At 43.9% G+C, this 144,179-nt stretch overlaps 1 protein-coding gene across 1 annotated transcript; it reads left to right on the top strand.

Moving 5' to 3' along the window:
• Positions 1–7,517: 7,517 nt before the first annotated feature.
• Positions 7,518–83,765, top strand: rnd2 (Rho family GTPase 2). The gene is made up of 5 exons (XM_033035261.1): positions 7,518–7,853; positions 8,379–8,466; positions 60,454–60,563; positions 78,835–78,969; positions 81,591–83,765. The coding sequence occupies exons 1-5, from the start codon at positions 7,566–7,568 to the stop codon at positions 81,837–81,839; spliced, it is 870 nt and encodes a 289-aa protein (XP_032891152.1). The 5' UTR covers positions 7,518–7,565; the 3' UTR covers positions 81,840–83,765.
• The last annotated feature ends 60,414 nt before the right edge of the window (positions 83,766–144,179 follow it).

Consider the following 144,179-nt stretch of genomic DNA (forward strand, 5'->3'; position numbering starts at 1 on the left):
AACTTGCAAACTAATTAGTTGTTTTGATTGATTGAATGGAAGGTACAGCATGGCAACAGGCCCTGTGGCCCACCATGTCCATGCCAACCATCGATCAGGTATTCACATTCTATGTTGTACCACGGCCAACACGTTAGCTGCAATTAACAGAGGCCAAATGAACCAACAAACTCTACACATCAGACAGCACCCGAGGTCAGGATCGAACCCCTGGTCTCTGGTGCTGTGAGCCTGCGACGCTACCAGCTGAGCCACCTGCAAATGACTATTTCAATGCCTGTCTCCAGAACCTTGCTGTACATTCACCGAACTTCAGAATTTAGTATTTGCCCACAAAGGAGATGGCAAATTAAGATTTAAAATATGATACACTTTACCATGCAATAAAAGATGGCTAAATACAATGCTTTTCTTTCTAGTTTTTCACTCAGCAAGCGATTAAAAAAAAAAATCACTTTTCTTTATTGAATTGCTGTGTCGTCTACGTGAAGTGACATTAAAACAGATAGAATAAAGGAACAAATTGTGTCCTGCCTGCTACATATTGTAATTGAAAGATAATCATTGAATTCCAAACATTCCAGCAAACAAAAAAAGCCGGTCCCAATTTGTCCTGTTTTTTTCTTGCTTCCAGGCTCCCCCCCCTACACGCCCCACAATCAATCTGAAGACTGACATCACCTATTCATTTTCTCCAGTGATGCTGCCTGACACGCTGAGTTACTCCAGCATTTTTTGTCTATCACAAGCAAACAATGTTTAGTTCAAGTATATAGAACATAGACTCATAGAACTTTACAGAAACCAGCCCCTGGGCCACCCTGTCCATGCCAACCAAGTTGGCCTCCTGGGCTAGTCCCGTCTGCCTGCATTTGGTCTATAAGACTCTAACCCCTTCCTATCCGAAATTAAATTCCTTCAACCCAAAATGTTAACCCTGTTTCACATCTTACGATACGATACAATACGATCGAACTTTATTTATCCCAGGAGGGAAATTGATCTGCCAACAGTCATAAAAACACAAAATAAATGAAACATGAAATTAACGTGCCGAGTGGAAAGGACTGGGGATGTGCAAAGATTGGGGACGGGGAGGCGGGGAGGGGAGTCAGTGTCAGTCTACCCCACGACAGAGTGGGGAGGAGGTGTACAGTTTGATAGCCACAGGGAAGAAGGCGTTCTGTACTGTATCTTGGTGGATCCAGTCTGTTGCTGAAGGTAATCCTCAGATTGACCAGTGTGTCACGGAGTGTATGAGCTGTATTGTCGGCAGTTTGAGGAGCATCATCTCCTCCAAGACCACCTCCCATGAATCCAACTCCGCCCCAGGAGGGAGCGAGCCTTCCTGATGAGTTTGTTGATCCTATTGGCATCCGCAGCCTTCGCTCTGCTGCCCCAGCGCACGGCAGGGAAGAAGATGGCACGGGCTACCACCGATTGGTAGAACATCTGCAGCATCTTACTGCAGATGTTGAATGAGCGGAGCCTCCTCAAAAAGTACAGCCGGCCCTGTCCCTTCTTGTACAGGCCCTCAGCGTCCCTGGACCAGTCCAGTTTATTATTATTAATGTTTAATGTTTTATGTGTCATTCCTAACTGTCACTGTATGTCATGTTGTTACATGCGGGTGGAGCACCAAGGCAAATTCCTTGTATGTGAATACTTGGCCAATAAACTTATTCATTCGTTCATTCATTTGTTTACTGTCCAGGTACACAGCAAGTTATTTGTACTCCTAGGTAAACTGCACATACATATTCTGATCTGCTGACTATTCCCAATGTTCAGCATCTGCAAAACTTTGCTCAGTAACTTGTTCATGGATAGGAAAGGTTTAGAGGAATACGGGCCAAATGCAGCCAAATGGGACGAGCTTGGATTGGGCATCTTTGTCAGCATGGACAAGTTGTGGCAAAGGGCTCTTTCCATGTTGTAAGACTCTATGATTCTAACTCTAATCAGATTTGAACTCTTGTTATAATAATAATAATAATAAAATTTTATTTAATGGGCGCCTTTCAGACATCTCAAGGACACCTTACATAGTAATCGGAATAAAAACATATAATCGGAATATAACAAGTAATAAAGACATCACAGAGACACAAATTAAAAACAGAATTCAATCCAAAAACTGATTGAACTGTTAAACTGTTCTATTTAGTTGGAGTATAATATACTAGAATCCATGAAAGTGACAAACTTTATTTTTTTATATTCTCTAACAGATGAATTTCACTGATTTAATTATAACTTTCCATTTTTAATTATCTTCACTGTAGATATCATCTCTTGTAGACGTTCGTATTTTTGACATTTCTAATTACAATTGTCAGTCTCGTTATATTTTTGTCAGCATTGTGGGGTTTTTTCTGCCATCGTGTACAGGGACAAGAAAATGCTTTTCTCACTTATTCATATTCTCAATTATTGTTCAGTTGTTCAGTTTAGTTTATTGTCGCCTATACCGAGGTACAGTGAAAAGCGCTTGTTGTGTGCTATCCAGTCAGCGGAAAGGCAATACATGATTACAATCGAGCCACTTGCAGTGTATAGATACAGGATAAGGGATTAACGTTTAGTGCAAGGTAAAGGCAGCAAAGTCAGAACAAGGATAGTGCAAGGGTCACCAATGAGGTAGATAGTAGTTCATGACTGCTCTTTGGTTGTGGTAGGATGATTCAGTTGTCTGATAACAGCTGGGAAGAAACTGTGTGTGTCCGTGAATCTGGAGGTATGCGTTTTCACACCATTGCCAAGTTTAAAGGAAATGTGCGGGGCAACTTTTTTTACAGGAATGATGGCATGTGCCTGGAACACGCTGCCAGGGATTATGGTGGCGGCAGATACAATAGTGGCATTTAGGAGGCTTTCAGACAGACACATGGATATACATACGCACAGGGAATTGAGGAATATGGCCCATGTGCAGGCAGAGGAGATAAGTTTAACTTTGCATCTTGTTTGGCACGGACATTGTGGGCCAAAGGAACTTGTTCGTGTTGTTCTGTTCTGTGTTCCATGCATTTGATAAATGCCCTGCCTCTTGTTTTGTCCCAATGTCACTTTTACACTCGGATTCAGAATTCTTTTCCCACGTATTTTTTGTTCGTCCCCTTCACATTTTAAATCGTACTTGACAATCCTCTTGAATTCTTTACTGCTTATTTTCCTCTCTATGGCATTTCAATCCTCTTTCTCTTCATATCTGTGCTTCCAGAATCTCCGTATGGTTGCCTGTGGTCCAGGACTCCATTCCTGTGCTGGCTGTTTGCTCAGCCAGGTGCTTACAGAACCTCAGTCACATTGCTCTGCTTGATGCCGGGCTGTGCATCAAATCACTCATATCTGCCATCAGCAAGACCAGCTGTCTCTAACATTATGATGTCTCTCTCACCTGTGTCTTCATCACCTGAGGACACATCCAATTCTATGTCTCCTTTGGTACACAAATAAAAATGCTGGAGAAACTCAGCGGGTGCAGCAGCATCTATGGAGTGAAGGAAATAGGCAACGTTTCTGGCCGAAACCCTTCTTCAGATTTTCCAGCATCTGCAGTTCCTTCTTAAAAACTCTGTGTCTCCTTTGACAGCTTTAGACTTTAGACTTTAGAGATACAGCACGGAAACACGCCCTTCGGCCCACCGAGTCTGTGCTAACCAGCAATCACCCCGTACACCAGCACTATCCTACACACTAGGGACAATTTACAATTTTTACCAAAGCCAATTAACCTACAAACCTGTGTATCTTTGGAATGTGGGAGGGAACCGGAGCACCCGGAGAAGACCCACGCAGTCACAGGGAGAATGTACAAACTCCATATAGACAGCACCCTTGGTCAGGATCGAACCCGGGTCCCTGGCATCGTAAGGCAGCAACTCTACTGCCCCTTTCACCCTTCTGTCTGTAACCTTTGCACCTCCCTAGAAACCCTCTATCTTTAGCCAACGGTCGTACAAGAGTCTTGGTCCACCCTAACCTCTTCTTACCTTTAAACTCCATCCCCACTGCTTCCAGATTGGAACCTCATCATTGCTCTTTGTCCAGCTGGCTATGAATATTTTTTATTACATTCTGTAAATGGCTCTGAAAGGAGCAGTCAGTTCAACGTAACAATGTTCCAGAGATGCGGCCTGTCCCACTGCTTTCCTCCAGCACTGTGTTTTGCGCAAAGATTCCAGCAGTTTCTAGCGTCTCGGAACAATACCTTGTAGCGTTTTCCCCACTTCTCCTGTGTACATCCAATGAAGATCGAGAGAGATTCAAATACTCTCAATCAGATGGTAGTCCATACCTGGAATGAGCTGCCCTAGAAGCGGATGCAGTTATGACTTTTAAAAGACATTTGGACAGTTATGTGGATAAGAGGGCTAATGGCTAAATGCAGGCAAATAGAACTAGCCCAGTCTGCCAACTTGTTTGGCACGGATAAAGTAGACCGAAGGGGCTGTTTCTGTGTTGTTGTGTTCTATGATTCTTGGAACAGTTTCCCTTTAATAAGGAATGCAAGATACACAATAACTGTTTACAAACTGTGTGACGATTATTATCTTTGTAAAATCAACTGCCTCTGGACTCTTGAACAAAACACAAAGTGTTGGAAGAACTCAAGAGGTCAGAGAGCATCCAAGGTGGGAATGAACAGGTGACTTTTTTTGGTTGGGGACCCTTCTTCACACTAATTGAACTCTTCTTCCTCTGCAAGGCATTGAGGTTCAATTCCATTATTACAAATGGCGTAAAAAAGTAAATAATTGATGCAGCACCTTTATCATTGAAATGGATACTATATTTTTCCATTACTCAAAATGGTCTGAGGTACATATCAGCACCAGTTTAACAGTACGGTGATCACATGTGCATTATGTCTTCTCTCTGGATGGAGTGGGCAATTTGCATTGTGATTGAAGATAATGAATTATTACACTCAAGAGTCGTGTCGAGAGTATTTTATTGTCATAGGTCCGGAAATGGAACAATTAAATTCTTACTTCAGCAACAGAACAGGTATGCAAACATAGTTCTCTGTAAACACCATAATAAACACCAACAAAGAAGTGTAGGAAGGAACTGCAGATGCTGGTTTACACCGAAGATAGACACAAAATGCTGGAGTAACTCAGCGGGTCAGGCAGCATTTCTGGAGAAAAGGACTAGGTAATGTTTCGGGTTGAGGCCTTTCCCTGAAGAAGGGTCTCGACCCAAAATGCCACCTATTCCTTTTCTCCAGAGATGTTGCCTCACCAACAAAAAATAATTTCAGTAAATAAAAAACAAACCATACTAGTGCAAAGTTAAAGGCAATGCTCCCAAGTCCATGTGGTTTGGAGCTCCCTGGAGGCTGTAGTGTTAGATAGCTTGATGTTTGTTAGGAAGAAACTGCTCCTACATTTAATTTTCACTTTCTGGCTATGTTCTCATCCTTTGGGCCAGAGGTTCACGGCGCCTGAGACCCGGATTCGATCCTCACCTTGGGAGCTGCGGGTGTGGAATCTGCACGTTCTCCCTGTGACCACGTGGGTTTTGTCCAGGTGCTCTGGTTTCCTGCCACATTCCAACACCTTGCAGGATTGCAGGTTATTGGCCTCTGTGAAATTACCCCTAATATGTAGGGAGTAGATGCATAAATAGGATAACATAGAAGGTACACAAAAATGCTGGAGAAACTCAGCGGGTGCAGCAGCATCTAGGGAGCGAAGGAAATAGGCAACGTTTCGAGCCGAAACGTTGCCTATTTCCTTCGCTCCATAGATGCTGCTGCACCCGCTGAGTTTCTCCAGCATTTTTGCGTACCTTCGATTTTCCAGCATCTGCAGTTCCTTCTTAAACAGGATAACATAGAACATGTGTGAACTGGTGATCAATGGTTCCTGAGGACTTAGTAGGCTGAAGGGCCTGTTTCCATGCTGTATTTCAAAAATCTAAAACTTTAAAAATAAATTGGGTTTGGTACTGAAGAGGGATTGAGACTTTGGTTGCACTAAGGACTTCGAGTTTGCAGCATTTGGTTAGCTAGGATTACAGTAACCAATTTATTGTCTTATTGATTATTATATATTTATCTATGAGTTGTTGCATTTAGTTGTTGCAGTGTGCAGTTAAACTGCACCAAGTAAGCATTTCATTGTTCTGTTGTTGGCACATATGACAATTAAATACTCTTGTTGATGTAAATCCGCCTTTCACCACACTGTGGCACTGTCTGATGGAGTTGAAACACTTACCGTCTGTACAAAGTCTGACCCCGTGCCAATGTATTTGAATGGATGTATGTAATAATGGTATCGTTTTAATGCAATATTTAAAATATATACATGCATTTCTCTTTACATTATGGTTCAAAAAAGGATGGCAGTTTCTATTCCATTCATATCAAATCCAGCCTGGGGTTTCTGTAGGCATGTGTCCCAATTCTCATCAAAATTACTGGAAACATAGAGGTCTACAGCAGGCAATCAGGCCCTTCGGCCCACCTTGTCCATGCCGACCAAGTTAGCATATTCCCAATTTCCTACATTTATGAGAGGTATAGATAAGGTAGACAGTCAGAACTTGTTTTTCCCAGGGTGGCTATAAGGTGAGAGGGGGAACGTTTAATGATGTGCGGGGCAAGTTTTTTACACACAGAGTGCTGGGGTCCTGGCACGTATTGCCAGGGGTGGAGGCAGATACAATAGCGACGGCTATTGAGGCTTTTAGATAGGCACATTGAAGTACAGGGAATAGAGGGATATAGATCATGTACAGCCAGTTCAGCACACACATTGTGGGCTGAAGGGCCTGCTCCCGTGCTGTGCTGTTCAATATTCTATGTATGCAGACTAACAGATTCTTGATTAATAAGGGTGTCAGGGGTAATGTGGAGAAGGCAGGAGAATTGGGTTGAGAAGGAAAGATAGATCAGCCATGATTGAATGACAGAGGCAACTGAGCCATCCTACTAACAACTAGAGAGCAGTCCTGAGCTGCTATCTACCTCATTAGAGATCCTCGGACTATCTTTGATCAGACTTTACTGGCTTTACCTTGCACTAAATGTTGTTCCCTTTATCATGTATCAGTACACTGTGGATGGTTCGATTGTAATCACGTATTGTATTTCCGCTGCCTAGTTTGGTCGCAACAAAAGCTTTTCACGGTACCTCAGTACACCTGACAATAAACTAATGACTATGGGCCGAATGGCCTTAATTCTGCTCCTATAACTTATGAACAAATTCGTCCCAAAGTCCTCTTATCCAGATATCTATCCAAATGTATTTTAAAAGTCGAAGATGGACACAAAATGCTGGAGTACCTCAGCGGGACAGGCTGCATCAATGGACAGTGGGAATGGATCGAGGCGAGGTCGAGGCAAAAGTCGGATTGAAATCAGCTTCTATACTTTTGGAATTAGAGCCGTTTGCAGTGTTTCGAGTAAAGTTGGAGACTTGATGCAGTTTGTTTGAATCGACTCGTGTTAATGTAATCATGTCACCACTAAAGGCACGCCCAGATGCTGCTCCCTGTTTGCACACATCGCTGGGACACAGCCCACTTGATTGGTGTTCCGCATGTGAATGAGGCTGGGAGCCCGGGTGCCCGAGCGAGAGCGAGAGCGAGAGAGCGACTCAGTGAGGCTGGAGCAGGCAGCTGAGAGGGAATCGCAGGCCAACCAGTCCACTGGTTCTGTCCACTACACGCACTCCCGCTTCTGCGGGATACCAACCTCTCTGTTCATGAACAGAGGCCCCAAGAAACAAGCCATGGAGAGCCAGGTCTCTCGCTGCAAGATTGTGGTGGTGGGTGATGCACAATGTGGGAAAACCACTTTATTGCACGTTTTTGCCAAGGATTGTTATCCAGAGGTTGGTGTTATTTTTTTTTAATATATATCATTATTTTGCGCGTTGTATTGTGATTATTTAGCGCGTTTTTTTAATGATCTGAGATTTGAACGCACAGTATGGTTTATTAAGATGTTCACAGTAGGCTAGAAGGGGGATCTCGTAAACTAAATCCCAAAACAGTGTACACACACGCTGCGATCTCTCTCTCTCTCTCTCTCTCAGTCTCTCTCTCTCAGTGTATGTCTTTTCTATTCTAAATCGCTAAACTTTTTAGAAGAAAAATATGACAGTAATGGGTGTGAAGGTGTAAAAGTTCAGATTGAAGTATTTCCTAATCTGTATTTTGATCTTCCAAATATCCATTCGCCCTCGATAGCAAGTTTTTTTAAATTAAAAAAGAGAGGATGCTGATTTTAAGTCTTGTCTTCGTGTTAAATTAATTTGCTACAGTTGCGTGTTAAATATTTAACTCGTGTTCTGAAGCCGCGTTGCCCGTTCTCCTATCTCGTTGTTTAACTCCGCGCAATGTGTCTTTCACTCCAGAACTACGTCCCCACGGTGTTTGAGAACTATACGGCGAGTTTTGAAATTGACAAACAAAGGATCGAACTCAACATGTGGGACACTTCAGGTCAGTGAATCTTTTGGTCTTTAAAGGTAGCACTGTATTAATGATGGAGGCTCTCGACCCGAAGCGTCACCCATTCCTTCTCTCCAGAGACGCTGCCTGTTCCGTTGAGTTACTCCAGCATTTTGTGTCTATCTTCGGCGTGTAGACTGTATCAACAAGGGCCGGTGACTCTCTGTGGTCTCTGTATCGTTGCTGCCCGGTACCTGAGCGGTTCCTCTCACGCTCTCTCTCTCTCTCTCCCTCTCTCTGTGTACTGGTGGTGCGGGCTGATCTGAGGTGAAGCGCAGACCCGTGCGCCACTGCGCAAATTCAGCGCAACTCCCGTATCCAGATGCTGACACTCGCAGCTTGTTCTAACCGACTGGAGATCGTGCATCTCAAGCCTTGTTTTAAAATCAATGAAAGCCTCAGACACAGCCACTGATTGGGACGTGTAACCGGCTCTCCCGTGTTCTGGGCTACATCTGAACACTTGCATTGATTTGCTTGTAGTCCACCTGCATTCACTGTTGGACAGGTTGAGATTAATGAGGACGTGCGGTAGATATTTTAGCGGATGGTTGTTGACTGCGAGGAGGGACGTTAATTCATTAAACGATCGCTGGGAATCTTCCAAAGCGGTTACAAGTTACAAGTCCCGGAAAGATCCCGCAGCTCCGTCTATGCAGATCCGCGTTGTGTCTTGCTCGAGTATCTTTGGTGTTTGGACGCAAAGTGCTGGAGTAACTCAGCTGGTCAGGCAGCATCTCTGGAGATAAAATGACGGGAGACGTTTCTGGTCGGGACCCGTCTTCAGACAGGGTTCCGACCCATAACATCCCCCATCCTTTTCCTCCAGAGATGTTGCCTGACCCGCAGTTACTCCAGCACTTTGTGTCTATCTTCGGTGTAAAGCAGCGCCTGCGGTTCCTCCCTTCAACCGCGTTGTGTATACAGTATAGTTCCCTCCTTGCGCCCGGGTTGTTATTTGGTCTCTTCTATCCGACCCTGGGCTTGGCCTGAAAGGGATTTGGGAGAAATGTGTCACCTTGGATTAGTTTAGAGATACCGCCCGGAAACAGTCCCTTCGGCCCTCAGAGTCCATGCTGACCATCGATCACACTAGTTCTATGTCATCCCACTTTCCCCATCTACTTCTTACGTACTGGGGCGATCTACAGAGACCAATTAACCTATAACCCCGCACGTCGTCGGGGTGTGGGAGGAAACCCACGCAGTCACAGGGAGAACGTGCAAACTCCACACAGGCAGCACCCGAGGCTGGGATCGAACCCGTGTCTCTGCCGCTGTGAGGCAGCAGCTCGACCCGCCGCGCCACTCTGCTGCTCAAATTGTGGGTGGGGTGGGTTTGATGTTTGGGGAGCGGGATCACCAGTGAGAGAGGTGGGAGTTGTGATCTATTGGTAGATTCCCAAACAGAAATTGACAGCTCGAGTCTGATCCGCGCTGGGCTGTAAACATCCTTCACTTCGCTCCTCCCAAACAGCAGAGACATTGCCCCAGGTACATGCGGCCGCCGATGCTGGGGAAAGTCTGGGCCTTTCCCGAATCCCCTTGGGGAAAACTTGAAGAGGAAATTAATTTCGCAAAATTAAAATAAAACTATTTAACATCAGGCGCACCAAAATACATTGCTGGTGTTCTGTGTATTATCTCCAAACGGTGCAACCAGACTCTTCCCAAAGCGATGCAGCTCCGAAGCTGGCCACGGGGAGGCGACCCAGTGGAGTCATAAAGTCACACAGCACGGAAACAAGCCTCTCGGCCCAACTTGTCCGTGATGATCAGGAATACTGCCGATGTCCACCACTTCTATCTTCACCCACCTCAGAGCAAGACCGGGGGAGGGGTGGGAGGAGGAGAAATCTGAGGGATTCCACTTCCTAAAATATTAATCTTTCCAGCTACTCTAACAGGAGTGTTTTGAGTTTGCGGGTCACATCTATTACTGCCCTTCCTAAAGTTGTCATGAGTCAGGCTCTTAAGAAAGCTAATAAAATTGCCAATATTGTTCTTGGACATCGGGACTGTTCCATTGCCAACATCTCGCTTTTATTGTATCTAGTAAGTTGCACTACATCAACTTACAACGCAAAAGGTGCAGGGTGGAAATAGCAAGTGCCACATTTCTTCAGGAGGTTCATTGTTTATAAAGAGCGACTTCAAGTTGCCTATGTCTGAAACAGTCTGGAGTTTAACTACATTAGACCCTGGTAACTGAAAGCGCATTTGACAAACAGTGGAGTGACTGAAGCTGAGTTTGACTGGAGGCTGTAACTGAGTTTATTTATTGTCATGTGTACAGCGAAAAGCTTTTGTTGCGTGCTAACCAGTCAGCAGGAAGACAACAAATACATGATTATAATTGAGCCATTCACAATGTACAGATACAAGATAAAGGGGGTAAAGTGAGAGTTTATTTGAATATTTGCACCACTGAAGATGTTAATTCAAGGTCTTGAATACAATAAAATTCTGACAATCTGATAAACTACTAAATAGTCACACATCCACCACCTTAAACATTGCAAGGTGGGTATATTTTTAGTTCCATGCAGAAGTGCAAATGATGTAAGCATTCTCATTGATTGCAACAACCTCGCCACTCATTTGGACGGCTTGGCCTCTACCGTTCTCAACTCAATGACCACCAGAACATGTCAATGGCTGGACTCCACAATGAATAGAAAATGGGAGCAGCCTCCTGTGGGCTCATAACCTGCAACTGAACACTTCCAAATGGAAAAGGCAGCACTCAGAGAGGTTGGATGGCCCTTGCTCCCAATGGGGAAACCAAATCCCCTCTCTCAATTCTAGAGCTTGGTGTCTCCTAAGGACAACATATTGATTCACTGAATGTTTTCAACCTTGAGGATCCCTTTCCTGTTGTCATTTGTCCTTCATTTTGGATGTTCAATAAATTATTTACAGGAGTATTTACACTTTGGAGGGGAGACATAATGAATTATGGGTCAATATTTTTCTTAATCTGAACTTCCATTATATTTCTCTGTACTGTTTATTATAAGCGAATATATAATTGTAAGGTTGCTGGTTATTTTCACGCAGTGTGATGGAGGGAATGATTTTTGCTTCCAGTGGCTGCTATTTAGAGCATCTCCCCAGAAAAAAAAGACCTGCTAGCTGTTTGTGGAGCAGGAATTAGGACCCAGCGGAGGTTCCTTCCACCGTGGCTGCTCCCTGCTGTCCCTTTCAGTTCTCTTTCACATGAGGAGCATTGTCTGAAGCTACAATGAGCCTTTCCAAAGATGAATTCCTGCATCAATAGCCTAACAAGAGCTTGAAACCACAGCTTTCGCCCTTGAAGATCATCTTTCATGTTTAAAGTGGCCGAGGATTGTCGCTCTGAAAGCAAAGGCTGCACTTTTCCATGTTTCTCTTTTCTGTCACTGGGGATTTATCCTGCAGGAAATATGAACTGCAAGGATTTGCATTGATTTATTTGGATTCAATGACCATAAAATCTGAAAGACCATAAGAGGGGAAATACTGTGTTACCCAGGCATGTTTAATAGGGTGAGTTAGTGCACTTGTAATTGATTTATAAAACAAGGTCCTAATTAAATTTAATAGATTTATAAAGGATCCTTGCAGCCTTTTTGCCCCCAATAGAACATTTCGGTTAAATTTGATTTTACTAGTTCCAGCCCCAGTCAGCACCTACTAGCGACAGCTTCCTCAATTTTGAAGCTTTCCTTTTCTGAAATGTTTACCCTGTAACGTAATAGTAAGAGTAACTTAAATAAATAATCAGAATCGACTAATTAAAACGACTCGCATTATAAATTTATTGTGTATATTTTAAAATATAATCTGACCACACTGAAAATATACAACAGGGTAGGAGATGATTGAAAAGAGCAACATTGTTCACTTCTAAATCTGTGTCAGTGGTCTAGATTCTTTACCATCTTTTCTCATCACTGATAATGATGAGAGCCATCAGTTTTTTTGCTAATAATATTGCAGTTTCATCTTGCAGCAGATTTCAACAAAGTCCTTTTTACACACCAATAGCTTCTAATTAAGTACAAATTTTTTTAGTACAAATTAACAGGGGCGGCGCAGTGGTGCAGCTGGTAGACCCGGGTTCGATGCTAACCTTGTGTTCCGTCTGTGTGGAGTTTGCACGTTCACCCTGTGACTGTGGGTTTCCTCCAGGTGCTCCGGTTTCCTCCCATATCCCAAAGACATGTGGGTTTTTCTAGTGTAAATTGCCGCTAATTTGTGGGGAGTGGATGAGAAAGCGGGATGACATAGAACTAGTGTGAACAGGTGATGGATGATTGGCATGGACTCGGTGGGCCAAAGGGTCTGTTTCCATGCTGTTTATTTCAATCAATTCACTCAGTCAAACTATTAGTTGCTTCATGACCTACCATTTCAAATTATTTAAGTACATTTGTTTTTGCCTGCCTACTGCATCTAATTGCTGTTTAATTTAGTTTTGAAATACAGCGCGGAAACAGGCCCTTCGGCCCACCGAGTCCACGCATTACCAGAAACCCATGTATACTATCCTACACACACTAGGGACAATTTACAATTATACCAAGCTACAAACCTGTACGTCTTTGGAGTGTGGGAGGAAACCCAAGACCTCGGAGAAAACCCACGCAGGTCACGGGGAGAACGTACAAACTCCATACAGACAGCACCCGCTGTCAGGATCAAACCCGAGTCTCTGGTGCTGTAAGGCAGCACCCCCAATGCTACGCCACCGTGCCACCTTTGTGTAAGGTAACCATAGAAAGTATTTTGTTTAATTTCTCTATAACACACAGAAAATTAAACCTATCTTCTGAATTCATTCATGGAATATTTTGTAAACCTGAGTCAAACTGGATTAAAAGTTTGAGAATAAGGAGTAAGCCATTTAGAACGGAGATGAGGAAACACTTTTTCTCACAGAGAGTGGTGAGTCTGTGCAATTCGGTGGAGGCAAGTTCTCTGGATGCTTTCAAGAGAGAGCTAGATAGGGCTCTTAAAAATAGCGGAGTCAGGGGATATGGGGAGAAGGCAGGAACGGGGTACTGATTGGGGATGATCAGCCATGATCACATTGAATGGCGGTGCTGGCTCGAAGGGCCAAATGGCCTACTCCTGCACCTATTGTCTATTGTCTAAAAGTCTGTTATTATAACTTCAAAGTTCTATTTTGGTATTTGGCTGCTCATTTGAGTGTACTGCATTATTTTTGATGGGATGGGAAACTAATTGAATGTATTCTCATCTTTCGGTAAACAGGGAGATTATTTTGGGACAATCCCTTGCCCTGCGCAGGATTCTGTGGTTTCTGATAACAAATTTGCTTGAAGAATGTTGATGAGATTCGGTGCATGAATAGACGAGGTCTTAATTCAGACCTCTTGTTAGTTCCCAGAGCTATGGGCACCCACTGTTGATGGAAGATTGATTGAAAGTGGATGCTAATAAACACCACATCCATTTTAGCCGCATTCCTTGCAACCTGTGCTTTCATTTAATTTAGATGAATCCAAAATCTTACAGTAACTTCTTTGAAATTGTTACTGTTACTCCTTGGGGAGGTATAACACACAGCAATTTATTTTCAAATTGCATTAACTTTGTCAGTTTTACCAACTCATTATCAACGCAATACAATTTTTTTTTCTGGTGACCTTAGAATTCAAAATGCGCTGAATTTAAATTACGTTGCTGTAGTTATTATTTAATATAAATCTGGAATGTTGCCGAGGTTTGTCAGAGAGTTGATGTTAATCAAATTCATTTTGCAACAGACCTAGAATTCTAATTTCAGTGAGGTCATCTTAATAATAATAATAGATGGGATTTATATAGCGCCTTTTTAGAATACTCAAGGCGCTTTACATCGCATTATTCATACATTCCTCAGTCACACTCGGTAGTGGTAAGCTACTTCTGTAGCCACAGCTGCCCTGGGGCAGACTGACGGAAGCGTGGCTGCTAATCTGCGCCTACGGCCCCTCCGACCACCACCAATCACTCACACACATTCACACACAGGCAAAGGTGGGTGAAGTGTCTTGCCCAAGGACACAACGACAGTATGCACTCCAAGCGGGATTCGAACCGGCTACCTTCCGGTCGCCAGCCGAACACTTAGCCCATTGTGCCATCTGTCGTCTTGTAGGTCCCTGATGCAGTAATCTGGCCAGGGTCACCCAAAGGTGATTTGCACATGGGAGATGCAGGGTGAGTTTCTGGAGTGATTCTGAATGACCCAGATATAGTCCTTATCCTTATCACTCTGCAAAATATTGAGCTTTCAATTCTGCTTCCTTCAACTCAACTCCCCTTCTTTCAACTCAATTCACCAACGATTGAATTTCCAGGGAATGGCCATACACAGATACAGCATGGGAACATGCCTTTCTGCCCATCGAATTTGTGCGGCCCATCAACACACTGATCACACTTTGTAGTCACCCTATATTCCCATCAAGTCCATCCAGATTCTATCATTCGTTTACAAACTAGGGGGCAATTACAGTTTCCAATTATCCTATCAATGTGCACAGCTTTGGGAATGTGCCTGAAAAACGTGAGGAAGTTCCCATATTCAGAGGGAGAATGTAACAGGCAACACCCGAGGTGAAGATTGAAGCTGTGTCCTTGGCAGTGTGAGGCAGCAGCTCTCTGCTCTCTGCATCACTGTTCCACTAGTTGGCTATAATTAGCTAGATGCGCACTAACACATTGCGATGCATTGATGCAGCTCTGAGCACGAGCTGAATCCAAGTATCTGGATGTTTGGGCAAAGTTGGAATTGGGATGTGATGAAGTGTCATGAAATTGCTTAACTCCGAAATATGTATGCAATGGTCATTCCCATGATATGATTCCCAGAATATACTTGAACTGGGTCCTAGAGAGCTACTGAATCCTATACGTGCATAGTAGCACAGCTGGTGCATAGAACAGACACGGGTGGTATGAGCTGCCAGAAGAAATAGTTGAGGCAGGTACATTAACTACATTTTAAAGATATTGTGACAAGCACATGGATAGAAAGGTTTAGACGGATATGGGATTAGCTTAGATTGGGCATCTTTGTCGGCAATGAGGGCCTGTTTTCATGTAGCATGACTAGTTTCTGTTACAAATTGCTGCTTTTTGGAGAAAAGAAAATGTAGAAATGATCCATTTTTGCCCACAAACCCACTTTCCCCTCCATATCCCTGCTGCCTCCTCTCCACATGATTGTTCCTGTATCACTTCCAAAAGGCTTCAGGAATTTGCATGGGAGAAAAACAATGAGGAATTTTAACCTCAGAGAGTTGGTCTGTTTCACTGCAGTCAAGGATTAAATTCTCAAAAACCAGCAGCAGTTTGGATATGCTTTATTGGTTTACTAACTTGCAAGTTTAACCCAAGCATTTTTTACAGCAATTGGAAATCCCTGCCAAGGAGACCGGTTGCCAATTTAAAAATAGGAATTTCCTTATTTGGAGAAACTTTGTTCCCCAACTCTTGTGAAACTCACCAGAAACAGAATGGCATTGGATGAGAATGTTTAAGAAGGAACTGCAGATGCTGGAAAAGATCGAAGGTACACAAAAATGCTGGAGAAACTCAGCGGGTGCAGCGGCATCTATGGAGCGAAGGAAATAAGGCAACGTTTCGGACTGAAACCCTTCTTCAGACTGAAGAAGGGTTTCAGCCCGAAACGTTGCCTTATTTCCTTCGCTCCATAGATGCTGCTGCACCCACTGTGTTTCTCCAGCATTTTTGTGTACCTGGCAGTGGATGGGAATTGAGAAGCTGAAAATATAATCGAATAATAAACTCTCTAACTTTATATTTACTCTTGTTGAGCGAAGGAAAAGCATTGTTGTTCAGTATCCATACTTTGCAAATTGGTTTGGTCCCTGTAGTTTGCAGGTCTCCATCAAGACTGAAAGGTTGTTGCTCATTGCAGGACCCTGAGGGAAAATGGACCAGATAATGACAGGAGCCTTGGAATCTGTGGGAGTCACCTACTGACCCAGCTGAGGCTGCAAGAAAGCAAGACCTTGTGTTAGACAAGAGGTTGAAGGAAGTTGGACACAAAGTGCTGGAGTAACTCAGCCGGTCCAGGCAGTATCTCTGGAGAAAATGGACAGGTGACGCTTCGATTCAGATGAATGGTTCTGCCCCGAAACATCAGCCATCCTTTTTTCTCCAGAGATGCTGCCAGACCAAGTGCTACTTCAGCACTTCGTGTCTATCTTCCCTCTATATATTCCCTCTGAATCGGCCCTTATCTTACACCCCTTCATCAAATCTCCTCTCAAATTTCCTCACAGGAAGCCTAGATCCTTCATCCCTGGAATCATCCCCAGTAAATGTTTTCTGCATTCTCACTTCTATACATTCAAATCCCTGCTAAAGTTTGGTGACCAGACTTGGATACAAAGCTCCAGTTATAGCCTGACCAATGTTTTGTTGAGGTTTGTCGCATCTTTCCAGCTTTTGTGCTCTTAGCTTGTAGTTGTAAATCCTAGAATGGTTTAATAATGGCAAAAAAAAACTTATACTGACATTTTGGAAAAAATACATCGATACCAACGCTTAAAATGTGGATTTCAAACATGTTGGGAACCTTACATCTTGAAGAAATGCGATTCCTCCTAACAGACAAAGTAGACCAATTCCTAAGGATTTGGTCTCCATTTGTCGACTTCTTACAAGCATAAGGTGCAACACAAACGTAGAACTGATCCGTTTCAGGACTGGGTGAATGGTGGTCAAGAGTAACAAATAGCTATCTCTCCTTTATTCTTCTGCTTTCTACCTCTGCTTCTTTTCTCTTCATTTTCTTACTTTTCGCATTTTCCTTTTCTCACTTTCTGATATCACACACTTCTCTATTTCTTTTCTATTCTCTTTCAGTCTCCTTTTTATTGTTAAAATTAAAAAAAATAAGAAGCTGTACATGAACTGTAACATGTCAGTATATACTAGGTATCTATGGTACCATATTATTGTACTTACTTCTAATAAAAAAATAAAAAAAATAATAAAAAAGTAAATCCCAGAAACATTTTTGTGGCAGATAAATATTCTCCCAATAGTGGACATTGGTAAACTCTGTGGAGGGTGAGATATTGTGCCTGAGTCCCTTTACTTTAGACAAATGCACAGTTCAGTTCTGTCCATCGGTCTCGGGTTGCTAAAATATCCAACATTGCTCAGAATACAAGGAAATGCTGATTGCAACACAGGGGCATTAAATCTGTTCCACTAACAATATCCTCTATAAGAGACGATCTTAAAGCTGATTCTATCACAATTTACACTTGGGAGGCTGAGAGTGGTGTGTGTGTGTGTGTAGGGGACATGGAGAGAGAGGTTAATTGAGTAGCATTCAGGTTTTGAAAAGGAAGATAGATAGGCACCTCCGTCACAAAGCAGCCCATGACGCCAAGAGCAGCACTTTGACCCGATGTTAAGGTGCCCTAATGCTCTCTTGATGCATTTGTTTAAATGAACTGCTCTGTTATCTCAAATCGACAGGCAGTTATTCAATTTGTGCCGAGGAGCTGCTCCACAGTCCAATCCAACCACGCCGTGGTCTGAATGAATGTTTTCCAGAATAAACTAAACTGGCTCCCACAGTAGTTCAGTGCAGCTGCACTTTGAGCCAAGTGTCTGGGAACACCACCAGAGATCCTGTTTACTCTGGAGCGTTGGAGGTTGAGGGGAGACCTGATAGAAGCATGGAAAATGAGAAGAATCATCGATAGGGTGGCAGTCAGAACCTTCGATGTCAAAGGCTAGAGAAATCAGCTTTATGGTGAGAGGGACAAAGTTTAAAGGAGTCGTGTGAGGAAAGTTTATTTTTTTACACAGAGTGGCGGATGGATCATAGATATGCAGGGATTGGAGCGATATGGATCACATACAGGCTAGTTTAGGGGAGATTATCCTAACTGGCATCTCGTTAACACGGACATTGTGGGGTGAAGAGTCAGTACCTCTGCTGTATTGTTCTACATTCTAAATCTACGTGGATGGAATTCCATTGCCTATTCCAGCCTGGTTACAACTTTCTTTTTTTAAAACTATTATTTCATTCACTTCATTAAGATTGTCACTGCCGGGGCAGAGTGGAGTGGAGGCAGCTTGTTCTCAGAGCAGATTTATCCTGGACTCTGTACACAAGCTGCCTATGTCTCTTGTCAGCCTGAGAACCTACAAAGGTCACGACCCCTTGACCCCCCCCCCCATGTGACCTGTGTCTTTCTAAAATCAGATAACGGGCTGAGCTTTTGCCCCCTTGATTAGCAATCCCAATTAATTGATTAAGGACCTAGAATGCAGATTAATAAAGAGGAACGGACCTCGAGAACAAAGGCTCGACTATTAGTGCTTTGGAAGCAGCGCAAACCACTTTAGCCCACACACAATCAATGATCCACTTAGTGGAAAAGATTGAATTGTGCTTTAATAAATCATAGTCCTATGGCAGAACCAAATGACACTAATGTCAATTTAACAGCAATGCCCCTCTCCAAACCCTGACCCACACAGGAAATGTCACCGGGACAATACAGCCCCTTTTTATGGCTTTCATTGGTCTCATTATTTTCACATGGAGTTGAAAACCCTCTTGGCATTCTCAGCAGCTCACAGATTCTATAGCTTAAGCCTTGAGTCTGTGAGATAAAATCAAGGGTCAGGAATGCCTGTGGTTAAGGATAAGTCAATGGCTATATTTGCAGATGGGTGGTGGATACAGTCTTCTACCATATGATATTTTAGTGAAGTATTAAGTAACAGATTGTTGGGTCTGAACAGCTTCAGCTCTGAGTCGGTGGATAGCACATTGTCAGGAGGTTGTAGATTTGAATCCCCACCCAGGTCCATGTTGAAATCTAGACTGATAATCAGTGCAGCACTGCACTGTCGGAGAAGCTGCCTGCTGACTTTAAACAAGGATCCCGTCTGCTCTCTCTCGAGTAGTTATGACATATTGAAGAGAAGCAGGGGTGTATTACTGATGTCCTGGGCAATATCTATCCTTCAATAAATATGATAAAATCGCCATGTGTTATTGTTTTGCTGTTTCTGGGAAGTTGCTATACACAATTTGATGTGTTCCCCATGTAACAAGAGTGAAGATGATTCAAAAGGGACTTCATTTGCCTTCGGGCAGTGTGGGATAACTTGAAGCTGTGAAGTGTGTGGTATCCTGATAATCAGCACTCTCTCTGCACCGCACTGAAACATCAGTCTAGGTTTTTAAAATGGGACTGGAGAAGGATTTTAACCCACAGGAAGAAAGTATTTTTAATATATCACGTGTCGAACAACTAATGTGGCTATCAATTATTTCCATCCTGATATGCAGCAAAGTTATTGGTACATTGTGGGCTGAAGTGCCTCTTCCTGAGTTGTACATCGGTAGAGAATAATTTTACCAGCCACGCCAAGCCAAAGAAACATTGACAAATATGTTTACGGTGTTGCCCTACAGAACTGATTTTTTTTAACCCCAAACTGCGAGACCAAATTTGTAACAGTGTGCATGTCAAAAGATTGTGCTACAGTTTTCTGTCCAATATTGACTGGCTCTTACTTCAGTATGAAATAACCAGTGGGACCAGTGACCACAGTTCGATTAGGTTTAAGCTAGTTATGGATAGGGACGGAGAAGGTCCACGTGTTAAAATGCTCAATTGGGGTAAGGCCAACTTTGAGGGTATGAGAGAAGGTCTCGCTCAAGCTGAATGGAGCAGGTTATTTGAGGGGAAAGGAACATCGACCAAGTGGGATATTTTAAAACGTGTACCGATGAAAGCTCATGATTGTACGTCCACGTTAGAGTGAAGTGCAAAGTAGGCAAACATAAGGAAGCCTGGCTGACAAGAGAAATTGAAGTGTTGGTCAAAAACAAGAAGGATGCATGGGACAGGTATAGGCAGCTGGGATCAAGTGCATCCCTGGGGGAATTTCGGGAACTAAGGAGTAAACTGAAAAAAGAGATCAGAAGGGCAAAAAGGGGCCAGGAGATAGCTATGGCGGGTAGCATTTAGGACAATCTCAATAGATTTTATAAATACATAAGGGGGAAAAGGGTAACTAGAGAAAGAATGGGACCTCTCAGGAATTAAAGTGGTCACCTCTGTGTGGAGCCATAGGAGATGGGCAAGGTCTTCATTGAGTATTTCTCTGTATTTACCGAGGAGAAAGGCAGTAGGATGGAGGAACTTCTGCAGTCAATGGAAGTGGCCTGAGAGCAGTCAGTGTTGCCGTCAAAGTAGTACTGAAGGTACTGTCGTGTATGAAAGTAGATAAATCTTCAGGGCCTGATCCGATATATTCGAGGACATTGCAGGAAATTAGAGTGGAATTTGCGGGAGCCCTGGTTGAAATTTACGAGTCGTCCTTAAACACAGGAGAAGTGCTGGATGACTCGAGGGTGGCAAATATTGTGCCTCTTTTCAAGATTAGCTGCAGGGAAAATGCTGGGAAGTATAGGCCGGTGAGCTTAACATCTGTAGTTGGAAAGTTACTAGAGAGTATTCTGGAGGATAGGTTACACAGGCATTTGGATGGGCAAGGGCTGATTAGGGATAGTCAGCATGGTTTTGTTCATGGGAGGTCGTGTCTCACAAATCTGATTGATTTTTTTTGAAGACGTGACCAAAAAGACCGATGAGGGCACAGTTGTAGATGTTATGTACATGGATTTCAGTAAGGCATTCAACAAGGTTCCACATGGTAGGCTGAACTTATTTTTGCCTTCAATCACAATGAGGAATGTGGAGGAGTCGATGTGGTGGATGTTCATGTTAAAAATGTATTTGCGTGTCTTGTTGCTCTTTATTGGTAGAGTGTATGGCAATCTGAATTTCACTGTACCTTAATTGGTACATGTGACAATAAACTCGCCTTGAGTAGGCTGGGTCTCTATTTCATGGAGCGCAGGAGGATGAGGGGTGATCTTATAGAGGTATACAATATCATGAGAGGAATAGATCGGGTAGATGCACAGTCTCTTGCCCAGAGTAGGGGAATCGATGACCGGAGGACATAGGCTCAAGGTGAAGGGGAAAAGATTTAATAGGAATTTGAGGGGGGTAACCTTTTTACACAAAGGGTGTACAAAGGGAACAAGCTGCCAGAGGAGAGTGTTGAGGCTGGGACTATCCCATCGTTTAAGAAACAGACAGGTACATGGATAGGGGAAACTCAGCGGGTGCAGCAGCATCTATGGAGCGAAGGAAATAGGCGACGTTTCGGGCCGAAACCCTTCTTTAGACGGATGGTACATGGATAGGACAGGTTTGGAGGGATATGGACCAAGGGCAGGCAAGTGGGACATTGTTGGCTGGTGTGGGCAAGTTGGGCCGAAGGGCCTTCTTCAACACTGTAGCACTCTATGACTCTACTTCAACAAGGCACTGGCTCTTGTTGAAGTACCATGCACAGTTGTACTTTTATTTTACAATGTAATCTGAAAGTTAAATACAATCAGATCATCTTATCCCCTGGTGATGATAGCAACTTCTTTACTGATGTCTCAGTTTTGGAGCCAGGTTATGGTGTGCTTGCGTGATTGTCCACGTGCGCTGCGATAGATTAGAGGAGGCGGTCTTTGATGGGGGGGGGGGGGGGGGGGGGTATTGGATGCATTCAGTTGGTTAGCTTTCATGACCACGGTGTCAATTAGGAATGGGTTTGAATTTCTGTCAGAGGTGGCCACATTATTTTTTTTGTCCATGTTTTATCTGTCTCTCTACACGTTATGTAGAAGGTTTAGGAAAAAAAGGAAACTATGATTGCTGGAAATTGTAATAAAAATAGAAAATTCTCTGAATATCTGAGAGGTTGCTCAGGATGTAAAAGTAAATGTGAGTCAATAGGTTAACACTTGGAAGAATCTGCCTGACCTGCTGCACATTTATAGCACATTTTGTGTTGATTTAATTTACACCTGCTGAATTATAAATATTCCCCCTCTCTCACTGTCACTTTCCTCATCTTATTATTTTGTTGAACTGGCTGTTACAATGTCGAATGTACCAATCTATTCATTCGAAAGAAGCTTGCCGTGGATACAATCTACATTCACATTAAAACTGACTGGAAATGATTCAAATGGATTGCATGTTTATGCTTTAGGGGCTTTGAACTAGCTTCACTCGTGCGAGATCTGGGGAGTTTGTTTTCTAAAATGAAAAGTAAAGATGTAACGGGATTCTCTCCCCTTAATCTCTGCAGCCCAATGTTCTATATCTGGATGAGAAGGTGCAATACGTGCGCTAAGAAACCTTTTGCATCTGTCCCTGTCACTGTAATGTGATGTCTGGGAGCTGTGGTCTGAGTCTCAGATGGGCAAAAGACACAGCTGTGCACAGTTCGACCCTATTCTCTGTGCCAGCCCCACTCAGTTATCCAAACACTATTCCACAACAGGTTAATCTGAAGGGATTCTACTGTGAACCAAATTGAATCATTGCCTGGTGTTTTTAGTCTTTTTTTTAGTTTTCGAGATGCAGCGTGGAAACAGGCCCTTCGGCCCACTGAGCCTACTCGGACTAGCAATCCCCACAGATTTACACTATCCTACACACACTAGAGACACATGTTGCATTTGTACCAAGCCAATTAACCTACAGACATGGACGTCTATGGAGAGCGGGAGGAGTCCCAAGAGCTCGGAGAAATTTCACGTGGGTCATGGGGAGAACGTACAAACTCCGTACAGACAAGCACCCGTAGACAGGATCGAACCCGGATCTCTGGCGCTGTAAGGCAGCAACTCTATCACTACACCACCCTGCCGCCTGCGTTCTCTTCATCATAGTAAATGTCCGCACTCTCAACATTTAAAAAAAAGAATCAGTCTCAGTGAGTTATAAATGCTGCCTGACCTGCCGAGTTCCTTCAGCACTATGTGTTTTGCTCCAGATTGCAGCATCTGCAGTTTGTTGTGTGTCCAGTGTCACTGTGTGATGCAGGGAGGCTGAGGGTGATGGGGAAAATATGTTAATTTGTAGTGCCCATCTTTTCTTTGCAGAAGATTTTACCATTGGTACGTTGTCTCACTCAACACGACTTTGACCACAAATGGCTCAAGTTAATCTCAAAAGTGATGAGAAAGAACATTGTATTTATTACAAGAAAAGTAAAATGAACCCTAAAAATAGATGGGGTCCCTCAAAGACGTCTGTTTGGATTGTTGATTAAATTTTCACCAAAGTGAAGGAATGATTTTCAGATCGCCTTTTGTTTGCTTTTCTGTTCCTTCCTTCCTTGCCTTCATCCAGACAGGAGTGTAAATTGTATAAATCACTGTGACATCTGCAGTGGTGAGAGAGTGCATCATTCGTAGTGAAATATAACACCATCAATGTTAGTTTATACCCAAGGTGTAGCATTACACAAACATTGATGTAAAGCTGCAGGAATCGTGTCAGATGTTCAAAAACTCAAATCAGGTAGGTTTAAGGAGTGTTACTGAAGAGTACAGCACAGGAACTGTGCGGCACAGCTGGTAGAGCTGCTGCCTCACAGTGCCGGAGACCCAGGTCACAGTGCCAGAGACCCAGGTTCGATCCTGACCTCGGGTGTTGTCTGTGTAGAGTTTGTGCGTTCTGCCTGTGACTGCGTGGGTTTCCTCCAGGTGCTCCGGTTTCCTTCCACATCCCAAAGATCCCAGTCTCCTGTAGCTAACACCCTCTGTTCTATGCAACTTACTGGCATCTTATCCAACGTCTCCATGTCCTTCCTGTAAGGAGGGGTCCAATCTTTTTTATCAGACACCATTTTATCAGCATGCATCACGGCACGGTTTGGGAACAGCTCCATCCAAGACAGCGAGAGAATTGTGAACGCAGCCCAGACCATCACACAGGCCAACCTGCCTTGCATTGACTCCATTTACACCTCACGCTGCCTCGGCAAGGTCACCAGTATAATCAAGGACGAGTCGCACCCTAGCCACTCCCTCTTCTCCCCATCGGGCAAAATGTATATAAGTGTGAAAGGGCATACCTTCAGATTCAGGGACAGTTTCTTCCCAGCTGTTATAAGGCAACTGAACCATCCTACCAGCAACTAGAGAACAGTCCTGTATTACTGTCTACCATTGGTGACCACTGGTCTATCTCTATGTTTGATCGGACTTTACTGGCTTTATCTTGCACTAAACGTTATTCACTGTATTCCCTTTATCATGTATCTGTACACTGTGGATGGCTTGATTATAATCATGTATTGCCTTTCCGCTGACTGGTTAGCAGGCGACAAAAGCTAAACGTGACAACGTGCAGACGAGTACTCAAACTCAAGTCTGCACACAATACTCCAACTGAAGCCGAAGCTAAGTAAATCTGGAGGAGAAAGCAGAGGTAGTGAAGCAGAATGGGTTCTAGGGTTAATTCTAGAGCTTAAAGAATCTTGGCAGCTGATGGGATGGCTACTAATGGTGAAGCAATGTGGCGGTACTCAAATAGCTAGACTCGGAGGAGCTCGGATATACCAGTGGTTTATTAAACAGGAGTAGACTATGAGGGAGGGCGATACAATGCTACATTCCTCCTCATTCTAACCTGGCTGTGAGGTTACTTGTGAGTGAATCTAGTCTGTAATTAATTTGGCAACAGAAGTCTTCTGCAAATAGGCTGTCTGTCTGTTTACACTGTTGGATCCTAATTAACATTAACTGAAAATGTGCAGCTTGAGTCCCCAGTGAAGTTGTGTAGAGATTCTCGCTGTGGAGTGATAGCACTAATTTGTGGGTACCGCATTGAGAAGCAATCAGCAGTATGGATGCTTGGTTCAGATTGAAATTAATGCATGCAACAATCTGTCATTTTAGGTTTAAAATAATGGGGAAACCTTGTTCACTGGAGCTGACAGATTTTTGCCATGGAAACTTTCGTAACTCCTGGGATTTGTGTGCATGCAGTGTTGAATGAGACCTGCTGAGTAGCAGATGGCATTGCATTTATCACTATGATCCATTGCTAGGCTTGACATGGAGTCCATGAGAGGAACACAGTTTAGCTGAGCTCCCCCAGCTCGGTGTTGCAGAATAGCCTCTCCAACCTCCTGCCAGACTACAGAATAAGAACCAAAAGGGGTGCATTGAACATAGACCAACACAGCACAGGAACAGGCCCTTCGGCCCATATCATCCGCGCTGAACATGATACCAAGTTAACTTAATCTCCTCTGCCTGTACGTGATCCATATCCCCCCCCCCATTTCCTGCATTTCCACGTGACTATCTTAAAGCATTGAGAGGCAATCAGCAGTAAGTTTTTCACTCAAAGGGCGTATGGAATGGGTGTATGGAATGAGCAGCCAGAGGAGGCAGGGACTATTGCAACGCTTTAGATACATTAAGACAGGTACATGGATAGGACAGGTTTAGAGGGATATGGCCAAATGCAGGTAGGTGGGACTAGTGTAGATGGGACATATTGGCCGAAGGGCATGTTTCCAGTCTATGACTGTACAGATACTTGCTACAGATTTAAATTAAAGTATGCAATAATCTGCGATCATATTGAGCCTGTATTGGTTGTAGCAGATTAAAATGACAAGTTTGGACTACAGGTTCCTGCTGTGAGGTAAATGTTAAAATGACACCTTTAGGCTACATTAAAAACAACTTGTCCCTGCCATCCTGATGGAATTTCTAAAAAAAATGTTGAATGCATTGTAAACTGTCATTGCACCTGAATGTTTATAGGTGTCGGAGAAATAATCTGTTTATAGAAAATTATGCATAATCCAAAGTGTGAGTGTAAAATTGTGAGTGTGTCATACAAGCCAAAGAAAAATAAAATCACCTCTGAGGTAGCAACTTAATTTATTTCTGCCAATAGAGACCTTGCATAATGTAGCTCTGCATTATTCTTCAATTTCTCTTCCTAATCGATCACTGTCAGCTATTTATACTCTATTTAAAAAATGCTGCGCTGGAATCTTTGAATGCGTGAGTATTCTAGAATACCATGAGAATACAGTGGGCAGTGCTGTAAATAGCTCTCTATATTTAGTCGGACTGGGAAAAGTGAAAATCTCAGTCTGGTATGTCACTGAAGTCATCCGGTAAAGATCTAATCGTGTAGCTGGCACCGTTTTCCCTTCTTTGGGCAGAATCTGTGAAATGTGTCTATTGCCCCCACAGGTACGCACATTATAGATTAGTTTTATCCTTGTAATCTTTCTCCCAGCTTATTTCAGCCCTTTAAGAACTCGTGACATTCACAAAGCCATCGGTCTTTAAGAACGCAATATTGTGTTTCCTCATGTTGAAAGCATTCTCTTCACAAAATGATTAATCCCTTATTTCCCAAGCCCACAGACATTAAAAATCAATAAAGAAATTGTAATGAAGTGCAACCATTTGAGGTTCTTTTTTCTTGCAGATCCCATTTGTTGTGTTTTAATTATGTATAAATGTAAAATTGATGGTAACATATTCAGTGACTTAATGACTTGTGGATTCTCTGTTCCGCTAACTCAGAAGGACTCGGAACATTGGCCTGAATCTGTAGTTGCAGCCATGCTGAAACCCCTAATGGTCTCTGTATAGTTTACTGCATCTTTTGATATGTCTAATTTCACTCTGGCATTTGTATGAAAAGTATCAAATGCTAAGAAACGCCTTGGGCGTGAAACGATTCTTAGGATAAAGCCATTTAAGGCATGGGAGTGTGTAGGAAGGAACTGCAACTGCTGTTTTATACCAAAGAATGCCACAAAATGCTTAGTGGATCAGGCAGCATCCCTGGAGAAAAGAAATCGGTGACGTTTTGGGTCGGAACCCTTCTTCCAGGGTACTCTTCAAGGAAGAAGGGTTCCATCCCAAAATGTCACCTATTCCTATATCCAGAGATGCTGCCTGACCCGCTGAGTTACTCCAGCATTTTGTAACTATATAACGTTTGGGCAGACTTGACGGGTATATAAAATTATGAAAAGTGTGGATAAGGTAGACAGTCAGAATCTTCTTCTCAGGGTGAAAATGTCAAAGACTACAGGGCATAGCATTCAGGTCAGAGATACTATGTGTGGCAAGTTTTCTTCACACAGAAGGTGGTGAAAACAGATACAATAGTGGCATTTACGAGGCCTTTAAATAGGCACATGGATATGCTGGAAATAGAGGGATACGGATAATGTGCAGGGAGAGAGGATTAGTTCATCTTGGCATCATGTTAGGCACAGACATTGTGCGCTAAAGGGCATGTTCCTGTGCTGTACAATTCCATGTTCTATAAAGTAACCTCGATACGTATGCTGACAGGAATGCTAATCTTTCTTCAGTAGGGGAGTTGGATAGATCTGAAAGTAACCTGCGATGCAATGTGTTATCCATATAACGTAGGAGGATGCAGAGGTTGTGGAGAAAGATTAATGGACTTAGCTCTGCCTATGGCAGTAGGTGCAGGGCCCACTACATCATAAAGTCCATGAAGCACAGCAGCATTTTGCCAACACCTAGTTAGAGGATTAGAGGATTAACTTCCACAATAATCCCCATAGCGAAGAAACCAGTTGTTGCCTGCCTAAATGACTACCGCCCTGTCGCCCTGACCCCAATAATAATGAAGTGTTTTGAACGCCTGGTGAAACCCCACATTACTGCCAGCCTCCCCTCATCGTTAGACCCCCTCCAGTTTGCCTATCGCCCCAACCGTTCTACAGAGGATGCCATCTCTACCACGCTGCACACAGTACTCACACATCTGGAAAACAAAAACACATACGCCAGAATCCTGTACATTGACTTCAGCTCAGCGTTTAACACCATCATCCCACAGAGACTTGTGGAGAAACTAACCCTGCTGGGCCTCAACACCACCCTGTGTCACTGGATCTTGGACTTTCTGACTGAGAGACCGCAGTCAGTCCGTGTTGGCAAGAACACCTCAGGCTCGATCACGCTGAGCACCGGCTCCCCTCAAGGCTGTGTGCTCAGCCCGCTGTTGTTCACATTGCTCACACATGACTGTGCTGCCAGATTCAGGGACAATAAGAACATCAAATTTGCGGATGACACAACAGTGGTGGGACTCATCAGCGGAGATGACGAATCAATGTACAGGGAGGAAGTAAAACAACTAGTGGACTGGTGCGGCAAAAATAATCTAGAATTAAATGTCGACAAAACAAAGGAGATGGTTGTCGACTTCAGGAGGGCGCAGCCAAAGCACACACCCCTCAACATCAGTGGCACTACAGTGGAGAGATTGGAGAGCATAAAGTTCCTCGGTGTGCAAATTACAGACAGCCTCACCTGGTCCAGGAACACCACTGGGACTGTTAAACGGGCCCATCAGCGACTGCACTTCCTGAGGAAACTCAAACAGGCCTCACTCCCCACCAACATCCTCAGGACTTTCTACAGGGGTACGGTGGAGTCTGTACTCACGTACTGCATAACTACGTGGTACTCCACCTGCAACTGCTCGGACAGGAAGGCTCTGCAGAGGGTAGTGAGGGGAGCAGAGAGGATCATTGGCGTCTCCCTACCCTGGGTACAAGAACTGTTCCAGAGCCGCTGTCTGAAAATAGCTCAGAGAATTGCTAAGGACAAACTGCACCCCCCTCCACACACACATGGATCTCCTGCCATCAGGCAAGAGATACCGTAGCATCAAAGCCCGGACTACCAGACTGCTAAACAGCTTCCTGCCACAGGCTGTGAGGCTGCTAAACAGTCACTCTGTACTCACAGTCACTTGATTCTGAGGCTTGTCACGGACACTTTAATAACTGGTACTGGCCACTTTAATAACTGGCACTGGCCACTCAAATCAGCTGCCCTGGACATTTTTATGATTGGTTTTACTATATTTTAACGTTGTTGTTTTACCTGCTTTTAACTATTTATACTGTTCCATCAGGGACTGGATTGTTTTTAGTGTTATGTGTGAAATGTTTTAAATTTCATGTGCGATGCTCCGGTATTCCCTGGGAAACGTCTTTTCATTTTGCACTGTACAACTGTTGCTTGCAAGATGACAATAAAGGTTGATTGATTGATTGATTGATAGCAGCACCATCAGATATGGAGGAGTTTGGAGAAAAAAAAACGCTCATCGTTAAAAAAAAATTAACATATTGAGAAACAGGAATGGACACTAATTAACATGGCCTGCCACGTATGAAGATTTTCACATACTAAGCAGTCTCTGATAATAAAGATATTGTAGATGGCAGAAATGGTTGCGTTGGTTGAAACATTGTGGTACTTAACTCAAATTAATCAATTATCTTCCACACATACCGCACTGATGGAATTTGTTTAAGAAGGAACTGCAGATGCTGGAAAATCGAAGGTAGACAAAAATGCTGGAGAAACTCACAAGCCTGTGACAGACATTAGATATGAACATGGATAATGTCCAAGGAGACTAATCACTTTGGCCTCACAGAGTCTAATTTGCACACTTACTCTATGATTGGATGCCTCTAGCTCTTAATTGCTGCAGCAAGATCGGCAGATTGTTTGCAATTAAGAACAAAGAGATATGGTGTATTTCCACGTTTTTAAATACTTCATTAGTTTATTATTGTCATGGGTACCGAAGTATAGTGAAAAGCTTGTTCTGTGTGCTAGCCGGACAAATCATGCCACACACGTACAATCCATACACGGTTACAGGAGTGAAATAATTCTTATAGATCCTCCTATGGAACGGAACGCAGAGAATCATCATATTCTCACAGAGTGATAGAGTGTAGAAACAGGCCCTTCGGCCCAACTTGCCCACACCGGCCAACATGTACCAGCTACACTAGTCCCACCTGCCTGCGCTTGGTCCATATCCCTCCAAACTTGTCCTATCCATGTACCTGTCCAACTGTTTCTTAAGCATTGGAATAGTCCCAGCCTCAACTACCTCCTCTGGCAGCTTGTTCCACACACCCATCACCGTTTGTGCGAAAATGGCGTGCTGGCGCCATCTTGAAAATTTCAAGTCTCTGAAAAGTCCGATCTTGGCCGAATGAGATATGCAATTACTTATATTCGCACGTTAAGACCTGGCGTCCTGGTTGCACTGGATCGATGGAGCAGGGGGTCAGTCTGGCCCAGCGCGATGCTGTCGGCTTCTTCCACCGCCGCCCCGTGCTGCTGCCGCAGGCTGCGCACAAACCACTCACTCGCCCGGCTGCTGTAGGACCTCCTGTGGCTGCCTCCACCAATATTCTGACTTTACAGTCAACAGAAACAACAACAAATGTACATGCTGAAACTCTTAGCTGAAATCTCTTCCTCAGCTGCAGAATAGGGTTGAATGCCATGTGACTTGATCCCAACTGATCACTCAAACATGTGAACATCACGCTGCTGTTGCTGTGAACTAATGTCGCTATTCATCTCCCTCTCTATTCATCTCTCTCACTCAGAGAGTGGTGAATCTCTGGAACTCTCTGCCACAGAAGGTAGTTGAGGCCAGTTCATTGGCTATATTTAAGAGGGAGTTAGATGTGGCCCTTGTGGCTAAAGGGATCAGGGGGTAAGGAGAGAAGGCAGGTACAGGATACTGAGTTGAATGATCAGCCATGATCATATTGAATGGCGGTGCAGGATCGAAGGGCCGAATGGCCTACTCCTGCACCTATTTTCTAAGTTTCTATGTTTCTATGGTAGTCTTCACTCCACCTCTACCAGTTTGCCTTGTTTTTATTATTTTCTGGGGCGTCGACTTTGCCAGCAAGGCCAACTTTGATGGCCCATCCCAAATGACTCTGCAGTAATTGTTGACAGGCCATTTTATTTTGAAGTCCCTCTGGTGATTGTTGTTGGGAGCAGGGTTCTTGGAAGTTGGACCCAGCAAGGGTGAAGGAAAGGCAGTGTATTTTCAAACTGATCTGGTGCTAGAGTTGGAGAGGGTCCTGGAATGGTCTACTCTTGTGCCTCTGCTGCCCTCGGGCTTCTTTATGGTGAAGTCTTTATTTAGAAAATGAGCTTCGTATTAGTCTGGTTAAAATAATATCTGCCCTGCAGTCTGGCAGTGTTACACAAATGATGACCCAAATGCTCAGCTTATAAGAGGGATTGATGCACGGCGCAACTTGTGATTCTAAGATTAAAATATTCGACACCAAAACGGAATACTAGTGGGTAATTACACAATTTTCACTAAGCAATGGATGGTTGACTTAATGTTCTTTTGGAAAAAGATGCAAGTACTAACTAATAGGAAAGTAAATCAGATTGTTATGTTATCTTTCTGTTTACCATGTCAAATGCTGGATTAGTATTTTTGCGTCTGTGCCATCTGGCAGTTGTTTCAATTAGCTAACGTCAAAAACCTGTTTCCCAGAAATGATGGAAGTTTGTGGTTCTCTTTATGCTGCCGTGGCGATTAGTTAAATATTAAGTTATGAAAGTGCTTGCGTCTGTAGTTTGGATTGAAAAGAAAATGGGTCGCTCAGAATTCACAAGAATGCTGGACTTTTTCATCAACATTACTACAGTTTGGACGCAAAATGTAAATATTCACACGGAACTTATTTTAAGATTGTTATTGAAAGTGCCTCTTCTGTTGCTTTAGGAATTCTGCTTTGAGGTGAAGGGGGTGGAGTAATGTAGGTACCTGTGTCCACCTTGGGTGCTTCCAAAGCGAATGGGTTGAGTTTAGTGGAGTCACATGAGGCTGCAGAGGCTGGAATCTTGAGCAATCAACAAAGGGTTGGAGAAACTCAGCAGGTAAGATCGGTGGAGGGAATGGGCAGATGATGTTTCGGGTTGGGACCCTCCTTCAGACCTCCTTGGAGCAGGTTTCTCCCTTCTACTACATCAGTCTGAGAAGGGTCCTGACACGGAACGTTGTCCATTTCCCTCCACAGATGTTGCCCAGCATGTTGAGCTCCTCCAGTACTTTGCCCTTTGCTTAGAATTAGTTAAATAACTTGTCCTGTTACGACAACCAACCCATTCAATCAGGGTGGATCTCTTGGTCGTTGGGTTAAGACCTCCTTCTGTCAAGACAGTGTTTAGCTGGTATACAGCAACCATCCCATGATAATAGTATTCACACCTTCAGTTTTGGGAATGAAAGTCACCCTTGCAAGAAGTTACTGCCAAAGATAGAGGATTGAAAGATAAATTCCATTTACATCTTTAATTTCCAAATCATTAGCTAAATCACTTGAAAGTTCATTGGGTATTCAAAGTAGGTTGTTGTGTTTTAGTCCATTGGCAACATTTGAATTTATAGTTCAAAGGGGAATGCCATGTGTTTCATTGCATAGGCCTAAGAATGTTCAATATAGGTGTGATGGAGTATCCAGGCACAAAGTACATCCAAGTTGCACTAATATTGAGTGTTGTGCAAGTCTCTCAATGACACATTCAGAGGATCAAGTATCCATTGGTGTGCAACACATCACTGACCCTGCTAGTTGTGAGTCAAGTTTAGAGATACAGCGCGGAAACGGGCCCAACGGTCCACCAAGTCCAGGCGGACCAGCGATCCCCGCACGCTAACACTATCCTATACACACTAGAAGACAATATACAATTTTTACCGAAGCCAATTAACCTACAAACCTGCACGTCTTTGGAGTGTGGGAGGAAACTGGAGCACCTGGAGAAAACCCACACAGGTCACGGGGAGAATGTACAAACTCTGTACATGGTCAGGATCAAACCCGGGTCATTGGCGCTGTAAGGCAGCAACTCTACTGCTGCATCACCATGCCGCCCCCAACTGTTGGGCATTGGACATCTTTCCTTCTCTGCACTATTACAGACTGTGCAAAGGTTGCCGTTTATCCCAGTGTCCGGGCGTTTGTGGATCAGGTCTTCTTCTTGCGGCCTGGGGTCAAGAAGTGATATGAATCCCGATCTGGTGTTAGGAAGTGGGTGAGTGACGTATTGGCTGACGGTCCTGAGCTGGAGTTTGGAAGGTCTGGCCAGTGATAAGAGTTTAAGAGGCCGTTCATCCGAGAAGTCCATTGTTAGAACCAGGCCAAGCCTTGTTTAGGAAGCTGTCTTTAAAACTGATGAAGAGCAAATAGCTCCATAAAAGCCATGATGTTCTCTGTACCCCACTGACAGGTTTACATCGGAACCACTTGAGCCAGAATAATCTCTGAGGCAGAAACCTTGCCTCCGTGTCTGCATAATGTGGGACAGGAGATGATACCCCAATAGTTGTACAATTAGACTTGACATCATGTGCGTTCCAGACTTCATGTGCGTTCCAGCCGTGCTGGAAACAAAAACAGCCCTAGGCTTTTGAATTTCTGGGCTGTTGCACTTTAGGATTGTACTGAAACTGAATAAAAGTGTCAAAAATAAAATTGGCCATGAACACTCTGGAAAATTGGCTGGCAACAGTGGCCCATCGGTAGTGTTGCTGCCTTCCAGCGACCCGGGTTTGATCCTGACTACGGGTTCTGTCTGTATGGAGTTTGCACGCTCTCCCTGTGACCGCGTGGGTTTTCTCCGGGTGCTCCAGTGTCCTCCCTCACTCCAAAGACGCAACAGAGATGCTGCATGAACCTGCTGATTCACTCCAGCATTTTGTATTGATTTCCGGTGTAAACCAGCATCTGCAGTTCCATCCTACACACGTCCAAGTTTGTAGGTTAATTGACTTTGGTAAGTTGTAAAATTGTCCCTAGTGTGTAGGATAGTGTTTGTTTACTGGGGTGATCGCTGGTCAGCACGGTGGGCCGAAGGTCCTGTTTCCGCGCTGTATCGCTAATGTCTAAAATTAAAAAAGCAATAGCAAGACCTGCTTTAAAACAAATGTTTTAAAAAATGGGGATTGGCTTCACAACAAAATTCATTGATGTGCAGTAGTTAAGAATGGAGGTTGGCCGATACAGCTGATAGGGAGCTTATCACAAAGAAAACTTAAGCCTTTGAATTTGAGGATCAAACCCAGCACCTGTGAATAACCTGCATTTAAATAGGTGAATTATCTTTCAAAAAATTCCCCCAAACTAGTTGCTAGTCGTGTTTCGTAGTCAGCTTCTTTTAAAGTACTTTCCCTACAGCTGTAAAATAGAAACTCTTCATGTCTGCAAACGGGCACAATTAACAGAAATATGCAGAGTTAATTTATTTCATCTGGAGTCATGAGGAATGATGTGACTTCAAGTGTGATGCCTCTTAAATTAATGCACAGGCATCTCAAGAGAGTCAGGAGTGTTTAATTATCATATATACACCGACAACAGAACAATGAAATACTGAACTTGCTGCAGCTTAACCGATCCATTGGCGTAATAACACGTAGATAATTATATCATAATAATCAATCATACAAAAAATTAAGAACAGTAACCTACGTAGTGCAAAACCATAGTCCATAGTGCAACCCATGTCACAGTCTATTGACGATCATAGTTGCTGAGGTTCGTGTTGTGCAGTGTTCAAGAACCTGATAGTTGCTGGGAAGAAGCTGTTCTTGAACCTGGGGGTCACGGTTTTCAGGCTCCTGTACTTTATTTCCGATGGTAGGAGTGGAATGAGACGGGGTGTTGTGGTTCTTTGTAGTAGCTCATTAATGATATAGTCTGAAATGTATGAAAGGCTAACACATACATAAGAATGTATGATGTAGGAGCTGCAGTGAGCATCTGTCATTGTGCGTGTAGGTCTCAGCCCTTTATCTAAGCAAGAATATCTTGCAATAGAGGGACTCCAGCATATTAGTTCAGGGATACAGTGTGGAAACAGCCCTTTCGCCCCACCAAAACTGCCCAGACCAACGGTCAGCCAATACACTAGGTACAATTTACCAAAGTCAATTAACCTACAAACCTGCACGTCTTTGGAATGTGGGAGGATCCAGAGAAAACCGACATGGTCACGGAGAATGTGCAAATTCCATCCATGGTCAGGATCAAACTCAGTTCTCTGACGCTGTGAGGCAGCAACTCTACCAAAGCGCCAATGCGCTGCCCTAAAATATTGATTCACGGGATAGCAGATTTGCTATTTGAGGTCTTTGTTGGCTTGCTTTTAGAGGAAGGAGAGGCGCTTTAATGAACAATGTACTCGGTCATAGAGTACATTGAAGCAAGAGATTGATGGGTTTTTAGATTGAATTGATTGAAAGATACAGCATGGAAACAGGCCCTTCGGCCCACCGAGTCCATGCCAACCATCGATCACCCGTTCACAGTAGTTCTATGTTATTCCTCCTTCGTATCTATTCCCTACACTCTTGTTGGCATGGGAGGCCAAGTAGCTAATGATTGCTTTTATTTCTTATGTTGTTATTTGTCCTCTTGTGCCTACTCTACCATTCTATAAGAGCAATGATTTTTTATTTTGTGATCATACGTACTGATATGATGTACCAGCACCTTTAAAGTATAAAAAAAAAAAAGATTTGAAAATATTTAATATTACAAAAGGTCACTAAAGTTTAAAAAAGAAACTGTATTTATCAAATTAGGTGGTCAGGTCCGTAAGTAGCTTAAGCAGCTTAGAGGACAAAGATCAGACGTAGACAGCACCAGGAAGGAACAATGTGTTCCAGCGAAGATAGACACAAAATGCTGGAGTAGTGGGTCAGGCTGCATTACTGGAGAGAAGGTATAGGTGACATTTTGGGTCGAGGCCCTTCTTCAGACTGTGCTCCAGCAACATCTTGTCTGTGAAATAAAGCACAGAACAAGATTATTGAGGATCTAGTCACAGACTCAACTCGACTTCTCCAGGTGTTAGAAACATAGAAACATAGAAAATAGGTGCAGAAGTAGGCCATTCGGCCCTTCATGCCAGCACCGCCATTCAATATGATCATGGCTGATCATCCAAAATCAGTACCCCATTCCTGCTTTTTCCCCATATCCCTTGATTCCTTTAGCCCTGAGCTAAATCTAACTCTTTCTTGAAAACATCCAGTGAATTGGCCTCCACTGCCTTCTGTGGCAGAGAATTCCACAGATTTACAGCTCTCTGGATGTACTGTGAGGAATCTCACAATCCTCAATTTCTCTCTAATCCAACGTTCAACTCGCCCTTGACAATACCGAGTGGCTGCCTCAACAGCTCTCTAGGTGGGGAAGTCCAATGATTCTCAACCATTTCAGACAAGAAATTGCTCTTCATCTCAATTCTTAGCAAGTGATCCATTTTATTGAGACTTCAACCCTCTCATTCCCCACCCAAGAAACATTCTTTCATGGTATTGTAAATCAAGACAAAATATCCAAATGGATATTGGAAGCAAAATACTAGGGTTAATGTAAGAGTTATCAATGGACTTAAACTTAAATCATATGAAATGGGTTTAACTCAGTTTTATGAACATAATTTGAATTAATTCACCTCTATGAAACATTGAAGTCAATCCAAAAGCCTTTCCAAAATCCCTCAAGCATAAAATTGCATTGGAGATGATTCATTGTGGAAGCAGGTGCCAGATAGCTCACCTGTTGCAGCCTGGCGTCTGAGTCATTTTGTTCTTCTTGGGATTAAACGGATAGTAACTCCATTGTGATGAACTGGTTGGATGGATTTGTTCCCTGGGTTCGTGTGTTACGGAGTTTTACCCCTCCAAAGATTGCTACATTTGGGGGGTGGGGGTGGGGGGGTCCTCAGCTGTTTCGCATTGTATCAACTATGAGGTAATACTTTGAAATCCGTTGTTTTGGAAAACATTGGTACCAGCGAATCTGACTTTGGTAGCGGTAAATCTGCTCAAACCTAGATATTGAAGTGCATTAGAGCGGTGCTCATTGGGGAGTTTGTACACTTTGGAGACGGGTTCTGAGGAAGCATTCAAAGAGAGAGAGCATGAGAGCAAAGACATTTGTGCTCTACAGCTCTGGCTCCATTTAAAGCACAAGCCTTTCATCTGAAAGCTTCTACCATTGGAAATGGAGAGGATTCCAGAGGAGGTTGACCTGTGCAGTAGACTGGAGAGAGGCAGATGAAAAAGAGGGAGTTAAATTGGTGATGTTGGTTTGGTTCAGTTTATTTGGGGAGATGATTCAATTCAATTCAATTCAATTCAATTCAATTCAATTCAACTTTAATGTCATTGCACAAATATTAAGTATGGGTACAACGAAATGCAGTTTTGCGTCAGTCCGTAGTAGTAGTGCATATAGAAATTTAAAAAAAAGAAGATACAGAATAATCAAAAATACAGAATAATTAAACAATGGGGACGGAGGGACCGGAGAAATCTATCAGCGGGACTCCGAGTTCAGCAATGTGATGGTATAATTGTAGAAGCTGTTCCTCATCCTGCTGGTACGAGACCTGAGGCTCCTGTACCGTCTCCCTGATAGGAGGAGGGCAAACAGTCCATGGTTGGGGTGGGAGGGGTCTTTGATGATCTTCCCAGCCCGTCTCAGACACCGTTTTCGGTGGAGGGCATCCATGGCAGGGAGCGGGGCACCGATGATGTGCTGCGTGGTTTTCACCACCCGTTGTAGTGCCTTCCTGTCCGCAACAGTGCAGCTGGCGAAAAGCCTGACTTCCCTGCTCTTATAATCTGTGCCTCAACCAATTATAATGGTTGTCCTGTGTAGCCTTTATAACCATCTATTGGTGAACATGCCCTCCAAGTACTTTACACCACTGTATGAAACCTCTTCCCTTCACATTACTGATTTTGAAAAGTTATTTTCGGGCACACACGGACTCATTCTTTTGTTCTTCCTGCTGTGGATGAAGTTCAACTCTGTGTGCATTTGTAAGGAACGGTCCGCTAGGCCAGAACTTGTTTTTCTTCCTCGCAGGAGCTGAACGCTGCCTTCAGTTGTCAAATTTAAGGCTCCACATGCCGATCGAAAGTAATAAGATCTGCGTTGATGTTGGCAGCTGGAAGGTTAGAGATGATTGTGAAAGAAATTCTGAGTGAAACTCAACCTGGGACTCTCATCCAACTGGAATATTTGTATTGATATTGAAATGGGACGAATGATGGGTGCGATTGTTCATGGATATTAGAAACATAGAAACATAGAAAATAGGTGCAGGAGTAGGCCATTCGGCCCTTCGAGCCTGCACCGCCATTCAATATGATCATGGCTGATCATCCAACTCAGTATCCTGTACCTGCCTTCTCTCCATACCCCCTGATACCTTTAGCCACAAGGGCCACATCTAACTCCCTCTTAAATATAGCCAATGAACTGGCCTCAACTACCTTCTGTGGCAGAGAATTCCAAAGATTCACCACTCTCTGTGTGAAAAATGTTTTCCTCATCTCGGTCCTAAAAGATTTCCCCCTTATCCTTAAACTGTGATCCCTTGTTCTGGACTTCCCCAACATCGGGAACAATCTTCCTGCATCTAGCCTGTCCAACCCCTTAAGAATTTTGTAAGTTTCTATAAGATCCCTCCCCTCAATCTTCTAAATTCTAGTGAGTACAAGCCGAGTCTATCCAGTCTTTCTTCATATGAAAGTCCTGACATCCCAGGAATCAGTCTGGTGAACCTTCTCTGTACTCCCTCCATGGCAAGAATGTCTTTCCTCAGATTAGGAGACCAAAACTGTACGCAATACTCCAGGTGTGGTCTCACCAAGACCCTGTACAACTGCAGTAGAACCTCCCTGCTCCTATACTCAAATCCTTTTGCTATGAATATATTGGAATGACTGCTACTTTCTTTAATCCATCTGTCTAATCCAAGACTGAACAGCGGCTTTCTTTCCCAAGATTCAGACAATACAAACACATTTGCTGTTATTTAGACACATATCTTTCAACAAGGATGCAGCTTTTGAAGTGCTGAGGCAGTGATAGGAATTGGAGAGGATGATGTGGCCAACTTCAGCAGCAGAGTCCCTGCGTAGAACAGCCATTTCCTCTTATGTTGCTTTCCAGTCTTAAAACAATTGCATTTCGCGATTCTGTTTGGCTGCACTGATATATATTTTAACCATGAAGAGACAAGGAACTGCAGATGCTAGAATCATGAGCAGAACAAACCCAAGTGCCGGAGGAGGTCAGCGGGTCAGGCAGCATCTGTGGTGGGAATAGATGGACTATATTTCTGCCCGGGACCCTTCTTCAGAGTCTGAAGAAAGGTCCTAACCTGAAGCATCACCCATCTACTCCCTCTGCAGATGCTGCCTGACATACTGCTCGGGTACTCCAACACTTTGTGTTATATTTTAAGCTTCCTGGTTTCAGTTGGATTTTTTATTGTGTTTGGGAAAGGACTAAGCAAATTAAAATAAATAGTGGGCCATCGCAGGGCAGGGAATTGTAAAATTAAATTATTGGACCAGTAGAAAGGGCCTGAATCAACAGAATTTAAATATTTCCATCCGAACAGAACATAAAATAATAAACTGACACTTGGAGGTTTTCACAACGTCAGGCACTACCAGAGTCAAGAATGTTTAATGTCATTTATACCAAAAATAGACCAATAAATGTTTTACTTGCTGCAGCTAAACCATTAACATCATAATACTGATAAATTTACAATAATCTCTAATATAAGACATGAACATACGTAAGTAATACTAAGTAACCATAATAGTCCAAAACCAAAGACTGAAGTGCAAACAAAGGTACAGCTCATCAAAGATCATGGTTGCTGGGGTTGAAAGGATCGACTGGGCTTGCATTCATTGGAATTTAGAAGGATGAGAGGATATCTTATAAAAACATACACAATTCTTAAGGGATTGGACAGGCTAGATGCAGGATAAATGTTCCCGATGTTGGGGGAGTCCAGAACCAGGGGTCACAGTTTAAGAATAAAGGGGTAGGCCATTTAGGACTGAGATGAGGAAAAACATTTTCACGCAGAAAGTTATGAATCTGTGGAATTCTCTGCCACAGAAGGCAGTGGAGGCCACTTCACTGGATGTATACAAGATAGATATAGCTCTGAATACATCATTTTGGTTGATCAGCCATGATCATATTGAATGGCGGTGCTGCCTTGAAGGGCCGAATGGCCTACTCCTGCACCTATTTTCTATGTTTCTACGTTAGTGTTGCGTAGTATTCAAGAGCCTGTTGGTTGCTGGGTAGAAGCTGTTCTTCAACCTGGAGGTCATTGTTCTCAGGCTCCTGTAGCACCTTCCTTATACAAGAAATGTATGTTTGTTGGCACGTCAGAAGAAACTTTCCTGCACTCTTTGAATAGCGTTTTGGAATGTTTTAATGAGAGGAAAGTCTCAGTTTGACGTTGCTTGCAAAACAAGGGATCTGTGGCAGTGTAGCACACCTGTGGTCTTGTACTGAAGCACTAGTCTACCTGAGTGGGAGTTGAACGCAGGACTGTTCAGTATGAGAGGTAAGATGCTACTAACATGCAATAGCTGCCATCCTACAAAGGTCTCAACTAAACTCAGCCCTATAGGAAATATTCAGTGATGCTCCTGAGCAGCAAGGTGGAGGTGCACAAGAATGTTCCGATGCAATTTCTGCAGTGCTGTCCAATTAATTATGTTTAAAATGGTTGCAGGTTTGTCTTTTGATTTTAAAAAAAAGAATGAATCTTTGATCCAGTTGCAATGAAGGAACAGTCATATGGTCATAAGTGATAGGAGCAGAATTAGGCCATTCGGCCCAGCAAGTCTATTCCGCCATTCAATCATGGCTGATCTATCTCTCTCCCTCCTAACCCCATACTCCTACCTTCTCCCCATAACCTCCGACACCCGTACTGATCAAATCATATATTTTCAAGTTAAGATAGTGAGTGAGTTGAAGGAAAACACATGAATAATGACACTCTTGGTGCTTATTGCCCACAGACAGGTGGTGAAGACATTCAATTGAAGAAGACTTGTCAGGTGTATTTATAGTGGACCGAGTGATTGTGAAGGGGAATTGGGTGCTCATCAAATGATAGTGTTGAGGTTTGGGAGCAGTAAAACCCCTTTAACATTCTATTTTCTGTCTGCATTGTGATCAAATTTCTCTTTGCTGCAGACTGCTGCTCTCGAGAGCAAATTTCCAGTTAAGGAGACACAATCATGGTAATCACAACAACCTTAATAGATTGTTGAAAAGCAGATATCAGGAAATTCGATATTAATGTAGATGATCTGGGTAGATGAACCTTTCCTGTGCCACAGTCAAAGCCACTTACAATTCTCATTACTGTATTTCTGAGTACATCAACCACTTGCAAGATGCTGGACAAGAGTCTAGGACTAGAGGTCATAGCCTCAGAATTAAAGGACAGTCTTTTAGGAAGATGAGGAGGAAGAATTTCTTTAGTCCGAGGGTGGCGAATCTGTGGAATTCTTTGCCACAGAAGGCTGTGGAGGCAAAGTTAGTTGATATATTTAAGGCATAGATCAGTACGGGTGTCAGAGGTTATGTGGAGAAGGCAGGAGAATGGGGTTAGGAGGGAGAGATGGATCAGCCTTGGAATGGCGGAGTAGACTTGATGGGCCAAATGGCCTAATTCTTCTCCTATCTCTTATGATCTTATGACATGACCATCAGTGAAACATTTGGAACATCTATACTACCAGCCTAAGCCATAACAGAGGCCGCACATCACAAAATGACCAACCCAGTAAGAGTGTGGTGAACAACACACCACCTGAGTTAGTTCAGTTTGCTTTACTTTAGAGATACACTGCGGTACAGGCCCTTCAGCCCACTGAGTCTGCACCGACCAGCGACCCCCGCACGCTAACGCTATCCTAAACAAACTAGGGACAATTTACAATTATAGCGAGACAATCAGCCTACAAACCTGTACGTCATTGGAGTGTGGGAGGAAACCGGAGACCTGAAATTTCAGATATTATAGTGTTTCCTCTCAGCTCTGCATACTTATTGTTCAGTTGGGGCAATAGTTGGTTAGCAAAGACTTCTCTCAGGCACGTAAGGCTGTGAATCTCTCCCAGCAGTCTACAGGTTCACCACCCATATTCAGACACACTTAGTTCCAGAGCCTTTCTGGATTATCCATTTAGCTGGACCAACAGAGGTCATGGCCGGGACCGGGACGGTCCACCTAGGCCGCCGAGGAGCCGAGATACCGGCCCACAAAGTCGGCCTCGCACGTCGTCTATGGGAACGGATCTGCCGGTTTCGTCAGCGCTGGAGTTCCACAGCACCGGCCTCCGGGCAAAATCGACCCACCGATCAGCGTGGAAGTTCTGATGAGTTAGAGATCGGCTCACCCAGCTTATGCGCCACATTTTGGGGTGGACTTCGGGGGGGGAGGAATTTGTGTGTGATCTGGTGATTTTGTCCGGATTAAAGGTGTCGGACAACCAGTTGCTGGAAAATTGGTGGTGGACCTGTATTTTCCCCTCATCAACCCCTGTGTATAATAATAATAATAATAATAATAATAATAATAATAATAATAATAATAATAATAATAATAATAATAATAATAATAATAATAATAATAATAATAATATATTTATTGTCATTGCACATCAGTGCAACGAGATTTAGTATGCAGCTTCCAACCAATGTCAAAAATAAATAAATTAAATAAATAAATAAATAAATGTGCGACGTGACTATCTGAGGGAGACAGTCCAGGGGGGATGGGGGGCACTCAGCAGGGCCGGTTCAGAGCCGCTATAGCTCTGGGAATGAAGCTGTTTCTGAGTCTGGAGGTTCGGGCGTAGAAGGCCTTGTAACGTCTGCCGGAGGGAAGTAGTCCGAACAGTCCGTTACAAGGGTGTGAGGAGTCTTTATGGATGCTGACGGCCTTCCTGAGGCACCGTGTGTGGTAGATGCCCTCCAAGGCTGGTAGCTGTGTCCCAATAATCCTCTGTGCTCTGTGGACGACGTGCTGAAGAGCTCTCCTCTCCGCCTCCGTGCAGCTGAGATACCACACAGAGATGCCATACGTTAATATGCTCTCTGTGGTGCAGCGGTAGAAGGTTGTCAGCAGCTGTTGGGGCAGACCAGACTTTTTTAATGTCCTCAGGAAGAACAGTCGTTGCTGTGCCTTCTTGACCAGCGCAGCGGTGTTGGTAGACCATGTGAGGTCCTCTGAAATGTGAGTGCCCAGAAACTTAAAGCTGGACACTCTCTCCACACTTTCCCTGTGCGGGTGTGGGGTATAAGCCTGTTGGCTGAGTTGCTGGAGGAAAGCCACTCGTTCGTTCATTAGCAGCCGGCAAGGCCAGAACAGTCAGTGCCTTCAGAAAAGATGATGAAAAGAGTGACAGAGACTGAATGGATTGCTTTTTTCTGACCTTCCGGAAAGCCCTGTGGGGGACAGTCGACTATGTTTTGAATTCTCAATGCATGAGTTCACTAAGCCCAAATCTGCTTAAAATCTCCAATGCATGGGCGGGGGAGGGGAGTGTTCTTCGTCAAAAATCTACTGTTGTGAAGCAGACTTTGCAGATTTACAGAGAACGCCCTTGTTAAGTACTCTGGTTTGACTACACTAGTTGGTGCAAGCTCCTTGAAACTCACAGGACTGATGTACGCGCCTTCTCCCATTTGACCAACCACTGATGGTCCAACCTTTGACAGTTGGGTGGTGGCAAAAGTGGCCGTGTGACTCTAAAGCCTGGAATGGGTTTGGATTTTGCGAGCAGTAAAATGATGCCAGTTTAGAAAGGGCAACCACGCACGATTTTAATGTGTCTCACTTGTGCTGACTGCCATAGCCTTACACACGCATGGTAAAGTTCTTGGCTCCTTTATGGGACAACAGTTCAGGTACAGGTTGCATCTGTGGCAAATTACACTGACATTGCACCTTTAATGTACGTTCCTAAACCTCTTCATGGAAATAGAAATGATAGGAATGTAAATTTAGCTTAAAACAAGAACTGGCCAGAGAACCTGACACGAATGGAGGAGTAGAAATAGGGTAATTAAAAAGAATGTAATGTTTGAGAGGGCCATTTTAGCCAACATACACTTTAATAATAAGGTTGTCACCTGTAAATTAGGTTCCTGATGGCAGGATAGCATGAATGTTGGCAGGTGTTTATTAGATGTAGGTTAACTTGGTCACTGTAAAATTGCCCCTAATGTGTAGGGAGTCGATGTGAAAGTGGGATCATGTAGATCGGCATGAAGCCAGTAGGCCGAAGGGTCTGTTTCCAGGCAGTGTCTCTAAAACCAGAACTAAAGATGGGCACTAAAAGGAAGAAAAAAAGACACATAGTTATTTATGTTATGAAAATTAGATTTAAAGAGATCAGATTGCCAGACGATGCTCCGGTGGCGGCGGCACGACTCGGGGCTGAGATGGCGTTCCGGCAGCGGCGGCACGACTCGGGGCTGAGGCGGCGTTCCGGTGGTTGAGGTGGCGTTCCGGTGGCTGAGGCGGCGTTCCGGCGGCGGCGACCTGAATCCTGGGCTCGCCCGCAGGCCAGTGGACGACATCGCTGGGAGCTCGCAGGTCACAGGCTGGTGACCTGTTTTTACGGGGCTCCCGTGGCAACAGCTGCGTCCGCTGGACTGGAGGGCGGCATCTTCGGCAGCTTCAACCTTCCCGGGCCGCGGAGCTTGAACCGGCCCGTTTGCGGAGCTCGGTTGAGCCGTGGGACTGACTTACCATCGCCCGGTGGGGTAACAACATCGGAGGCCTGGATCGCCTCAGCGCAGAGGGAGAATAAGGAGGGAAGAGACAGTGACTTTAAGACTTTTGCCTCCATCACAGTGAGGAGGTGCCTGGTGAACTCACTGTGGTGGATGTTAATTTGTGTTTATTGTGTGTTTTGTTATTTATTATTATATGTATGACTGCAGGCAACGACATTTAATTCAGACCGAAAGGTCTGAATGACAAGTAAAGGAATCTAATCTAACCAACTGCGGTTAGCAGTCACATTGCACACACGAATGGCTAAAACTTCTTAAAAGAACCAGGATTAAACTGTAGATCAACACAAAGTGCTGGCGTAATTCAGCGGGACAGGCAGCATCTCTGGCAAAAAAGGGTAGGTGACATTTCAGGTCAGGACCCTTCTTCATAAGTGTTAGTCCAGCATCTTTGGAATAAACCAGCATCTGCAGATCTTTGTTACTGCACTATGATTAAACTGTCTTCTGTGTTAGTCTTCACTTAATCTATTGTTGAGATTTCTAGGTCAATAAAACAATCACATGAGCTGGTTCCACATTACCAATGTATGAAAAGCAAACAGGTCGCTTCCTGTTTCATGTGTACTTTATAAAAACGACCATTGGGATCTGTACAATAACACTGATTGGAGAGAGACTCGAGTTCGGAGACATTAAACTTTTTTTTCAACAAATTGAGCCGCGTTTTATTTATTTATTCCAATCCCCAACCAGTTCTAGTTTGTTCACCTCTGATGAATTATTGGACCAATCGATAAATGCATGGCAGATTAACTGAGCGAATGGCATGAAACTTCCTAGTTTTATAACACAACCACAGAATGTGGAATGTAGAACGCTGCAGCAAGGAGAGGCCCCTCGGCCCACGATGTCTGTGCTGTACTTGACGCCACTTTAAACTGCACACCTGCACACATGTGGCCAATATACCTCCAAAGATGTACAGGTTTGTAGGTTAATTAGCTTGGTAAATGTAAAAATTGTCCCTAGTGGGTGTAGGATAGTGTGTTAATATGCGGGGATCGCTGGTCGACGCGGTCCCGGTAAGCCGAAGGGCCTGTTTCCGCGCTGTATCTCTAAACTAAATTCTCCGCCTATTCATGTGCCAGACTAGATTTCTCTTCAACTTTATCATATATGCTTCCACTATCTCCCCTGACACCAAGCCTTTCCAGGTAAAACAGAAACAATTGACGTAAATCTCCTTTAAACTTTCCCCCTCACACCTTAAAGCTGCAATGTCTTGTATTTGACCTTTCCACCCTGGGAAAAAAGACTTGACTATCTCTCTATGCCTCTCACAATTCTATATGTTTTACCTCGGCCTCTCATAATTGTATATATTTTATCTATGCCTCTCCTCATTATATATATATATATATATTATCGATGCCTCTCATCATTTTATATACTTATCAAATAAACATTGTTAATACACTGGTTTGCTTTAAATAAAATCAGAGTCAATGCGAAAAGGCATCTCATTGTGCATTTAAGATTTTCTTTAAGCAGCTCGGGTGAGATGGTATTACGATGAATATTCAAAGGTAATACCTATCTCGTTGTCGTCGACTGGCTTTGTCTGTTGTGCATCTTTCTCTCTACAAGCTGTCCATGGGTTTCCTCGGCAAGGCTGCTTTCTCATGATGTTCAGGTGGTGTATATGTAACAGTCTCACACTCCCAGCGCACTCCACTCCCATTAGGCACTGACAACGAGAGCCAAATTAAATCATGTTTTTGGACAGTTGCCAAATTAGAAGATTATTTGGATGTCTCATGATCTTATTATAGTTTACTCGCCCACAAAAATACATCTGCGCCTGCACGCAACCGCATACATGTACAAACCCACACGCATGTAGTTCTCTCATTTGGCTGTTCAGTTATATTGTAACTAGACTCGTCTTTCTATTTGTTTCCAAGCCAGTCAGATGGGCCTGTCAGTCATTGCAATCTGTACCTTTGACAAGTGTCTGTGCCAAGTTTAATATTATCAGGTTTATTCAGAATAATGTTTTTTCCCCTCATTGTTCACCAGGTAGAAGTAATGGGTTGTGTTTAGTGGTAATGATCCAGCAGCCCTTTGCTTCAATCTGCTGTGAAATCATCAAAACCATGAGGCAATTTCCAAAGATTGCACACATTGAATTTCACAGCTCTTGAAATATTTTTAAATATTTCTTTCTTTAAAGAAATGCCTTTGCCGATGGTGCATAAAATCATGTCTCTCAGCCGTGACTGCCTCATTTTGAAGAAAACTGACACAGTGGGACAAGCTCTTTGTTTTATGGAGTGATTGAAAGAGAATACTTTGGTTGAAGTTTGCAATCGGGGTGAGTCGGTCACTTGGTTGGTCTTAGTGAAGGGTAACGGAGAGAGAGCCAGCTATTGGCATTGAGTGCATGTAGCTTCTGCTCTATGATCAGCGTGGGATACCAGGGTCTGATTCTTGCTGGAAAGTGCCTGATGCACTGCATCATTCACAGCTGCAAAGCCGCATGGGATGAAATTGTCTTCTAAGACTTCCTTTCAATCACCGTCTATGGTTACTGATCCATGTATTTACTGATGGGTGCCCAGAAACCATAGACTTGCTGCCATACAGCGCCAGAGACCCGGGTTCGATCCTGACTATGGGTGCTGCTTGTATGGAGTTTGTACATTCTCCTCGTGACCTCGTGGGTTTTCTCCGGGGAGCTCCGGTTTCCTAACACATTCCAAAGACGTACGGGTTTGTAGGCTAATTAGCTTGGTACAAATGTAAATTGTCCCTAGTGTGTGTAGGATAGTGTTCATGTACGGGGTTCATTGGTGGGCAAGGACTCGGTGGGGCGAAGGGCCTGTTTCCGTGCTGTATCTCTAAACTAAATTAGTGTGTTCATGAAAGTGGAAATATAATACTTTAGGGTCACGGTACATTTGCAATGATCATATTGAATGGCGGTGCAGGCTCGAAGGGCTGAATGGCCTACTCCTGCACCTATTTTCTATGTTTCTATGTCTATGTTTCTATATAGTTCTCAGCAATGTGGAGCAACAGTTCATTGAACAAAGTCCAATTTCCTCAATGGAGCAGAGCTGAATCGGGCAGTACCCTAGCTGATGGAAGGACCGTTCAGAAGCCCAATGACAAAGAGGGGAAGAAGTTGCTCCTGAGCCTGGTGGTGCGCGCTTTCATGCTTCTGTTCCTTCTGCTAGATGAGAACAGGGAGAAGAAGGATTGACTGAGGTGGAACAAACCTTTGTTTGTGTTGGTTGCTTTTCTGAGGCAGCATGAAGATGGATTTCCATGTCTCAATGCTGAGAACCTAGCTTTGGGTCGTATAATGATGGCGAATCTAGCCCCAAGAATCTATATTCCCATGGGATGCGCTCCTCTTGTCCGCCTGTGGGAACCAGTTCGCCTTTGTTAATTTAACCGCAATCACTTCAACTGCCCCAGCCACAATTTGCATTTATAACTCAGGTTTATTGTGTAAAAGTCTCACTCCGGTCCCAAGACCATACTTTTGTTTTGGCCAAATCGTAATCTGAGTGAAAACGACAACACATTTTATGGAAGGGGTGGATTTTAAGGAATGCACTAAAGGAGGTGTGTGTGGGGGGTGGATGGGAGGTCGAGGTGAGAAAGTCTGTAGCTCATCAGCTGAGAGACTCAAGAAAAGTCTTGCGAAATTCTGTTGAAATCCACCCGTGCAGAGAAGCGCAGGGATTCCGTGCAGAACACCAGGGATCTAAACACAGCGGTCGGTGCAAGTTTTAAAACTAAATACCAGACTCTAAATGGGGAATTAAAACACCGTATTATATCAATGAAGTACCTTACTGGCGTAATTTTGGTCAATAATCCAAAGCAGTAATTATTGACAGCGCCTGGCATTGTTGTTTGTTGTTGGTAAGTGTTGTGAGGTACATTGTGCCATTGTTGCTCGTGGCCTCCGAGACTCTGCAGAGATGCAGCCGGTTTGACAGCAGCTCCCAGCTCTGCCATTGTGCAGCAGAATGGTTTCGCTGGTTGTGGGTTTATTTTGCATTCTGCCGGGCCTCCAGTGCTATTCATGCCCGCCTTCCCACAAAGGGGCAATTTTACCCATTATTATGCAGTTGGAAGAGTGTTGCTATGGCACGCCACGGAAGAAATCCAACAACTCCACAACCGGCACAATTCACTCTTAACAATGTTGATGGGTCACATGCGTTTAATTGAATTACTGAAAGTTGAAAAAGTAATGAATTTGCAGACATGAAATATTCAGTTAATTGAAGAATAGCACTCACTCTCTCTCTCTCTCTCTCCATCTCACTCTCTCTGTCTATCTCTCTCTCTCTCTGATTCTGCCTCTCTGTCTCTATCTCTATCTCTGTCTCTCTCTCTCTCAGTCTGTCTCTCTGTGTCTGTTTTTCTCTCTCACTGTCTCTTTCTCTCACTGTCTCTGTCTCTCTCTCTGTCTCTGTCTCTCTCTCTGTCTCTCTCGCTCTGCCTGTCTCTCTGTCTCTCTCTTACTCTCCCTCTCTCTGTCTGTCTGTCTCGCTCGGTCTCTCTCTCTCTCTCTCTCTCTCTCTCTCTGTGTCTCTGTCTCTCTCTGTCTCTGTCTCTCTCTGCCTCTCTCTCTCTCTCTCTCTCTCTCTGTCTCTTTAACTGTCTCTCTCACTCTATCTCTCTCTGCCTGTCTCTCTGTCTCTCTCTCACTCACTTCGGTTCCAGTTGTCAGCTCCGCTCTAACATTGGCAAGGAATTGCTGGGAAAAGAGGAGTATTGGTTTGTGTCCTTGGACTGTGGTTCGAGCGTCGGCCTTTTGTTGAACGCCGGGGCCACTGGAGCTGCTACAGTGAGCTGCTCTCGCTGAATGGTTTAGTTATAACCAGCACAGCAGATTAAAACGATCCCTCTCAATCACCGCTTTGTGAGAGGCTCCTGGATCCGCAGTGCGTTGCTGGCAAGGCTCGACTTTCTTTGCAAAGTGTCGCACGTTCCCAAAACCACACTGCTACAATACTTGCAAAAAAAATTCTCAAGCGTTACGGTGGAACAATTGGCATTTTCCTTCCTCCCAGGGAAAAGAAAACAGTTTCATTATTGTGAAGATATCTTTCGCTGAGATAAAGCTCAGTGAATGGAAACGTTTAAAATCAAGTTGGTTTCTCCGCGAGGGTGAATGATTTTACAAGGGTTTGCCAGCCTTGTATGGGCCCGTTACATTACTCAGGACAATGGTTTTTCCAAAAGTGTGTGAAATGTAATAAGAGCGATTCCAATTATTTATTCAGAGGTTTAAACATTCGAAGACTGAACAGGACAAATCACTGTGTGCGGTTAGCGAACAATGCGAGACATTTGCGCTTGCTTCCAAAGGATTTTCTTAATTTATCATCCGGAATCCGCAGAGCAGAACTGGGAAATTTGGCCGCTGTTTGGCCTGTGTCGATGAACAGGTTCACAGAATGTTGACTCTGATACTCCTGTTGTTTTCTGTTTCCTTTCATTAGTACGGGTGTCAGAGGTTATGGGGAGAAGGCAGGAGAATGGGGTTAAGAGGGGAAGGTAGATCAGCCTCGATTGAATAGTGTTGCACATTCATCAGGATTTCCATTTCTGATATCTACAATATATCACCCTAAAATATTAATGTCTACAGAAGAAATTTGTTGTGCCAAAGTCCCCACCTCCTCCCTCACTCTTGCATCTCCAAGTATCCCCTCTTCTCTCCCAGCAAGCCCACATCCCCTCTCCATTGTATCCGTGCCTCTCTCCATCCCCACCCATCAGATTCAACCTGGTGTCCTTCAGTGCATTGCGCAGGCAGGGCGCATAGATGGGAGGATATCCCCCCCCCCCCCCCACGGCATTGAGGTGCTTGGATTACGTCGGAAACCCTCTTCAGACTGAACTTCAGTGGGCATACCATGAGCGATCGCAGTGGAGCTCTTCAAAGTAGGCACAATTCTCTATCTTTCAGTCTGAAGAAGGCTTCCGACCCGAAACGTCACCTGTTCCTTTTCTCCAGAGATGCTGCCTGACCCGCTGAGTTGCTCCAGCATTTTGTTTGTATTGTCAAGTGTAAACCAGCATCTGCAGTTCTATCCTCCACATTTTGTCTGCTCTACTGCAAGAGCTCCTCAAGGTTTGCCAACTTTGAAGAAGTTTTCTATCTTTCAGTCTGAAGAAGGCTTCCGACCCGAAATGTCATCTATTCCTTTTCTGCAAAGATGCTGCCTGACCTGCTGGGTTACTCCAGCATTTGGTGCCTATCTTTGGTATAAACTGGCATCTGCAGTTCCTTCCTACACACTTAGATTACAAATGGCAGGGCTCAACTAAAACCTTCCCCAGGGTGCACATGGTGACTGATTAATGCAACTTTGGAGGTGGCCATGTTTTCTGAGTTCAGAGTGCGAACCTGTTGTAATTCTCACTACTGGAGCATCTTTAAGCTTGCACTTCAGTACTTCAAAGATAAGTAGTGTAGGTTAGCCAGTAGGTTAGACATTCCAGTGCAAAGCAGCACCTTCAGTACATCTTTGAAAGTCTGTTTCGCTGGTGTCTCCAATCTGTTTGTGATATGGAAATCATGGCTGTACACAATATACCAAGTGTAATGAAATAGATTATTGTCTAACATTATTTGCATAATCTAGTTTATCCAAAAGATGCAACAAGCCATTCAATATACATCGACCTTGCATTTCCTGTGCAGGTATTCATATTAAATTTTAGATTAGATTTTGATACTGAAAACTGTGTTTTAATCATGGCCCCAAGCCCTACAAGGGTGGCCTGAAGTCAACATAGAGTGCTGCCTCAAATGCACCCAGTAAAGTTACAGCGTGCTCATGTGGCAGCTCTGTTGTCCATTTGGAAGCTCAGTTCTTCATTTAATTTAGTTATTGTTTACCTTCAATCCTCTGGGACAAACGTGGGACTAGTTTAGATGGGGCATCTTGGCATAGACGTGTTGGGATGTAGGGCCTGCTTCTGTGCTGTTGGACGCTATAACTTCCTGCGCAGTGTGGGAAGAAAATGACATTGTTAAGAAATACAGTGGCCACTCAACTCCATGAATTTATTCACCATTTAGTTACACTTTGACTCTAATCTGCAGCTGAGATCCATTTAACGTTGCTCCATGTCTCTGCAATTTTTTAATGAACTTTCAGCCTTCTAAGAGAGAAATGTTGCCATTATCCTTGGCGATTCCTAATTTCAATCCTGAATGGGTCTATCTAAGATCATGGTCTCTTGCTATAGAGTACCGTCAGATTAAACAATTGTTCTCTAACCCCATTGCATAAGTTATAGGGACAGAATTAGGCCATTCAGCCCATCATGTCTACTCCGTCATTCAATCATGGCTGATCTATCTTTCCCTCTCAAACCCCATTCTCCTGCCTTCGCCCCATAACCCCTGACACCCACACTAATCAAGAATTGGACCCTTTCCAAGGCCAGTACACCCTTCCTCCAAACTGCTTACAATACTCAAAACATCAACACTCTACACTCAAGGGAATACAACCCGGCCTCATGATTGAACTGTCAAGATTGCTCTGCAATTCATTTGTGTCTGCTGAAACCTTCTCCAAAACAGAATGCTGTACTTACAGAGGTCTGACCATGCTGTGACAGAACTGATGCATCACTTCATTGGTTTTATAGTCCAAACCCCTTGAGATAAAGGACAACATTCCATGAGTCAATTTGATTACTTTATGTACCAGTGCACTAGCTTTCAGTGATTTGTGTCCATGGATACGTAAATCCCTTGATCCCCTCAATATCCTTGTTTCCATCAACTCTAACATACGTTCCCGATTCTGTAACCTTGCATTATCCAACATCGGCCCCAATTTGCCTCAGATACGCTCGTTCAATGTCTAGTCAAAGATCTCTAAATGTATGGAAATTAAAAATGCAAAGAACTAATTTTCCAATTGCTGTGGTTACATTTTATTTTGTGTGTATATTTAGTATTGTAGCAGATTGCCCTTAAATTTTGTTTATCTTTGACCACATTCAAAGTCATCCTGTATTGAAAGATGAAGAAATTGATTCTCGCTATTTGTTCTAAATACACAATAAGGTTTTGGCAGCACATTGTACTCAGGTTTCAAACTTTGTTTCCATTGAAATCGATGAGATTCTATTTCAATGTGTTACCATGTTGCGCATTTGGCTTGAGGCTGGGGCCATATTTCTATCTGACCAACCTTACCTTTAGGTGCAAACCATCAATAAAAGCTGCTCAAGTCTGCAGCCATCTGTGAAAATAAAAATATCTGTACAATTGGGCCCATTCAACAAAACAACAGGAACACACAACACATCAGCAATATAGCTGCTGTCACACCAGTGTTTTGCTGGAGTCTGCAGTTTTCCTTCATTCCTCTAGCTTTCTAGTTATGGAGGTGAAGGTTCTCACATTTATTATGTTTCGTGGACTATAATAAATGCTACATGGGGAAAATCTTCCTGGTGCTGACTGGTCTTTTCCGTGGCCAGGGTGAATGCTATAAACTCATCATCCAATGAGTGAGAAATGGTCCCTCTTTTAAAATGCTGACCACAGCAGAATGAAAGACTATTAACATTCCAATCGAGACCTCCAGCATCGTCCTGCAAAGTGGTTGATGCTCCGGAGAGAGCAAATAAAGGTGAACGTCAAGCGAGCAGAGTGTTTGCGCACCAACCTTTCGCGAAACAATAGCTGACTTGCTGAGATATCGCAGGGAACCTGTGGCTCGCTGACGTTTAACTGATAACCTGTTCGGCTCCTTTGAGACCACCTCTCGGCTACACACCGTGAAGAACTCTGCAAATAGGTTGGGAGGTCAACCAGAGTTTACATATGACTAGCGGAGCAAGATATAAGGAAAACAATTGGAGGGAAGTTCAGGGGGTGGCAAAGTCACCCAACAAGTTATGTGGCAGGTAGGACTTCCTTTTCACATTTGCAAAGTACCTGGATGTATTGAAGTTACCTTTGACCCTCAGGGATATGGAGTTTAGTCCCACTCCAGACACTTGTGCACCTTAGTTTAGGTTTAGTTTAGTTTTCGTTTAGTTTAGTTTAGTTTATTATCACGTGTACCGAGGTACAATGGAAAACCTTTTGTTATGTGCTAACCAGTCAGTGGAAAGACTACATAATTACAATTGAGCCAGCCACAACGGATACATCATAAAGTGAATAACGTTTAGCGCAAGATAAAGTACAGTAGAGTCCAATTAAAGATAGTCCAAGGATCTTCAATGAGGTAGATAGTAGCTCAGGGCCGCTCTCTATTGGTGGTAAGATGGTTCAGTTGCCTGATCACTGCTGGGAAGAAACTGTCTCTGAGTCTGGAGGTGTGCATTCTCACACTTCTGTATCTCTTGCCTGATGGGAGAGGTGAGAAGAGGGAGTGATACTCCTCCTTGATTATGCTGGTGGCCTTGCCGAGGCAGTGTGAAGCTTAGATGGATCTGTACTAAGGCTGAGAGTGGTATGTACTGAAGGAGAGCTGCCCTGTCAGCGATGCGTTGGATTTACTTTAGATTTTGCATTTAACTGAATCTGTGACTGCTCTGTCAGATGGTGCCATTGTGAAAGAAAGCAGTGGAGTTGTCCCTGGTGTCTTAACCAAGGATCACTGGAACCAGATGATCTGGTAATGTTAGAAACAAGGAACTGCAGATGTTTGTTTACAACAACAAAAAAGAAAACAAGTGCTGGAGTAACTCAGCGGGTCAGGCAGCATTTCTAGGGGAACATGGGTAAGTGACGTTTCAGGTCAGGACCCTTCTTCAGAGTCAGAGTCTGAAGAAGGGTCCTGGCCCGAACCATCATAGAGCTTGAGTTTAGTTTATTGTCATGTGTTCAGAGGTGTAGTGAAAAGATTTTGTAGCGTGTTAGCAAGTCAGCGGAAAGACTGTGCACAATTCCAATCATGCCCTCCACAGTGTACAATTACACGATAAAGGGTATAACATGGATAGCGTTTAGTGCAAGATAAAGTCTGATCAATGATAGTCCGAGGGTCTCCAATGAGGTAAATGGTAGCTCAGGACTGCTCTCTAGTTGGTGGGATGGTTCGGTTGCCTGATAGCAACCTATCCATGTTCTCCAGTGATGCTGCCTGACCCGCTGAGTGTACTGCATCACTTTGTGTCTTGATCTGGTAATGTTGCTGTTTGTGCATTTACATTTTGGGTACGAAGTGCTTTCAGATAAGCTAAGGGTGCCATAGAAATGCACATTGTTCTTTCTTTTAGTTCCGTCCGTCCACTGACTTTGAATGAGTGATATTCAGTAACGATTCTTTCTGAAAGAAGTTTAACAAAAGAATAAAACCCGCAAGGCAGATGCTGCAATATGGCTAACATTAGCAACGTTCCCGATTAGCATATTGTGAATATATTAATTCATCACCCATTGAAATCAAATGTTGCATAGAGCATATGCATTTGTTTAATCATTAACGGTATGGGGAAAAAAACCGACTCCCAACAATATCACATTATGAATTCTTGCCTTCAGCTCATATTTTTTTTCAATCTGTTCTTTTAACAGAGACTTTCCTCGTCCCAATGAAGGGAGGATTATGATATTGGGGTAGCAATGATGGTAGTCATTCCATTCGCAGTCTTTTCAACCAGCACAATGTTCTGTTGATAATAATTGTTGTTGGAATGGCTTAATTGTTACAGCTCTCGTTTTCAATAATAATTAAAAATACAATTCAAGACGGTTTCCTCTCAGCAACCATCAGGCTCCGGAATACTGCACAATGCTATGCACAATAATAATAATAATAATAATATCCTTTATAGTCATTGCGCATAAGTGCAACGAGATTTGGGTATGCAGCTTCCATCCGACATCATAACTTAAGTAACTACTAAAATTTAGGTTTAGATACTCCGAGAACATGGTTTGTACAAAGAACATTACAACTGTAAAATAGTCAAAACAGACTAAAGTGCAGATGTGTCTGTGTGACGTGACCATCTGAGGGAGGCAGTCCGTGGGGGTGGGGGGCACTCAGCAGGCCAGTTCACAGCAGCTATAGCTCTGGGAAAGAAGCTGGAGGTGCGGGCGTAGAAGGCCAATAACTATGATCTACAATAGACTGTGTCTTTGGCCGCACTAAACACTTTGATCTTATAGTTACCGAGTATTTTGGTTATTAATTTATCATTTTATTAGTGTATATTTATCTGTGGGTTTAAACTTACGTTTACGGGCATGTTAAGCTGCAGCAAGTAAGAAATTCATTGTTCCATTGCCGGTACAAATGGCAATTCAACACTCTCGACTCTTGATGCACACAGTTTCTCAGAGGTGTACATTCTTCTGCAAATGGTGATGTTGCTCGTGAAAGAAAACCTGGAATTGGACATCTTTCCCGCCTCGCTCCGCTCCTAACAGTACAGAAATCTCTTGCTTTGTTAAAAATGCAAACTCATCCATTCTGAATGAACCAATTCAATCAACATTAGCTCTTGTTACATGTTTACGGATGCAGAAAATCAGTACTTAAAGGGTTGATTGAAATAAAATCTACTGTTAATGTTTTTTTTAGATTGTAAAGTACCCATGGAAATATATTTACCTGCAATCCTATTATACCTGCCACTGCCTTGGTTTTGGAATTAATTAATTACCCTATGCATACATATATTTTCTTCACAGCCTCTCAAACAAGATTGTCTTTATTTATGTGTAGCTGCCGAACATATATATCTTGCTAGTTTTTAGGTAATATGGCATGTGCCCAAGTTCTAATTCCACTAAAACCTCAACAAATTGCTAATACGGTAGAAATTGTATTGGACCTCTGCATCTTGTATGAAGTTTTAAAATATAATTAAGACAACAAGCAATGGATGAACAAGCAACCTTGATCTTTGATGCAGACATGAAATATTCCGATCTTTTCTCTCTCTTTTTTTTTAAAAAAAAGCAAATTATTTACTTTAAAAAAAAAAGTGCCAGTTCCACTAAGATGTAGATTTGAAGCCATAACATTTGGGTATGCCGTGTGCATATTTTTGCATCCGTTGTGAAATTAATCATTGTCATTCACCAGTCCTCCACCCCACCCCCAGCACCTGAAATCCTACAGTAACTAAACGCCCAGTGTGTGACAATGTCAGTGCAGTTTTTAGTTCTAGTGAAGTCGAATGAATTCATGATTGCTCCTGCCCGATATGCTTCTCCAACGCTCAAACTCAGCATAGTACTTCAGATTTGTGTTAGCACAAGATTCTGAGCAGACTCAGTGGGCCAAAGGGCCTGTTTCTACACTGTATCTCTAAAGTCTGAAGTAAAAGTCTACTGAGGAGTCACCAGCTTTAGTGGTCCGATCTCAGACCTGAGAAATAGGCGTTTTGGCCCTATCCTGTTGACAATGCCGAAAGTAAATTCTTAAGAAAAGGCTTGGATTCTCTTGTATCTCCCTTCTGTTTAAAGTAGCCTGCACTGCTAATCTGCCTTTTTCAACCAAGCAATGCTTAAGACCCAAGATGTAAAAGCAAAAAAAAATTTCCCCAGAAGTCAAGAGTATTTAATTGTCATATGTACTGGCAACAGAACAATGAAATGAGTACTTGGTGGAGTTTAAGTACATAAACAGTTAATAGATCAATATTGCTGTAACTGCGCAATGCAAGTCGTATGATGCAATCAGATTGACCAAATACTTGCAAATATATATATTTCCAAATATTTATCTATAAATTTCCAAAGGCTGCTCTGCTGGAAGGTCATCATGAGTTACTCGAGCATTTTGTGTCTATCTTCGGTGTAAACCAGCAGTCCCTCCCTACACATGAACTCTGTTTGCAGTAATTGTTTTTGTTTTTAGTCCGTATTGTGTTTTTTCTAACCCTCATGCAATGGAACTCCTCAAATCATTTCCCTTCACTTGCCAATTCGCCATTCATTTGGATTTTGGATAACACGACTAGATCTAAAATCGTCTTGGACTTTGCAATCCAGTTGGACTGACTGCTCGGACAGATATATCTAAAGTTACCCAAAGATAGACAACATACAGTATGTCAAAGCTGGAGTTTTCTCCCTCTGCTGCTGCCTATTAACCTGTCCAACCCCAGTCTCCTATTGACCGAATCTCTTAAAAATCTGATGTATTTTTGCACCAGAATCATTCGCATGTCAGTTTACCCAGCAAACTTGGTGTCAGTTGAATCCATAATAGATTTGTTTTGAGACGATTTCCAATATCCTGTGATTCTGTGTAAATAGCAAGTTATCCGCAACTGACCTGTTTGCGACAGTCTTCACAAGCTATTGTCAACAGTAGCCTCAAGATGAATAACGTAGCCTTATTTTTTACTGCCCAAGTTTAATGGTTTTGAGGCAGCCATTCTTCATGGGGTGCAATAAATTGGAGGCAAAAATCTTTCTAATTGCATGAAATTGTTCAAAAACGTGACATCTTAACACGTGTTGTTTGATATCGCAAAATTAGTTTAATCCACTGGTAATAATAGCAAAGATGGAAGGTTTGTACATAGTTCAGCAAGGCATCATGTTAGCTCTGAACAGTGTCTTCATCTTTTTAATCTTTTGATCGTGGATCAATGGTAGCAGGTTGAGACGCCCTTTGCATTACAGTACATTAATTTCTCACTCCTTTGTCTATTTGGATCAATTTCACTGAATGACAATTTCTGAATTATCTGAACTGGAGGATACCAAGTTATAATGAAGGCTCTACACCACAGAACTGGAGAATACTGTAGTCTCCAAGTCACTGCCTCCTCTTTTTGTTCCTTGTATTTTAGAGTCTAATGCCCCTGTCCCACTTAGGAAACCTGAACGGAAACCTCTGGAGACTTTGCGCCCCACCCAAGGTTTCCGTGCGGTTCCCGGAGGTTGAAGGTGGTTGCCAGAGGTTGCAGGTAGTGGAAGCAGGTAGGGAGACTGACAAAAACCTCCGGGAACCTCCGGGAACCGCACGGAAACCTTGGGTGGGGCACAAAGTCTCCAGAGGTTTCCGTTCAGGTTTCCTAAATGGGACGGGGCATTAGGGAAATTCAGCATGAAAACAGGCCCTTCAGTCCGCCAAGTGTGATCTGACCATCAAGTATCCGTTTGCTCTTACTCTATTCTATCCCGTTCTATTTCTCCCTATATTCCCATCAACTCTCCCAGGTTCCCCATTCACCCACACACTAGGGACAATTTACCCAGGCCAGTTCCACTACCAACACTGTAAGGGCATGAAGGTCCCTTTCGCCATTAGAATGGTAAATAGTTTGAACTGGTGTGAAGGCATGTCATGAACTTGTTATGTGACATGCCTTTGTACTCCTTAATCAATATTACTTTCCAGATTGATTGTTTCAGCTTATCCATAGAAGGAGAAAAGTCACCTTTCTATCTATGAAGGAAACCTAGACAAAAAGAATGCCAGCAGGTTTGACGTAGCATCGCTGTTTGATAGAACTGAAGTCCATTTTGTCCGTGGTTTATTGGTTATAATCTACTGGGTGAGAAAGTTGCTCCTTGGGTTGATATTAAATCTTTCCTCTCACAACCCTATGCCCTCTAGTTCTAGAATCCTCTACCCTGAGAAAGGGACTCCACATTCAACTTACCTATTTCCCTCATGATCTTATAAACCTCACCCTACAGCCTCCTGCGTACCGAGGGATAACGTCCTAACCAGCCCAACATGTCCCTTTAGCTCACGCTCTAGAGTCCTGGCAGAATCATCACAAATCTCTGCACCTTTTAAATCTTAGTGGCATCTTTCCCACAATAGGGTGACCAAAACAGAACACATTACTACAAGGGCGGCACGGTGGCGCAGCGGTAGAGTTGTTGCCTTACCGCGCCAGAGACCCAGGTTCGATCCTGACTACTGGTGCTGTCTGTACAGAGTTTGCACGTTCTTCCCGTGACCTGCATAGGTTTTCCCCGGGATCTGGTTTCCTCCTACACCCCAAAGACATACAGGTTTGTAAGTTAATCGGCTTGGTAAAATAGTAAATTGTCCTTAGCGTGTGTAGGATAGTGTTGGTGTGGGGCTCGTTGGACGGTGCGGACTCAGTGGGCTGAAGGGCCTGTTTCCACGCTGTATCTCTAAACTAGACTAAAGTGCGACCTTAACAACGCCTCGTACTTGAATTTAAGTCTGTTGGTATTTCCTAAGATTACTGTTTGCCACAATAATGCTTCAAATGTCTTGGTTATTGGATTCTTGGCTGAGGTCACCGGATTAATTTTGTTTGTCTGGAAGTTGGATTATGGATTTTCTTGCACTAGAAGTTCAATTTCAATGAAAAGTCAGGTATAAAGAGGTGCACTCACCCGAGCATGAAGCTCTTTGACAAATGATATGCTCAGCAGTTTTCTGTTTTGCTGTTGTCTGTATCCTGCTGTGAAATCTCTCCTGTTTAATGCATTTGTTTTATTAAGAACCTGTATGCCGCTTAGTCATGACAGGGCCTGCATGAAATAACTTGCCGTTTACATCCCGTTTTGACATCTTTGCTTTCTTTTGTCTCCTCCAGGATCGGCATATTATGACAACGTTCGCCCGTTGGCCTACCCTGACTCGGATGCCGTGCTAATCTGCTTCGACATCAGCCGTCCGGAGACCCTAGACAGTGTTTTAAAGAAGGTTGGTGCCTGCCTGTAGTTGTCTGAAGGAAGCAGACAAGTTGGGTTGGACATGGCTGGAAGGCAGAAATTACTTATTAATTTAGTTTCGTTCAGAGATACAGCACCACAAGGCCATTCGGCCCACTGAGTCCATGCCGACCAGCGATCCCCACCCATTAACACTATCCTACATACACAAGGGCCAATTTAAACAAAATATATATATACCAAGCCAATTAATCTACAAACCTGTACGTCTTTGGAGTGTGGGAGGAAACCGAAGTTCTTGGAGAAAACCCACGCGGTCACGGGGAGAACGTACAAACTCCATCCAAGCTGCACCTGTATCCAGGATCGAACCTGGGTCTCTGGTGCTGCAAGCATTGCAAGGCTCCAACTCTATTGCCGTGCCACCATGCAGACGACTTCTTGTCAATATTTTAGCGACATTAATTTGCACATTTTTGAGTGTTTTTTCTGTCCATGCTATCGTTATCTAGATTTGAATATAAGGAATATGTGCACTAACAAGTTTGTTGAAGTGGTAAACCCACTTACCTAATCAAACAAGGTAACCAAATTATTTCTACAGGGTAGTTTACAAAGTGCCGGAGGAACTCAGTGGGTCAGGCAGTATCTCAGGAGAACATGGATAGGTGACGTTTCGGGTCAGGACCCTCCTTCAGACTTTCCTTTGTAAAACCAGCATCTACAGTTACTTGTTTCTAAATTTCTACAGTGTAGTCTTTAACATGTGGCTTTTGAGCAGTCTCTTGCTAGTAATGTGAAGCATAGAAAGTGCTTATCTTGGGGGGCAATAGGGATGTTGTAGATCTCATATTGGAGTACTTTAGTGAAGGGCAGCACAGAAGCACAAGCACGATGGAACAAGTGACAAGTGAAAACCCGATAGAAGCACATAAAATTAAGATGCATTGATAGAGTAGACAAAAAAAAACTTTTTCCCAGGGTGGAAATATCAATGACTTGCGGGCAAAGATTTCAGGTGAGTGGGGCAAAATTTAAAAGAGATGTGCAGGGAAATTTTTTTTTTTTTTAACCCAAAGTGGTGGGGGCCTGGAACGTGGTGCTAAAGGTGGTGATGGTGGTGAAGGTGGCGATGGTGGTGATGGTGGTGAAGGTGGCGATGGTGATGAAGACAGATATGGCAGTGGTAATGGAGAGGTTTTTAGACAGGCACATAGATATGCAGAGAATGTAGGGATATGGAACACATGCAGGCAGAAGAGATTAGCTTAACCTGGTGTCATGTTCGGCACAGATATTGTGGGCCGAAGGGCCTGTTCCTGTTCTGTACTATTTGATGTTACCGCCATCGTTTTGCGATTAAAATGTTTTTTTTTAAGCAACATCTTAAAACTTAAAAGTGCTTCTTTCTTTCCTGAAAGATTGGTTGCATCTGTGCATATGAATAAACGTGCGAGAAAATGTGATCATATAATTCTGGAACCCATCAAAAATAAAGTCCACAAGTATCCTTGAACTTTACTCTTGATGCCCGAACATATTTTGAGGCCCGAACTTTAACTTTGAATGAAATGTTGAAATGTTAATTTTGGGCAGTGCTACAAATAGGAAATAACTCCAGCCTGAGGGAACGCTGTATCTCTGGAGGTGCTGTCATTTAGATTGAGATGATAAAACAGGACTTTATGAAAATTAATGTCTGAACACAATTCACAAAAGAACATTTAAAAATTGGTACCTGGTGGAAAAGATTGAGAAATAATACTTAAGAAAGAACATTTCAAGCTGTAATATGTCCGTATCTCTGTGAATTGTTTTTTATAGGGTCATGTTGTGAACTTTTTACAGTACACTCCATTTCAAGTCCACGGTTTCCTTGGCATTCAAATGTGTCAGTCATAGCTTTAATAAGGAGTAAAATCTCTAAAGGCTAGAAACGAGAAAATGCTGCTTTCTGACAAAAGGTCAGATCTGAAATGTTAATTTTTCTTCCTACATTTCTGCCCTGATCGATGTGTTTCTGATACTTTTTGTTCTGCTCACAGTTATGATCATGTTCAACAGATGTTATTTTGTGTAGGAAGGAACTGCAGATATTGGTTTAACACCAAAGATACACACAAAATGCTAGAGCAACTCAGCGGGTCAGGCAGCATCTCTGGAGAGAAGGAATAGATGACTTTTCGGGTCAAGACCCTTCTTCATACACAATAGAAATGAAAGGTCTAAAGAGGGTAGAAGGGGGAGTCCAAGAGGAGAGGGGTCGATGGAGACGGGAGAAGGGATCATCATTGGGTGGGGACTCTTTCCACTTATTTCCCCTTATTTTTATCCTTTTTTATTCAGGAATGAAATGGATTATTGCAGGGCAGTAGTAGGAAATAGTCAGGTACAGAAATGAGCTCCAGCACCCTGATACTACACTTGCCATCTGCCTCTCACTGGGGAAGTTGTCAGCAGAAGCACATTCCCTGTACTAATACCCCAGAGTGGTCTCGAGGCAGTGCCAGTTAGAACAGATGTGGAATTAACACATCTGGTGGCAGTAACACATCATCCAATTTGGGACAAGAATGAGGCAAGAGAGTCAAGAGTCATCAAAGGTATCAAAGGTATTTTATTAGTCACATTCACATACACCGAGGTGTAGTGAAGTGAAATGCTTTTTGCCATTTTGCAGCACACAAAAAAAGAATACAGACATAACATCAATGAGAGTCCTAAACACAAAGAACATCCCCCCACAATGGCTCCCACCATGAGGGAAGGCACAAAGTCCAGTCCCCAACCCCAGTTCACCCATAGTCGGGCCTATTGAGGCCTCCACAGTTGCCTCTACGGAGGCCCGATGTTCCTGGCCGTTCTCGCCGGGTGGTGGTGCTCCGGCGTCGGGAGAGTCCTCACAGCAGCATGGGAACCCTGGAACGGCCGCCTCCGTACTGGAGGCCGCGGCTTCCGAAGCCGACAAGGCCGCGCCGGATGGAGCTCCACAACTGGCGATCTCATCTAGAGATCCCAGGCTCCCGGTGTAAAGTTCGGCGCCGCCGCCCGCAGCTGGCCGCTCCACAGACCCGCAGCTCCGCGATGTTGTTCCCGGCAGTCTCAGCTCACCGGAGTTCCAGCGCGGCGACCCAGGCAAGGCATCGCCCGCTCCACGATAGCGCTCCAGCGCTGTGCCGCCGCCGAAGCCGAGGTTCTGGGCGGTCCGCGACAGGAAACGCCGCTCCAGGCCCGCTGGTAGGCCGCGAGGACGGGTCGAAGCTGCAGCCCGGAGAAAAGCGGCCTCTCCGACCAGGTAGGGACCCTGAAAGGCAGTTTCCCCCTTCCCCCCCCCCCCCCCCCACCCCCCACACAAAAAAAGTCTAGACCTCCAAACAAAACACTTTAACTAACTAAAAATAAAAATAAAACGGTGAAAAGACAGACAACTGCTGGCAGGGCAGCCGTGTACAGGACAGCGCCCCCTGATCATTCAGGTCCACCTCCGATTTTCCAAGCCACTGGTGGTCTATTTCATCCGGACAAAATTCCCTGCTCTCCCCCCCCCCCCCCTCCCCCATCCCCTCCCCCCCAGGAAGTCCCGCCGAAAATGTGACCCCTATTCCGAGTAAGGTGGACAATCTCGACTTCTTCAGGAGTTCCGCGGCCGATCGGAGGGTTGAATTTGCCCCCCTGTGGCCGGGGCTTTGGAACTCCAGCCCATCCAGAGCCGGCAGGTCCGTTCCCATAGCTGCCTTCTGTGGCCCACTTTGTGGGATGGTATCTCGGCCCCCCCATGGCCAGGATGTCTCTTGGTCCAGCAAAACAGATAATCCAGAAAGGCTCTGGAACCAAGGGTGCTGGAAAATTGGTGGCCGACCTGTATGTGCCGACATTGGAGCAATTCAGTTTTTTTGCTGCAGCAGCAGAACAGGCCCGTAATCTCAATACATGCACTTAATAAATAAACAATGAAAAAAATCAATACTTTCACAATACAACTACATACAACAGCCATTATTAGAGTAACCGAGATGTTCCAGAGAAGATCATTGGGGGGGGGGGGAGGGGGGGGGGGGGGGTGAATAGGCAGGCTAATATCAAGTAACTTGTAAAATCCAGTTGCAAGGAAAAAGATATTGGAGAAATTCTCAGGGCTAAAGGCAGACATATCATCAGGAGTCGATTAGTTTCCACCTAAGGGTTTTAGGGGAAATGCTGCAGAGATGGTGGATCCATTGGTGAAATTTTTCAAAACACACTGAATTTCAAGGGTCTACCAGAGATTAGGAGACAGCCAGTGTGACCCCTTCGCTCAAAAATGTCTGCAGTCAGCAATGAGATGGGTTGGGCGATCGTGTCTTTACTCTTAGTTCATAGGGAGGACTGTTCAATATTGGATAATAGAGGGAAAGAAGCTGTTCCTGGATCTGGATGTACGTGCTTTAAAGCTTTAATATCTTCTACCCAATGGGAGAGGGGGTGAAGAGGGACTCAGTGAGATATACTGTCGTGGTTTTTATATTTCAGAACATTTAAAAAAGCTACCGTTTGTATATGAGGAAATACAATGGCAAGTCCTGGATGCAAATTGTGCCAAATTCTGCCTTTCAATAATGTGGACATGGGAATCTCTGGCCTATTGGTACAGTTACTCCTGCCAGCTGAATCAGTACAAAATCATTTTTACCCAATCTCTCTCTGTACTGTTTTACAAAAAAATGGTGGTGATACTAGGCACCAAACAACGAGTATTCAGATCAGCGATGCATGTATCAAACATGAGTGAATGTAACTCCCTTGTGACGGGCATTTTAGGATTAATAGTTTGACAATGCAGTAGACTCACTGACACAATCAACATCTGAGAGCACTTTCCTTCTTTATGAGATCGTCTCATTATCCCGTCTCTCTGTTTTTTATGAGATTCATTTTCCCCCGAAGATTATCCTGCTCTTTAGTAGGATTTTGATAGCACTGTAAAATCGCACCGTGTTAGCATTTGATGCTCTTCCAAGCTGAATAAAATGAATGTAAAATGGCAGTAAATGACACAGCACTGGCAGCATTTGTGAACACTGTAGAAAGTGGACATTGGATTAAAAAAATTATATTTTAAAACAAATTTATCGGTTCGGAGTTATTAGAACAGTAAGACTGTATAACATTTGCTAGAAAACCCACCAAAGTCAAATTAATTCCGATTACTGGCCTGGAGATGCTTCTAATTTGGGTTTAGCTGCATTGTGCACCCGGGGTTCAGCGGGGAGAAAAAGAATGAACATTTACCTCATGACTTTGTAAGGCTCGGAAAACAAACAGTTTGAGGGGAAGAAAATTGGTCTAATGTGGCCCCAAATGAGTATGAAGTGAGCCTACACCTTGAGTTTGAAGAAGGGCCCTGAACTTAAATATCGCAGACACAAGGAACTCCAGATACTGGTTTACAAAAAAAAGACCCAAAGTGCTGGAGTAATTTAGCGTGTCAGGCAGCAGCACAGGAGAACATTAATAGGTGATGTTTCTGGTCGGGATCCCTCTACAGACTGAATTGTGATGGTGGGGGGGGGGGGGGAGGAGGTTGTGAAAGCTGGCAGATAGGAGGGCTAGGACAAAGCCAGGTAAATGGTGATAGATAGATACAGGGAAGGAGGTTGGATAGGCAGATGGTTGGACAAAGGCCAGAGATGAAACAGCAAAAGGTGTGAGATAAGGATGGAAGAGATTTAAATTGTGGAGCCAGAGAAAGGAATATAGGCAGAGGGAGTGAGGGAAGAGGTGGGGTACAACAGGCAGTGAACAAGATAATGGCATGTTGGCCTTCTTAATGAGAGGAGTTGAGTATAGGAGCAAAGAGGTCCTTCTGCAGTTGTACAGGGCCATGGTGAGTCCCACACCTGGAGTATTGTGTGCATTTTTGGTCTCCTAATTTGAGGAAGGACATTCTTGCTATTGAGGGAGTTCACAGGGTTAATTCCCGCGATGGCGGAACTGTCATATTATGAAAGAATGGAGCGACTGGGCTTGTATTCACTGGAATTTAGAAGGATGAGAGGGAATCTTATTGAAACATATAAAATTATTAAGGGATTGGACACGTTAGATGTAGGAAAAATGTCCCCGATGTTGGGGGAGTCCAGAACCAGGGGCCACGGTTTAAGAATAAGAGGTAGGCCATTTAGAACTGAGATGAAGAACAACTTTTTCACCCAGAGAGTTGTACGTTTGTGGAATTCTCTGCCTCAGAAGGCAGTGGAGGCCGATTCACTGAATGCATTTAAAAGAGAGTTAGATCGAGCTCTTCGGGCTAGCCGAATCAGGGGGTATGGGGAGAAGGCAGGAACAGGGTACTGATTGTGGATGATCAGCTATGATCGCATTGAATGGTGGTGCTGGCTCGAAGGGCCAAATGGCCTACACCTGCACCTATTGCCTATGTATCTATGGAACAAAAGAGGAATGTTCCTAGATTACTTACCTAAAATTGGATAATTCACTGTTCATACCTTTAGGTTGGAAGCTACCTAAGGAAAATATGAAGTGCTGTTTCTCTGGTCACTGATGCTGCCTGACCTGCTGAGTTCCTCCAGCACTTTGTGTGTTTTGCTCAAGATTCCAGCATCTGCAGATCCTTGTCTCCTGAGCCTATACCTTAAACTGGAAGAAGGCATGTCCTGTGTGGCTATTCTTCTATGCAATCTCTTGAAGACTGTACATCCCTCTCTACCCAGTATGCTATCTAAATTGGCACATGAACAGATGGGCATATAACAACATTGAACATAGAACTGTACAGTGCAGGAACCGGGTCTGTCATTTGTGAAACATAAAAACATAGAAAATAGGTGCAGGAGTAGGACATTCATTGGTCGCCTAATTATAGGAAGGATGTCAACAAAATAGAGAGAGTACAGAGGAGATTTACTAGAATGTTGCTTGGGTTTCAGCAACTAAGTTACAGAGAAAGGTTGAACAAGTTAGGGCTTTATTCTTTGGAGCGCAGAAGGTTAAGGGGGTACTTGATAGAGGTTTTTAAAATGATGAGAGGGATAGACAGAGTTGACGTGGAAAAGCTTTTCCCACTGAGAGTAGGGAAGATTCAAACAAGGGGACATGACTTGAGAATTAAGGGACTGAAGTTTAGGGGTAACATGAGGGGGAACTTCTTTACTCAGAGAGTGGTAGCTGTGTGGAATGAGCTTCCAGTGAAGGTGGTGGAGGCAGGTTCGTTTTTATCATTTAAAAATAAATTGGATAGTTATATGGATGGGAAAGGGATGGAGGGTTATGGTCTGAGCGCAGGTATATGGGACTAGGGGAGAATACGTGTTCGGCACTAGAAGGGTCGAGATGGCCTGTTTCCGTGCTGTAATTGTTATATGGTTATTATATGGTTATTCGGCCCTTCAAGCGTGGCTGATCATCCCAAAATCAGTAACCCGTTCCTGCTTTTTCCCCATATCCTCATATAAAAAATACGATGATGATATTTTACCACAGTTCCTGTACCTACCTCTTGACACTAATGATGAGTTGCATTATGGAGACATTTGGAAAGTGCGTACTTTCACTGCTGGGAATGTGTGAGTTGGGGAGGACAAGGAGGCGGTGTTCGTTTGAGTGTGCGATGTAAAATCTGTCATCGATCCAGCAAATAAACCAAGCCACCTCCTCAGCTCCCTTTTGAAAATGGTGCCAGTGTTTATGGAGAGCTTCCATTGTAAATGCCAGCTGCTCTGATGGTCAGCATGGTCTTGATTTGAAAGGGCTTTTGCTGCTATTGAAATTGATGAGAAAAGAAGTCTTGGCAGTTGCTGCATGTATCGCCGCGATGTTAGCACCAGCATACTAAACCTGATCATCACCACTTCTTGCTGCAGTAGTTCTAATTAAATGTTGCTTTTAAAATTCAGCGCAGAACTAATAGACAGTATTAAATTCGCTAAAGTGGTACGAATGTAAAGTTGCTCTAAAGCTAATCAACTATTACATTTTACACAATTGAAACTGACTGCAATGGAGTTTAAGGAGAATATATTCTGTTGGTTGGACAGGACACACATTAGTTCTGATCTCAGATCTGACGACGGCAACTAGCTAGTTAGACATCTCGACAGAAGTTTCAGTAAAACTCCACGGACCTGCAAATCTGACCATGCCCGAACACCATCTGGTGCACCAGTGGAAGTCTCCTATGCCCCCTTTCCACCCACCAGAGCTCCAGTTCCCTTGAATTAAAACTGAAAATGCTGGAAATACTCAGCAGGTTCGACAGCCTCTGCGGAAAAGGGAACTGAACTAGTGTTTCAGGTCGAAGACCCTTCAGTCCCGACCCGAAATATCGTCCATCCACGTTACCCAAAAATGCTGCCTGGCCTGCTGAGTTACTCTGGCATTTTGTCTTCTTCACTTCCCTTGCTCTCCACCCACTGAGGCTCCAGTTCCCATTCATTAGAAAAATTGTTTTAATACAGTGAAACATTTCCAGACAAAAGTAAATTAAAGGTGTGTAGAAAAGAACTGTAAATACTGGTATACACCATAGATAGACACAAAGTGCTGGAGTAACTTAGTGGGTCAGGCAGCATCATTGGAGTAAAAAGGGTGGTTGATGTTTCAGGTCAGGATGTGTTGTGGTATTAATATGGACAACTTCCAGTGGCCTGACTTTAATATGGACACCATCCAGTGGTCTGGAAAATCTGCTAATCCAGCACCACCAAGTTCCCTTATATTATTAGATTAGATTAGATTTAGATTAGATTTCCTTTATTGTCATTCAGACCTTTCGGTCTGAACGAAATTCTGTTGCCTGCAGCCATACATGTAATAATAACAACACACAATAAACACAAATTAACATCCACCACAGTGAGTTCACCAAACACCTCCTCACTGTGATGGAGGCAAAAGTCTTAGAGTTACTGTCTCTTCCCTCCTCTTCTCCCTCTGCGCCGAGGCGATACCCCACCGGGCGATGGTATCAGTCCCGCGGTTCAAGCTCCGCGGCCCGGGGGTGGTCGAAGATGCCGCCCTCCAGTCCAGCGGACGCAGCTGTTGCAACGGGAGCTCCGGAAAACAGGCACCAGCCTGTGCCCTGCGAGCTCCCGACATTGTCATCCACTGGCCCACGGCCGAGCCCCAGATCCAGGTCGCTGCCGCTAGAATGCCGCCTCAGCCGCCGGAGCACCGTCTCCGCCCCGCACCGGGCTGCCCATACGGCAGCGTCTCAGCCCCGCACCGGACTGCCCCCACGGGAGCCACTTCCAGCCGGGACCCAGGCCGCTCACACGGGAGCGCCTTCCAGCCGGGAGCCGGTCCGCCCTCACCGGAGCGCCTTCCAGCCGGTAGCCAGGCCACCCACACGGCAGCGTCTCAGCCCCGCACCGGGCTGCCCCCACGGGAGCGCCTTCCAGCCGGGACCCAGGCCGCTCACACGGGAGCGCCTTCCAGCCGGTAGCCGTGCAGCCCGCACGGGAGTGTCCCAGCCCCGCGCCATCCGCCCTCACCGGAGCGCCGAGTCGTGCCGCTGCCCGGACATTGCCACAGCTCGAAGACGGCCAGCCTCGCGTTGGTGAGTCCTGGCTGGCTCTACCTCCGGACCCTCGAGGTCGGTCGCAGGTTGGAGGCCGCCAACTCCGCCATTAGGCCTCAGCGCAGACGGGGGAAGAGAAGGGGGATAGGACAAAAAAGTCGCATTCCCCCGAAGGGAGAGACAGAAAGCCCTGTTTCACCCTCCCCCCCCCCACACACATAACACCACCTAATAACCAAAAAATTTACTAAACTAGACAAAAAAAACAACACAAAAAAGTAAAAACAGACAGACTGCAGGCGATCCGCAGCCGTATCACAGCGCCGCCACTTCCGGAGACCAGGGTTGGAGTGGGAGAGCAGGAACATCAGAGATGTCCAGCTACCCCAAATACCAAATGTTCCTGTTTTCACATCACAAGTAGATGACTTTAAACCCAGTGTCCACCAGCTTTGAGCAGATTGCTGGTGCTTTCCTACATTGGTCGAACTAACATTATAGTCACTGGGTGAGCAATGGAAAGGCAACAGGCATGCACATCTGTACAGTGGTAAGGTGCTCCCTCTGGAAGCAGAGGATGGACAGCCTTAACTGTCTTTAATTCCCTCAGTACATCTACCCCCCTCTATCTTTGTAACCTCCTCCAAGTCTACAACACACTGAGATCTCTACACTTCCAATTGCAGTGCTTTTAGCATTCCCCCACGAGTGAAGCTATTTTGGTTCCCACATTTGGAATTCTGTCCTTTAAACTCTTTGTTTCGCTAATTTACTTTCTTCCTTGATGCCACTCCTTAAAACCTAAACCTTTAAGTTGTTGAATGTCCGTCATAATTGTTTATATCTGGGTCGCTATCACAGTTTTGTTTACTAATGTGAAGCTCTGTGGGATGGTTTGGTGTATAACGATGTCATGTAAATGTAAGTTTAGCATGGTGGCACAGCTGTCGAGTTGCTGCCTTATGCCCCTGTCCCACTTAGGAAACCTGAACGGAAACCTCTGGAGACTTTGCGCCCCACCCAAGGTTTCCGTGCGGTTCCCGGAGGTTCCCATAGGTTTTTGTCAGTCTCCCTACCTGCTTCCATTACCTGCAACCTCCGGCAACCACCTGCAACCTCCGGGAACCACACGGAAACTTTGGGTGGGGCGCAAAGTCTCCAGAGGTTTCCGTTCGGGTTTTCTAAGTGGGACAGGGGCATTACATCGCCAGAGACCCGGGTTCCATCCTGACTACGGGTGCTATCTATACGGAGTTTGTACGTTCACCCCATGACTTGCATGAGGTTTTTCTGGTTTCCTCCCACACTCCAAAGACATAAAGGTTTGTGGGTTAATTGGCTTGGTATAATTGTAAATTCTCCCTAGTGTGCGTAGGATAGTGTATGTGTGCGGGGCTCACTGGTCAGTACGGACTCAGTGGGCCGAAGGGTCTGTTTCCACACTGTATCTCCAAACTGAACTAAGTTGTTGTGAATCCATGTATGTTTCTTGGACTAACTAGCAGGCAGCTGACTAGAAGAACAACATGATCTACCAGGGAGAAAGAAGAAATATGCATGCTACATTAGTCCTCTAGTCAGCTGCAGGAATGTTAGTGCTCCAAATGATCAGGCAGATCAGATCAGCCATAATGGGAAAATACTTAATGGATCGGGTCTATTGAAATATGAAATATTTCATTTCACTGCACATCTCGTATGTGTATGTGACAAATAAACTTGACTTGACTTGACTTGACTTGACTATTGCAATAAACGCAAAGCATCTATCACACCACGGACAGGCTTTGCCTGCTCTGAAATGGATCCTTGATGTGCAATGTGATGTCGGCATGCAGGCTGCTCAACATTCCTCGTCCACAAATTGTCTCCCGCTCCCAGTGTATAAATGGCTGGGCATCTTCAGTGACACAGGCTTCCCTTTCAGTCTCCAGTCTCACAGCGAAGCAACAAGAACAAACTTTTGTTTTCCATTTTGTCCAGTTTTCACTCCTGACATCTAAAACCAATTGCAATGACCGGCTGTTGTTCAATGAAGAGCCAAGAAACTGCTGATGCTGGAATCTTGAGTAACATGCAAAGTTCTGGATGAACTCAGGAGGTCAGGCAATATTGACAAGGGAAAGGGAGAAAAGACTTTCCATTCTTCCACTAGTTTTAGTAGGGAGCACTAACGATTCCTGTAGTTGATTGTAGTACTAATGTCACGGGGGTGTTTCTGCCCTTCCGTGGTACATCATCTTGTTCATCAGTCCGATGAAGGGTCATGACCCGAAACGTCACCTGTCCATTCCCTCCACAAATGCTGCCCGACTCACTGAGTTCCTGCAGCATATTCTTGTTGCAAAATGAATGCTCTCTGCAGATCTTTGTCATGTGGATTTTGCTTTACACACGTGAAGTTCACTAAACTTCAGCAGTAGTTATTGATCATTTATTGGTTTCAGCTCATTGCAGTAAATCTACCATAGAAATCACCAAGTATCCCTGACACCTCCTTGCGTTTGTGCCAAAACCTAACATAGGAAGGATAATATGGGCTCACTTCAAATGATATTTTTCATTCTAAATCCAGTGTATCTCTTACAGATTTTGCATATCCCTATAAGGCTCAGCAGAGGCAATACAAAAACATGGGCTTAATCTGTTGCTTAGGCAACTGTGAGTGAAGCTTAGTTTGTTTCAGTGTGTGGCCAGTGAGTTGCTGTTCCCATGGCCGGGTGGGTTTGCTGGTGTCTCCCGAGATCTGGTTAGATTAGAAGCTTTGTCTTTGTGAGGGCACAGGGAACAGGTGAAAAATGAGCAATGGGTCAGTGTGGGGAGGAGAGTGGTGGGCATTTGTTTTCTCTGCTGGGTTGTTGGTATCTGTAAATTACCTTCCCCTCTGTGTTCATCTCCTTTAACAGCTGGTGTTACTTTCTGGATTTAGCCCGAGCTCTGTTTTTCTGTAATGAGGCCGCCACTCCGCTTCCATGTGCGGTAAAACCTACCAGCAGCAGACAATGGTCGGATCTGTTCTCCACAGCCCTAAATCACCTTAGCTCCACCTCTGGCTGCAACTAAATGAGCCCTGTCCCATCTGACACCAGTGAGCATCCGAACTGTATGTGGACTGGACATTGACATTTGACCTGGGTTTTCAGCACAACTGTGAACGGTCCTCTTAACTATTTCTCCTAAAGTTAAATGTGCTGCAGGCGGTTTCTCCAGCTCACTTCAGTACAAACTGTCTCCTGTTCCGATTGGATCTCCACTGAGTTCTCATCACTTCAGAGTTTCTTTTTTTTTCCCACAATTGAAAACCAAAGAAATGTGTCAACGAAAGACTGCTTCCTGATTGATCAGTCCTTGTGTCTTTTCATGCCTTCAAATTAGTCTTTTACCAAGGATCCACAGTGTTAAAGAATTCTCAACCACTTGAGGGTTTAGGGTCAATGCCTCTGCAGAGGCTCATTCAACAAGTGAGAGAGAGAGGTTTTAAATCCCATTCAAGATCAAGATAGCAGCGGTGCCCCACGGCTCCCAATACCCACGTTCAATCTTGGCTTCCGTGACACTCCCAGTAACTACATGAGTTTCCTTTCAGTGTTCCAGTTTCTTCCAGCATCTCACAGACGTGCTAGTGGTTTAATTAGAGAACCAAGGCGCTACAGATGCTAGAACCCTGAGGGAAAAAAATCATGAGTGATAACTTTTTTACACAAATGATGGTGTGTGTATGGAACAAGCTGCCGGAGAAGGTCGTTGAGGCAGGTACTATTGAAACGTTTAAGAAACCTTTAGACAAGTACATGGATAGGATAGGTTTAGAGAGATATGGGCCAAATGCAGATAGGTGGGACTAGTGTTGATGGGACATGATGGTCAGTGTGGGCAAGTTGGGCTGAAGGGCCTGTTTCCACATTGTATGATTCTATTACTCTATCTGTAGATGTTCAGCGTAATGTGCAAATCCCCATGTTACTGCCAATGGTGCCCCTTTTCCTACATAGGCCATGTGGTTGCTTTTCGAATGCAATCAATCCAAACTCACTGGCTTGGCATGAACCTCAGGTGCATGTTTACTGAAATGGCCATGAGAAGCTTCTTCTACTGACCAGTGAGATATATTCACTTGCTGGCCTCTTGCCCCTGTGCTGTTCCCTAGCAGCAAGCATCTACCACCCGTTCCCACTGGAAGTCTGGCTTGCAGATGATCAGAGGCCCAGCTCTAACCCGGGCACACCGAATGCCAACTCGTTGTTTAAAATATATGTTTTTTTCGTTTATTTGACATTCTCAAACATCCTAAACCACTCGGGAAATATAAACAAATATTAAAACATTTTAAGTTTCTTTTTGTGAAAAAAACAAAAAAAAACATGTAGTTTTTCAACGCAAATCCGAAGGGAATTCACTACTCATTACTGTTCTGCAGACAGCTGTTTTCCCATGGATTTAAATGAGCTACAGAACTTGTACCAGGGCTAACCAGGCATGGGAACAGTGGGAAGGTTTCCCAGTCTAAGCTGGAGTTGGCTGGAGTTAAATGCTGGAACCCAGCCTGTGTCGTGGAACCATAGAAATAGACAGCACAGATACAAGTCCAACTCATCATGCCAACCATCAACTACTCATTTACACCCTTCACATTCCCATTAACTTCCCCCAAATTCTATTGCACACCTACACAGAAGGGGCCACTCACAGTGGCCAATTAACCTATCGAATCCACATCTTTGAGATATGGGTGGAAACTGGAGAACCCAAGACAAACCTTCGGTTCTTCTTAATATTTGTGTGATTCAAGACATTACCACCATATGCTATACATTTTGCCTCCCTCACTTTAAAGTTATGCCATCGAGTCTTTGACATTTCCATCCTATGAAAAAGGTTGTGACTGTCTACCCTATCTAAGCCTCTCATAATTTTATATACTTCCATCAGGTCTCCCCTCGACCTCCAACACAGTGGCACAGTTGCGCAGTGGTATAGTTGCTGCCTCACAGCTCCAGAGATCTGGGTTCAATCCTGACTATGGGTGCTGTCTGTGTGGAGTTTGTTTGTTCTCCCTGTGACCACGTGGGTTTTCTCTGGGTGCTCTGGTTTCCGCCCACATTCCAAAAAGGTGCAGGTTTGTAAGTTAATTGGCTTTTGTAAATTGTCCCTAGTGTGTAAGATAGAAGTAGTGTACCGGTGATTGATGGTCAACATGGACTCGGTGGGGATGCAGGGCCTGTTTCCACGTTATATCGCTAAACTAAACCAGCACACCAGAGAAAATGATTCAACGTTTATCCAAGATCTTCTTATAGCTAATACCCTCTGATCCAGGTAGCCTCCTGATAAACCTTGAATTCTGAATTCTAAATTTGAATTCAATTTCAAGTTCAAGTGAGTTTATTGTCATGTGTCCCTGATAGGACAATGAAATTCTTGCTTTGCTTCAGCACAACAGAACATAGTAGACATTGACTACAAAACACATGAAGAAATAAACTGATAAAGTGCAAATAACAGATAATGGGTTATTAATGTTCAGAGTTTTGTCCGAGCCAGGTTTAATAGCCTGATGGCTGTGGGGAAGTAGCTATTCCTGAACCTGGTCGTTGCAGTCTTCAGGCTCCTGTACCTTCTACATGAAGGTAGCAGGGAGATGAGTGTGTGGCCAGGATGGTGTGGGTCTTTGATGATACTGCCAGCCTTTATGAGGCAGCGACTGCGATAAATCCCCTCGATGGAAGGAAGGTCAGAGCCGATGATGGACTGGGCAGTGTTTACTACTTTTTGTAGTCTCTTCCTCTCCAGGGCGCTCAAGTTGCCGAACCAAGCCACGATGCAACCGGTCAGCATGCTCTCTACTGTGCACCTGTAGAAGTTAGAGTTCTCCTTGACAAACCAACTCTCCGTAATCTTCTCAGGAAGTAGAGGCGCTGATGTGCTTCTGACCTGTCACTGGCAGTCATCCCAAAGCTTTATGTAGTCGACAGATAACCAGTTGATGTCGTAACTATTAGTCCTGTTGGAATAAATCAAATTATGAGCTTTAATCATGTGGGATTCTGGACGTTCAATGAAAGGTGTAAATTAATGACCCAAATGAGAGGCTGGCAACAGTGGGTGAGATAAGCAAAATGTCAGACCCTGAATACAAAAGCACACATTATAAACTTTCTCACAGATTCTATAGTTAGATCAAAGATGCTTTTAGATAGGCACATGGAGTTATGGGGAGTGGAGGGATAGGGAGCCCCTGTTGCTGAATATTCACCAGGAGAATATTTAGATTTCCGCTACTTTAGTGGTGTGTTTTTTTAAGAAACAAGTCCACAATCATGTTCCTGTAAGTTGGAATAGGTTGAAGCTGCGGACAGGGACTTCCAGTCGGTGAAAGGTGGCAACGCTGTTGGCTTTAACAGTCTATTCTTTTTGTGTGCGGGAACATGCATCAGGGCAAGGTCTAATGAACTCCTGATCCAGCAATGGTTCAGTGAAGTGACATCCTGCTGGAATGTGTCCAAAGGCGAAAGCATTAGGGAGGAATAGTTGCTGACGAGGAGTGCGTGGAGGAGGTCGGGATCCCACTGACAACTAATCGACCCTGCCATCGGTGATCCGTGACCCATCTTTGACAAATTCCTGCCTCAAATGCCCCCTCTCTGCGGGGGCTGCCGTTACTCTAATCCATTTGCAACTTCTTGAACTGTCAACACTTGTGGGAACCACCAGCAGGAAAACTGAGGGCCTGGATCATTACACAGGTCATGGTTCACTGAACAAGGGCTCCTTTGGGGCCACACAGTGCCGTCTACAGTTCATGGAGTGAGAAAGTAGACTTACAGAAAATGGGAAGGGCATCTTCATTAGCAGCCAGGGAGTTGATGCATCTTCAGCCTTCTGTGAAGTGGAACAAAGGCTAATTACATGAAATAATATTTCACGACCTATAAGGCAAAAAAGGCATTATCGCTTGTTAATTTTGTCAGAGAGTAAGATTATTTTCACAACAGGAATGCTCTTCTGTATTGTACGCAGTCTCGAATGTAATCATGTATTGTCTTTCCGCTGACTGGCTAGCACGCAACAAAGGCTTTTCACTAAACCTTGGTACATGTGACAATAAACTAACTTAAACCCAACTCTGTTCTGATTTCTAAACAAAGCTTTGAAGGAAATCTTATTATATTTAATTAATGGTGTCCAGAGAGTAGGAGACACTGCCCGGTCCATCACAGGCACTGACCACCCTACCCTTGAAGTGAAAAAGGCACCCAATATCATCAAAACGCATACCACCCTGGTCACCCTCTTGTCTCATTGCTACCATCGGGAAGAAGGTACAGGAGCCTGAAAACCATGACCTCCAGGTTCAATAACAGCTTCTCTCCAGTAACCATTTGGCTCTTGAATACTGCACACACCAGCCATTAGAAGACACAAAGTGCTGGAGTAACTCAGCAGGTCAGGCAACATCTCAGAAGAAGATGAATTACATAGAACACTTACCACAACCTCAGCAAATATGATCTTCTATGCACTTTGTTTTTGGTTGCACTAGGACTTCAGTTTTGCACTATTATGGTTTGGTTATCTAGCATTACTGGCTATTATATTATTAATTATTATATATTTATCCGTGTATTATTGCATTAGATGGTTTGTTAAGCTGCAGCAAGCAAGACAGAACTTGCCTCAACTATCTCCTCCGGCAGCTCGTTCCATACACCCACCACCTTTGGTGTAAAAAAAGGTTACCCCTCAGGTTCCTAATAAATCTTTTCCCCTTCACCTCAAACCTATATCCCCTGGTTATCGATTCCCCTACTTTGGGCAAGAGACTCCGTGTATTTACCTGATCTATTCCTCTCATGATTCTTTACACCTCAATGATCATCCCTCACTTCCAGAGTCCTAAATGTCTTTATTATCCTGTAATTTTTAAACAAATGATCACTTTAGAATAAAGTTATTTTTAAAAGAATCAGCATTTCTTAAAAGTCCAATGGATCGGTTGGTTTTAAAAACCAAGTGCCAGAGGAAGCTGTTGGGTCGGACAGCATCTGTGGAGGGAAAGAACAGGCAACGTTTTGGGATCGCGAACCTTCTTCAATCCTTAATTGTCTTTAATCCATGCGGGCTCTGACCAGCAGTGTATAGGTCCTTTAAAACAATACTGAAACATCTCCATGCTAACTGAACTAGACAATGAAATAACTTAATCTGGTCTTGAGACTCCATATAAACACAAGCAACAGATGATTTAAATGATGAAATCTATTCTTCCAATTAGTGATTATGCCGCATAATCAAAGTCAAGAGATTTGGGACATCACAACTTGACCATGAATGTGTGTCCCCTTCTCATAACATTCCTTCAAAACAGTACATTTCATAACTATTAAGATTCACTAAATAACTATTGGAGCATAACTATTGGAACTGCAGATGCTGGAATCTTGAGTAAAACACAGGAAGTGCTGGAGGAACTTGGCAGGTCAGGCGATATCTGTGGAGATCCTCAATCTCTGAGTTACTCCAGAACTTTGTATTTTATTGCCAAGTCAATGGATATATTTATGGTGGAGATTGACAGATTCTTGATTAGTACGTGCTTCAGGGGTTTATGGAGGGAAGGCCACGTTGAATTGGGTTGAGAGGGAGAGATAGATCAGCCATGGAGGAGTAGACTTGATCGGCTGAATGGCATAATTCTGCTCCTAGAACCTATGCACTTGTCGAAGGTTTGTTGTTTCATTGCACCTCAAATGATCTGTTGCTCATTTTGCTGCTTTCTTTTTCCTTTCAGTGGCAAAGTGAGACCCAGGAGTTCTGTCCCAGTGCCAAAGTGTTGGTTGTCGGGTGTAAGATTGACATGAGGACAGACCTGAATGTCCTGAGAGAACTCTCCAAGCTGAGACTTATCCCAGTTACGCACGAACAGGTATGTGTGTATATTGTGATACAGAAGGAGGCCATTTGGCCCATTGGTTCCATGCTGGCAATCGTATCAGTTCCATTTACCTGTATTTACCTGCCACCTATTCCCTACCACATGCCCATCATCTCTCCGTGGGTTCTTTTATTGTTTACCTAGAGTAGTCAATTAACATACCGCCACTTCTTTGGGATGTGGGAAGGAAACGGGAATACTGGGCAGAAATGTGATCCCAGGAAGAATGTGGAAACTCCACACAGTTTGCAGCCAAAGTCAGCATTGAACCCAGCTCCACTGTTTTGTAGACTTTCTGCAAAGTATTTTAAACCACTCAATTCCACAGTTGAGGGAAACACATGCACTATCTGAAAGCTGAGACTTGAAGCTAATCCGTCATGGGCAGGCGTTTCAGTTGGTGCTTATGAATTATTTTCTTTACAAAGAACTCATGGCCGCCTGGTCACTGGAGTTGCTTTGTCGATGGCGCGGAGCTGCTGAAGATGAAATGCTTCAGGTGGCTTGAAGTGCTGCACATATTCTGGCTATGTCCCTGCTGCCTTCATTAATCGTCAAACCACAATGACATGGCTGGCTTCACAATCCCGGGAGATCGCCTCACACACCGATGAACAGCAGTCTTTCACTCTCTGCACCACCCGCACCTCGCCCCTTCCACCGAGCAGGTTTGTCGGATGAAGTGCTCGCTGCTCTGAAGTGCTTTACCTCGGCTTTGGTTTAACAAAATAGCTCTGAGATTCACCGTCCGAATTGCAAGTGGACATGGGGAGAGGGCAGGAATGGGGTACTGATTGGGGATGATCAGCCATGATCACATTGAATGGCGGTGCTGGCTCGAAGGGCCGAATGGCCTACTCCTGCACCTACTGTCTATTATCTATTGCCTATTAGATTAGATTAGGCGATTACAATAATTTCTGTCAAAGCTTTAAATAATCGTGGGTGTCAGCAGGATGGAAGGACTAGTTGACCCACATTTTTCGATTAGTCTCACTTCCTTGACCCATACAGATGCTGGAATGAGGGCAATTTAGTTTTACTCTGAATGACAGTGAAAGATGGTATTTTTGACATCAGCACTATCAATAAAAGATGAACTGTTCTGATTTCATGATGGCAATTTTATTGAATGCCAAACATCTAGTTCCTGGAGAATAGATGTATTATCCACTTTAATTGCTGTCATTTTGAAAGTGCCAAACAACGTATAATGGTTTCTCTCTGTGGAATTCATTAGGTATGTCTTTTATTACATTTCTTCACATCTCTTTGTTTCCTTGTAAAGCTTCGCAAAATAGCACGGCTTAAAAACATTGTGACTAAAGAACTGGTTCTGTCATGTTGAACAATTAATAAAGCATGTGGCTGTATTACATTCCAACTACTGAACTGGAGCAGCTGCAACAGTACCTGATAGTCCACAGGTGGCTGTTTGTCTTTAATTATGCTCCTGTTGTTACACCGGGTACCAAATCTCTTGGCACAAAGGCTCGGCCTCATTTATACACCAGGCTGCTTTTTCGTAACTTAATTTTCCGATTAAAGTCTCTTCCACCTTTGCAGATCAGTACAAAATTAAATAGAAACATAGAAACATAGAAAATAGGTGCAGGAGTAGGCCATTCGGCCCTTCGAGCCTGCACCACCATTCAATATGATCATGGCTGATCATCCAACTCAGTATCCTGTACCTGCCTTCTCTCCATACCTCCTGATCCCTTTAGCCACAAGGGCCACATCTAACTCCCTCTTAAATATAGCCAATGAACTGGCCTCAACTACCTTCTGTGGCAGAGAATTCCAGAGATTCACCACTCTCTGTGTGAAAAATGTTTTTCTCATCTCGGTCCTAAAGGATTTCCCCCTTATCCTTAAACTGTGACCCCTTGTCCTGGACAAGGGGTCACAGTTTAGCTGTTCCTTTAAATATTATGAGGTTGATTTAAAAGGATTCAAACATTAATTCAATGTAACATGGGTGGAATAAATAGAACTTCAATGTAGTCCATTGAAGAGCTGTTGTTTCTACGTTTAAACACTAATTATTTTCATTTTATCGTGAGAGCATCCTTTTCGAAATGCAGCCTTTGAGAAGCGCCCCAGTCATATCTGAGAGGTGATGTTTAGCGGTCTTTAATGAGGTGTTCAATCTAACGAAGCCCTCCTCTCTCCTCCTCAAAGCTCCCTCAACACCCAAGCATAGAATTACCCTCACCCATTCATAGCCAGGAGGCTCCTTAATGATACACATGTTTGCAGGGAGGTTTCTCCTAGAAGTGGGAAGATCGAGAGGCAGATCGGAGGGAATAGCTCCATTTGACTTTATCTGAAATTTCACATTATGACATTAATACATATTTTTCAAAGAAACCCTACAAAATTCATGAAGTTCCAAAAGCAGCACTTTAAAGGCAGCAAAGCTGAGCCTTACTTTGGCTATTTTGACATGCTTTTGAATGAATCCTGCTTGGGCAACATTTTATGCTGTGCTCAAATTACTTGTATTGGACAACATAATGGATGAAGCACACATTTCATGCTATTCTTTATGCCGTGAAGGTTAACGTTCTGACTTTTATCCCCCTTGCCTCCTCCCTCTCTTTCTCCAGGGCAGCACAGTGGCTCGGCAGATCGGAGCGACGGCCTATGTGGAGTGTTCATCTAAAGCCTCTGAGAACAGTGTCCGCGATGTATTCCATGTTACTACCCTGGCCTCTGTAAATAAGATGCAAAAAAATCTGAAGCGCAGTAATTCCAAGCGGGGATTAAAGAGGGTATCGCAGATGCCAGCAAGGACAGACTTACTGGAAGATACGGAGATCAGAAAGGACCGTGCTAAAAGCTGCGCAGTAATGTGAAGAACAGTCACAGATTTATTTGTATTTATTCTGCATTTTGTACAGTAACTGACACAGAAGCAACAGGGTTGTTGCCAAGTCCAAGGTCGGTATTCAAGGCTTCTCCTGGAGTCTAGGCCTCAAAATCTGGCCATTTTTCTTTTCGGAATCCCCAGAGCCGTTGTTTATTTATGAGGCTTTCAGATTGACTGTTGCTGTGTTGGCTGCTTGTGAAAAGGAACTAATGAAGAGGAAGATTAACCAAGTGTTTGAATGTTTGTGAAGTTGTGTTGCTAAGGGAGGTGTGGGCTGTTTGTATTGAGAATTGGATTACTCCAGAGACTGTAGGGAAGACTGGTGGCAGTGATAGTTTTGGTGTTGTGAAGTAAAAATGTATGACAGCCACTTTGGATATTGCCTTTTAAAACCAACTCTATTTACGACTCTAACAAATGTACATCAAATATAATATCCCCATTCTTTCATGACCTTCAAAATTTTAACATTGCACCAGTGTTTGCACTAAACCTTCATAGACTCTTATAGGGAATGTTGTGCACATTTTCAATTCTTATCCACTTGGAGACTTTGCATTCCCCATCATTACAAAGAAGTTGCATAAAGAACTAAAATTCATTTTTCTTGTCAAACTGTGCCTTCATCACCTGATATTGGAGGACTTGCTGCTGATCTTGTTACCTGACCTCCAGAGCCACATAGAAATGATCAAATGCTGGGATCCAGTTTCCAGTGTTTCACATTGTGAAGCTGAAAAGCTCGTGATCCTGATCTCCGGTGCTCTCTGTTTGGAGTTGACCGCATGGATTTCCTCCAGGTACTCCGGTTTCCTCCCACATCCCAAAGACGTGCGGATTTGCAGGTTAATTGCCGTCTGTAAAATTATCCCTAATGAGCAAGGAGTGGATGAGAAAGTGGGATGAGAACATAGAACTAGCGGTCGATGGTCGGTATCGACTCGGTGGACCAAAGCGCTTGTTTCTACGCAGTATCTCTAAACTCCAAACTAACACCTGTATGTGCAGAAAGGATGCTGTAGTATTGTGAGGCTTGAAACTGCTTCTGAAATTCAATCCCATTGACTTCAAAGGAACTGAATTTTGAAGTTGGTGCCTGACACACACACACACATCACATCACACTTTTACCATATAAAAAAAACAGTGCTTTTTTGTGTGACGGTATGCGAGACGTTACGGCATTTCTAAAAAGTTAAACGTTATTATTTGGTTTTCCACCCACGTGCCATGAGAATTTATTGATCATATGTGCCGGCACCTCTACGTATACAGAAAAAAAATTACTGTCCACAACAAAGAATTAATTTAATCTCCATGTAAAAATGTTGATGTGTGTAAATGAACACACTTTCTAAATGGAACGAGAGGAGGACAGATTTTTCTGCTGTTGTTGAGTCCCACCAAAATCTTCACTGGTTAAGCCGTCTACTAGAAAGTATAATTTCCCAATATAACATGCATGGTTTAAATGGGATGAGTTTAACGCTATAGTTGAATGGGTCATCTCTTTGTACAATCTTTACCGAGTCTCCCCAATCTACTGAAGCAATTGGTTGGATTTTATATCGGCAACCAGTTTTTGTGACTGGCCGTTTTGAAGACTGTTCCCAGTTCACTATTTGTCAGAAACAGTTAATGAGCAATTCCTAGTTAGATCCATTACATTTTGATAACTCGCCTTAGGGCACTTTGTAATTCAACGGCAACTGAAGGGAAAATCAAAGTTGACCTTACAGATAACCTGAGCTTCCTTTGCTATGAAAAATTCATTGCCTTATAAATCTCATCATCTTGGTCGTAAACCAGAGAAGCAAGGTATTGTTACAATGCAATAGCAGGTCTTGTTACGAGAATGTGGCTTTACATAAACTCATCTTCATACATTTTCAATAAAATAACAATTGAGAAATTCTGGCATTTTGTTTTTGTAACAAGTATCTGGAGTTATGAATCGTTTTTATCATATCAGATTTGACAATTGATGGTGGTGCTACCTTAGCTTGGGAAATGGGACCAGAAATGGATATGCTAACAATGCCAGATCTTGGTGCATGATCCAAGATGGTAAGTGTTGCTGGGTTAACAAAGCAAGGAGCTTCACATTTCCTTTTGGTTCCCACCTTCATACATAACCTTCACAAAATGTTGTCACAAGGAATTGCGAATGTGGAATCTTGAGTAAAGCACAAAGTGTTGGAGTGACTCAGAGGGCCTGGCAGCACCTGTGGAGGGAGTGGATAGGCGACGTTTCAGTTCATGATCCTTCTTCAGACTGATTGCAATAATGGGGAGAAAGATGGGAAGAGATTGGGGTGGGACAAAGCCTGGTAATTAATTGATAGATAGGCACAGGTGAGGGGGGGGTTACATTGGCAGATGAGTGGACAAGGGCCAGAGATGAAAAGTAAACATAAGGAGAGAAGAGCAGTGAAATATAAACCCAAAGGCAGGGATACAGATGGAAAGGGATGGTTTTGGGGGCAAAGAAGGGTGGGATAGTTGGAGAAACATGTGTGGGTGTCTACCCATTCCTTCCACAGATGCTGCCTGACCTGTTGAGCTACTCCACCACTTTGTGTTTTACTTAACAATGTTGTTCGTTCCACAAAAGAAAAGAAAGGAGGAAACGCAAATGCCACCCAACCCTAGTACATCCAGTAAGTCATATTTTAGCTCACATGACGTTCAGATGTCACTCCCAGTTATTCATTGTTCTTTCCATGTCTCAATGTTCCCTGCAGCACGATCCTCATCACTCATGATACATGACAGTTCATCAGCTCATGCATTCCTTTGTATCACTCTTCATTTACAGTTTACAAAACAATCACCTGTTCGCACTTGCATTGTACCAGTAGACACGCTGTGCTTTCCCCACACAAACAAACTGTTTATTGGCATGTATTGTAAATTGAGAAAAGCTATCGACATTGCAAGCCTTTTCAGTTAGTACAATATGCAGACGGGAAAAGCTGAGCATATTACATGTCGAAGCAATCTGTGTAAATCGAAGACTGGAGCATAAATTCCAAAATGGACAATCTGGCGAAGCAAGGTTTTGGTCTATGGAAGAACCCAACTGAGAAAAACAATCTTAAGGGCCTGTCCCACTTGGGCAGCCTAATCCGCGGGTTCTGGCGAGTTTGCCCTCGACTCATACTCGCAGCACGAGGTCCTAGGAGGTCTTCGTAACTCTTCTTCATGCTCGAGAGTGGTCTCCGCGTGCTCGAGGCTTCAGCTAGGTCGCGGCGTTTTTTTTCAATATATTAAAAAATGCCCGCGAGTAAAAAAAGGTCGCCATGGAAAAAAATCGATACTTTTTTTACTCGTAGGATTAGTCATAGTAGGTCGTAGTAGGTCGGCATGTTAGTCGTACGTAATCGAGGGTAGTCGAGGGTAGTCGTAGATAGTCTTCATCATAGTCGAAGGGAGGTCGAAGGGACGTCGGAGGGAATCGAAGGTCGTCTTCACTCTCCACTATTCGGTGTCCAATTTTCCTGAAGTTAGTCGTAGCTAGTCGAAGCTGGTCTTCAACATAGTCGAAGGAGGTCTTCAACATGTCATTTTTTCAAACTCTTCTAAACTCACCAATTAGGTCGCCCAAGTGGGACAGACCCTTTAAACACGTTCATAGAGAATGTATTTAAGTTTCTACCTTTGGTAGAGATAAGGAATACTTAGCCTCAAATATGTCGCAGGGGCCAAATACTCACTAATAGCTCCCTGCTGATTTAACAAAGTATTATGTTCGGCACGAACATTGTGGCAGAAGGTCCTGTTCCTGTGCTGTACTGCTCCACGTTCAATGTCTTAACGTTAACTACATCCCATGCCAGTCTGCCAACTCGTACTAATCTTAGGCAGCCCCCAAGGGTGACTTGCTTGCACTCCAGTTCAGGGTGACTAACAAGGCCATTTTGTGACCGACATACTCTGCCAACCATTTTGTGCAGGGAGTTTGTTTTTTCATGTTGACAAGTAAGTTCTGGTATGCATATCGTTCTTTGCTGTCAGTGTCTTCCTACAAGCTGTTTAAGCTATCTTCTGTTTGTAAATCAGCATCTTCAGTTCCTTGTATCTACAGAAGCTGTTCAAGGGGCTGACTCCATAATTGAATTATTACCTTTTATATTTTTTAACTTCAGAAGGGGTCGGCACAGTGGAACAGCGGTTGAGCTGCTGCCTGACAGCGCCAGAGATCCGGGTTTGATTGTTACTGACAAAGGTCTGTACAGACTTTGTCAATTCTCCCCGTGACTGCATGGGTTTTCTCTGGGTGATCCGGTTTCCTCCCACACTCCAAATATGTGCTGGTTTGTAGGTTAATTGGCTTCAGTGAAAATTGTAAATTGTCACTAGTGTGTAAGATAGTGCTAGTGTGCGAGGTGATCGCTGGTCGGCGTGGACTCAGGGGCCGGAGGGCCTGTTTCCGCGCTGTGTCTCTGAAGTCAAAATCTGTTTGGAATATTAAAAATTAAAAAAACTTGAAAGTCCAGTTTTTAACTTCCTGGTATGCCGTCAGAAAAATAGCACTGGCAGGTGGTATGCTTTTCAAAGCACTTCCATTTCTCTAGTGACCAAAACATCCAGAACTGCAGTCACCACATTTCAATCATCTTAAAAGATTTTGTGAACATTGAAAGCTTTCGCTCTAACTTGGTCCGGAGGTTCTGCCAATTCCAATCAGTTCAAATGGGAATGAGATCGCTCTCAAATGGAAGCAGGTCAATGAGAGCAACATGTTTCCTGTCTATGTGCAGACTCCATTTAGTAATGGGCCCGTCTGAGTTGAAATCACATTTCTTTCGCTCCCTACTTACAGAATCAATCGATCTTATCATTAATCTTTCAGCAAAGCCTGATCCTTTGAGAGGGTTAATACCTCTTGATCATTTTTGTACAGGTTTTTCTCCTTTTACTTCAGATTCACTGATAAAATTACTCTGATAATTTGATTTTCTTTTCGGATCATTTCATTACTGGGCTGCGTTATTTACAAATGTAGTTGCTACACATTTCACTTTGCTCCAATGCCAAATGTTGCTTAAGGGCCTGTCCCACTTGGACCTCATTTGCTCGTCATGCAGGTAGCGCGTGAAGATTTTGTACATCCCAAAATCCTGGGGCGCCGTGCGCAACCGCGCGTCACTGCCTATGTCACCACGCACCATGCTCGTGTAATGTGCACCATGCGCACCTTGCGCGCATCACAGGCGCAGCACGACGCGCATCGTGACGCGTAAATAATGTCGCATAAATTACACGCAAATGACTCCCAAGTGGGACAGGCCCTTTAGTTGTCAGAAGTAATTCATCTTTTTCCATTCATTCATGGGATGCAAGTATTATTAATTGTCATGACTTATTATCCATTCCTTATCATTCCCATAACCAAGGGTCAGTTTATGAACCACAGAGTCACGCAACTTAGAAACAGGCCCTTCGGCCCAACTTCTCCAAGGTGCCCAATCTAAGCTAGTCCCATTTGCCTGCATTTGGCCCATATCCCTCTAAACCCCTATCCCTGAATCTGTCCAAATGTTGAAGGGCATCAAATGGATTTTACAAATATCTAGCATTTCATAGAACATTGAACAATATAGCATTGAAAAAGGCCCTTCGGCTCACAACGTCTGTGCCAAACATGATGCTGTGATGGTACGGCATACTCTTAATTAAAATAAAATTAGTGCTTTTTTATTTTTAAAATAAATCTAAACCAAACTAAATATAATGTAATAAAATAAACCATAATAAATGTAATGTATTTTCCCATCAAATTCATCACCTGAAAATATTTATTTTATGCATTGAAATGCCATGACGTAATTTCAGAATGTATCTTTCAATGTATAATGTCTGCCATTACTCCACCCAATATTTTAACAAGGGCATTCAATCACTGAAAGCAGTGAGATTGAAATAATAGGCGGAGGTATTTCAATGCAAATCACTGAACTATTACAACACAGAAGGAGGCCTTTTGTATCATTGGGTTCGTGCTGAATGTTTGTCGAGCTAGTCATTACAACCCATGTCTCACTCTCTACCCCAAAGCCTCAGCAAAATATATTTTTTGTGGTCGGCTCGATTGTAATCAAGTATCGTCTTTCCGCTGACTGGATAGCACATGACAAAAAGCTTTTTACTGTACACGTTACACTAAACTAAACTATTTCCCCTCAACTGCCTTTTGAAAGCTCAAAACTATTTCCACCGGCTCTTTGGGCAGTGGATTCCAGATCATAAACTCTATTTTACAACAACAAAAAAATAATAATATCTGTATCCAGTACCCATCATTTTCAATCCGTACTCACACCCCTCTCCACCCAAATTTCAACAATCGACTCAAGGGAACCCTTCTGCTGGGTGATCAGAACTGCAGACAGTACTCCAAGTAGGACCTCACCAACGATTGACTCTTCTGAAAGGTTTTGAGGTTTTCTGAATGTATTAGAATTCCTTCCTAATATTTACCTTCTCTCTAATATTGCATCACACAATTTAGATTTTGGTGGTGATGTGAAGAAAACTTTAAGGGGCACAAAAATCCAGTGGTGACAGTAAATGCAATTGCTCGGAACTCTTGCCTTGACAACGATCTGCCCTCCAGCCATGTGACAAGATCATTTTATACTGGATTTCACTTTCTTACATGAACATTTCAATTGCTGTGAATAGATATACGTTTGATTAAATGGCTATTGAGGTGTGCCCTAAATCACAGTGGTGACTCTGGCAATGCGGCCTGAAAATTAAGATTGAATTGTTTGAATTGAGTGATTTGACTGAAGCCACGAGAAATCTATGCCGATGGCCTGAAAAGGTCGCAATGGGATTATCTGAGCCATTTCCAGAGAACGCAAGAAGATATAACATTAGTCATACAGCATGGAAACAGGCTCTTCAGCCCAACTTGCCCACACCGACCAAGATGCCCCAATCTGCACTATTCCCATCTGCCCACATTTGGCCCATATATCCCTAAACCTTTCCTATGTATGTACCTGTCCACGTCCTTTAAATGCTTTTATAGTATCTGCTTCAACTGCTTCCTCTGGCATATGTTCCATATACCCATCACCATCTGTGTGAAAAAGCTGTTCCTTAGGTTCCCATTAACTTTTTCCTCTCTCACCTTAAGCCTATGTCCCCTGGTTCTTAATAAATACGTAGAGAAGTGAAATAATGTCAGAAATAGATTGAAGTCTCGAACTTCTCCAGTACCGACCCTCTCTACAGGAGCAGAGTTATATTTGATCCAAATCAGAAGTTGCAAGTCCTTCCCGTTGGAAGGTTTGAAGGAGTGTGTCAAGTTTGTACACCTCTCAACATGGTCCAAAGTGATGACACTTTGTTTCACCTTTCTATTTATGTCACTACCATTCCATCTTGTTGTTAGACACAAAATGTTAGAGTAACTCAGCGGGACGGGCAGCATCTCTGGGTGACGTTTTGGGTTGAGACCCTTTTTCAGTCATTTTCTGGAAATGGCTCAGATAATCCCATTGTAGCTGTGCCCTCTATAGATCACAGTGTGGACTGGTTTAAAAACAGTATTGCCAACTATTACAGGAACAATGTCAAGCGATAAATATCATTAGGCTTCATTCTGACAAATGCGCCTTCGTCCCCTCCCTCTACCTCCTGATGGTGGGAAGAGAACCCATATAGGTTTAGATGGCCACTCATTACCTATCATACACCAGTATTCTACATGTTTTATGGTTTAGGTGGGATTCTGAATAATAATTGTACCCCATTATAATTCCCCAGAGTGTATAGGTCTTTATTCTTTGGAGCGCAGAAGGTTAAGGGGGGTCTTGATAGAGGTCTTTAAAATGATGAGAGGGATAGACAGAGTTGACGTGGATAAGCTTTTTCCATTGAGAGTAGGGAAGATTCAAACAAGAGGACATGATTTGAGAATTAAGGGACAGAAGTTTAGGGGTAACATGAGGGGGAACTTCTTTACTCAGAGAGTGGTAGCTGTGTGGAATGAGATTCCAGTGGAAGTGGTGGGGGCAGGTTCGATTTTATCATTTAAAAATAAATTGGATAGGTATATGGACTGGAAAGGAATGGAGGGTTATGGTCTGAGTGCAGGTAGATGGGACTAGGTGAGAATAAGTGTTCGGCACGGACTAGAAGGGCTGAGATGTCGTGTTACCGTGCTGTAATTGTTATATGGTTATTTGGTTATATGGTATAGTTTAGTTTAGTGAAAAAGTGTGAAAACAGGCCCTTCTGCCCACTGAGTCCATGCCGACCAGCGATCCCTGTACACTAGCACTAACCTATACACCAGGGACAATTTCAAAGGTTTCAAAGGTCTTTTATTGTCACGTGTACCAATTAAGGTACAGTGATATTCGAATTACAACCAAAGCCAATTAACATTCAATCCTGTACGTCTTTGCAATGCGGGTGGAAACAGGAGCACCTGGGGTGAACTCATGCGGTCGGGGGAGAAAGTACAAACTCTGTACGGACAGCACCTGTTGTCAGGATCGAACCTGGGTCTGGCGCTGTAGGGCAGCAACTCTACACTGCCCCACTGTGCTGCTGAAATCTTTACTCCATTGATTTACAAGAGAGAATATTCTACTTTGTATATTGAAGTTAAACAATCACTGCGACAGTGGGATTGCAGGATATAATTGAAGCTTTCAGGTTTGAACACAGGAGAAGAGACAGAAAGTAATGGTTCAACTGCAGCGGAGAATTATATGATGGTGAAAACCTAACCAAGTAGGGTTTGTATCCAAGTACTTCTTTCAGCTACATCGAGCCTCGTATATCTTCAGGACAAAATGCAATAAAATTGCAGGGATTCATATTCTTTGCTTCTTTGAGAACCTAACAGTGAATTGAATCCTCCGTGAATCCTGCATGATGCTCCTTGGCTTCCAACAATCAACTCTGTTTCCACATTCCAAGTTTATGGATTCAGTCTCCCCTCAGTCCCATATTTCAGGTAGCGAGTTGCGAGTAATACAAGGGAACGGAAGCTTTTAAACCATGATAAAGATGGTTTCTTTAATGGTTTCTTCAGACGGTTCATAAAAATTCCAAGACACTATTTGACGTAGAAAGGGGCATCTCCTGGCATTCTGGACAACATTCACTCTGCAAGCAACATTACCAATACATTATCTGTTCGCTTATCACATGCTGTGTGCAGTTGCCAACCATGTTGCATTATTTAAAAAACAGCAGGCATGCCCCTTGGCTCTGTGCATCCACATCAACCTCGATGCCTTATTTATGCTAGGCTCCTTTGTCTGCATTTTATCCATATCCTTCTAAACCTTTCCTATCCATGGGGCTATCCAAATGTCAGTTAAAGACTGCATTCACCATATCTATTCCCCTCGTGGTTTTATACACCTCTGTAGTAAGATCACCCTTCAACCCCTGCGGTCCAATAGAATATAGTCCTAGCCTGCCCAACTTCTCCCTGTAGCTCAAACCCTCAGGTCCTGGCAACCTATTCAGCAATTATAGGCCAGTGAAGCTCTCTGAGATATTTTTCTGTCTTTCCTTTGCTCAAGTTCCTCTGAACTGAAGATTGCAACTGAGAAACCCGAATACCTCTGAGTAACATAGAATTTTACATAAAGTGGCATCTGAATCATTAAACCTAACATACACTTGGGTTAAAAGAAAAAGAAATGAAGTGCTGGAGTAACTCGTGGGTTAGGCAACTGGTGGACATGGATTGGTGACGTTTCAGGTCAGGATGCTTTTTTAGAAGGACTGTAATGGGGAAAAAGGGCTGGAAGAGATTTATAAGCGGGATAAAGCCAGGGAAGTGATAGGTGGATACAGGTGAGGAGGGCTTGATTGGCAATGGTAGACAAAGGCCTAAGATGAAAAGAAGAGAAGTCTTCAATGTGAAGCCAGATGAAGGGATGTAGGTGGAAAGGGACTGGGAAGGGGATGAGACGGTAAGATATTGGGGGAAATGGTGCCATTCAGGTGAGGCACAGAGAAAAGAGGGGAGGGAATGGGGAGGGGGATAATTGGTGTGTTGGACAGTTGCATAGAATTGGAAAATTCAATGTTCATATTGTTGGGTTGTAAGGTACCAAAGCGGAATGTGAGGTGGTGTTCCTGTAGTTCGCGTGTGGCGTCACCCAGGCAATGGAGAAGGCCTAGGACAGAAAGGTCAGTATGGGAATGGGAAGGGGAGTCCAAATGTTTAGCAACCAGGAGAACCAGCAGGCCTTGGCAGATCACAAATGTTTGGCGAAACGGTTGCCTGGTTCCCTTTCTCTAGCTTCACATTACACACATCTCATGGCCTTTTGTCTTCTTTTCACCTCTGGCCTTTGTCCACCGATCTGCCGATCTAAAACCCTCCTGACATTTATCCACCTATCGATTCCTCAGCTTTGTCTGCCTCCACCTCTCTCTCTCTTCCAGCTTTCTTCCCTCCCTCTACAATCTGAAGAAAGGTCTCGGCCTGAAATGTCCCCTATGTATGTCCTCCAGAGACACTGCTTGACCCGCTGAGTTACTCCAGCACTTTGTGTCTTCTTCTGTAAACCTGCAAACATCTGCAGTTCCTTGTGCCTTCGTCCATTTAGGTTTTCAGTTGAGATTTCCGCTGTACAGATCTACATAATAAGTTCACAGGAATGTTTCAAGGCACCTTTTTGTTAATTGTAAAGTCATTTTCATTAAGATTCCTGATTAGCAATTATAGCCATGCCATTGTGTAACGTGCAGTGAGTAAGCACATTCACCATTAACATCATAGTCATTCTACAAGGTTATACTCATCTGATGTTTCCATCGGAATTCAGATTGCCTGGTACAGGTCCGACATACTGTCATCATTTACAAGGGTCTGCGGTTGTGTGGTAAATGCAGTAGTTTTCAACAGAAAATCGAAATACATGCCCTTTGCCTCAGCTAGTAACACATAGCTACATTGACACAAATCATCACCAGCAGAAATGATGGAGGAGGGCACCTTGTCATATAACTACATTGCCCAGTTCTGTAGAGCTGGATCACCCATTTAAATCAGTTCACAATATAACAATGTAAAATTCAACGCTGAAGTCCCTTGCTATGGATTACATGTTTGTTAGTTATATGCCTTTTATGCAAAGGTTAACTTTTCCCACAGTTGCTGTAATATTCAGTTATAAATATAATGCAACCTCCGTAGCTAGTGATTTGTTAGCGCTGAAAAGCTGACTGTTATATTTCTGGCAGAGCCTCTAGTCGGTATCCAGTGCTTCTGTGTCTTTTCAAGGCACAAGCAACTAAAGGTTAGGCAGTGGCCGTTGATAATATCCTCACTTGTTTACATCTAACCCGTGACAACGTTTAGGATTGCTGCTGCCAAGGGTTGATGCTGAGCTGTGAAATCTTTCTCCTGGTACTGATGCTGACTGACAGGATGTAACTAGGAAGAGGCTCAGTAAATCAACTGCTTTTTAAATGTTGTGCTGGTTCCAAATATCAATGTTTGCTGAAAAACAAGTGCGCTTTCCTTGTGCCAAATAAAATCTCTGAAACGATTGCTGTTGTTTTTCCTGTCTCTGTGAGTTCTCCTCAGCCTCAATGCACCGGTCTTTGAGTCTGAAGAAGGGTCTCGACCCAAAACGTTATCCATTCCTTCTCTCCAAAGATGCTGCCTGTCCTGTTGAGTTACTCCAGTTTTTTTGTGTCCAGAACCGATTTTTATGCAGTACCACCTCCATTAGATGTGTCAACGAATATCCATAAAAGTTGAAATATTACTCACACCCGTGTATAAAATACCCTCCCGATTCCACTGCCCAATCTCATGCCAATTGGGCAGTGGAATCTTTATAACACCTTTATAAAACACATTTCATGGAATATCTTTCAGTCAAAACTTTGAAAAAATCTATTCAGTTTTGAAACCTATTTAATTAGTGACATACTGTGTTATGTTTTGCACTATTGTTTCAAGTAAATATTCATAAGTAATTAAGTTAATTACTTAAGCACAGCTGAGGTAATAATTTAAGGATGTGTTCATTTGGCTAAGCCTTTGACATTTGCTTAAACTCTGTACGAGTTCTTGAAGGAGACGCAAGGACGGTTAGTTTAGAGATACAGCGTGGAAACAGGCTCTTCGACCCACCGAGTCTGCGCTGATCAGTGATCACCCACACCCTATACACTAGGGACAATTCACCTACGAACCTGCATGTCATTGGAATGTGGGAGGTAACCGGACCAACAGGAAAAACCCACGCGTTCACAGGAAGAACGTGCAAACTCCCGACAGATAACACCCTTAGTCAGGATTGAACTCGGGTCTCTGGCGCTGTAAGGCAGCAACTCTACCGCTACGCCGCCATGTTGGAGGGACTCAGGGTGACGTCCATGCAAGATTCAGGTTTGGAGGAGGTGTAGTCAAGGTAACTGTGGGAGTCATAGAGTTATACTGCATGAAAACAGGCCCTTCAGCCCAATCCCCATGCTGACCAAGATGCCCCGTCTACACTAGTCCCATCTGCCTACGTTTGGCCCATATCGCTCTAGTCCTGTCCTATCCTATCCAAATGTCTTTTAAATGTTGTTATAGTACCTGCCTCAACCATCTCCTCGGGCAGCTCGTTCCATAGTCAGTGGATTTGTAGTAGACATCAGTTAATTGCTTGTCCCCTGTGATGAAGGCAGAAAGATCGAGAAAGGGAAGCGCGGTGTCAGAGATGGTCCAATTGAATCTGAAGGTTGGGTGAAAGTGAGTAGTTAAGATGATGAAATCAATGAATTCTGCATGGGTGCAGTTGACAGCCCCAATGCAGTCAAGAATGTAGCGGAGAAAATGGTGGGGAAAGGTGTCGGGATACGTTTGGAACAAGGATTGTTCAAAGGTAGACACAAAATGCTGGAGTAACTCAGCGGGACAGGCAGCATCTCAGGAGAGAAGGAATGGGTCAAAGAGAGAAGGATTGTTCAGTGCTAGCAACAAAAGGGCAGGAATAGCTGGGGCCCATGCAAGTACCCAAAGCTACATCCTTGACTTGGAAGAGTCTGAAGAAGGAGAAGTTGCCTGTCCATTCCTTCCACAGATGCTGCCTGACCCACTGAGTTCCTCCAGCACTTTGTGTTTTGCATGAGGAATTGAAGAACAGGGTGGAATTCCAATATATGTTGCTCAGCCAATGATATGCGATTCTTGGCAGCTGACCATGTAAGCATTTGGTAAAAGGACAAGTGAAAAGCCACCATGCGGTCTGGAAGAGCGAGTTAAAGTGGGCCAAATGGCATCTGAATCTGTCTGATGATGCAAGAAAAACACCAACATCGACGTGCCATTCTAGAACACCTCTGATAGAGCATGCCTTTAAGCCCACGTCCCACTTAGGAAACCTGAACGGAAACCTCTGGAGACTTTGCGCCCCACCCAAGGTTTCCGTGCAGTTCCCGGAGGTTGCAGGTGGTTGCCGGAGGTTGCAGGTAGTGGAAGCAGGTAGGGAGACTGACAAAAACCTCTGGGAACCTCCGGGAACCGCACGGAAACCTTACGTGGGGCGCAAAGTCTCCAGAAGTTTCCGTTCAGGTTTCCTAAGTGGGACAGGGGCATAATGATAGCTTTTGTGTGTGAAGGCATTAAAGATCTCTGAAGCAACTCGTAAACACCATGATGCAGAACACCGCAACATGGATGAGAACCTTTTGCATAGGAACTCTCTGACCAAGACCATAACACACAACATGCACTGAATACTAACGCATTAGAGCACAGCACTGGTGGAAACCCGGGACCTGGTCACGAGCCACCTACACATACAATGTAGAAGCATATGAAAAGAAAGAAAAGAATTACATTTAAAACTGAAAGGAAATATTACTATGTATTAAAACCCTCGCTGTACTATCCATTGTCTATAAAAGAAAGAAGATTAGTACAACAAGCTTGTTCAGGTCTTTAAATTTGCAGTTCATTATGTATTAATGATATTTTAGGACATTAACATAACCACAAAAACAAACTGATTTTAATGACTTACATTAATGCAGAAATTAATTCCTCAGGGATGTCAACATTAGCACAGTAAATTGGAACTGACTATTGTGCATCTTATTGAGATGTCTGATAATTAGTTATTTTAAAAATGATCTCTAAGATTCAGAATAGATTCATATGATTTATTGGTTTAAATTAATGTTTGCTATGTTCACATTTCATCGAAAAAACTGATATACTGCATAACAGTTTTCATCTTTCTGTCAATGTGATCATTGTGCTGCTAAAGGTTGTTTGTCATCAATTTTACAGCAGTCCAATAAAACATTATAACATCTATTGGTCTATTTAAACTGCAAACATTTTCCAATCAAACCTTTGAGAATGTTACCAGGCTGAGTTTATAACAATGTCGATACAATGAACAGCAGATGCTGGTTTACTAAAAAAAAGTGCTGGAGTATCTCAGCGGGTCAGGCAGCATCTCTGGAGAACGTGGATAGGTGACATTTCGTGTCGATCTGAAGAAGGATCTCGACTCATAACGTCACCTATCCATGTTCTCCAGAGATGCTACCTGACCCGCTGAATTACTCCAGCACTTTGTGCTTTCTTTTGTGACATAACAATAGTGGATTAGAGAGAACAACTTGAAATCAAACAATACTACAGCAAGATAAACACCAAATGCTGGGGTAACTCAGCGGGTCAGGCAGCATCTCCAGAGAAAAGGAATAGGCGACGTTTCTGGTCGGAACCTGAAACTGACCCATCTTCATCTGAAGGAGGGTCAACTGAAAGGTCACCAATTCCTTTTCTCCAGAGATGCTGCCTGACCCACTGAGTTAAGGGCCTGTCCCACGAGCATACAACCTGCATGCGGTAAGCGTGACCAAACCGGAAGCGGGGGCCGCGCGGAGGTCGAGTGATCCCAGTACAGGGCCGGTCCCACCAGCATGCGCCTGCATGCGGTGAGCACGACCAAACTGGAAGCGGGGGCCGCGCGGAGGTCGAGTGAGTGACGTGAAGTTCGAGCGAAGTCCGCACATGACGTACGGCGTCAAGACGCTGCGTACGGCGTCAAACCGCTGCGAACGCCCGTCGAGGCGGTGCGCACGGCGTCGAGGCAGCTGCGGGCCGGCAGGCCGTTGCCGCGCGGAATTTTTGAACACGGTCAGTTTTTCGGAGCCCCCCGCGATGTTGGGACCAGCTCCGCACAACTCCATACGGCTCCGGCGATCGAAGTGGGACCGGCCCCGCGAGGCCGTACGGCTCAAGTGACCACGTTAGGTCGCACTTGCCCCATGGAGTCGCATGGTCGTGGGACAGTCCCTTTACTCTAGCATTTTATGACTGGTTGGCTGCAGTTCCTTCCTACACAATATTAAGACGGTGATGGTGTTCAAGCCGTGTGTTTTGCGATCCAGAGGATTGTCAAATCTAGACAACCCCACCGCCAGCCTTGTGTCCATCAACCCGTCATGGATCCTTCCACTGGCAGTGATGGACATGGTAAATGGTGATGGTGAAATGTGTTGTCAGGAAGACTCTCAGTTAAGTCAAGAGTTAAGAGATCAGAGTCAAGAGTGCTTAATTGCCACATGTACCAACAATGGGACAATGAAATTCTTACTTGCAGTAGCAGAACTGATCAGTAAAAACAATACTTATAGATAGCATATAATAAACAAACAAAAACAATCTATTACTCTATAATCCTAATACCAGTGGAAAAATGTCTGAAGTCCTTAGTACAATCATAGACTGTCCATACTTCATAGTTTAGTTAATTGTTTTGTAGCTTCAAGAACTTGATCACCATTGTCTGCCTCTTTTGCCTTCTCCCCCATAGTCAGAATGAAATGAGAGTGTGGCCAGAGTGGTGTGGGTTTTTTTGATGATATTAGCTGCCCTTTTGAGGCAGCGCCTCCTACAGATTCCTTCAATGGTGGGGAGGTTAGTAACCTAGACGGATCGGACAATGTCCATCACCTTTTTGTTATCTCCTTATATAAAATCTTGTATAACTGTACATTCATTGTAACCAACAAACCACTTAACACCACTGCATGGTGAGGAACATACAGGATAGATAAACCAAACAAAAAGGAAATCTTATATCAACCATCGAAAAATGGACAGCACAGTGGCACAACTGTTCAAGGTTATGCCTCTCAGTGCCAGAGACACAGGTTCGATCCTTCCCTTGGGTGCTGTCTGTGTGGATTTTATACATTATCTCTGAGACAGCGTGGGTTTTCTCCTGGTGCTCTGATTTCTTCCCACACCCCAAAGACGTGCCAGTTTGAAGTTTAATTGGCTTTTGTAAATTGCCCCTAATGTTTACGGAGCGGCTGAGAAAGTGGGATAAGATACAGTAGAACTAGTGTGAACGGGTGATCGATGGTTGGTGTGGACTCAGTGGGCCAAAGGGTCTGTTTCCATGCTGTATTTTGCAATCAATTCAATCAATCAAAAAAACTTAGAGGAGCATTGAAGTCAAATTAAAAACAGGAAATGACATTACAAATAGCGTGAGAAAAATGCAGCCAGTTGAAATCAAAATGCTTTGTAAATACCTAAAGGACATGAGAATAATAACGAAAAGGGCAGGGTGATTAGAGACTAAAATGGTAACCAGTCTACTGAGGTTAAAAGCAAAGGCGTGGTTGCAAATGAATACTTTCCATCCGTCTCCACAATGAGGACAGCACAGTCATTATAGTTAAGGATGAAGGTTATTAACTACATAATGGACGTGATTCAAATAATAGAGAGAAGAAATACTGAGGTTGATTATCTTTAAAACTATATATCCCAGGCCTCTATGACAGGTGTATCCTAGGCTGATAAGACCAGCAAAAGCACAAAGTGCAGTCTTGCACCATTAATCCCCAACCCTCATTGTCTACCCATGGTTCTGGGGTACAGGCTGGTTATTAACATGCTGTCCCTGTTTAAACAGAGAAGGAAAGGAGAGACTGTATAATTACGAACCAGTCAGCTAAGCACTGGCGGTGGGCAAGCTATTGGACAGATCTTTCCTTCTTCCCCTTCTGAGGCAGTCCATCAGTTGTTTTCCACTCGAGTTCTGGGGCTTCTGGAGTGGTTTAGTTTAGCTTAGTTTAGAGATACAGTGCGGAAACAGGCCCTTCGGGCCCACTGAGTCTGCACCGACCAGCGATGCGTGTAGAGTAGCACTATCCTACACACTAAGGTGCGGCACGGTGGCGCAGTGGTAGAGTTGCTGCATTACAGCGCCAGAGACCCAGATTCAATCCCGACTACGGGTGCTGTCTGTACGTTGTCCGCATGACCTGCATGGGTTTTCTCCGAGATCTTCGGTTTCTTCCCACACTCCAAAGACATACAGGTTTGAAGGCTAATTGGCTGGGTATAAATGTAAATTGTCCCTAGTGTATGTAGGATAGTGGTGATGTGCGGAGATCGCTGGTCAGTCCGGACTTGGTGGTCCGAAGGGCCTGTTTCGGCACTGCATCTCTAAACTAAACTAAACTAAACACACCAGGGAGAATTTATTATTTTTACCAAAGCTAATTAACCTAAATACATCTTTGGAGTGTGGGAGGAAACCAGAGCACCCGGAGAAAACCCATGTGGTCACGGGGAGAACTGCATACAGACAGCACCCGTAGTCAGGATCGAACCCGGGTCTCTGGCACTGTAAGGCAGCAGCTCTACCACGGCACCACCCAGCTGATTGGCAAGACCAAGCTGGTAACCAGACACTCCTCCACAAATGATGCGAGATATTTCCGACCGGTGGTTAGTTTGTGAGATGCGACTCTCCTTTCACCATTCATTCGAGCCTTCCGTGTGAGTTCCTGACCCAAATGCTCCTCCTCCATCTTGAGTGATCTTGGCCAAGGCATCACCAGGAGTCGGTGATGATGTTTGGCTACCAGAACATTCTTGGATCTCTTTCTCCATCTGCCTGATTCTCCTCCTTGCTCCACCAGTAGTTCTGTGCGACCCCCTCTCACTACTCCCCATCTGTGATTCCTGCAGCTCTTCTGCTCTTCAGCCAGTCTAAAGAAGGTCACTGACTCAAAACGTCGTCTGTCCATTTTCCCGCTGACTGATCTGCTGAGTTGCCCCAGCCTTCTGTTTTTGCTCAAGATTCCAGCATCTGAATATCTTGTGTCTCCATTTAGTGATTTATACTTATTTCATTTACACTAGTATTTTGAGAATATTTTTTTGTTTTGCCCTCTGTGAAGAAATGCACAAAGTAATTGTTTCATTCCAATGCCAGTTCCTTATTCCCCATTACAGATCCTCCTCTCTCTATCTGCAAGGGTGCCTTTTTTTTAGGGATACAGCATGGAAACATGCCCTTCCATGCCAACCATTTATCACCCGTCCGCACAAACTCTATGTTATCCTTCTTTCACATCTAACGCATTCACGGAAATTTGCAGTAGCCAATTAACCTACAAACCTCCACGTCCTTTGGAAAGTGGGAGGAAGCCGGAGCGCCCAGAGGGAACCCACACGGTCACGGGGAGAACGTACAAACACCACACAGACAGCCCTCATAGTCAGGATCAAACCCGGGTCTCTGACGCTGTGAGGTAGCAGCTCTACTGCTACGCCATTGTTTGCTCTCGCTAGTCTTTCCCTTTTACATACCAACAGAAGCTCTCCAATCTGTTTCAGTGTTTGCCGTCTGTCTATACTCATATTCGAGTTTACCATTTTAAAACCATTTCATGGTCCCTCTTTGCTGAGTTCTAAACTGCTTGCAATCTTCAGGCTTAATGTTATTTCTGGAAACTTTATAAGCCTCTTCCTTTGATTTATTCTCCCTCTCATTTCTCTTGTCAGCCTCAGATGAATCACTTTTCCTTTTGGGCTCTTGTGCCCCAAAGGGTTTTATTTTACAATTAATGTAATATTTCTTTAAATACTAACCATTGCCAATTCACCATCAAATCGTGAAATGAATTTTCCCAGTCATCTGAGGTTGGCTATCCTCTTATACTTTCCTTATCTAAGATTTAAGACTTCAGCTTCAATTTCAAACTCAATGCAAGTTTCTATCATGTTATGGTCAATCTTCCTGAAAGGTCTCCTTGTAAAAATATTCTCTTTCTCATTGCTCGAAGCAAGACCCAAAATAATTGTGTCCCGCTTCCTCAATGTATTGATCTCAAAAGAAATCCTTCATTCATTCCATGAATTCCTCCGCTTCCTTATTACTGCTAAGGAGGTCTAAATGTACTCCATCATTACTATATTACTCCTGATTTATACAACAGTGAATATCACATCTACTATGGTGGCCTGTTCATTACTCCCACATGTGTTTGTTACCTATGTTATTTGGCAGCTTGGTCCAAGTTCCTCTTTTTTTTTAATACAAAATGCTTTTATTCAGAATAAACAAAAATACAGAGTAGTAACACGATCAAAGAATGCCTATATTGGCAGTTTATAAGCAGAGTTATCAAATTAAAATATTAACAATTTTATCAACGATACATTCGACCTTCCGCGGCGACCAGCGTTCGCGGAAGGCCCCCAGAGTCCTGGTGGACACCGCATGTTCCCTCTCCAGGGACACGCGGGCACGGACGTAACCCCGGAAAAGGGGCAGGCAGCCGACCGCTATGTGGCCGTCAACTGCCCGCTGCCTGGACCCGCGAATGGCCATCTTGGCCAGGCCCAGGAGCAGACTGACAGGGAGTCCCACTCCTCATGGTCCAAGTTCCTCGGGAGGCACAGCTTAATCAAGAAAAGTCAACAGGGATCTGTTTAGGTCAAGTCATATCTGAATAACACAAATGAAAATGTTGAAAAAGTAGCTCTTTCTTCCCAATAACCCTTTCTGGCTTAAGCCCTCCCTTCACCACCTCCAGTTCAAATTCCATTTGGAATATTTTGGAGGACCAAGAAACCAAGAACCAAGGACAAGAGGAAGGAACAAGGAGAGGCAAGAGGATGTGGCGTTCCGCGCACTTTAGCAACGTGTTTTGTAAAGTCCCACGTGGGAGCCTCATCGGAAAAGGAAAAAAAAACATTGAACAAAACTGGCTCAGTAATAAAAGATAAACGCCCCCCTCACCTGTCACTCACCAGGCTATGTCCAGCCCTCTTCTGTCTTTCAGCTTTATCCCCCGCTCTCCCACCCCCCGCTCACCACAACCAGTTTAAAGAATGGTCCCGACCTGAAACATCATCTATCTCATGTTCTCCACAGATGGTGCTTGACCCACTGAGCTACTCCAGCACTCTGTGTCATTTTCTCTGCACCGGGATCTGCAGTTTCTTGTGTTTACAAGGGATAATGGCTGAGAGGCAGTGAGTTCTACAAGACTAGGTCCTTTGATTTCTGTGCTATTGATTAAATCAAATGTAAAAAGCATGATTTGACTTTTTAATTACAATATACAAATTTCCAGCGCAGTTGATAATGAGGAAGAAAATTGTCAGCTGTCCAAAGGCATGAATGGATAAATCAGAAGTAAGGCTATTAAAATTCAATGCAGAGAAACGTGCAGTGAAGAATAATCTGGAAGGGAAAGAGAGGCAGTAAGTATTAGGATACTGAGAAGAATAAAGGAATAAAAGTCATGTGATAGGAGCAGAATTAGGCCATTCGGCCCATCAAGTTTGCTCTGCTTTTCGATCATGGCTGATCTATCTCTCCCTCCTAACCCCACTCTGTTGCCTTCTCCCCATAACCCATCTAATCAAGAATCGATCTATCTCTATCTTAAAAATATCTATTGACTTGGCCCCCACAGCATTCTATGGTAAAGAATTCCACAGATTCACAAACTAAAGAAATGTATTCTCATCTCCTTCCTAAAGAAACGTCCTTTAATTCTGAGGCTATGACCTCTGGTCCTAGACTTTCCAACTAGTGGAAACATCCTCTCCACATCCACTCTATCCAAGACTTTCACTGTTCGGTAAGTTTCAATGAGGTTCATCACTCATCCTTTTAAACTACAACGAGTACAGGCCCAGTGCCGTCAAATGCTCATCATATGTTAACTCTCTCATTCCTGGAATCATTCTTGTAAACCTTCTATGGACCCTCTCCAGAGCCAGCACGTCCCTTCTCAGATATGGTGCCCAAAATAGCTCACAATACTCCAAATGCAGCTTGGTGCTCCACAGATCGCCATGGGTGACAAGGCCTGTACATAGAAAAATAGAAACATAGAAAATAGGTTCAGGAGTAGGCCATTCGGCCCTTCGAGCCTGCACCGCCATTCAATATGATCATGGCTGATCATCCAACTCAGTATCCTGTACCTGCCTTCTCTCCATACCCCCTGATCCCTTTAGCCACAAGGGCCACATCTAACTCCCTCTTAAATATAGCCAATGAACTGGCCTCAACTACCTTCTGTGGCAGAGAGTTCCAGAGATTCACCACTTTTTGTGTGAAAAACGTTTTTCTCATCTCGGTCCTAAAGGATTTCCCCTTTATCCTTAAACTGTGACCCCTTGTTCTGGACTTCCCCAACATCGGGAACAATCTTCCTGCATCTAGCCTGTCCAACCCCTTAAGAATTTTGTAAGTTTCTATAAGATCCCCCCTCAATCTTCTAAATTCTAGCGAGTACAAGCCGAGTCTATCCAGTCTTTCTTCATATGAAAGCCCTGACATCCCAGGAATCAGTCTGGTGAACCTTCTCTGTACTCCCTCTATGGCAAGAATGTCTTTCCTCAGATTTGGAGACCAAAACTGCACGCAACACTCCAGGTGTGGTCTCACCAAGACCCTGTACAACTGCAGTAGAACCTCCCTGCTCCTATACTCAAATCCTCTTGCTATGAATGCCAACATACCATTCGCTTTCTTCACTGCCTGCTGCACCTGCATGCCTACTTTCAATGACTGGTGTACCATGACACCCAGGTCTCGTTGCATCTCCCCTTTTCCTAATCGGCCACCATTTAGATAATAGTCTACTTTCCTGTTTTTGCCACCAAAGTGGATAACCTCACATTTATCCACATTATACTGCATCTGCCATGGTAGTTAATGAATTAATGGAATATTGCCATTTTTGATCAATGAGTAGAATTATAAGGGGTAGAAGGGTAATGATGAAAATGTATAAAACATTAGTTAAGACATCGCTATAGCACCATCATATAAGTCTCGTCATCACATTCCAGGTTGGACTTCTTGTCCACAGGAGAAGTTAGGACATTATTGGAGATTTTGCCCGGGACAGAGAGTTTAGTTACGAGGAGGGATAAAATAGAGACACAAGAAACTGCAGATGCAGGAATCTTGAACAAACCACAAAAGTAGGAGGAACTCAGCAGGTCAGGCAGCATTTAGGGAGGGAATGGACAGAAGACATTTCAGGTTGGGATCCTTCTTCACACTGTGAAAGGCGACATTTTGGGTTGGGACCGTTCTTCAGATATTTTAGATAATGGCAGTTGAATGAAACATAACTTCTCTACATTTGAAGCAGATTAAACTGTAACGAGTAGCATCCCTCTTCATTAACTTTGCACAACTTTTCTAGACAAGCTTTTACAATTGAATAAAAAATTTCAAAGCATTCAGGATGATGAACTACATTTAAAAAAATGTTTTACAACGATTTATTGCAAAGTATCTTTCGGTTATTGGCAATTGAATGAAACATAACTACACTGCATTGGAAACAATAAACTAGACTGTTTGCATCAAATAGCTTTCTATGTCATTAACTTCGCACTAACTTTTCAGGAGAAGGTTTTACAATCAAATTAACATTTCCAATTGTTTCAGGATCATAATCATATGAGGGCCATATCCCGCTAATCTTTTTCTATCCATGTACCTGTCCAAATGTCATTAAAATGTTGTTATTGCACCTGCCTCAACTACTTCCTCTGACAGCTCATTCTAGACACCCAGTCCCATATGTGGGTTTACTGATTATTAATTGATGGTATTATTTATTATTGTATCTGTACTCTATGCTATGGCATTAATGTGGCCAAAAGCTGCAGCATGTAAGAATTTTACTGTTCCATCACCAATACATATTGAACTAAACTTTTTGACACTTTTTACGCGGATGTTGCCAGGACTAGAGGGTGTGAGCTATAGGGAGAGGTTGAGTAGGCTGGGTCCCTATTCCGAGCACAGGAGGATGAGGGGTGATCTTATTGAGTTGTATAAAATCATGAGAGGAATAGATCAGGTAGATGCACAGAATCTCTTGCCCAGAGTAGGGGAATCGAGGCCTAAAGGACATAGTTTCAAGGTGAAGGGCAAAGATTTAATAGGAATCTGAGGGGTAACTTTTTCACACAAAGGGTGGTGGGTGTATGGAACAAGCTGCCAGAGGTGGTAGTTGAGGCTGGGACTATCCCAATGTTTAAGAAACAGTTAGACAGTTACATGGATAGGACAGGTTTGGTGGGATATGGACCAAGCGCAGGTAGGTGGAACTAGTGTAGCTGGGACATGTTGGCCAGTGTGGGCAAGTTGGGTTGAAGGGCCTGTTTCCATACTGTATCATGCTATGACTCTCTATGACTCTATGACTCTTGAATCTTGAATCTACTCATTCTCATGCATTAGCAGAGAGAGCAGGATTATGCACCTGAGTATTTTCAAAACACATTCATTACTATCAAGAATTTCTGCAATACCTTGGTTTTCATTCCTCCCTTCAAAGATAAATTACATTTTATACATTTTATGATCTCCTGGAGCTATCCAAATAGCATCTTCTGTTTACTGGAGGATAAACCAAGATTTCAGCGGTGAGATTTATTTAGCAACTATGCCAGAAAAATAAGGCAAATTAAAATGAAAAGCGGATCAATTTTTATTTGTTCTAGCTTCATGTCCTCCCTTCCTTCCTGAAAGGAATGATAGACTGTGCTCCTCAAATATGGAAGCCCATTTATTTTCTGCTACTGGTCTTAGTTGCCAGCTAGTTTATTTTAACCTAAAGGCAAAAGCCTCGTAAAACATAGAACGGTACAGCACAAAAACAGGTCCTTCGGCCCAGAATGTCAATGCATGAATATGATAGCAAGGTAAAATAATCCCATGTGCCTGGACGTGACCAATATTCTCTTTTTCCATTTCACCACAATCCAAACAACTACTGCCTGTTAGACCCCAAATCTGAAAGGTGTTGGGGAGGCAGTTCCTTGAACTAAACCACAGTGTTGCTAGCTGGAAAGATGCAGGAATTTGACTCAGAGGTAGTTTCCATGCCCACGGTCAGCTGGCACAATCGTGGTCATCGGGTTTATAGTGGGATAAAGTTGTCGTGAAAGCCTCAAAAACATTGGTTCTTAAATGGGTAGAAATATGCAAGTCTTTGCAATCCTCTTTTCAATTCTCACATTACTTTTTACCCTTTTTCTTTTGAAGAATTCAGCAGTTGAAAGTGCTTGTATTTCTCTATGTGCAGGGCACCCGATTATCGTTCACTCTTGTAAAATGAGCAGGGTGAGCTGCATCAGCAAAAGACGCAGTGTTTAAATCATCAGAGACGGTGCAGTGAAGGTGAAGTGCGGAGGATTACTGATGAGTCTGCTAACACCTACTGGCTCCGTTTTTTCACAGCACCGGCTCCATGTTCACTGCTTTAGTGATGGTGGGCACAGATTCTTCTGGCGAGGGGTAAGGTGGGAGCAGTGGGATGATACAGTCCCATTGGTTGCCTTCTGATGCATCTGAATCAGAGATGTCACCTCTTGAACAAACGATAGTGTGGTACGTCAATGAGGGACATGTGATCTGTTTGGGTGATGTGCCTATCATATTTGCCAGTATACGCAAGCAGTGTTTAGTTTACTTTATCTCTAACTAGTTTAGTTAGAGATACAGAGCAGCAACAGGCCCTAAGGCCCATCGGGTCCACGCCAACCAGTGGTTACCCCGTACACTATCACCAACAATGTTTACCCTTCTCCAGGTAAAAGACTTTGAGTATTCACCCTATGATTTTATACACGTCTATAAGATCACCCCTTAGCCTCCTGTGCTCCAAGGAGTGAAGTCCTGCCCAACCTCTCCCTATATCTCAGGCCCTCGTTAATCCATATTGTCTGACCAAAGATATATCTTTCCTTCACTGCTCATATTGAGATATCAATAACGGCATGTGATGATGAAATATCTGCTGCACTGAGACAGCATAATTAAACGGCATAAATTACAAGCTATTTGGCATTATTACTTTCAGCTTAATTTACAATTGCACGGTGGAAAGTTAAATATTGGCACGGCATCAGGCGATCATCTGCTGAGGTATGTAAGGAGACAGCTGCGTGTCAATATGGTTGGAGAGCGAACATTTTCACCGGTCAACAGAGTGCATCTGTCTGTGACTGTTTATTGTCCAGGTTTACACTGGAATGCGCTGCATCTTGTTGGACTCGGTCACAGGGAGATGTGGAGCCAAGGCAGGTCAATCATGCCCTGAGTGAACAGTGCGATAAGATTCGGAAAGACCCCCTCATTCCCCTGCTCCATGATTGCATTCATGAACATAGAGCACAACAAAGCACCGCTCAGAACCAGGCCCTTCGGCCCACAACATCTGTGCCGAACATGATGCCAAGATGGACTGTGTGTGATCCATATCCCTCCATTCCCTGCATTTCCATGTGCCCCTCTAAAATCTGAAGCTAACGTAAGCAACCAAATTGTAATGGTTTAGCTTCCGAGCATGAACGAAAATCACTCATGTTCTTACTTAGTCTGGATTAGAAACTTTTGGTCTGTTCTCGGATTGTTTTATATCACTGCATTTGGATGCTCCACTTACATGTTGCAAAGCATTGAAAAATAAAGATAAATACATGGGAGTTTAGTCAAAGACTGTCGAGGTGGCCGTGGATACCCATTTGCTGCGTCTAGCTGCACTGCTGTTTGAATTTAAAAGCCTGTAAGGACAATGCTAACGTCAGATCACATGAAACCATAAAGGACAGCTTAAAACTTTTATGAGATTTGAGCTAAAGAGCTCTTCAACCGCTTGGCAAGGTTCCAGGCTCTCTCTGTAAATGCTCAGATATTTATAGACCTCACAAATACACATGTCAACGTCTTGCTGTTCATTTGCCTGGCATTTATAATAGCTTAATCCTCATTATTAAGGCTGGGAAACTCAAAGAGGGAAGAAAGACAACCTTAATTATAGTTTTAGAGATACAACATGGAAACAGGCCCTTCGGCCCACTGAGTGCGCACCGAACAGCCATCCTCAGGCACTAGTTCTATTCTACAGAATAGGGATAATTTACAGAAGCCAATAAACCTACTAGCCTGCACATCTTTGGAGTGTGGGGGGAAACCGAAGCACCCGGAGGAAACCCACGCGGTCACATTGAGAACGTACAAACTTCTCCAGTTTGTACCTTTTTTGGTCAATTTTTGTGCCTTCTAATGTTTGTGTTAAATTTGTATTGTGTTTGTGTGTTCTTTATCATTGTACCGCTGATGACAAATTCATTTCACTTGCACTTTCACTTTATGTGCAATGTGAGGAATAAAACCGTATTGTATTGTACTCTAGACAGCACCAGTAGTCAGGATGGAACCCGGGCTCTCTGACGCTGTAAGGCAGCATCTCGAACGCTGCACCACGGTGCCACCCCTGAACAACCCTCAGTTAAATGTTGGGTACATTCAGCGTCAGCAAGGGGACAACTGTTTGCCTCTATCATTTGTTGAAGAGCAACTTCCTCAAACAGATGGGATTCTCATCTCCATTGCCAGAAGGTGGCTCAAGACTTTGATTAATCTGCAGTTAATGAGAGGCCTGGGAATCAAAAAGTTATGAGAGCTTTCCATAAAACGTATCACCTCAGAACGCCCTATCGTTAGGGGCATAAATGATGTAGTGAATACTGATTGATGACTTTCCATATCGATCTGGTAAGTCTAGCAGCAACCTTTCTACTGGCCGACCCCATTAAACTTTCCGAAACACAGTGCAAGCCTTTTAGAGTTCAGTCTCAATTTAAAAAACAAGGATCCTTCGGGGCTGAATGCAAAAGAAAGATATAGAAGTGTGAAAACACACACCTCCAGATTCAGGGACAGTTTCTTCCCAGCTGTTATCAAGCAACTGAACCATCCTATCGCAACCAGAGAGCGGTCCTGACCTTCTATCGGACTATCTTTGATCGGACTTTACTGGCTTTTAGTTTTGTTTAGTTTAGCGATTACCCTGTACTTTGCTTAGACTATCATGCATTTGTACAGCGTGAATGGCTCGATTGTAATCATGTATTGTTTTTCTGCTGGGGGGATAGCATGCAACAGAAGCTTTTCACTGTACCTTGGTGCATGTGACAATAAATTAAAGATAGACACAAAAAAGCTGGAGTAACTCAGTCTTCTGTCTGTAGAAGGGGCTAGTGGAATCAAGGTATATGGGGAGAAGGCAGGCATGGATTATTGATTGGGGACAATCAACCATGATCACAATGAATGGCGGTGCTGGCCTCCTCCTGCACCTATTTTCTATCTTTCTATGTTTCTAAGGGTCTCGAATTGTTTTGTTCAATAAGTGAATATGCGAGATATTCAAACTTTTTTCCTCTGGATCGCTTGTTCCCGATGGAAAATTGGGAGGTGGGAATGTTCAAGGTTTGAACTCAATGACGTGGGGAAAGTTGACATAAAGAAACATATCCCCACAACAAAGCTGGATATTTATGCAACAAAGACAAGCTAGATATGAACAACCTCACATATTTTTCACTGACGATCCTCTGCTGTCATGTTGTTGATGAAGGTGGATGTGGTGAGGAAAAGGATAGAAAGAAATATGATGGCATTTCAACTTTCCATTGAAAAGACACCTGGTTCCGATAGATATTTTGCAATTTTGAGCTTTAATTTATTATCTGTTTCATACACAGGTACCTCCCGCAGCCAGAAACTGGAGTCATTTATTGAGCCACACCTCATTCTTTAGAATGTGGTTTTATGAAAGGCAGGCCAACAGTGTAGACACTGAACAGGTTGTTAGACGTGGCTTTTAATAAGCATGGAAAGAAAACGCCAAGGTGAAGGAAATATTCAAGTGCTGCACTTTAATTTCTTGTTAAAGTATTTCATAATTTTTTTTATTGTTGTTTTAGGTTCACTTGCTCTGACCTGGGGAATATTAAAGACTTACTTAAGGCCCTGTTCCACTTTCCCGAGTTACTCACAAACTCTCCCGAGTTTTCCCGTTGATTCGAACTCGGGGAATGTCCGTAGTGAGTACATAGGAGGCCGTAGGAGTCCGTAGATATTTCGTAGCGGCTCGTAATGCCAGCCGTAAGAACTCGGGGCATCAGGTAAGTCGGGACGTTTTTTCAACATGTCGCAAAATGTCCACGAGTAAAAAAAATAGTCCGAGTTTGAATCAAAGGGAAGACTCGGGAGAGTTTGTGAGTAACTCCTGGCATGTATGGCAGCAACAGAGGTCCTCCACTCAGGAATTGTATTCAGAACTCAGCTTCGGCAGCTTCGACCACCCCGGGCCGCGGCGTTGAACCGGCCCGTTCGCGGAGCTTGGATTCAGCCGCGGGACTTACTTACTTACCATCGCCCAGCGAGGTCATAACATCTGAAACCTGGATCGCCTCGGCGCAGAGGGAGAATAAGGAAGAGACAAAGACTTAAGACTTTTGCCTTCCATCACAGTGAGGAGGTGCCTGGTGAACTCACTGTGGTGGATGTTAATTTGAGTTTATTGTGTGTTTTTGTCATTTTTACTATATGTAGGACTGCAAGGCAACAACATTTCGTTCAGACTGCAAGGTCTGAATGACAATAAAGGCTACTTTACTTTACTTATTTTAATCAAGAGAAATAAGATGCAATAAGAACTTTAAGGTGAGAGGAACAAATTTTAAAGAATATGGGCAGGGTAAATGTTTTACACAGGGGGGGTGATGGGTGCCTGGAACACATTGCCGGGGTGGTGGTGGAGGCAGATGCAATAGTGGCATTTAAATGCCTTTTAGTGAGACACATGGATATACAGGGAATGGGGGGGGGGGGGGGGATATAGATCATGTGCAGACAGAGGAGTCATAATCAGCACAGCCAGTGAGGGCCGAAGTGCCTATTCTTATGCTGTACTGTTCTCTGGTCTATGTTCTTAAGAGCTTTTGTTTTTAGGCTACCTTTCTTCCTGTTATTCTTGTTTACATGTTATTACTCTAAGACATGCAGAAAGACAGAAATAAAATATTCTCACGGTGCAATTATTTCTCACAACTTCCGTGGTTTGCGGGGAAGGTGTGGGTATTGTTGGTGATGAGACAATATTATTTGCTGTATCTTTCCATGTCCCAGGGACATGGGACAGTCCCAATGACCAGTAGAATTAACAGCTGAGAGCCAACTCCAACTTAATGCTCTGGAAACTGGAAACTTAGAAATTACAACACGGAAATAAAACACAAAGTGCTGAAGGAACTAACAAGGGTCAGGCAGCATCTGTGGAGGGAAATGGACAGGCGATTTTCTTTCAAGTCGGGACCTTCCTCGCATCCAAAACGTCGTTGGTCCATTCCCTCCACAGATGCTGCCTGACCCACCGAGTTTCTCCACAACTTTGTGTTTTGCTCAACGTTCCAGCATCGCCAGTCTCTTGTAACTGCACAAGTGGGTAGTTCTGGCAAAGCCGAGTTTTTGGTTTTATATTTTTATTTTCCATTACTCAGATTTGTATCTAGTTCCCCATTAAATAACCTACATTGACGGCTTAAATTATCAACATTTATTTATTTATTTTTCAAAACAGGTGGTGGCACCAAGGAAAGGGATAAGAATGAAATATGATGACATTTCTCCTTTCCATTAAATTCTCGTTTATTGTTTTCATTGTTGGGATGTGGGTGAGGAGAGCATTTATGACATGTACTTAGCTGTGGCAATGTGTTGCCTTTCCTAAATGATCTAATAGAAACATGGAAAATAGGTGCAGGAGGAGGCCATTCGGCCCTTCGAGCCAGCAACGCCATTCATTGTGATCATGGCTCCGCAGTCTCCGGGGAGGGAGCAGCCGCTCCAGACATTTCCAAGCCGCCGAGGAGTGTTCACCCGACGCCGGAGTTCCAGCTTTCCGGCAAAGAGGGCCTGAAAACATCGGAGTGGCTGCAGAGGCCACAAATAGGCCCTGACCTCGGTTGATTCACAGAGGAAGAGGACTTAACTTTTTGATGCCTTTCCCCACAGTGGAAAATGTTGATTCTGTTGTGGGGGGGACGTTCATGTTGAATTCTATAATGTGTTGTGTCATTTTTTCTTATTTTTAATGTTTTCTATGGATGTACAGAAACTTAATTATTTATTTTATGTAAAGCACTTTGGTTTCAACGCGAGTTGATTTAACCGTGCAATATAAATAAAATTTACTTACTTACTTACTTACTTACTTACATGGCTGATCGTCCCCAATTAATAATCCGTGCCTGCCTTCTCCCCATATCCCTTGATTCCACTAGCCCCTAGAGCTCTATCTAACTCTCTCTTAAATCCATCCAGTGATTTGGCCTCCACTGCCCTCTGTGGCAGGGAATTCCACAAATTCACAACTCTCTGGGTGAAAAGGTTTTTTCTCACCTCAGTCTTAAATGGCCTTCCCTTTATTCTAAACCTGTGGTCCCTGGTTCTGGACTCGCCCAACATTGGGAACATTTTTCCTGCATCTAGCTTGTCCAGTCCTTTTATAAGTCCTTGACCAGTCCTTTTATGAGTCCTTCTCATAATCAACAAAACAAATCGAATGTGTAGGTAGGAACTGTAGATGGTGGTTTACACAATACATAGACACAAAAAGCTGGAGTAACTCAGCGGGACAGGCAGCATCTCAGGAGAAAAGGAATAGGTGACGTTCCGGGGCAGGGCCTCGTCCAGAAACGTCACCTATACCTTATCTCCAGAGATGCTGCCTGACCCGCTGAATTACTCCAGCATTACTTGTCTATCTTCAGAACAAATCGAATGTCTGCTCTGCTACCACACCTGGTGATGAATGGTGCTGAACGCTTAAACAAGGAACAGTGGGGAACACCTCAGCTGCGGTGTTGCAGACCAAGGTGTCCAACGTTGTTGGCTGCACCTCGAGCCAAGTTGTCCCAGTGAAGTTACTGCGTTGGCATCAATGTAAAAGGATGAGCAAAAGAACACAAAGTGCTGGAGGAACTCAATGAATCAAGCAGCATATGTGGAGGGAATGGACAGCCAATGTTTCGAGTTGGAGACCCTTCCTCAGACTGATGTAAAAGGGTAGAGAGTAGAAACAAGGAACGGCACATACAAAAGAAAAGCCACAAAAGTCTGGGATAACTCAGCAGGTCAGGCAGCAGGTTAGGCAGCATCTCTGAGGAATATGGACAGCAAAGAAAGATCTTTGATGGACAGGTGATGTTTCAGGTCAGGAGCCTTCGCCAGACTGAACACCCAGGTATTTCCTGTTAAGAACAATTAGGACAAATCCAATCTGGCTATTTGTGGTGAATAAATATTTGGCTCCGACAGATACCATACATTGTTGTGGTTGGCTTCTTGTTGGATTCATACTCAGACATCTCCCTCAACCAGAAAAGGGAGTTACTGAGGTGTGGTTAAAATCAATTTATATACATGTGGTTTCATGAAAGACAGGCCAACACTATGGGAGTCAGAGCAGAAACCAAACTGCTGGAGGAACTCGGCTGGCCAGGCAACATCTGAGCAAGGAAAGTTGACCTGCAATGTCCACTATACTTCTGCCTCCACAGATGCTGCCTGACCGGCTGAGTTCCTCCAGCAGTTTGTTTTTCATCACAGATTCCAGCATCTTGCATCTCCACTATGGAGGCTAGACATGTTGCTTCATTGAGTAGATACTTAGGAGCTGAAACCCTAAACTGTTAAATTGCTTGCCTTAAAGCAGGACAAAGCAGCCCACTTGACTGACATTCCCCCATCTCCATAAACATTCATTCCCACTACCAACAATTCAACAAGAGAATAAAATGAATTACATTAACTCACCTCATCTTCTCATCACTCAATCCCACAACCTCAACCACCAAGATGGACAAGGGCTATAGGTGCACGGGAACACTGATTCCTGCAGGATCCCCCCTTCCAAGCTAAATACCATTCTAACCGGAAATAACATCACCACTCTTTCATCATCACTACATCTAAATGCTAGCGCTCCGTCCACACACTACTCTGAGAGAACCTTCAAGTGAAGATTCATGGATCCATAGACCAGAAGACCATAAGACATAGGAGCAGAATTAGGCCATTCGGCACATCCAGTCTACTCCGCCATTCAATCCTGGCTGAATTATTTTCCCTCTCAACCCCATTCTCTTGCCTTCTCCCCGTAACCTTGATGCCCTTATGAGATGATGCCAATATCAGTGGATATTTTTAAGGCAGAGATAGATAAATTCTTGATCAGAACGGGTGTCAAGGGTTACGGGGAGAAGGCAGGAAGATGGGATTAGGAGGCAGAGGTCAGCCATAACTGAATGGCCTAATTCTACTCCTATAACTTGTGAATGTGAAGATCACCTCTCATCAATAAGCCATCTAATTTCTGCTATAAAAATACCAATGGCTTGACCTCCACAGTAGGCTTGGGTAATGAATTTCACAGATTTCCCACAATTTGGCTAAAGAAATTCTTCCTCATCTCCATTCTTGCCCTCCAGCCCTTGACATATCTACCCTGGCAAAAGGGTTCCCTCTACTCTATCTATGCCTCCGACAATTCCACATGAGGGTCATAAGCACCGCCATCTGAAAAATAATTGCTGGTATTGTCAGCAATTAGTGAAAAAGAAAATGGGGTGGGAAATTGCAACCTTCACGTGGTCCGTCCGGTTTCAACTAATGCAATCAACCCGACGTGCACAATCAAATAAGATCAGTCTGAAGAAGGGTTTCGGCCCGAAACATTGCCTATTTCCTTCATTCCATAGATGCTGCCGCACCTGCTGAGTTTCTCCAGCAATTTTGTCTACCTAAGATCAAATAGAACAAGTTGTCCGACAACTTTAGGCTGTGCGCGCCATACGCAAGAAGAAGAAGAGTGAAAAAAATTAAATTAAATAAGTAAAAATACAAAACTGTTTAGGTTGATGGAGGCACGAGAAACTGGAGATGCTGCAATCTGGAGCAAAAAACAAAGTACTGGAGGAACTCAGCTGGTCAGGCATCATCTGTGGAGGGAAGGAATAGATAATGTTTCAGGTCAGTTCTGAAGAATGGTCCCATCCCGAAATGTCGTCTGTCCATTCCCTCCCCAGATGCTGCCTGACCCACTGAGTACCTCCAATATTTTGGTGTTTATGTTCCACTGAACACTTGGTTTGACTTTAACATTTTAAAAATACTCCATTTAAGAAAATCACGCAGCAATTATGTTGAACTTCTGGCTTTACAATTAATCAAACCAGTTATGGAAAACTCTGGACTTGAAATTCCTTTAAACCCTGTCATTATATAAAAGATAAAAATAGTGATCTGTTCAAGCGGGTTCAACAATTACAGTAAATCATCAAACAACCAGTTTTCATCTTGAGCAGGAATATAAGGAAGCTGATGGGAGTTCAATGACCTGAAATGTTAACTGTTTCCTTCTCTTTAGATGCTGTCTGACCTGCTAGGTACTTAAAGGACTTAATTTATTTTTATTTCTAGTTCTTGGCAGTATTTTCTTTTTGCAACTGAGCTGTGCATTTTGCAGGTGAACTGGCAGTCAGGAGTCCTATTGTTTAATCCCAAAGGAAGATTGTTCCCGATGTTGGGGAAATCCAGAATAAGGGGTCACAGTTTAAGGATAAGGGGGAAATCTTTTAGGACCGAGATGAGAAAAACATTTTTCACACAGAGAGTGGTGAATCTGTGGAATTCTCTGCCACAGAAGGTAGTTGAGGCCAGTTCATTGGCTATATTTAAGAGGGAGTTAGATGTGGTCCTTGTGGCTAAAGGGATGAGGGGTATGGAGAGAAGGCAGGTACGGGATACTGAGTTGGATGATCAGCCATGATCATATTGAATGGCGGTGCAGGCTCGAAGAGCCGAATGGCCTATTCCTGCACCTATTTTCTATGTTTCTATGTCTCTATGTTTCAAAGACAATAAACATAGAATTAAAGATTTAGGTTCAGTTTAGCTTTACTGATGTAAAGTAAAAAAACTTTTGTTCAGGAAAATAAAGGAGGATATTGGGCCTAAAGTTTGCCCATCCCCATTGATACATGGAAACATAGAAACATAGAAAGTAGGTGCAAGAGTCAGCACCGCCATTCAATATGATCATGGCTGGTCATCCAAAATCAGTACCCCATTCCTGCTTTCTCCCCATATCCCTTGATTCTATTCGCCCTAAAAGCTAATTCTAACTCTATTGAAAACATCCAGTGCCTTCTGTGGCAGAGATTTCCACAGATTCACAACTCTCTGGGTAAAAATGTTTTTCCTCATCAGCCCTAAATGGTCTACCCCTTATTCTTACACTGTGACCTCACAGTTCTGGACTCCCCCAACACCGGGAACATTTTACCTGCATCTAGCCTGTCCAATCCCTTAATAATTTTATATGTTTCTTTAAGGTCCCCTTCTAAATTCCAGTGAATATAAGCCCAGTCAATCCATTCTTTCATCATATGTCAGTCCCATCATCCCGGGAATTAACCTGGCAAACCTACGCTGCACTCCCTCAACAGCAAGAATGTCCTTCCTCAAAATAGGTCAAAAATTCCACACAATACACTAGGTGTGGTCTCACCACAGTCCTGTACAACTGCAGTAGGACCTCCTTGCACCTTCCATTACGTTATTTTCTAAAATATTTTACAGTCAGTAAAATAGTTATGAAGTATAGTCGCTGCTGAGAATGTGGGAGCTACTGTGCATACAGCAAGCTCACACAAGAGCAATGTGAAACGATCAGGTAATCAGTTCTAGAAATGTTGATATGAAGATAAATATTGATCAGTACATAGGGGATGTGTCACCCCTAAATCTCCCCAGCCCTTCAGATCTCATTGTAGGATGCAGCATCCATGTTTATTCACTCCTTCCCCTGTCTCCACAACAACATCACGCCTGATGCTTCATTCCTGGCTTGGGCTGTTCCAAGATGGCGGCGGTAGAAGGCGAAAGGGAAAGTTGGCATTGTTTGTGGAGGTGGTGGGCGGTTGGTGTGTTTGTGGAGGTGGTGGGCGGTGGTACTGGCGGTGGTGGCGGCGGGAGGCCCTGCGGCAGTGATTTGGGTGCAGCCTGCTGCAGCTGCACGAAGCAGAGGTTGAAGGGGTTGACGGTATCGCACTGGGCCAAGCCGACCCTTACTTCATCGATCCAGTGCTGCCAGGACACTTCCCAGAGACTTGGATGTTGTAAGATGATGCCAGAACATGGTGACTCTCTGTGTGTTGTTCCAGTATTGTACTCACGTATGGCATGAGTTGAATGGATAGCTTGCAGAACAAGCAATTCACAGTATCTCTGTACAAAGGGCGACACGGTGGCGGAGCGGTGGAGATATTGCCTAAAAATGCTAGTGACACGGGTTAGATCCTGACTACGGGCGCTGTCTCTACAGAGTTTGTATGTTCTCCCCGTGACCTGCGTAGATTTTATCAGAGATCTTCGGTTTCCTCCCACTCTCCAAAGACACGCAGGTTTTGTAGGTTAATTGGCTTGGTATAAATGTAGAATTGTCCCCAGTGTGTGCAGGATAGTATTAATGTGCCGGGATCGCTGGTCGCTGCAAACTAGGTGGGCCGAAGGGCCTGTTTCCGCGTTGTATCTCCAAACTGAACTGAACTAAAAACGTGATGTCAAATAAACTAAACTAAAGTAAACTAAACTAAACCAGTCAAAAATGATTCACATTCCTCTCTTTTGTTTCTCTTTTCTAATATACAAACAGCCTGGAAATTCAGATTAAATGAAGCATTTGCAAGACCGAGCGTATTGAAATCTCCCATATTTGGGCACATCAACTACCTCAGTATAAAAGCAGGCTCCACAGGTTTCCAGCCATGTTGTCTTAACCCTGGGCTCGGCAATTGAATACATGGTATGGAGTAGAGCTGCTTCATTTTGGAAACACCTCCAATAACTTTGACACAAGACATCCATCAGGAACTCAGTTGTGATAAGTCCACTTCTAGCAAGTCAATTTGTATTCACTGTCACACACACACGGGGGGAAGTTTATCGTTTATTAATTTACTGTTGTTTGCTCTCTCCTTTTCGTTCACATTTTCTCAGACACATTGTGATGAACTCCTTTAAATAGGAGATGACACACTCCTCAAATTTCCATCAAAATGTCACCGCAGTGCTTACGCCCTTGCTACAGGGTAGGACAGATGAAAAGTCAGTGGGAAATCTCAGCGAAGAGCTTTTCATACATATAACTCATACGCGTCAGCAGACAGGGTGAACTCTGGTTGCCTCCAAGTTGTAATGAATTCATTGAATCTTCTTCAAGCCTCAAGGGCACTTGCGGCTTCCAGCAGAGAACATTTACTGTGGCTGCTCTGTAGTCCGTGATGATGGTATCCCACATGGGGCTGCCCACTTTCATCTCTTTCCTCCGCGTTACCTTGGGATGACTACATTTAGTTGGTGTTCAAAATGGGCCCATTTCAGGCAGCGTGCCTGTTGTCGATCAACACTCGTGTCTAAACCTTCTCCTTACAACCTTCTAAACCTTACAACCTACCAGTATGAATATTGATATCTCTTACTTCAAGAAACCCTTGCTTTCCCTCTCTCTCCATCCCTCCCCCACTCTAGTTCTCCAACCTGTTTCACTGTCCTACTGATTAATTTTACTGATTGTATGCCTCTTTGTCACCTTCCCCTCAACTAACAATGAACCATTCTACATTTTCTTATCATCGTCTGCTTTAATCTGTCGTTTACAAACCTTACCCTTCCATATCTCTAGTCTCCCTCTCCCCTGACTCTCAGAGGAAGGGTCTTGACCCAAACCATAACCTATTCCTTCTCTACAGAGATGCTGCCTGTCCCACTGAGTTACTCCAGCATTTTGTGTCCATCACTGCCTGGTGACAAGGCTTGATATTTATCCATTGAAGCACCTCGTGGTTTGAGGTTCATCAAGCTTTGAAACTCTGGAGGTAAAGATGGAGGTGAGTTAAAGGCCATGGCACTCTATGATCAGTATTGATGAGTGTTATGTGGATGGACTCAAAATACAGTCTGCGGGAGTAAACAAGGTCATTTTAACCCTCATCTGACAATGCTGCATACTGCATAAAATATCCAAATGCACCATGAATCTTTCAGTTTTACTCAGAATCAAAAGAGTGAGAGGCACAAAGAACAGTAAAGAGGCAGAAAAAACTCATCATACCCAAGCCTATAAAACTTCAAATGCAGCAACTATATCTCTCTCAGTGGAAACCATTCACATTCCTGTCTTTTGATTCTCTGCTTAAATACGTAAGAGGTTTGCACACATCCCGGCTCTTCTTAATAAGGGTCGATTCCTGCCTGCCTTTGCTTTTCCTTCTTTTCACCACTATCTTCCCCATGAGATGCAGACTCAACCTGATTTATTGATTTCCAGGACTATCTCCAAACCTGAAAACTTCATTGTGTTTCAGAAGGAACTGCAGATGCTGGAAAATCGAAGGTACACAAAAATGCTGGAGAAATTCAGCGGGTGCAGCAGCATCTATGGAGCGAAGGAAATAGGCAACGTTTCGGGCCGAAACCCTTCTTCAGACTTCATTCCCAGCCCATTATCTTCTTACCTAGGCTTGAGAATAAAAGTGAAGATTTCTTAATTGCTTGGAATGATTGACTACAGCACGGGTAAAATGTGGTGAAATTTATGCTCCCAAGCTTAGCCTTGTGACTCAATGGGTGGTTAGTTGCTAGCATGATGGGCTAAAGGGCATATTTCTTTTCCGTATCTTTCTATGACTCGATGTGCTCACAAGATAACTGACATTTAAAATTAATCAAATATTGACCAATCTATTACATTAAATCAGATGCCGTGTCCACTAAGTCTTCTGGTCTGTAACATAGAACAGTACAGCACAGATTCAGACCATTCTGCCCATAATTACTATGCTGAACATGATAAGTTAAATTAATCTGCATGTGATCCACTTCCCTCCACTCCCTATACACCCATGTGCATATCTGAATACACCCATGTGCATTCCACCCGTGCTGCCCCTACCGTCTTTACAGTTATTGGCACTTTTCACTTTTCACTAACAAGAAATAGCTAACTTTTTTTAATCAAACCATATGTAGCTGAGGCTTTCAAGAATACGATTTAGAGGAATAATACATGAACGTGATTTTTATACTTAAAATGCAGACCATTTTAGCATTTGGAAGAGAACATTTGATTGGCAATTTGAGTAGGACACTTTAGATTGCAAGCTAATATTAAGAGTGAAAATTTGTTAAACCCCTGGTGTGACTAGGCTTCAAACTTTTACAGTTTCTCTTTCTGATCCTGAGAAGATATAAATTCAAATTATTTGAATTGTAAAAATTTATGAAACGTTAAAATGGTACAAATACATGTTCATCGTAGAGTATATAAAATTATGTGCTGCCTTACAGAGATTAGATTAGATTAGATTATTTTAGATTCCTTTATTTGTCATTCAGACCTTTCGGTCTGAACAAAATTTCGTTGCCTGCAGTCATACATATAATAATAAATAACAAAACTCACAATAAACACAAATTAACATCCACCACAGTGAGTTCACCAGGCACCTCCTCACTGTGATGGAGGCAAAAGTCTTAAAGTCACTGTCTCTTCCTTCCTTATTCTCCCTCTGCGCTGAGGCGATCCAGGCCTCTGATGTTGTTACCCCACCGGGCGATGGTAAGTCAGTCCCGCGGCTCAACCGAGCTCCGCAAACGGGCCGGTTCAAGCTCCGCAGCCCGGGGTGGTTGAAGCTGCCGAAGATGCCGCCCTCCAGTCCAGCAGACGAAGCTGTTGCCGCGGGAGCTCCGTAAAAACAGGTCACCAGCCTGTGACCTGCGAGCTCCCGACGATGTCGTCCACTGGCCCGCGGCCGAGCCCCGGATTCAGGTCGCCGCTGCCGGAACGCCGCCTCAGCCCCGAGTCGTGCCGCCTCAGCCCAGTCGGGCCGCGGCTACCGGAGCACCGTCTCAGCCCCGAGTCGTGCCGCCGCCACCGGAACGCCGGAACGCCACCGCAGCTCCGAATTCGGCCAGCCTCGCGTAGTCCTGGCTGGCTCTGCTTCCGGAGCCTCGAGGTCGGTCGTAGTTGGAGGCCGCCATCTCCGCAGAGAAGGAATGGGTGACGTTTCGGATTGAGAACCTTCTGTCCTGGGCCTCCTCCACTGTCAGAGTGAGGCCAAACAAAAGTTGGAGGAACAGCACCTCATATTTTGTTTGTAGCCAAAAAAGCTGGAGAAACTCAGCGGGTGAGGCAGCATCTATGGAGCGAAGGAATAGGCGACGTTTCGGGTCGAGACCCTTCTTCAGACGTTTCAGGTTAAGACCCTTGGTCAGCTTACAACCCAGCGGCATAAATCATGATTTCTCTAACTTCAAGTAGCCTTTGCATCTCTTCTCTCCTCATTCCTCCCCCACCCTGGTGGCCGTACTAGTTTCACTGTCGTCCTGCTTAGTTTCATTGTTTGTATCACTCGTTATCACCTTCTCCACAGCCAACAAGGTGCCATTGTGGGCTCCAACTTTCCTCAGTCATCGTTGCTGGCTTTGATTTGTCCTTTTGCATACCTTTCATTCATTTGTTCTCAGTACCTTTTCATATCTCTCGTTCCCCTCTCCCCTGACTCTCAGTCTGAAGAAGGGTCTCGACCCGAAACGTCACCTCGTCCTTTTCTCCGGAGATGTTGCCTGACCCGCTGAGTTACTCCAGGTTTATGTGACTACAGTCTATAGAATTTCATAGTTGCCTAGGTAGGGTGGCGGTTAGTGTTGTGCAGTGTTCAAGACTGGATGGTTGCCGGGAAGAAGCTGCCCTTGAGCCTGGGGTGCTCACAGTTTTCAAGCTCCTGTACTTTCATGCTGATGGGCAAACAGGAATGTGGGGTTGAGGTTGCTGTTAGATTACTCATGATCTTATTAAATAACAGAGCAGTTTGTGGGGCTGAGTGGCCAATATTGCCCCTAGATTGTATACTTGCACAGAGATAGAATGCTAATCCAAGGATTGACTGGGGTCCCGGATGCCTGGTTGGCCTCTCCTTGTTAGCTCAGACTACACATTATGGCCCAAATTACTTTGAATTAAATGGTACAGGAAAGTTTAACGAGCATGGCACTTGGCAAGACCACACCAATACCGGATATCAAATCACACTGAAGTCTTGTACTGCAGCGGGAGAGAGATTTTGGCCTGGTCATGCAAAACGAATAGCAAAGAGAGGAAGTGTGTCCTCAAGTGTATGCTGGCTATGAAGTGGGTTTATAACAACACGGTGTTCTTTTTCACATTATCTAGGCTGGCAAGCAAGTCACTCACTCCTTGTAACACAAAGTACAGCATTCACATTCCTTTTTTTATCTGCTAAATATTTTCTTTTACTCCTGTCTTTTCGGGAGAAAGCCTGCTTCAAGACCCTGCACAATCAATGCCATTCACATGGAACTGGACAATCGCTATCAGGTTACTCTCTCCCCCCAAGAGGAGAAGGCTTCACTGTTATTGACCTTGAGTTCGTCTTTTTTTTATGGTTAACTCTGGAATTCGAAAGGATCGCAGGGTGTGCCTTGCAGGCTCGGGACTTGAATCCGTGACCTTCTGGCTCCTAGTCAAGTCTTTAACCCCTTGAGATACTTTTGGCTAGCCTTGGGTCAGGATCTTATCAATCTGCAATCACCAGACACCACAGACAGAGACTGGGAACGATTCATAAAATAATATTCATGGGCCAGACTTCTCAGGCCTGTCAGCATTATCCCCAGGGAATAGATATGAGGACTGTTTCTGGAAAGGGCTGAGCATGTTTACCAATCCATTACTGAAGGAGTTTCCAGTCATAAATCTGAAGATGTGAGAATGTCGTTTAATATATTGGGGGATTTGATGTCAAAATATTGATGACTTATGATAGGGTGGTACAATGGCGCTGTTGTGCAGAGACCCAGGTTTGACTTTACAGAGGACAATTAACCTACAAGCCTGCACATCTTCAGGATGTGGGAGGAAACCGTACCACCTAGATGAAGCCCACACAATCATAGGGAGAACATGCAAACTCCGTACAGGCAGCATCCGAGGTCGGGATCAAACCCGAGTCTTTGGCACCACTGTGCCCCTAAATCAATCCTGAAGGTGTGTTATGGACACACGGAACTGCAGATGCTGGTTTACAAAAAGATACACAAAGTGCTGGAGTAACTCAGCGGCTTAGCCTGCATCTCTGAAGAACGAACGGGCGATGTTTCAGAACAGGATCCTTCTTCAGACCTTGAGTAAATAATCGTCTAACATGTGTAAGAAAGAACTGCAGATGCTGGTTTAAATCGAAGGTAGACACAAAATGCTGGAGTAACTCAACAGGACAGGCAGCATCTCTGGAGAGAAGCAATAGGTGACGTTTCGGGTCGAGTCCCTTCTTCAGTCTGAAGAAAGGTCTAACTGTTTAACATCCTGCCAGACTTCCATTCAGGATATTAGCAGTAGATGTACTGTATAATATAAAATGTCTCCTCTCAAATCAGTTTTTTGTTGGAAGATTTGATTAACATTACCCCTCCAGTGGCCTGAGAAAGTCTAGCTCAGCTTTCAGAAATCCCTGATGTGCAAGTTATTGCTTTACAATTTTTACCTAGTGATTTCTACGAAGAAGTTTATCCCATTTCATTTTGTACAAGTTTATACAATGGGACATGCAGTTATTTCCCTTGTGACTCATCAAACTGCAAGCAACTTTAAATACAATCTCCGGGAGTGCTCCGGGGTCCCTTAGTGATTTTTAAGGAGGGAGGACTGCAATAGAATAAAAGTCAGATGTAATGTGGAGATGGGGTCCAGAAAGTATTTTTAGAAAAACTATTAAGAAGCTTAAAAAGGCTTGGGAGCTGATGTACAATATTCTGTTGCAGAGTCAGAGCTGTGCAGCAAATAAACTTGACCTTCAGCCCACCTTGTCCATGCTGACCAGGTTGGCACATTGGGCCAGTCCCATTTCCCTGCATTTGGCCCATATCCCTCTAAACCCTCTCTATTTATTTGTCCAAATGTCTTTTCAAAGTCAGAACTGCATCCGGTTCTATAGCTTCTTCCGGCAGCTCATTCCAGATACGCTTTCACCCCCTGAGTGAAAAAAGTCTCCCCTGAGGTTCTTCTTAAATCTTTCTCCTCTCACCTTAAACTTATGCCCTTCCAGTTTTAGAATCCTCTACCCTGTGGAAAAAAAGACTGAGAGCGTTCACTTTATCCATGCCCCTCTTGATCTTGTGCACCTCAATAAGGTCACCCCTCAGCCTCCTCCGCTCCATAGTCCAAGCCTACACAACCTCTCCATATAACAGCCTTCCCAACATCTCCATATAACTTAAAATAACAGCCTACGCAAACTCTCCATATAACTCAAGCCCGCAAGTCCAGGTAACATCCTGGTGAATCTCTGCTGCACTCTTTCCAGCTTAATGACATCCTTCCTGTAGTTCTTAAATAACTAAAGTTAAATTACCACTGTATAAGTAAGCGGAGACAGATTACACTTCAGGCAGACGCCTTCATGATTAAAACCTCATGTATAGTTAATATGGCAATTTCTCAGGGTCACAATTGGGACTGGAACAATTAATCAGTCAAAAACCATAAAAAATAATCATTTCTACAAGAAGAAAATGATCTTAGAGAAACATTCATTCCCACGAGATAGGGTTTGGGAAATATGTTTTTTTATCACTTTCGCCTTGCAGGGCAAGTTGATGCAAATAAGGTATTTTCACACTTTTGGGTCATTGCAATCCCCAAAAATAATGATTACAATTTCAGCGTTTTTAAATAAAGATTCCCCAAGAATATACTGTGCACATTTATTTATTCTTCACTGCGGCACGGTGGCGCAGCGGTAGAGTTGCTGCCTTACAGCGCCATAGACCTGGGTTCGATCCTGACTATGGGTTCGTGTCTGTACGAAGCTTGTATGTTCTCCCTGTGCCCTGTGTGGGTTTTCTCCGAGATCTTCAGTTTCCTCCCACACGCCAAATAATACAGGTGTGTAGGTTAATTGTCTTGGTATAAAAATGTAAAATTGTCCCCAGTGTATGATAGTGTTAATGTGCGGGGATCGCTGGTTGGTGCGGACTCGATGGGCTGAAGGGCCTGTTTCCGCACTGTATCTCTAAACTAAACTAAACTTGCCTGTATGAATGCAACTTCAACAACACTCAAGGAGCTCAACACCACTGAAGACAGAGCAGCCCAGATGATAGACACAACCTATCTGCCCACAAACATCCAGTCGATGCACAGTAGCAGCACTGCGTACCATCACCAGGACGCACTGCAGCAACACACCAAGACCCTTTAGATAGCCCCTTGCAAATGGACCGCCTCCACCAGCCAGATGGACAAGGGCAGCAAAAGCACGGCAAACACCACCACCTGGAACAGGCACAAAGTGCTGGAGTAACTCAGTGGGTCAGGCAGCATCTCTGGAGAACATGTTATAGATGACGTTTCGGGTCGAGGTTTTAACCATGAAGGCGACAGCTGGGGGTGTAATCTGGTTACTTATACAGTCGTAGTTTAACTTTGGTTATTTATAAACTTCACGAAGGATGTTGTTAAGCTGGAAATGGTGCAGGAGATTCACCACAATGTTATCTTTCCTATAAACCAGCATCTGCAGTACTTCGTGTTGGAAGGAACTGTAGACACTGGTAGATACCGAAGATAGACACAAAGTGCTGGAGTAACTCAACGGGTCAGGCAACATCTCTGGAGAATAAAGATGGGTGATAGAAACATAGAAACATAGAAAATAGGTGCAGGAGTAGGCCATTCGGCCCTTCGAACCTGCACCGTCATTCAATATGATCATGGCTGATCATCCAACTCAGTATCCTGTACCTGCCTTCTCTCCATACCCCCTGATCTCTTTAGCCACAAGTGCCACATCTAACTCCCTCTTAAATATAGCCAATGAACTGGCCTCAACTACCTTCTGTGGCAGAGAGTTCCAGAGATTCACCACTCTCTGTGTGAAAAATGTTTTTCTCATCTCGGTCCTAAAGGATTTCCCCTTTATCCTTAAACTGTGACCCCTTGTCCTGGACTTCTCCAACATCGGGAACAATCTTCCTGCATCTAACCTGTCCAACCCCTTAAGAATGTTGTAAGTTTCTATAAGATCCCCCCTCAATCTTTGGGTCGGGCCCCTTCTTCGGAGTTCTGCGTTTCTTTACTTCTGACCAACATTGGAAAGTTGCTCTCCGCTGGACCAACATCCTCCCTAACATCATCTCATCTTTAGGGTGGCACGGTGGTGCAGCTGGTAGAACTACTGCCTCACAATGCCAGAGGCCTGGGTTCCATCCTAAACTCGGGTGGTGTCTGTGTGGAATTTGCACGTTTGCCACTCGAACGCACGGGTTTCCTCCGGTTTCCTCCCATATCCTAAAGACGTACAGGTTTATAGGCTATTTAGCTTCTGTAAATTTCCCCTAGTGTGTAGGGAGTGGTTGAGATAGTGGGATAACATGGAACTAGTGTGAACGGGTGATCGATGGTTGGCATGGACTTGGTGGGCCGAAGGGCCTGTTTCCATTCTGTACCTCTAAGCTAAACTAAAATTGTAGCAGTTCAAGAAGTTTGCTCATCACCACCTTCCCAAGGGTGTTGAGGGCTGGCCAATTAAATCCTGGCTCAACCTGTGAAGCCCACATGGATATATATAAAATACTACTGTACTGAGAAGAGTAGTTTTGCAAAGTTTCATTTGAATGTTTAAAGACCCTGCAAATGTAGGTATTAATTGTACATCCAAGAAAGTGAGCAGTTTCACCGCTGGCCTATTGTGAATCAACAAATCTCAGACGGCTGGTGCTAAAATTGCCTCTAGGTTAAGAAAACAAATCATCTTACATAACCCTTACAGGAAACATGCACGACAAGCAGAAACCTGATCAATTTTGACAGAAGTGCTTCACAGAATGAAATAGCTTCCTGGCACTTGGTGTTATTATTGAATATTTAAATATTAGGAGAACGAAAGGAATGGCTACAAGTGCTGTCTCATGCTGATACTATATCCCTCCGGCTATCGCCTGATGCAGACGCAGACTGTTGCACCATGCCATGATATTTGACTTTGATTTGAGTTTCCAATTCTGTAATCTCTCCACCACCAAGGCTCTCTGCCTCCACCTCTCTGATCAAAGTGCAAAGGGCTGGAGGAACTCAGTGAGTCAGGCAACATCAGTGGTGGGAGTGGACAGACGATGTTTCAGGTCAGGACCCTCCTTCAGGCTCAAAATGAAGGGCCTCGATCCAAAAGGCCATCGGTCCACTCCCTCCATAGACTCTACTGACCCATTGAGTTCCTCCAGCACTTTGTGTTTTGCTCAAAATTGCAGCATCTGCAGTCCCTTGTGTCTCCACTTTGCTGATGTTGATTTTCCCTGAACCTGTTTCCGCAGTTGAAGTTCTCCACCATGGCTTTTTACTCCTTTACTTGACTCTTCATTGCACTCATAGTCAACAACACAATCCTGATGCTTCCCTGAACTCTCTGAGTTTCGGAGTCAAGAGTCAAGAGTGTTTTATTGTTATATGTACCAGCAATGGAACAAATAAATTCTTATTTGCTGCAGCTAAACAGGTGCGTGAACACAATAACATGGAACTAGTGTGAACGGGTGATCGATGCACAAAATACTGGAGTAACTCAGCGGAACAGGCAGCATCTCTGGAGAGAGGGAATGGGTGACGTTTCGGCTCGAGACCCTGCTTGATACTGATCAAGAATAGTTTACATGTTACAATTATAGGACATAATTGTTTTCATTGTGCTCAGTACACATGACAACATTAAACCAATGCCAATACCATTTAAGGTGCCCCAAATCCGGACATCACTAGGGCCGTGCAATCAACTGTGACTCATTCCAGTCGCTTGTCGCCGTTGCCGGTTGACATAGGTAGTCGCCAATGGAATTCACCGAAGTGAACGCCGGCGACAACCTACGACATCTTGGCGACAAACTACGACATCTTGGCGACAACCTACGTCATCTCGGCGACAACCTACGTCATCTCGGCGACAACCTACGTCATCTCGGCGACAACCTACGACATCTTGGCGACAACCTACGTCATCTCGGCGACAACCTACGTCATCTCGGCGACAACCTACGACATCTTGGCGACAACCTATGACAGCACCTACGTCAGGAGAAGTCAAGCTACGACAAGCTCACGGTCAGCGACTGTCGCCGAAAAGTTTTGAACATTTCAAAATACAGCGGCGACCAGAAAAACGCTTTGATTCTTTGGGCGATTGCGGAGACCGTACAGGCGACAGCCTAGTCGTCTGTAGTCGCCTAAAACATCGCCGAAGTGGGACAGGGGCATAAGGAATCCCCATAAGACATTTCACAAATGCAGGCAGCGTTCTTATGTGGAGAAGCCCAGCTGTCAATGCCACACAATGTTGGCTCACAAAGAGCAACTAGATTTACAAACAAGTCATGTGCTACAGTGAGTGTAGGAAGGGACTGCAGACTGGTTTACACCGAAGATGGACACAAAATGCTGGAGTAACTCAGCGGGACAGGCAGCATCTCTGGAGATAAGGAATAGGTAACTTTTTGGATCGAGACCCTTCAAACCCAGAGGGTCTTCAATGATATGGGTTGAAAGATGAAGATTGATCACGAGACTAGACCTACCTATCGTCTCAACTTCAACAGTGCCCTGAAGTATTCTACACCCGGCAAATAGGTGCAAAGTTAACACCAAGTCCAAAAAGTAGCACCTCCCCCAAGTAATGCAGTTCGCCACACTACCCTGCTAAAGAATTAACCAGGCTGTGGCTTCAAATTAGATTTGAACCTGCGAACTTTCAATCGAGAGGGCAAGGCGATATTGACAGAAACATATAGGTACACATAGAGGCCTAGGAAATACATTTTTAATTGCAGCTTTCCTGAAACCTATCAAAAATAAATCTAATTCAATATACATTTTTCTTATATGTGTTTGCTTTCAGCAGCGTGGAAAAAGATAAATCCAGCCTTAAACAAACATCAGGGTCAAGACGGTCGATTGATTAGGCCATTTCCTAACATTGAAAACAAAGTGGAATAATAAATATCAAACATGCATTCAAAAATATGACACACAGAATGGACAAAGCAAATTAAATGCAAACACATACACCAGATTCTGATTAGCTATGCACATTGCTTCACTGAATTATTGAACTAGAAGCAAAAGAGATTGTGTGGCAGATGAGAAAGACTTGTTTGTCTGAAGAACCTCAGTCAGTAGAGAGCAAAGCAGGCAAAATGTGGTTTATTATGCAAAAAGGATTTGGGAGGTGATGCAGGGAAACTGATGCAAGATCCAAAGCCATCTCATGAACAGGACCGTACAAAATCATCAGTGTGGCCTCTCAGATTCATATTAAATCTCTCCCCTCTCAGCTTAAGCCCATGCCCTCTAATTTTAGAATCCTCTATCCTGGGAAAAAGACTGTGAGCCTTCGCTTCATCCATACTCCTCATGATCTTGGACACCTCAATGAGGTCACCCCTCAGCCTCCTGTGCTCCAAATAAAAAAGTGCCAGTCGATCCAACCTCTCCTTATAATGGTCAATGGTCAATGATTAACGGTGCTTTATTGTCACATGTGCAAACGCTCACTGAAATTCCTTTCTTTACATACAGTTCAGTAAAGTATTGCCATATCTAAGCACAATCCCCGATTAGCAAAGTGTACAGAAATAGCCCACTGAGACCGCACGCAAGAGAGCTGTGGAGTCATTTTCAAGTCCAGGTGAGTTCTAGGTCTTATGGAGTGGAGCCAGATCCAGGCGAGTCCTAGGCTGCTGCAGGGCCTCCAGCTGTCGCCTTCCTTAGACGTCTGGTTTGTCCAACGAGCCAATGTCCCTCTCCTCACTGGTCCACCAGGGGTGCCTCCCTCAGTCGACCCTGAGGGTGTAGAAGGCCAGACACCGGTACCCTCTCTTACCTGTCCTTCATTGACGGTTCCACCCTCTCCTGCCTCTGGACTTCAGGGGACGAGCAGGGGCCAGCTCAGTGGCTTTCCCCAAAGTGCCATGTGTACTGGCAACAGAACAATGACATTCTTACTTGCTGTAAGCCTGTTAACACAATAACACACAGATAAATATATAATAATCAATACAAAAATAAATTAGTAGTCAGTTGTACTCAGTAACCAGACTATAATAATGCAAAACTGAAGTCCACAGTGCACTGAAACAAAGTCCATAGTGGATTATAATTGCTGAGGTGGTGGTTGATTGTTGTGCTGTGTTCATGAGGCTGACTATTGCTGGGAAGAAGCTGTTCTTGAACCTGGAGGTCACGGTTTTCAGACTCATGTATCTGGTATGTAGGAGTGAAATGAGAGCATGGCCAGGGTAGTGTGGGTCTTTGGTGACATGAGCTGTCTTTTTGATGCAGAATTCCTTGTATCTATGATTGACATGAGAGACCAGGCAATGTCTACCACTTCTGTCGGTTTTGAACTTTAAGTGACCTGGTTAAAGGGTTATTCAGTTAGTAAACGCTGGTTCTCCTGTGCGTAAATAGGGCCTGTCACATTTCAGCTCTGTATTTTGCACATTGCACTAAAATCAGCATCACTTAGAGGGAGCCTTCACCAGAAAAAGATGCTCAGTCCCACAGATATTTCCACAGGCAAATGTCCCAATGGGACAGACAGCAGGCAGAATTGCTCCATGGAGCTTAAAGTAATTTTCAGCAGCACAGTATTTATTGTTGGGTTTATGAATTACTCTTCCACGATATTTCTTTAAAATGACAGGCCTCCTGCCTGCTTAGACAGAGCTGGTGACAAATAGAACCAAATTGCCAGTGCTGTCATGTTTAAATCTTAGAAAAATGTTCCTCAGAAGTTTATCCTATTATCTGGGATCATCTGCTCAAGGAGTGTTAAAATATTCTATAGAACTGCTTGAAGTTGCAACGGAGACCTGCTCTGGTGTCCTGGTCCACAGCTCTCTTTATTCAACATCGCTTCAACTGGTTATCTGGCAGTTACCATCTGCAGGGCATTGGTTCGCATCTTTCTTATGTCAGAACATTGGTTAAACCTTAAAAATATTAGGCATGAACAAAACACAAAGTGCTGGAGGAACTCAGTGGGTTAGGCAGATCTGTGGAGGGAAGGGTCAGATTCCTTCTTCAGACCAACCCTGAAATGTCATCTGTCCATTCCCCCCCACAGATGCAACCCTGACCTTGGATGCTTTCTGTGTGGAGTTTGTACGTTCTCCCTGTAACCACGCGAGTTCTCTCCGGGCGCTCCGGTTTCCCCCCACATCCCAAAAACGTGCGGGTTTGTGGGTAAGTTGGCCTCTAGTGTGTAGGCAGTGGAGTAATGTGAATGGGCGATCGATGGTCGGTGTGGACTCAGTGGGGGTGTGAAGGGCCTTTTTCCGTGCTGTATCTCTAAACTAAAGTGTAAGGATCTGTTGCCACACACTTTTATCCTTCTGGAAAAAGCTGCCAATTAAAAAGATAGTTTGCATCCATAAAGAACTCTGAAAGATTTTCATAAGTTTCCGTGCTGTATCTCTAAACTGAAGCAGACTATGATATCATTCGAAATGGAATTGCATTAACATCAGAAGAGTAGTAATTTACAGTAAAACAGGCAAACAGCAGGATAATGGCTTTAAAGACCATAGACCAATGCATGAAGGGCTACCTCTTGTGCAGCTGTTTGTATAACAGCACTTTATTAAACCATCTTGCAGAGAGCCACACAATGAAATGTTAATGGTGTGCGGTGATTGTTATCCTGCCATGTTCATTCACTATTTGGTTCCAGGCAGCAACTTGTACACAACACACAGGTGGAATTTCAAAGCAAGAACAGTGGAACTCTGAAATAGAAGCAAACAATGCTACAAATACTCAGCAGGTCAGGCAGCATCTGTGGAAAGGGGAACAGATTCAAAGCAGTTCAAAAGTCAAAACATTTCATCAGAACTTGCAAACAATAGAAAGTAATTGAGTTTTTACTTGCAGAGAAAGCAGACGTGTGGAGAAACGGAATGACACAACTGGCAAGGATGGCAGCTGAGGGGAGTTCGTGACGGCTTGTCGGTCATATTCATAAGATCATGAGTCAGGCCATTCGGCCTATCAATTTCAGTCTGCCATACAATCATGGCTGGTTTATCTTTCTCTCTCAAACCCATTCTCCTGCCTTCTCCTCATAATCCAGGATACCCTTCCTAATCAAGAACCTGTCAACCTCCGCCTTAAAAAATACCCTCAGAGCTTAGTCGGGAGGTGTAGATTGAAGGAGATGAACAGGATGGAACAGAAAACAGAATGGTGGTATTGTGTAATTCAAAATTGTGAAATAAAGGAGAATGTTGGAACTGGGCAGCATTCAGGCAGCATCTGTGGAGATAGAGAAACAGAGTTAGCGAGACCAGTTTTTTAACACAAACTGGAAAGGTGTTATCTGAGATGGTTGGATTCAATGTTGAGTTGGGAGCATTGTGAAATGTCCAGTCTTGACGAAGGGTCCCCACCCAAATCTCTCCATTCCCTCCACAGATGCTGCCTGACCTGCTGAGTTCCTCCAGCAGTTTGTTTTTGCTCAAGATTCCAGCATGTGCAGTTTCTTGTGTTCAACCTCCAGTCTTTGTCACTTACTCCATCCATCTTCCAATCTCCACCTCAGCTGCCCATCCCAACCTCTATTTTCCAGCTTTCTCCCTCCTACTCCATCGGTCTGAAGAAGGGTCCTGCCTCAAAACATCTTCTGTCCACTCTTTCCACAGATGCCGCCTGACCCGCTGAGTTCCTCCGTCAACTTGTTTTTTTGATCAGCTTCCCAGCACCTGCAGTCTCTTGTTTCTCCAGAAGAGAGATGCTTTTCCTCAAGTCTACATTGAGTCTCATTGGAACAAAGGCAGAGAATTCCAACACGAATAGGATGGAATAATGGGAGTGGATTCTCAGGGCCACGGCTGTGGGGTGAATGGAGGTGTTCTGCAAAGTGTCACTGATTCGGCTTTTGGTCTTGTCAATGCGGTGAAGATCACATCATGAACACCCATCATGTAATACACTAAATGAAAGGGGTATTGGTGACTTTCAGCTCCATCTGCAATGAGTCTTTGGATAGTGGGAAAGGAAGAGTTAAAAGGTCATGTGTTGCAACGGGAAGATGCTGCATGGGTGATCCCGATCTTCCAGTAGCCTGGAACTCTCATTCCCTACCACATTCCCTCTCTGGCATCTCCATCATTGACCTGTTATATTGTTCCAATGAAGCCTAACATATGCTCAAGTTGCAGCACAGTGGTGCAGCTGGTAGAGCTGCTGCCTCTCAGCGCCAGAGTCCCGGCTTTGATCCTGACCATGGGTGCTGTCTGTGCTGATTTTCATTGTTCTCCTTGTGACCGTATGGGTTCCTCCCGGTGCTCCGGTTTCCTCCAACATCTCAAAGACGTTGCGGACTAATTGACCTCTGTAAATTGCCCTCAGCGTGTAGGGAATGGATACATATGTGGGATAACACAAAACTTGTGAGAATGGGTGATTAATAGTCGACATGAACACAGTGGGTCGAAGGACCTGTTTCCATGTTGTATATTTTAATCAATTAAATAATCAATCAAAGAATCAGTCAGGGAAAGCCACCAAATGGGGAGAAGGCAGGCACAGGTTATTGATTGGGGACGATCAGCCATGATTACAATGAATGGCGGTGCTGGCTCAAAGGCCCGAATGGCCTCCACCTGCACCAATTTTCTATGTTTCTATGTTTTCTATGTTAATTCTGGAGTAACTCAGTGGGTCAGACAGCATCCCTGGAAAACATAGATGGGTGATGTTTTGAGTTGGAACGCCACTATCCATGTTCTCCAGCGATGCTGTCTGACCCGTTGAGTTATTCCAGCATTTTTTGTCTTTCCTTGGTGAACCAGCATCCGCAGTTCCTTGTATCTATAATCAGTCAGTCAATCCATCCATCAGTCAAGGAATGATCCCATCTACAGACAAGGCACAATAAAGCCATCATGAATCTACATGCAACAATTTCCAGCTTTCCTTTGTGCAAATAGTGGTACAAGACATTGGTAAGGCCATACTTGGAGTATTGTTTACAGTGTTGGTCACCCTGCTACAGGAAAATACCATCAATCTGGAGAGAATACAGAGAACATTAGTGAGGATGTTGTCAGGACTTGAGACAGGCTAAGGTTGTGCAGGCTAGGAATTTATTCTTTGGAGTGCAGGAGGTTGAGGAGTGATAGAGATGCATAAAATCAAGAGGGTGAGGACCATATTCCTATCGGTCTTCAGGTGAAAAATGTCTCCAATTCCCTCAAATCCGTCTACTACATTCTTAACTCTTCATTCTTTATTATTTACTACTTTGCTAAGAGAAATACTTCCTGTACTGTGATTGTGTCTGGGCCTCTATTAATTTCCTGGTATATAATTTTCCTTTACACTCCTTTACTCTGAAGCAAAAAGCTACTCCCTGAGCGGTCTTTGCCTATAACTGAAGAGAGAAAAGGGTTTCATGGCTATTTCATCTTTGAATACAACCACGAGATCCCAACAACAAATTTAATATCACCCTTAACAATCATTACTGAATTATTAGTAGTTTAGTGCAATGTTCCATCTGTGACGCTTATTGAATGTAAAACTAGGACCTGCCAAATGCATTTTATTTAAGAGGTATAAAACAAGAAGCATCATTTGCTGTGATCTAAATAAATTCCCTCTTCCAAATTTATTGTAGATTAAATCATCTGATATAACTGTAAAAATAGATCAGAGTCCTTACTAATGGATGTTAATTATATTTGTATTTGATTTGCTGGTCGGTGCAGTGAGGTAAGACCATGCATAAAATCAAAAATGTCTGAATTATAATCATCAAAAATCTACATGCCCAAATAACAATTTATTAACAAGTAAAATTGTTGCTCAAAGGAGATAAAATGCAGAATCATTTACTCTATGGTGCTCAATATCTAAAATAATGCTTGCTCAGTGTAGAACACAAAATTGTGGAGTAACTCAATTGGTCAGGCAGTGACTCATAGTATGTAGAAGGGTCCCAGCCCGGAACATCTCATATCCATGTCCCCCCAGAAAAGAAGGGTCTCGACTCGAAACGTCACCCATTCCTTCTATCCAGAGCTACTGCCTGTCCCGCTGAGTTACCCCAGCATTTTGTGTCTACCTTCGAGGCTCCCTGACCAGCTGCTGTGTTCCTCCAGCACATTATGTTCTATGTAAAATTTCAGCATTTGCAGTTCCTTGTGTCGTCAGAATGGTTTCACAATTGGACCGAAATATAGTTTTATAGAAACATAGAAACATAGAAATTAGGTGCAGGAGTAGGCCATTCGGCCCTTCGAGCCTGCACCGCCATTCAATATGATCATGGCTGGTCATCCAACTCAGTATCCCGTACCTGCCTTCTCTCCATACCCTCTGATCCCCTTAGCCACAAGGGCCAGATGAGAGCTTTCGGTGGTGGGGGGGGGGGGGGGGGGGGGGGGGGGGGGGGGGGGGGGAGAAAAAAAGGCTATTTTAAAACTTGAATGCACTATCCTTTCATTCACCCACAAAATATCTTGAGAAAGCTTGTCTTTGCAAATAAAGTCTCCCTCCACTCAATGGTTGAATTACTAATTGGAATCACATTTGCAATTTTAAGACTGATCAATAGTCACTCTTTGTTTGTGTTACTAATAGCCTTCTACTCACAGTCAACAAAGCTCATCATTATCCCATCATCACTTTCACATTCTGCTGGCGCTTTGCATTCAGAATGAAAGGAAATCTAATTCCCAGAAAATGCACAAAGGCATTGGAAGCGAGGGTGGAGAATTTTAATTTGTTTTTGCCACCAACCAGCCGTTGATGGACAGATAGGATCGTATCATCGGACATGACTTGGCAGCTTCCTTTAAGGGGCAGAATAGGAGCATCCAACAAAACACAAAAGGGAAACCGTGGCATAGACTGGAAATCCGGAATGAAAACAGAAGGTGCAGGAAAAGATTGAACGGGTCAGGTGGCATTGGTGGGGAGAGATAGAGAGTTAGCGTTTCAAGTTGATGTCTTCAATAAGAACAGGAAGATGCAGGCGATGCAAGGAACTGCAGATGCTGGAATCCACAAACAGATCTATTATGCACGTTTGTTCCCTTCCTATATGAGAGTAGTCGGTCAGAAATTGGAAGGATATGGCTGTCCAGGTATACAGCGGGATCTAGATTACCACAGAAATGGACGGAGGAATGGCAGATGGAGCTTAACATAGAAACATAGAAACATAGAAAATAGATGCAGGAGTAGGCCATTCGGCCCTTCGAGCCTGCACCGCCATTCAATATGATCATGGCTGATCATCCAACTCAGTATCCTGTACCTGCCTTCTCTTCATACCCCCTGATACATTTAGCCACAAGGGCCACATCTAACTCCCTCTTAAATATAGCCAATGAACTGGCCTCAACTACCTTCTGTGGCAGAGAATTCCAGAGATTCTTCACTCTCTGTGTAAAAAATGTTTTTCTCATCTCGGCCCTAAAAGACTTCCCTCTTATCCTTAAACTGTGACCAAGTGTGAGCAAGTGCGACGTGTTGCACTTTGGGAGGTCGAATGTAAGGGGAAAGTAAGGGGAAAATATACAACTAATGGCAAGGCTTTTAACAGCATTGATGTACAGAGGGATCTTGGGATCCAAATCCAAATCTTCCCAAAAGTAGCAATGTAAGTAGATAGAGTGGCAAAGAAGGCATGCGATATTCTTGCTTCCAATGGTCAGGGCATTGAGTATGTGAGTCAGGAAGTCATGAATAGAATAGAATAGAATGACATTTATTGTCATTCAAACAGACATGGTTCGAACGAAATTTCGTTCCTGCAGCCATAACATCAAAAAAAAACCAAGTCACACAATTTACATGAACTTCCATCCCAGTCAATCTCCAAACACCTCCTCACTGTGACGATGCAGCTTTATAAGAATTTAGCTAAGCCACATTTGGAGTATCACGTGCAGTTCTGGTCACCCTACTGCAGGAAGGATGTGGAGACTTTGGAGAGGGTGCAGATGAGGTTTACGAATGAATGATGCCTGAATTAGGGATAATTAGGTACGGATAGCGGTTGGACAAACTTGGATTGTTTTCCCTAAAACACCGGAAGTTGCGGGGAGGCCTGAGAGAAGCATCCAGAATTATGACGCATTGATGGGGTAGACAATCAGAGCCTTTTTTCTCCAGAATAGAAATATCAAATACTCCAGGGCAGAGCTTCAAGGTGAAAGGGGCATAGTTTAGAGATGTGTGGGGCAGAGAGTGTTGGGTATCCGCAACACACTGCTGGGGGTGGTGGTTGGGGCAGATGTAATAGTGGCATTTAAGTGACTTTTAGATAGGAGCATGGATGTGCAGGGAATGGAGGGATATGGATTATGTGCAGGCAGACAAGGGTTGGTCTTGGCATCCTGTTCAGCAAGGACTTTGCAGTACTATTCTATGTTCTATGTGATTTAATCATGCATGTGGTTAAAACATGGAGGCCCCATTACAGGGCTCCTGTGTCACCACTTGTTACAGTTTGCTGATCCCCGACAGTACAATGACGGCTGATTCAGTCGTTGACAGTCTCCTCATTGCCAGTGAGATCAATCAAATTAACACGGATCACACAAACTCCGGGAGCCATCCTAATCTATCAAATAAAGATTGAGCCAAGAGGGAAGCCTTTGTTTTAATCAATTAACAAACCAGTGTTGTTATTCTCTAACGATAGACACAAAAAGCTGCAGTAAACTCAGCGGGACAGGCAGCATCTCTGGAGCGAAGGGATGGGTGACGTTCCGGGTCAAGACTATATCCTCTGGGGCTGTTCTTAATCTTACTCAGCATTTTGATCTGTTATTATTTCTGCACAAATGATTAATCTGTGTTTTGTTTTTTAAGAGTCCTTTTGCTGGATTGTGTTTGCAAAAAATGAAAAGAGTAGTACAATTCAGAATTATTCTTCCTGAAAAACAATTCAGTGCTTGGTGAAACACTAGTTTATCATGCCCAATGTCAAAATGAACAAAGGATTTGTACAAAAATGAGTATGCGGGAAGGTCAATCAGTCTGCACAGATTTAATTGAATTCACAGATCCTTGCATGCTCATTATTCATTGCAATCAGCCCTCTGATGAGAAAAATACCCTTTTGTTGATTGCTAAAGTGTGTTTGTAACTTCATGTTATACTATACAAATGTCTGCTATATTCAGGCCATCAGGAATATTTCACAATGGCTGCAGCCTCTAACATTCCTGACATACAATGTTTCCAGAGCAGCTCACCTCAAAGAAGGAATTGAAATAGTTTGTATATCACTCTTCCTCATTTATTGGGATGAAAAAGTCCAGTGAAGGAGTGGCAACTCATGAAATAGTTGGCTTCAAATTTAAAAGACATTTGGAAGGCTACATGGATAGGAATGGCTCAGAGGGATATGGGCCAAACATGGGCATAGGGGACTAGCCTAGATGGGGCTTTTGTTCCAACTGTCCATCCATCTATCAAAACCCCCCTCGCCTATGTCAACCCTCTCTTCATCAGAACTGCCCCCACCATCGACTCCTTTAAATCGAGGCTTAAAACCTATTTCTACTCCCTGGCGTTTTTGAGACCCTCTGAGGGGGCGCTGTAAACAGTTAATGTATTTAATGTTAGGTCTGTGTACCATTGTGTGTAGCACATTAGTATCTGCACTGATGTACAGCACTTTGGTCAACGTGAGTTGTTTTTAAATGTGCGATACAAATAAAATTGATTGATTGCCTGCCACTCTTTGTCCTGCCTCTCCCCTTTTCCAGCTTTCTTCTCTCGCCCTACACTCAGTCTGAAGAAAGGTCTCGACCAGAAACGTCACCTGTCCATGTTCTCCAGAAATGATGCCCAACTCGCTGAGTTACTCCAGCACTTTGTGTCTTTTTGTGCATTAATCAGCATCTGCGGTTCTTTGTTTCTCGCTCATGGTCGGCATGGATGAGTTGGAGAGTTATGTATAACTTGATTGTTTTCATGTATTACCTGAGGATAGACACAAAAAGCTGGAGTAACTCAGCAGGTCAGGCACCATCTCTGGAGATAAGGAATAGGTGGCGTTTCAGATTGGAATCCTTCTTCAGAAGAGTGTTATCTGATATTAATTGGATAGCTCGCAAGCAAAAGCACTACACACGTGACAATTATAAACCAATACCATTACCAACAGTTGTTAAGGATGTCTCTCAGCTCTAATTGCCACCCTTCTGCCACATAGATGTAGAATAGCAGATTCCGACTCATTCAATGGCTCATTGAGATTCATTTACATAATAGATGATTTTGGCTACCGTTTATGGACAAATTGTCTCCATTATCTCCTCATCCAGTATTCCGAAAGTCAGCTTTGCTCTACTCTTTTCATCATCAGTTACTGTACGTGTTGCATATAATCAAAAAGGATTGTCCTCTTCACTGGAGATATCAGCACTCTTTTGTAGTTTAATGGAGCAAAACACAAAGTGCTGGAGGAACTCAGTGGGTAAGCCAGTGTCTGTGGAGGGAATCGACGGGTGGCATTTTAGGTTAGGTTAGGTTTATTCTGGTCAGATGGACAATAACATGTAAAGTAAACATGTTTTGCATGCTATCGTAACAGATCAGATCTACCAAATATAGATACAGTCAGTTCAAACTCGTACAATGGATGGATCAAAGGGGAAGATACAGTATGCAGACTATCGTTCCCAGCATTGTAACGCACCAGTTCCATAAACAAAGTCCAATGCCCACAATGATGTAGAGGTGAATCGAACAGTACCCTAGCTTGTGGAAGGTCCATTCAGAACCCTGATAACGGAGGGAAAGAAGCTGTTCCTGAGGATGGTGGTGTGTGCTTCATAGCTTCTGCACCTTCTGCCGTACGGGAGCAGTGAGAAGAAGGAATGGCCGTGATAATCCGCATTTGCACAATGATTGTATGTCAGGATTGTAGGAAGCCCTAGCCATTGTGGAATGTTCCTAATAGCCTGAATATAACAAACACCTTGTTTCTTATTTATCTGAAGTTACAAACATACATTAGCAATCAACCAAAGGGTCTTCTTCTCATCAAGGAGCTGATTGTGCCGAATAATGAGCAAACAGGAATTTGTGAATTCAATTAAATCTGTACAGACTGATGACCTTTCCACATGCTCATTCTGATGGCCTCAAAGCCCTCCGGTTCTTCCTCGACCAGAGGAGCAACCTTTACCCAGCCACTGACACTCTCCTCCGCTTAGCGGAGTTGGTCCTCACCCTCAATAACTTTACATTTGACTCCTCCCATTTCCTCCAAACACAAGGCGTAGCTATGGGCACACGCATGGGCCCCAGCTACGCCTGCCTCTTTGTCGGGTACGTTGAACAATCCTTGTTCGATGCGTACCAGGGCCCCATCCCCGACCTCTACCTCCGCTACATTGACGACTGCTTTGGTGCCACCTCCTGCACCCACACACAACTGACTGACTTCATCCACTTCATCACCAACTTCCATCCGGCACTCCAATACACCTGGACGATTTCCGACACTTCCCTACCATTCCTTGACCTCACCATCTCCATCGCAGGGGACAGACTCCTGACCGACATACATTATAAACCCACTGACTCACATGGCTATCTGGACTACACGTCTTCCCACCCTGCCCCCTGTAAAGACTCCATCCCCTACTCCCAATTCCTCCGCCTACGCCGCATCTGTTCCCAGGATGAGACATTTCATACCAGGGCATCGGAAATGTCCTCGTTCTTCAGGGAACGGGGATTCCCCTCCGCCACCATAGATGAGGCTCACACCAGGGTCTCATCCATACCCCGCAACACTGCTCTCTCTCCCCATCCCCGCACACGCAACAAGGGCAGAGTCCCTCTGGTCCTCACCTTTCACCCCACCAGCCGGCAAATACAACACATAATCCTCCGCCATTTCCGCCACCTCCAACGTGACCCCACCACTCGCCACATCTTCCCATCTCCCCCCATGTCTGCCTTCCGCAAAACCGCTCCCTCCGCAACTCCCTCGTCAATTCTTCCCTTCCCTCCCGCACCACCCCCTCCCCGGGCACTTTCCGTTGCAACCGCAAGAAATGCAACACCTGTCCCTTCACCTCCCCCCTCGACTCCATTCAAGGTCCCAAGCAGCCGTTCCAGGTGCGACAAAGGTTCACCTGTATCTCCTCCAACCTCATATACTGCATCCGCTGCTCTAGATGTCAGCTAATTTACATCGGTGAGACCAAGCGTAGGTTGGGCGACCGTTTCGCCGAACACCTCCGCTCAGTCCGCCTTAACCTACCTGACCTCCTGGTGGCTCAGCACTTCAACTCCCCCTCCCATTCCCAATCCGACCTCTCTGTCCTGGGTCTCCTCCATTGCCAGAGTGAGCAACAGCGGAAATTGGAGGAACAGCACCTCATATTCCGTCTGGGGTCCTTGCGCCCTTATGGCATCAACATTGAATTCCCCCAATTTGGCTAGCCTGTGCTGTCCCCTCCCCTTCCTTCACCCTCTAGCTGTCTCCTCCCACCCTCCCATCCGCCCGCCTTCGGGCTCCTCCTCCTCCCTTTTTCCTTCTTTCTTTCCCCACCCCCCATCAGTCTGAAGAAGGGTTTCGGCCCGAAACGTCGCCTATTTCCTTCGCTCCATAGATGCTGCTGCACCCGCTGAGTTCCTCCAGCAATTTTGTGTACCCTCATTCTGATACAAATCCTTTCATGACCGATGATGCTACTCCATCAGTATGAAGAATGGTCATGATGGCCTGAAACATTGTCTGTCCATTCCCTCCACAAATGCTGCCTGTCCAACTGAATTCCCCCAGCACTTTCTTATATTTGCTCAAGATTCCAGCATCTGCATCGTGGTGAGCCTCCTTCTGGACACAGATTGATTGAATCATTACAGACACATAGAGACAGATTTAGGTTGCAGAATCGGCCACAATGAGATGAGTAATCCAATGGTTTCTCATGTTGTTTTATTAGTTATCTCTTTACATCAATGCAAAAGTGCTTTAAATCCAGCCATTTTGCTACTTGGGCTTGGCCATCTGTAAAAGTTTATACTAAGCTGAAGCAAAGAGTAGAAACACAAGCATGTGTGTATAAAAAAAAACTTGAGCTAACTCTTCACTAATACTTCCAAAATCTCCCAGTACTGGAGGCAATGTGAAGGCAAGCAGAATGTTCCTCTAGTCTAGTTACCATTAAACTGGATAAGCATGGCCTACTTAATCAACGCATTCACTTTTCTGCAGCATCAGAAATAAATTAAAATATTTGCTTTTATTCTGGAATAAATGGAAGAAACACAGAGGAACAACCTGACAGAATGAGGTAGTTGAGGCAGGTACAGTACCAACATTTAACAGATACTTGAACAGTACATACTGGATAGACTCGGCTTGGACTGGATAGACTCGGCTTGTACTCGCTAGAATTTAGAAGATTGAGGGGGGATCTTATAGAAACTTACAAAATTCTTAAAGGGGTTGGACAGGCTAGATGCAGGAAGATTGTTCCCGATGTTGGGGAAGTCCAGAACAAGGGGTCACAGTTTAAGGATAAGGGGGAAGTCTTTTAGGACCGAGATGAGAAAAACATTTTTCACACAGAGAGTGGTGAATCTGTGGAATTCCCTGCCACAGAAGGTAGTTGAGGCCAGTTCATTGGCTATATTTAAGATGTGAGTTAGATGTGGCCCTTGCGGCTAAGGGATCAGGGGGTATGGAGAGAAGGCAGGTACAGGATGCTGAGTTGGATGATCAGCCATGATCATATTGTATGGCGGTGCAGGCTCGAAGGGCCGAATGGCCTACACCTGCACCTATTTTCTATGTTTCTATGTTTCTACATGGACAAGAAAGGTTTAGAGGGATATGGGCCAAATATGGGCAAATGGGATTAACTTAGAAGGGGCATCTTGGACATCATGGACGAGTTGAGCCGAAGGGCCAGTTTTCGGATGTGTGACTAAGTTCATAGTTATAGGAACAGAATTAAGCCATTTGACCCATCAAGTCTACCCTGCCATTCAATTATGTCTGATCTGTCTTTCCCTCTCAACCCCATTCTGCTGCCTTTGCCCCCATAACACCTGACACCCTTACTAATCAAGAATCAGTCAATTTACCAAAAAAACATCCATTGACTTGGCCTCCACAGCTGTCTGTGGCAATGAATTTCACTGATCCACCACTGTGGGCGACACGGTGGCGCAGCGGTAGAGCTGCTGCCTTACAACGCTTATAGCGTCAGGGACCCGGGTTCAATCCCGACTTCGGTGCTTGTCTGTACGGAGTTTGCACGTTCTCCCCGTGACCGCGTGGTTTGTCTCCGAGTTCTTCGGTTTCCTCCCACACACCAAAGACGTACAGGTTTGTAGGTTAATTGGCTTGATATAATTGTAAATTGTCCCTAGTGTGTGTAGGATAGTGTTAGTGTGAGGGGGGGGGGGGGGGGGTCGCTGGTCGGTGCGGAAACGGTGGGCCGAAGGGCCTGTATCCGTGCTGTATCTCTAAACTGAACTAAATTAAACTAAACCACCTACCACTAAGTTTAAATGTATTGTACAACACGTGTGAGGCCATGCTTGGAATAAAGCGAAAGGAAGGATGTTATTAAGTTAGAAAGGTGCAGAAAAGATTCACCAGGATATTATTTTGGCTTGCAGGCTTGAGTTAGTTGGATAGGCTGGGACTTTTTTCTTTTAAGCATATGAGGCAGTGACCTTATTGAAGGATACAAGATCATGAGGGGCATGGATAAAGTGAACGCTCACGATCTTTTTCCCAGAGTAGAGGATTCCAAAACTAGAGGGCATAGGCTTAAGGTGAGAGGGGAGAGAAATGAGAGGAACCTCAGGGGCAACCTTTTCACTCAAAGGGTAATCCATATCTGACATGAGTTGCTGGTGGAAGCTATAGATGCAGGTATAATTATGACTTTCAAAAAAAGTTTAGACTGATATATGGATAGGAAAGGTGCTATCGGTCAAATTATGGGAAATTAGAGTAACCCAGTATGCCAATTTGGTCGGCATG

Source organism: Amblyraja radiata, chromosome 16 (assembly GCF_010909765.2).
Source record: "Amblyraja radiata isolate CabotCenter1 chromosome 16, sAmbRad1.1.pri, whole genome shotgun sequence".
Taxonomy (NCBI): Eukaryota; Metazoa; Chordata; class Chondrichthyes; order Rajiformes; family Rajidae; genus Amblyraja; species Amblyraja radiata.

Excerpts from the sequence above, each read along its gene's own strand:
- rnd2 (XM_033035261.1), top strand. The coding sequence starts at position 7,566 with ATGAGGCTGGGAGCCCGGGTGCCCGAGCGAGAGCGAGAGCGAGAGAGC. Across the intron at positions 8,467-60,453 it reads CAACATGTGGGACACTTCAG|GATCGGCATATTATGACAAC; the intron begins GTCAGTGAATCT and ends TGTCTCCTCCAG. Across the intron at positions 78,970-81,590 it reads TCCCAGTTACGCACGAACAG|GGCAGCACAGTGGCTCGGCA; the intron begins GTATGTGTGTAT and ends CTCTTTCTCCAG.